A 138,781-nucleotide genomic window follows, 5' to 3' on the forward strand; every position below is an offset into this window, starting at 1 on the left:
AAATAACCAAAATAAGGAATAAATAGAAGATCATGACAGATCCTACCCATATTAAAAAGGTCAAAACAGTATAATATGAACAATTTTGTGCCAATATATTTTAAAGTTCAGAAGTAATGAATAAATTCTTAGTAGCATGCAACTACTAAAACTGACTCAGGAAGAAATAGGAAACCTGAGTAGTCCTACGACTATTGGAATAACTAAATCTATCATTTAAAACCTTCACATAAAGGAAATATCAGGTTCAAGTGGCTTTACCAGCAAATTTAACTAAAACATTGGAAAAATATTATATAAATGTATTAGTTTTCTATTGCTGTGTAACAAATTACCACAAACATAGCAACTTAAAACAACACCCACACAGGGTGGCCAGTTAGCTCAGTTGGTTAGAGCGTGGTGCTCTTAACAACAAGGTTGCCGGTTCGATCCCCACATGGGCCACTGTGAGCTGTGCCCTCCACAACTAGATTGAAACAACTACTTGACTTGGAGCTGATGGGTCCTGGAAAAACACACTTAAAAAAATAAAAGTTTTTTAAAAAAAAAAAACACCCCCATTTATTATCTCACAATTTCCATGAGTCAGGAGTCCAGGCACACACAGCTTAGGAGCCATCGCTCAGGGTCTCACAAGGCTGCAATCCAGGTGACAGCCGGGCTGCAGTCCCATCAGATGCTTGACGGGGGAAAATCTGCTTCTGGGCTCCTTCAGATTATCAACAAAATTCATCTTCTTATACCTGTAGGACAAGGTCCCCATTTTCCTGCTGCCTCTCAGCATTTAGAGGTTTTCCACAGTTCCCTGCCATGTGGCCCTCTCCACAGACAGTTCACACGTGAGTTTTTGCTTCTTCAGCACCAGCAGGGAAGTCTCTTCTGTCTGCTAGGAGAGAGTCCTACATAAAGAACCATAATTGTGGAAGTGACTGGATCCACAACTGTCTAGCTGTGTGGTCTTAGGCAAGTCACGTCACCTCTCTTGGCCTCAGTTTCCTGATCTGTGAGTTGGGTGTAAACAGTGTCTGCCTCTCAGGGTGGAAGCTGGGTGAAGAAGTTGATTCAAGGGAAGCCCTCCGAGGTACACAAATCTTAGCCTTTATTCTCAAGTCTGGCCAAGGTTCCTCAGCCCTTCCATCCCCATTTAAACCAGAAACTCCTTCCTCTCCACCCAAGGCTACTCTTGGTACACCCTCCACCCAGACCAGACCCAGACTCACTTGGTGTCTGACTGGATACTCATAGGAGCTCCCACAGGGGCTCAGGGGACCGAGCGCAGAGTGGGTGAAGAGGAGGGGATCCAACCAGCTAGTCCATCCCTTCCAGCCTTGGACCAGTACTATTCTAACTCCCTTGGGAGAGAAGGCAGCTGCACCAGATTCCAGAATGTCCTTCTAAACCCTTTCTTAGGACTTGTCCAGACTGGAAGTTGGCCCAAGGTTCTTCCTATTGCCCAAAGGATGCTATGCACCCCAGCACCACCAGGTGGCCCCCAGGAATCAGCCATCTCTTGTATCTCCACTGCTGGGGCTCGCTCCTGAGACAATATATTATTTCAAAAGTGCAGAGCCCGGAAGCGGAGGCATCTCAATAGAGATAATCCAGAGCGACCTCCTGAACCTTTTGGAGGCCACAGACCTCTATAAGAATCTGACAAAAACTGCTGACCCTCTCCCCAGAAAAATGCCTCAGCCCATATACTCAATATTGCCATACAGCTTCAAAGCATACTTGGACCTCCCCCAGCGGCTCCAAACACATCTATGGATCCTGTGGAAGTTTTGTAACTCAGCATCGGATTCCCTGCCCTAATCTCGGCCACCTCCCTCCTTGTCTCGATGATAAACAGGTCCCACTGCCTCCTCTCCTTGTGATTAGACCCACGCCCATGTTTGTCCTGGAGAAATGTGGGTAAACTGCTGCACCAATGGAGCCAAAAAAGAAAGTCACCAAAGATTAGCTTGTTTGAAGGGAGAGGCATATAAAAGTGGGAAGGACTTGATGGATTGGGGGATTGTGGACTGATTGATGGTCTATGAGCCCCAGACCTGGGCTTTTTTTTTTTTTAATCAATAAGTGATGCTCCTTTACCCAAAAGAAATCATGGCCCCACTAACACCTGCATATAAGGCATAGAGAGGGTGGTATATTAGAGAGGAATGGAGAAGAAAAGGAGACAGAGCTTAGGATCTAAGAGAGACTCCCCTCTTCTGGGTACCCTGGGGCCTACTCTGTCTTCTTAAAGAGCAGGCACTGAGCGGAGTTAAGACTTGAGTTCCTAACATGGCAGGATCGTTTATTCTGCAGTCGTCTCCGGGGTGACAACTATGCACCAGGCACTGGGGATGCAACAGTGGCCATCGAGATGGACACGGTCCCTGTCTTACAACCTAGTGAGGAAAATACGCTAGAAAATAATTACACCCCAAGTTAATCACAGTTGGGACACAGAAGCCAAGGAATATCATGCTTGGGGAATTTTTAAGGAGATGGGGGTCCAAAGGAAAGGAGAGGAAGGAAGAACAACTCCTTTGAGGAAGTGATATTTAAGCTGAGCTCAGCGGGGAGAATAGGAGGAAGCTTGGTGGACAAAAAGGGAAGGACAGAGAATTCAGGCAGAAGGAACAACAAGCGTGAAGGTGAGAGCAGGTAGGAAGGAGTGTGGCTGATGGAAGCCAATGTGGCTGGAGCAGTCGCCCCATGAACGGTGTCATCCATTGGCACTGTTTCAGAGGTCCCCTCAAGGCTACTTCAGATGTCAGGGACCAGGCAGAAACACAGCCACCTACTCTTGGAAAGGATAGGCAGATCTGCCCTGTCAAACCCCAGAGAGACGCCAGCTACTTGTGGAGCAGAATTCATCCAGGTTAAGAGAACCATATGCTGTCAGGTTGCTACTATTCAGAACTGCCACAGAACCCTAGAATAATAATAGCTCTGGGAAGCCCCAAAGAGGCCATCTAGAGAGGGGGTTCTAATCCGAGCTGCACAATAGAATCCCCTGAGACACTTGATAAAACACCTGTGCTCAGAACCTATCGCAGACCAACTACATCAGAATACAGGACTCTGAATAAATCAGAATACAGGACTCTTTCATGGGTACTTTGCAAAGCTTCTGGGTGATTCTAATGAGAAGCCAGGGTCGAGAATCACTATCTTAGTGTAGGTCTTTCTTTTTTCTTTTTCCTTTTTACAGATGAAATGACTGAGGCCCTTCTACACAATTATTCATCATATTTACATTCTACATGAAGAGAGAGTGAAGAAGGAGCAGTGGTCACAGAAATCCCGTGTTTAAAATATGGTTAAACTTAGGGGAAAGTGGATCCCACTTTCTCTTGTTTAGTCTGGAAAATCAGTATTTAAAAGGTAGACTTATGTGTTATTATTTAGAGGAAAATAGGGTTTTCTATTTCTATGAAGTTGGACCCTTCCTTACCCATATACAAAAATTAACTCAAATGGATCAAAGACCTTAAATGTAAGAGTTAGAACAATAAAAATCTTAAAAGAAAACCTTAGAGTACATCTTCATGGACTTAGGTTAAGCAAAATTTTCAAAGATATGACACCAAAGGCACAAGTAACAAAAGAAAAAAATAGGTTAAATAGACTTCATCAAAATTATAAACTTTTGTGATGCAAACAATACCATCAAGGAAATGGGGGGAAAAATTTTTAAAAAAACCTACAGGATGGGATAATGTATTTACAATATATATCTGGTAAGGGACTTGTACCCAAAATACATAAAGAACTCTTAAAACTTACTGATAAAAGGACAAATAACCCAATCAGAAAATGGACAAAGTATCTGAACAGAAATTTTTTGCAAGAGTATACATGGCCAATAAGCAGATGAAAAGGTTCTCAGTATTATCAGCCATCAAGGAAATGCAAATCAAAACCACTGCACACCCACTAGGACGGCTAGAATCAAAAAGATAAAGGATGTGGTGAAGATGTGGAGAAATTGGAAGTTTCATACATGTTGCTTGGAGTGTAAAATGGCTCAGTCACTTTGGAACAACTTATCAGCTCCTCAAAATGTTAAACAATTGTGTGACCCAGCAATTTTACTCGTAAGTATATATCCGAGAGAAATGAAAATCATGCCCACACAAAAACTCGTATGTGAATATTTAAATCAGCATTAGTCATGATAGCCAAAAAAACATGGAAACGACCCAATGTCCATCAATTGATGAATGGATTACTAAAATGAATACAATGAACTATTATTCAGCCATAAAAAGGAGTGAAGTACTGATAGATGCTACACATGAATGAATCTTGAAATCATTACGTTAAATGAAAGAAGCTAGTCACACATGTTGCATGATTTCATTTATATGAAATGTTTAGAACAGGAAAATCTATAGAAACAGAAAGTAGATCAGTGGTTGCCAGGATCTGGGAGCGGGAGGGGAAGGGGAGTGACTGATAATGGAAACAGCTGTCTTTCTTTCGGGGAAGATGACAATGATTAAAATCGATTGCGGTGATAGTTGCACAACTCTGTGGACATACTAAAAACTATTAAATTGCACAATTTAAATGAGTGAATTATGTGGTATGTGAATTATAGCTCAATAAAGCTGTTTTTTAAATATAGCATTACATCCCACTTGCTCATTCTAGGTGGATTTAGTCATTGCTTTCCTACCTTTTATGTTTTCCACTCTTTTCCTCTTTCCATGTTTTGATCCCACTCATCTATCTGGATTTGTTTCTTATCTCTGATCTAGTGTTCTCTCTCTCTCTCTCTCTCTCTCTCTCTCTCTCTCTCTCTCTCTCTCTCATTCTTCTTATCTCCTCTTATTCCTCCCCTACGTCATTTCTCTCTCTCCAAGAAAAGAATTACAAAAAATTCCCAGAGTGCTGCTTTTGCAGATTTGCTCACGCAGACTGCTGATAAGTCACCAAGCAAGTGGTTTTCCAGTGAGTTCACGAGCTTCTGGGCTTTCCCCTTGTCACAATTATGAGTTGTCGAAGTATATTTTGCATACCACATAGATGTATCTTCAAAGAAAACACAAGGGGGTGGAGAGGCCTCCTAAGGCAGATAGAGCCTATGGCAAAGTTGATTCCCTGGAAAATGGAACAGTTTAAGAAAAAGACTTCCGCCATCTGCTCGCACCCAGGTGTCCCACTCTCTAAAGGAGGTCAACTAGAGGTAAGGTGATTAATGGGACTGGACACCTGACAAAAGCAGGAAGACTGAGTTCCCCCAGTGTGGCAGATTATAGTTTCCAAAAATGGCTACAGCGATGTTTCTGATCCCACATGCTCTTCCAAATTCTTGGACAATCCTCTTACCAAAGGTAAAGTCAAATTCCCCTCCCTTTGAATATTGAGGTCTTTCTTCTAATGAACAGAATCCAGCAGATAGATACTATGTGATTCCTAACGCTAGGTTAGAAAAACTGATACACTTTCCATCCAGCTCCTCCCTCTCTCTCTCTCTCTATCTCTCCTTTCTCCCTCTCCCCTTGGGACCCAGCATCCTTATGAGGAAGCCCAGACCTCACGGAGAGGTCACACATGCATGTTCTAGTCAACAGAGCACTAAGGTCTCAGCCCACAGCCAGCTATAACCACCAGACAAGTGAGAGAAGAAGGGAGGAAGGGAAGGAGGGAAGTGATAGGAAGGAAAGAGCCCTCACATAATTTCAGTTCCCAGCTTGCACACCCATCCAGCTGACAACAAGTCCAAGAGAGAAGAGCTATCCCCACTAAGTCCTCCCCAAATTGCACATTTCTTAGATATTAGTTGTCTATTACTACATAACAAATTACCCCATCACTCTGTGGCTTGAAACATTTATTTTCCCACAGCCTCTACAGATCAGGAATTTGGGCATGGCTTAGCTAGGTCTTTACACATCGGGGTCTTCCAAGCACTGTAATCAAGGTGTTGGCTGGGGCTTTAACTGTCACCAGGGGCCACTGGGGAAGGCTGCATGTCCAAGCTCACTCACGTGGTTGCTGGCAGGATTCAGTTCCTTGAAGCCTGTTATCACCTATAGTTCCTCGTCACATGGGCTTCACGACACATGGTGGCTTACTTGATGCAAGCCAAGAAGGCAATAGAGTGAAAATGGTAGCAAGATGGAAGTCACCGTCTAACCCCCTCATCACAGAAGTGACATCCCATCCCTTTGCCACATTCTATTCATTAGAACCAAGTCACTAAGCCCAGCCATATATAAGGAGAGAGGATTATACAAGGGAAAGAATACCAGGAGCCATAACAGAAGCTGCTTCCACATTCCGCGAAAGTAAATAATTAAAATGAGTTATTTTAATCCATTAAGTTTGGAGATGTATTAGTGTTGGAGATATCACTAGAAACTCATTTATTATCACGATGAAAGAGAGAGAGAGACAAGAGAGAAAAGTAGATGGGTTCACATGAATTAGTATAAATTACATATGCACATTCCTATCTCCATTCCCTGAAAGGATTTAGAAACAGTGATACCCCCAAGAGAGCCCAGGTCTTGGTTTCTAAATACCATCCTCCAACAAAAAGAACTAGAGCGCCTTGGAAAAATGGTTGATTGCAGGCTGGGGCAGGGAAAACAAAAGATGAACTTCAAGCACCCAGAAAGGAAGTGCTCAAAAAATTATGGGGCCCCATGTCAAAGGGCCCAAGCCACTCTGAAATGTCTCCTAATATATTATTATTGAATTATACCCCAAATAATAAAATAAATATCTATCAGTCTATACTGATGTCAATAAATGATTGTATAAATACATAAATGGAGGAGATGAGACAACCTCTCCTTCATAAGAATTCCAAATAATAAATGTAGAACAAATGAGAGAAATAGAAAACCACCATTACAAAAATCACAGCAACAATGGCTACAGGCGACATCCACCAATGAATGCTAAAATTAGTAGATAAAAGTTTAAATTAAAACAGAATATAGGTTCAAAATATCTTCCTGAAAATATTTATTAATTACTATGGTGGAATATATTCACAAATTCTTCAAGACTCCTCCCTGCAGAAGGTAGACCTTAATTTCTCTCCCTGTGAGTGTGGGCCAGATTTAGACTCTGATAAGAGAGAATAAAAAAAGAAAAATACTCACTGTACAGTGAAGAAAACTAGCAGGCACCCCCTGGACCAAGTGCTCAAGGTAAACATCACCAGTCATAAAACATGTTGCCATCATGCACCCTCTGATACAACGCAATGAAAAGGACATGTCTCTGCGGTCGCCCTCCCAAAACTCTCACTTTAAATGTGAGAAAGCATCAGACGAATCCGAATTGCGGGAAATTCTACAAACTATCAGACCAGTACTCCTCACAGGTGTCAAGGTCATGAAAGACAAAGAAAGGATGGGGAACGGTCACAGGTGGGAGGTAGCAAAGGTAAATGTGAAGATTAAAGCAACGTGGTGCCCTGAATTGGATCCTGGAACAGAAAAAGAACATTAGTTAAAAACAAACAAACAACCAAACAACTAGAAAAAATGTGAAACTTCTTGAGCATTGAGACAGTTATTCCACTTCCAAGGGCCAAGTCTCAAGTTTTCAACACTGACTTCTTAATGTGCTCAAGTCAGACATAAGAGTATCAGCTGCCATGTGTTGCATACTTAATGGATGCCAGGCACATTCACCTACATTGTGTTCTTTAATCATCCCAACATCATCAACTTCGTTTTACAGGTGAGACGTTGAGCAAAGAGAAGTGCAGTCATCTGACCAAGTTCCCACAGCTAGCAACAGCCGGAGCCAAGACTCGAACCCACGGAGTCTGGCTTCAGCCAAACTTTTTTTAACTACCATGCTTGGTCTGTGGGAATATTTGTTGAATTATTGCCTTGAGGAATTAGGAAGCTCCATTATAAGAATACTTTGAATCATCAAACACCAGAACCATAAAATTTTAGAGGAAGAAATATTTAGATCATTCTTTCCGAAGCAGCACAGTCTATGCCCTCATTTCCCAAGCTTGTTATCCCTCCAGCCACCTCCTTGATTTCTGTCATGGCTGACATACCTGTACTCTTAGTCACTTAATGTCTCTGCAATCGACTCAATTGTTTTTGCTTAAGTAAATTATTCAAAAAGGAAAGTGACCTCATGTCACTATTGTAAATGGAAAAGCAGTATCATTTACCTTAAGTAAATGGTAACCTAAAAATAAATACCATAGAAACAAACCAATGTCAATAAATTACAGTTACAGGTTGGTGCCTGCCAAAGGCTCCGAGCCTCGAGTGGGCTCCGTTCTCTCTTTGATAAAACAGGGGAGATTTAGTAAATGTTTAAGAGGAGTTCATGACAGGCCAGCACCAAAAGTTAATCAGAAGAATTATACACACACACACACACACACACACAAAACTGAACAAAGGAATAAAGTCTTCTCTGTAACTTGGGATTAGGTAACAGAAACCCCATAGGGACAGTGGCTTAAACAAAAGAAAAACTTCTTTCTATCTCACACAAACGTCCAGAGGTAGGCGGACTAGGGCTGGTGCTTGAAGAGGCACTTTCTATCTTGTGGTCCCGCGGGCTGTGGTTTACAAGGTTATGTCAAGGCCCAAGGTGGCTGCTCCAAGACCAGCTGTCTCATCTGCTTTCCAGAAAGCAGCAAACAGGAAAGAGGAAAACAAAGGAACACCCCTTCTCTTTAAGAACATTCCCCCACTTTTGCTTGCATCCCCTTGGCTAGAACATAGTCACATAGCCAGGGAGACAGGGAAATGTAGTTTTTGTGTTGGGCAGCCAAGTGCCTAACATAAAACAAAACAAAAAACAAACAAACAAAAAAAGGAACTATATTATTAGAGAAAAAGAGGAAACTGGGTAGACAATAGCAATCTCTGTGATTTTATTTTTCTCCGTACCAGCCTGCCTCCAAGATTCACCTTTGGCAGAGGGACCCGCTAGGTCAGCCTCAAGCCCACACCTTGAGCCGACCTCTACCTGCCCCTGAGATTGGCTTGACCCGTGGGCTCCTTTGAACGTCTTCCAAGCTGAGGAAAGCACTTCTCTTCCCCCACGAAGGTTGCGTTTTGTTTTTAAGCCCCCTAAAGCCTGCTCTGCCCCCTGAACCCATCTCTTATAGGCGCCCTGAGCTAAGTGGGCTGTAGTGGGGTGCAGCACTCTTACAGAGGAGGGAACACTGGGCAGTCCGTCAGACCTGGGTTTGCTTTCTGGCTCGGCCATCATTCATTAACTCTCTGAGGCTCTTTCTCATTGAACCCGACACCCAGTACCCGAGGCAGAGGTCTTGGCCACGGGCTGGAAGAATCTCCAGGCTGTAGGAATTGTCCTGATGCTCAAGGAGTTTCACATCCTAAAGGGAAGGGACACCACATTTGACCCAAAGACATATACAAAAGTCATTCTCAACATGAAGATAGAGAAAAAAATTGCCAAGGATGATCTTGGTAACGACCAGCAAGCTGGAGATGGAAACCTTCTTGTATCAGATGACCTTCAATTACACTCTGAACAAAGGCGATGTTACATGACCAGGGGAGAGAGGGATGTTAGGGGGCACAGCCATGGATAAGCGCAGAGATGGGTCACAGATGCTGGGAGACCACCCACCTAGATCACTGAGACCGGGGCCACCACCCCAGGGACAAGCTGGTATCATAGGCTTTTAGAGCAGGAGGCAAATTGGGGACCACTGGCCCAGTGGTTCTCTACGTTTTCATAATCAAAGACATCTTTCAATAAGTACACCCACAATGGGAATTCTGTTTTAAGAGTTACTTGCCAATTAAATCGTACAAATTAAAAATTAATTCATATTTCCTGTATTTTTCACCTATCATGCATATCTGCTGATCAGAGGCTCTGGTGAGCACGGGCAAAATAACAGGACCGAGCTGAGCTGCCAGAATGGCACTCGTCTCCTGCTCAGGCTCCTGCTTGAGAAAAACCCACCACTTTAGATGGGAGCTTAAAAACACCAGAAAAAACTGGGGAGCCAGCCCCACTCTTGGCATCTGTTACCATCTTTGCCAGTCTCCAGTCTCCTCCCACGTTGGAAAGAACTAATCTTCCTGTCTAATCTCCTCAATGTCAGGGTGGGAAAACTGGGGCCCAGGAGGGGAAATGGTTTGGCCAAGGCCACACAGCTAAGGATGGAGAGAGAGAGAGAGAGCTAGAACTGTGTTTCAGACCTCCTGACTGATAGCCACTGTCCTTCCCACTTCTACACACTCCCCATTGCTCAGCTTCAAAACTCCAACCAGCAGCCGGACAGCACAGTGTGAGAACCAGCTTGGCAGAGTCTCAGGGAAGAGAAGGAATGCTCCCCACCCCCACCCCCAAAAAAAAGGTTTAGAGTCATCCCCACCCAAGGATATAAAGCAGAAAGGACGCCTGGATCAGAAGACCAAGACTATGCCAAAATGCCATAGGTGCCATAAATTAAGCAGCCAAACATGCCAGACTCGTTATAATTACCCAGCTCGCTGACAGTGTGTCTGAAGGCTGCAGTCTTTATGACGGGTCCCATGACATTAATCTGGCTTGTTATACGATCTTGTACGGGTGATAAGGGAAAGATTGTTTTTCCCAAACACCATCTAGAGCAGGCTCAGGAACAGACCACCCAGAAAGCAGTTGCAACCTGTCACGCTTAACAGAAGAATACATTGCAATATGTTTTTATTCCTAACCCCTATGAAATTACTGACTTCCTTATATAAAGTGTCAAACCAGCCAGTGATGCTGTCAGAGAAACCAAGTGTTAGCTCAGTTTTCTCACTAGCTGGGTGACCCGAAGCAAGCCATGGATCTCAGGGGTCCTCAGTTCGTCATAACGGGGTAATATTTGTCCCTGGAATTGTGTGCTAGGGCTGCCATACCAAAGTACCACAGACTGGGGGACTGAAACAACAGAACTGTATTGTCTCTCAGTTCTGGAGGCTGGAAGCAAGTCCAAGATCAAGGGGCAACAGAGTTGATTCTTTTTAAGGGCTGTTATGTCTTTGTGTATCCAGGTTGATAACAGGTGGCTGTCATTCATTCCTTTTAACTGCTATATTGATAGGTCATGCCTTTTAAAATTTATCTTGTTTGTTTCCCTTTTACTTTTTGTTTTTTCAATGTTACAAATAATCTTGAAAGCAGATTCTTGTACTGACGAGGTTCCATGTTCCTCTGCAGTGTAGTCCTAGATGTGGGTTCTTGGATTAGGGGGGCCGAGCATCTTCAACTCTTCTGGCTCTTGCCAAACTTTTCTCCAAAATGGTTCTCCCAATTTATACTCCCATCTGTACACATTTGGACTCTCCACATCCTTCCCTACATTTGGTATGATTAGACTTTTAAATTCTTGCCAAGCTAATGGGTATGAAACGGTGTCTCACTGGGATTTTAATTTGCATTTTCCCTCATTAGCAGCGAGATTGAGTATTTTTTCATGACATTATTTTAAGGGTCTGAATTTTTAGGAATCTCCCCCGGGGAGATTCAGGGGGAAGTGCAGAATAGCCAGAATTTAAATCTTCATCTAGGCTCTCAGTAATTCTATAGACTCTCCTAAGCCCTGGGTAAGAAGTTCACAGCTGCCTAAATAGTCTGGAGTTGCTGATCTTGCGCAGGCAGGAGGGAGAAAGTAACAGGGGAGGAGTCCTGTTCCATCCCATCCATTCACCGGAAGGTTTGCAGTTCAGCACAGCGCCTCCAGTGGTGACCTATGACATGACCCCTGCAAACCTAGTCATAGATGGCACCAGAGCCCACGGTTCTGGAGAGAATGTGAACAAGAGCAAAAAACAGTAAGATCAGGTGGCTCCTGCCCTCTTGAGCAGAAGCCACAGGGAAATTCGATGCGACATAGTTTAGGTAAATTCTATTGAAATATAACAGACAGATAGAACAGTACACAAATTCTAAGTGCCTGGCCTAATGACTTTTTCACAAAGTTAATGCATTTATGTAACCACCACCCAGATACAGAATAGATTACCAATTCCCCAAAAGTTCCTCCCATCTTCCCTTCCAATCACTACTCTCCCTTCCTTTTGACATAGGCTCACATATTTTAATATATATATATATATGTATATAAATATTATTTTGGCTGTTGGAAATTATGAGAGGCAAGTTCTCTGGATTTTTCCTTGAACTCCACTAGGGAAGTCACCTGAAGTCTTAGGTCATCAGAATACCATATTTATTTTTAAATACTTGAGCACAAAAACCCAAATTATAGCAAGGTCTCTGAGGTCCTGTCTACTTGGGAGGTCGTTGGTTGGGGTGGAGCCCTAGGGTGGGGAGTGGCTCCAAGACAGTGATTATTTACTAACTGGAAGGAACGTGTTCTGATATTTTAATATCCTGCATGCGCTGGCTGTGTGTAAAGCCAAGTGTCAGCAGAGGGTGCAAGTGAGAGAAGCAAACCCATTGAGAGGCTTTCACAGCTTGGCATGGTTGTGGAACTAGAAAGCAATAAGTGGATTGCCAGTATATTTTAAGTATATTATGGTAGAAGAATTCACAGGACCTGGTGATGGATTGGGTGAGGGGTGGGGGTGAAGGAAGTGTGAAGGATACTGCCCAGGGTTCTGGGGTGGGCATCTGGGCAGAGGCCCAAGATGGGGCCGCCCGAGGAGGAGCAGGCTTAGAGTGAAAACCATTGCACTCTGTCTTGGACATGTTACATCTGAGAGGACTCTGAGCCCAGCATGTGGAAATGTCAAGTAAAGAATTAAAAATAGGATTTGGGAGCTGAAAGAAAGGTCTGGACTGAAGATGTAAACCTGGGAGTCGGTGGCCTATGGAAGCTATTTAAGACCATGGATGTAAATGAGATTCCTAAGGAGAGGGAACAAAAAAGGACCCCACCAGTTCTTGTTCAACAATTCTCCGTTAAGTGTGTGAATGATATTGAGGCTACATTTTAAAGTGCCCTTGTCTTTTAGACAAATACACTGAAATGTTTACCTATAAAATAATAGGAAGTGTGGGATTTGCCTAAAAGTAAACCAGGGCAAGAATGCCTATTCAGAATATTTAGGCCCTAAGTTAGTCATTGTTGAAGATGAGTGACGAGTATGTAGGGGTTCATTATACCATTCTTTCTATTTTTATACATGTGACATTTTCTATACTACAAGGATTTAAAGGAAAACAAGGATGCAACACAGAGCCTTGAAGACCTCCAGCACTTAGCAGTCACATAGAGGAGGTGGAAAAACCTGCAAAGGAAACAGAAGTGGCGAGAGGGGCAGGGAAGGTCAACCAGCGCAGTGGGGGCGCCTGAAGCCAGCGGGAGAGAGGGACGGAAAGAGGAGCAAGATGGCAGCTGGATCGGTAGGACTCAGAGGGCACGTGAGGAGGCCGCTTAATTGTGCCCCATGGATTTCACAACATACGGGCCATTGGTGACCTCCATCAAGGCAGTGCCAAGAAAGCAGATTCAGCGTCAGAAATCTTCCTGGAGTGAACCAAGGAAGAAGGGTGAGGAGAGAGAGCAGAAGGGTGTGTAGGCACCTCTTTTGACAAGCATGACTGTGAATAAGAGCAGATGGGCAAGGAGGTGAGGAAAGGTTTTCTTTTGCAATAGGCGAGACAGAGCATATTGTCCCGAGAGAGAGAAAGAAATCAAGATGCAGGGGGAGGGGGCACACAGTGAACCAATGCATTGCCCAGAGAAGCACAGGGCTACAATGTTAGAAAATAAAAACAGCCACAAGTGTGCGTCTGCCTAGTACCCTGCACATTCTAAGCCGTGTATTCAGTCTCGCTATTGGCGCTTCAAACAGGCTCATGCTCCCAGAGGCTGGCAAGACAGAGTGATGGTTTTTAAAATTTTTCTCTTTAATCCCCATTTAACAAACTCAGACGCTGGGGGCCCCAGGAGGCGATGAGATTTGCAAAGACTACTCAGCTTGTTAAAAACAGAGTTTCTATGGGAACCCACCGTCTCTGGCTCCTAGGTCAGGGCTCTGGAATTAAGAGTTAGGGGCCCAGAGATGAGAAGCTAGGGCATGGGGACTCAGGCAGTGGCAGGCAGGAGAGCCGGATGAGCGCTCTCCCAGGACACACCCGTGACTGACCCCTTGGACACCCTTTCCTGGTGTCGGCATTGTTAATCTTCCACGTTGGGGCAGAAACAGGAAGTCTTCTGCTCCTCCAAAGACAGTGGCTCTCTGAGGGCAGAAAGCTGTGAAAAGCACCTCCACTGCCAGGGAAAACCAGAGGCCTGCCAAGCTCGGGCCATCACGGAGATGTGCTCCAGGCCAGAACACAACTCGGTTTTTATTGAGCCCTGAGCAAAGGGCCAAAGAAAACAATAGTGGGACCCCCACCCCTAGGAGACAGCCCCCTGCCCCCAGCCCCTCACTGCAGCCCACCCCTCTGCAGAGGGACTGTGACTTTTCTAGTGACTCACTCCTCCCTAGGGGGCAGCCTGTGGAGGAAACGGCCAAGGAGTGCCTGGGAGGAGCTCTGTATGGACAGACTTGGGGAAGGTCCTGGTCTCCAGGAAGGAAAAACAGAAGGACTGAAATCACCACCGCTGGCAGCAGTCCTGATCTCCAGGGTGCCTGGTGAGTGGCGTGTGGGAAGGACAGTGAGAGGAAGGGGCGTGTGCTTGCTGCCCTCAGGAGCCAGTGTGCCGCCACAGCAGAGACACCTCCCCCAGCCTGGTGGCAGGGACAAAGATGGAGCTGGACCCACACGGGCCTGTGTGCTTCTACGAGCACCGGATCAGGTGACCACCTAGCCAGGAGTGGTTGGCCCCGTCACATCCACAGGGATGAGTACCTGTGGAGAGCATCATCTCGCTGTTGCTTGCCCAGGCTAACATTTTTAAAGACTTTTGTTTGGGATTTCTTACTAAAAGAAAAGTCTGAGGCCTGATTCTGCCCTGGATCAAACCCTATCTTTGTATAAAATAACACAGAAGGGAACGATGTGAACGAGGAAGCCATGCACACGTGCAAACCCCTGCTCTGTGTAGCCAGAGCCCATGGAAACTCACTCCAGACCATCCAAGGTTTGCTCTCAGCACACATTTTGCCTCCTCGTATTGGCACGGTCAGGAGAGAAGAGTGACGCTACTGGCCCTGTGGGCTCCCTAGAAACTGCTGGGAGGTTAGCTCCTGGCTTGAGAGATGAGAGCCCCAGGACGGAGATGCTGGGCAGCAGAGCACTGTGGCCGGGACGTAAGGCTCTGTCCACCTCTACTGGGGCACAAGAGCATTCATTAGTGGACATCTGGGGACAGATACTCTACAGTACCTGGCATGAGTCCAGAAGTCCATTCATTTCTTCCTTGGTTCATGCATTCATTCATTCTGCCATTCTACAAGCATGTGCCAATTGCCTTCTTGCGCCAGATGTCAGGCGGGGCTCCTGGGCAGATTCAGAGAGTAGGAGACAGTCCTTGCCCACAGTGGCTCCCAGGGCCTGAGGACACAGAAGCGTGAATAACGACAGTTGTGGCAAAACATGTGAAAAGCCGTCCAGAGCCGTCCAGTCCCTAGGCTGTGCTGTGGCACACTGAGGATTTCTGGGCGCTGGCCCGGGGCTGCTCTCTGGCTTCCCCTCAGGTCTCTGCCCAATTTCCTTCATCCTGGAGGCCTGCCCGGACCCCCTCAGTCCCAGTCCCCTGAACCGGCTTTATGTTTCTTCATGGGAATTATTACCACTGGATCTTACACTTCTTGATTGTCTTGCCCCAAATGTCAATTCCATGAAGACAGAGACCTGGCCCTGCTCACTTCTCCTCCTATACAGGGCTTGGCACAGGCACTGCTCACTATGTATCTGCTGAGAAAAGGAAGGGAGGAAAGGTGACGTGACTCAACTCTGGCAGATCTGAGAAGAGCTTCCAGGGGGAGGTGGCCTAGAGCTGGAAGGAATTCGCTGGGTGGAGAAGAGAGGACGAGGCAGTCAGACAGAGGGAAATGTCCCTCCAGAGTTAAGGGGGCTGGAAGGAGCCCCAGGTGCTCCGTGGGCTAAGCGCTGCAGGAGGGGAGGCCAGAGGCTCGGTGGGACGGCTCCTGAAGGGCACTGATGCTGAGTGGTGGTCAGGGCCTTACCTGTCCCTGGGCTGTAGGGAACCCTCTAGAACAGTTCAACAGAAGACAGGGAGGGGCAGGTGTGCGGGAGGGAAGCTTGTTGGCAAGGAACTACCATACTTGGTTTAACAGTTTTCAGACAGTGCCAGCAGAGCAGGGAGGCAGGTTCCAGGGGGCCAGAGCATCCCCAAGCAGAGGTGCAGCCCAGGTCAGGCCTGGGAGGCTTCATGGAGGAGGCGAGCCCCCAGGCCACACCAGAAGGAAGCTGAGTTCTGACTCAGGTGGGCCCTGGTGCCTCTTCATGAGCAGGGTGAGAGGAAAGCGGAGGAGGCAAGGTGCCAGGGACAGGCTCTCAGCTGCTGACAGCCACCTGCTGCTCCACCTCTGCCTCCCAGATGAACACCACCCCCCCACCACCACCCCCAGTGCCTGGATGGACTTAGGCTAATTATCTCGCCAGGAAATGCCTGAGCCAGTGTCTCTGCCACCCGACCCTACCCCCCACCGCCACCTGGGGCAGCCTTGAGTCTTCTCCACCCAACTCCCTTTGCCTGGTGCCATCTCAAGGCCGGGAGCTCGCCCCAGACACAACTCAGCCCCCTCCCCTCCCTGAGGCCTCCTGGGCTCTGTCCCCAGGCTTGGCTCTGCCCCCAGGTTAGGCGCCGCTCCCCACCCCTGGCGTGGAGGGGCCGTGAGGTTTGGGTCTCTTGGGCTAAGCATGACCTGGGGAGAAAGGAGGCACAGAGGCTGGGCCTCCTCCTGGCTTTCGTAGGTCCCCTTTGCTCTCCTGCCCTCTCCTTCTCCTCCTTGCCACACGCACACAGGAGAGGAGGGCAAGATGCACCCGACACAGAGCCCCCACCCCACCCCCGGGACCCACCACCAAGCCAACATCAGGCCCCAGGCTTTGAGAAGGGACACAAGCTTTCCGAAAATTAGCAAGTCCACAATTGCCACCCAGTCCTACTTTGGGGAGGAGAGGTGACACGTTTTACTTACATAACACTGCTCCTCAGAGCTCTAAAGTCACTTTTGGGTACAAAAAACATAAAAAAAAAAAAAGTATTATGTATGACTTGGTATCACATTTGATATATTTAGATAATTTTTCAGAAGAGAAAACCAACAAAAACCTCTGTGGGAAGAGAAATTCCCTTTCCTCTCAATTTTCAAGTTATTTTTGGTGCCTCCCTGGCCTCTGGAGAGGGACAGAGTGGAGCCCCACCCCCCCAGGAGCCCGCTCTGAGGAGAGGCGCGTGTGCAGTTCTCCGGGTACACACGTCCCACGGAGGGATGTCAAATTGATTAACTTCCTCACGGTACTGAGCTCCCTAATGTTTTCTTTGCAGTGTCTCGGCTCTAAACGATCGTGACCCAAGGCAATTTACAGTTACTTCAATTTTTTTTAATGAAGTCTGATTTAATAGTCGATGGTTAATGGCCTCGTCTGTCACACATAATAAAACAGAGCCTAATTGTATTTTAAAAAGGCCCTTTCGGTATGAACAGAAGCAACAACTGATTGCATTGTGAGACAGGGCTTTGGTGAATGCTAAGATGGCTTCCCAAGGGCACCAGACCACTTTCTCCCTGGGTTGCCATTTTCACCTGCCCCACACCTCCCTCCCCCATAGTCCTATCTTCTAAAGGAATTTCCTAATTCCCTCAAACAATTAAACCCATGGCGTCTGCTAGCTTTCTCAGGACGTCTCAGCCTATTTCTCTGTCTCCCAGGGCTTTTCACACCTCCCATAATTATAGCCCTCAGGTCCTCCCCGGAAGCAAATGGTCCCATACCCATTTTACACCTGGGAAACTGAGGCTGACTTGCCTGACTTGCCTGGAGCCCCAGGCAGTGAGTCAGGGCTTCTGGTAGGCACTATTGCCAGTTGTAACTACTAACACTCCCCACCGAGCCAGACGCCCAACATGTGCTCCTCCCCTATGGCAGAATGGGGCCCCTGTGAACCAGGCCAGGTAACCTGTCCTCTCAGAATCGTGTGGTTGACCACTGAATCCAAAACCTATGTGGAAACTGAAGGAAAGAGGAGCATTCACCCAAGAGCCCAGAGCTTTGTTCAAAGCGAGATTAAATTTTGGCAAAATAACTGACTTGCCTTGTAAAACACAGAAGCAGGGCCTGTCCTTTAGGAGAGCTTGGGAAACCCAAGAAGTCTGGCAGGGACTGCCCCTTACCCTCACGCACATGCCCTCCCTGCCTGCTCTCCCTGGCAGCCGCTGTCCGGGGCCCTGCCGCCCCTGGTGTCCCAGCATTCCACGAGAGCACAGCTTGTAGTCTGAGGAGACGTTTACCAGTTAGCAAGGCAGGTGTCACGGAAGGCCTGAAGGTGTGGTGCCCCGTGGTGGAGTGGCCTAGCGAACGGAACCCTGATGCAGTGGCGCTGACAACCTAGTGTCTGTCACTGGGGCGTGAGGACAGTGAAAAGAGCCGAGGACTTGGTGTCATGAAGCCACGGGTTGCTTTGCCACAAACCAGCCATGTGACCTTGGGCACGAGTTTCCCCGAGTACCAGTTTTCCCTCTGGAAACTTACCCCTGCTCTTCATGCTTCATGGAGCATAATGAGGGTCACCCTGACATAAAGGCTGCTGACATCTCATCATCGGATCACGCCATCTCTGGAGAGTGACCTGCCCTAGCCGACCCGCTGGGTGCATGTGGGGTTCAGCTCATCCTTACCCCCACCGTCAGTGGGAGTTTCTGTGGCAGATGAGGGTGCAGGCAGGGCCCACAGGCTGGCCTGCAGACCAGATTCCTGCAGAAGAAGGGGGAGGCTGCCTCGCTGAGACATGCACCCTGAGATCTTAGGAACTGGGGCCTGTCTGGACATTCTCCCTTGTCATGCAGCCTTTTTTAAAAGTGCTGGTCCCCAAGTGGAGGCCGAGGAAAAGTAAGTAGCAGGGGGGTCTTGTCCACTGTCTTTGTCCAGAGGAGTGGGCGGCTGGTAGAGGCATCCGGGCAGGGCTGCTGCTGTCTCCCTGAGCTTGGCTGGGCAAACGGCCCTGAGGGCTGGTGCCAGAACATACAGATCATCTCTGGGGGCAGTGCCCATGGCTGTGTAGGCCCATCTGGCTTCTCTAATAAGGGGAAGGTGCTCATGAAGATTGGGAGCCGTCCAGCCGCTTGTGATAAGGTCCAGGGAAAGATGGGCCTAGAGCCGGACAGACCAGGCTCCAGCCTGCCCAGCTTCCAACATACATGATGTGGCCCCTGCCCCTGCCTATAACGGACACCCAGTGATCAACGCAGGCTGTGGGCAGACCTCACGGGACCATCCTCACCCAAGCACATGGAGAGTCTGATAAGAGGCAGAAAATCCCTACTGGCCCAGTGGGAAGACGGAGAACACAGTGGGCAAAAAGGGATGGCTGTGGCAGAGGCTCTGCTGGAAAGAAAAATTAAAATGAGCTCTTGCAGAAAGAAAGTTTGATGACTCTCCATGTGGTCACAAGTTCTAACTAGACATAGGGACACATTCTCCTCGGACGTGCGAAGGAAACATTTCATCCTGATTGTAACTGCAAGTACACAAAGGAACTTCAGGATGAATCTAGCATACCCCACTTCCCTTCTCACCCAGCTCAGGCCTCCTTAAATACAACCTTCAGTTTCCTTGTCCCTTGCTCCCTCTGTCATACCTCTCTAGCAAACCCCTGGTTAAATCAAGAGTCCATTCTCTCTGCTTTGCATTTAGGCAAGGAAAAAGAGCTGGAGAAAAGAACACAGTTTTTGTATCAGTATTGTATCAGTCAGCATAAGTTATGCTATGGTAACAAACAACCCTCAGATCTCAGGGGCTTATACTTGCTAAGGCTCATTTCTCACTCCCATGTGTCACTCTGCTTCACAGTGTCTTCATTCTAGCAACTAAGTTGGAGGAACAGCCTCTGTGTGGGACATGGGCAGTCTTGGGGCAGAGAACAGAGGATATGGTAAACATGCCTTGCCGCATAAAGCTGCCACTTCGAAGCGACACACATCACTTCCCTTCATATTTTGCTGATCAACACAGTCTTACGGCGAAGCCCTGATGTCATTAGGGCAGGAAAATAGAGTTCTCCTCTAGGGAAGGCTGGTGAACATCCTCACAAAATAATACGATCTACCAAACAAGCTCACAGCTCACTTAAAAAGCATGCCACTCACCGCGAGTGGTTCTGGAGGCCCCCAGCAAGTCTCATGTGCCTAGTCCATTCAATTCCCACACTGCTAGGTCACTGCTATGCCTTTCCCAGTCTCCTCAAATGTCCAACACCTTCATTCCACTCTAGCTAATTAATGACAGTTCTTATTCACAAACAGGCAACCTGGAGAGAACTTTCCAATACTTTCACCACCAAAGTGACCACTTTAGCTGCACCTGAGCGCTATTCTCTGCCTTCTCCCTCTCGCCATGCCTGGACTCTCCATGCCCCAATACAGAGACCCTTCTGTTTGTGCACTAGATTCCATCCCCTCCTCTACTCCTGGACCTCACCTCCATCTCCCTGCTATCCTCCGTTTTCCCCTCTCTGTTGGATCATTCTCCTTAGAGTCAAACATACCATCTCATCTCCCAACACTCGCTCGATCCTGTCTCCCTCTCCAACTCCCACTTCATTTCTCTGCTCTTGTTTATGGCAAAACTCTTCCAGAAATGTTCTCTCCATACTCTGTCTCTAATTCCTCAACTTCCCGTCCTTCTTGGTCCACTCCACTCCGCATTTTTGTCCACCACTTACAGAAACTGGCCTTGCATAGGCACCACTGCTCTCTCTACATTGTTAATCCAGTGGTCAATCCACGCTCTCCTTTCTTACCCACCAGCAGCATTTAACACATATCGTCACTCTGTCCTCCCTGAGGCGTGGTCTCAACCGAGAACACTATCCCTTTGTTCTCATCCTATTTCACCAGCCATTCTCATCACTCAGTCTTCTTTACTAGTTTTAACTCATCTTTCTGACCGTTTAAACTTTGGAGAATCTGGGGCTTAATCCTTACACCTCCTTTCTATCCATACTCACGTCCTCAGTGGGCTCATTAGATGCACAGCACTGGGGACCACTTGCTCCCCATATTTCCCCTCTCACATGTCTAGTCCCATCATCATCCACAAACTTCAGATTTGTATATCCAGCTGCCTACTCAACAGCTCTACTTGGACAAATTAAACATGTCCAAAACCAAACTCTTGACGTTATCCCCAAACCTACTACCCCCCCCCCGCCCCCACCTTCTCAGGGATTGGCAATTCCATTCTTCAAATCATGCAGGTCAAAAACCATGAGTTTTCCTTGACTCCACATCCTGAAATGGGCTCCCTGCTTCTGCCCTTGCCCTCCTCCAGGATGGAGTGATTCTTTAAGACTACGTTAAATCAAGGCATTCCTCATCTCCAAATCCTCCAAGGCTTCTGCTGCAGAGTCAAACCCAGTGTCCGTACCATGGCCTCCAAAAGCCTGTGTGGCCTGGCCCCTTGCTACTCCCTCTCTGTCCTCATCTCCCACCACGCCTGCACCTCAGCCATTCTGACACCCCACTCACTTAAGCAGCTCCCACATCAGGCCTTTGGACTTGCTCTTCCCTCAGCCTACAATGTCCTTTTCCCACTTAGCAACATGGTTTGCTTCCACAAGTCTGTTCAAAGGTCCCTTTATTAGAAGGGTCTTCCCTGACCATTTTATATACAATAGACTCCTCACAATTTCTGCTACTTTATACTCCCGTGGCCAGGCTGATTTATTTCCGTCTCATTTATCACCAGGTGCCCGTTTTTGTCTCTCTCCCCCAAACAGAATGTAAATGCTAAGAGCTGATATGATTTGTTTTGTTCATTGAGGTAGCTCCAGCCCCTAGAGCAGTGCCTGCCGGGAAGTAGACACCCAACAAATATTTGTTGAATGAATATGTGAATGAACTAATGGGGGAGATAGTAGAGCCCAGAGACAGGAAGTAACTCACTCTCTTGCGACACAGGGCCTCAGCTATTACGGTTCTTTTATTTTGTGAGACATTAGTCCCTTTACTATTTAGGCTATTTTAAATTGGGTTTCTGTGCTTTTCAGCCAAGTGTATCCTAACTGAATCACTGCCATTTGGGCCAGTGGGCAGGGAGGAAACAAGAGTGCACAGGCTCCAGGCAGGAGAGTCCTGCCCGCAGCCAAGCTGACTACAAGTCTATCCATGGCAGCCTAGGGTTGGGGAGCTGCTACTGCTGGGGTACTCCCCAGGTTCACATTTAATATGCAGGAAAGAGCCTTAGAATGCACGACCATGCTAGCAGTGCACCACAAAACTCCACGATCACCCAGGGCTCTGGGACCCTTGGAAAGGAGCTTGGAAATGGGGAAAAGTTCATAGTAGAACTCTGGTACTTCCCCCCTGAACTCCTAAGGGCAGCCCCCTTTGCCCTGGACCACTGGGTTGCAGGTCAGTGCTAGCTTCCCTCTGGAGAGAGATGGAGAAAGAACAAGGGAACAGCAGGCAATTGCTATGATTCAAGCATGTTACATGCATTTTATCTAGAAGGGGATCTGGTATAGTAGCACACGGATGATCTCCTAACATATCCCTCTTTTTATCCATTGTCAACTGAAGAGTCAGCTATGATCAGACTTTTACCCCCATCATGCTACCACTCCACCAATGAGCTTCAGGGCACTAAACTCAGCGATGACTTCAGTCTTTATCTAACTTGACCTGTCCACATCAGCAGTCTTTGACAGGTTGACCATTCCCCAAATGCCACACTCACCTGGCTTCCTCCTTCCTATCTGGCAGCTTCCCCTCAGTCTCTTTTGTTGGTTCCGTCTCACTTTCCCAACCCCTTGATACAGGAGCGCCCAGAAACTGAATCCTTATACTTCTTCTCTCTGTATCCGCACCACTTCCTTGGAGATCTCATTCCATGACTTTATATTTACCCACTGCTATGGACTAAATGCATGAGCCCCCCACCTTCACAAACTTACATATTAAAGCCTAACTCCTAGATTGATCTACCACAATTAGGAGAGCCGGGCGCATCTCCTATTTTGATTTCTCTGAATTGGGGCCTTTGGGCGGGTGATTCGATCAGGAGGGTGGAGCCCTCATAAGGGACTAGTGCCCTTCTAAGGAAAGGAAGAGACCAGAACCCTCTCTCCCTCTGCCAAGGAAACAAGGTGGTCAACTGCAAGCCAGGAAGAGAGCCCTCACCAGAACAAGCACTGCTGACACCTTCATCGTGGACTTACCAGCCTCTAGAACTGTGAGACATAAATTTCTGTTGTATAAGCCACCCAGACTATGGTATTTTGTCATGGCAGCCCAAGCACACCAATACACACTCCTACCTACCAATTGCAGTGTTCTTCATCCTCTTCTACCTGGTACCATTTCCTTTCAACTTGAAGAACTTCTGTGACCATCTTTTCTTGTGTGGCTCTACTGGCAACAAATTCTCTGCTTTTGTTCATCTGAAAATGTCTTTCACATTATTTTTGAGATATATTTTTGCAGGATATGGAATTCTATATTGATAGATTTTTTTTTCATCACTACAAAGATTTAGTCATTGTTTATTTTTATTTTTCTGATGAGGAGTTACTCATTCTTACTGTTGTAATGTGCCTTTTTTTTTTCTTGCTATTCTAAATATATATGTCTTTGGTGTGCTGGTTTTAGCAATTTAACTATGTGTACTTCATACTGGTTTTCTTTACATTTATCTTGCTTAGGATTCACTGATATTCCTAGATTTGTGGGTTGCTGTTTTTGAAGAAACGTGGAAAATTTTGGCAAATATTTCTTCAACTATTCTTCTGTCCTACTCCCTCTCTTTTCCTTCTGGAATTCCAATTACATTCTGGTCACACCTTTTTTTTTTTTTTTTAGATTTTATTGGGGAAGGGGAATAGGATTTTATTGGGGAACAGTGTGTACTTCCAGGACTTTTTTCCACGTCAAGCTGTTGTCCTTTCAATCTTAGTTGTGGAGGGTGCCATTCAGCTTCAAGTTGTTGTCCTTTCAGTCTTAGTTGTGGAGGGCACAGCTCAGCTCCAGGTCCAGTTGCCATTACTAGTTGCAGGGGGCACAGCCCACCATCCCTTGCGGGAATCGAACCGGCAACCTTATGGTTGAGAGGACGCGCTTCAACCAACTGAGCCATACGGGAGCTTAGTGGCAGCTCAGCTCAAGGTGCCGTGTTCAATTTTAGTTGCTGGGGCGCTGCCCACCATCCCTTGTGGGACTTGAGGAATTGAACTGACAACCTTGTGGTTGAGAGCCCACTGGCCCATGTGGGAATCGAACCGGCAGCCTTCGGAGTTAGGAGCATGGAGCTCTAACCGCCTGAGCCACCGGGCTGGCCCTGGTCACACTTTTTGATACAGGTCATTGAGGCTCTGTTAATGTTTTTTTTTCGTTTTCTTTTCTTCCGTGCATTTCATTTGGATGATGACTTGTCTTCAAGTTCACTGATCCATTCTTTGGTTGTATCCAATCCTCTGAACTTTTTATTATATTGTGTATTCCAGTTCTAGGGTTTCCTTTTGATTTTTTTTTCTTAGTTTCCATTTTTCTCCTGAAACTTCCTCTTTACCAGTTAATCCTTTATTCCTATTGATTCTTTAAAAGACTTACCAAATTTATTTTAGAGTCCTTGTCTGCTGATTCAAACATCTGTGTTATCTATGTGCCTGCTTCTGTTGCCTGATTTTTCCTTTAACTGTGGGTCACATCTTCTTCTTCTTTGAATTTCTTGTAATTTTTGACTATATGTTGATAATTATGATTTCTCATAGAAACTCTCGATTCTGTTATCTTCCTCTGCAGAATATTGTGTGTTGTTCTAACAAGCTGCTAATTTACTGGCAGATCATCTTAATACTGATATGGCTTACTTTTAGGTTCTATGATGGTGGGTCTATTTCAGTTTTGACCTTAGTTGTAGGGTGAGTCCCTTAGCCCTGTGATGTATCTTTACTCCTAAAGTGGGGTTTTCTGGAGTTTCAATAGAAAGTCTGTGACCAAGCACATCCATCTTGGAAGGACTTGAGTGCAGTGGGAAGCTGAAATCTCTGCTCAGTTCTTTCAGCTTTCTAGCTGTTGCATTCCTCTAGGCACTATGGAGTTTTGACTCCCACATGCAAAATTAAGGAGTCAGGCAAAGATTCAAGAAGAGTTTATACACAGACTATGGGGCCTCCCTGCTCTGTGACTCTTTTTTTCCTTCTCAATTCCCAGCTTCTCTAGAAGTGTCAGCCCAGTAAGACAGCTACTTTCTGCTTGAGTTCTTACTGTGTGTTGCATGGGCCAGTGAGTATCCTCAGGAGAAACAAAACAAACAAACAAACAAAAAAATACCTGTATAAACATGGATCTCATCCCTTCTCTCAAGAGTTGAAACTCCTCCAGCATCCAGCATCTGTCTGTTTCAGGTCACTGCCCCATGCCGCAGAGTTTATAATTATTATCAGCACAAGAATCAGTCAGATACAAGCTACTGTGGAAATTCAGTCTTTTGGCTATAGATACCCTCTATAATCTGACAACTCCCAAATTTATATCTATAGCTCCAATCTCTCCCTGATATCCAGACTTGTATATCCAACAGCTTCTGGGATGTCAAATAGGCATTTCAAATTATACATGAGGGCCTGCCCAGAGGCTCAGGTGGTTGGAGCGCCATGCTCCTAACGCCAAGGTCACCGGTTCGATTCCCACAAAGGCAGTGAGCTACGCCCTCTACAGCTAAGATTGTGAACAATAGCTCTTCCTGGAGCTGGGCTCTCCCTGTGAGCAACTGGAGGTTGGCATGAGCAGCAGACTGACGAGGTTAGGTTCAGGTTACGTATTTTGGCAGAAAACCCACTCAAGTGATTGATCACTTCACTAAGGAGGGCTTTCTATTATGTCTTTCCACTGTAGAAATGCCGTTCCCCCCACTTGTAATTGATAAACAATCTGTGCAAATATCCTCATCCCCAATGAACTTTTTACCCAATGGTTTTTAGTGTCCATTGGTGATCCTTCCATGACTGAATCATTACTCGGGTAGTTACATCCTGGTGATTTTCCACATTTATTTGTCAGTAATGCTGTAAGGAAGAGCTCTCCCCTCTGCAGGTGGGGACTATGCTCGGGGCTGAGGTGCGTGTGGGCTTCTCTGAGCTCTGAGGTGATGAGTTCTGGCCAGAGGCTGAAACAATGTGAGGAATGGACGAGCAACCCCAAGAACCAAGAAGAACACAGAAGGCAAAGGAACGGGCATCTTTGTGGGAGACGGTGGGATGAAGCTCTGCACGACTAGGAGAACAGGCAGGCTCTATACTTAAGACCTTAACCAAGCACTCCCGTTTCTCTAGTTTGTCCCTCCTCACCCTTCCTCTTTACTCAGTTCCCTGAAACATATGGAAGATGGCACCTGGTGGTAAGGTCTGTCACAGCTTTCCAGACCAAAAGTAGGTAGGGTCAGTGTGTCGGGTGGGGAATGGCACTGTCTATCCCTCCAATCTGTAAACTGAACGAGGAAGAGGTTAAGGAAACCTGCAGGGCATTGTAAAGTTGACTAGCTGGTCTAGATACGTGCACTCATGAAGAACACCCCACCCCAGCCTCCCTTCCCAGAGGGTTAAAGACGACCCAGAACCAGAAAAACACTAAGTACTCTTGAGCCTGTGCCAGGTCTCCCAGACTCCTTTCCTCCAGGTCAGAGTCAAGAACGAGGCAATGACTCCAATCCTTTAAGAGCTTTGTTGGATGGCATCCAACATTCAGCCTTGTCTGTCTGTAGTTCTCTTTAAATCTTTTGAGGTTTCCCTCTTACTGAGAACTCCCCTGCCTCTCCCCTTGTCTGATGATTAAGCATTTAGGGAGACTATTTTTTTTCCCCCACTACATACCTGTTATTTGGGGAGAGATTTCTTCTTAATTCTCCAACCCAGAAGAGCTACCTACTTCCTTTTGACTCATGGTCTGAGACAGATTGGGATATGGAGTGGAGTGGACTTGCTGCAGAAAATCTTTTTAAGAGAAGTCTGAGTATAATTTAAATGCATAATAGAGTTCTACCCCCTTTGCCCAAAGCCATCTTAAAGAGGGCTGATATAGTCTGCTAAATGCTGGTAATTATACAGTGGAAACACGTATCCTTACAGACATGAAGTCAGAGGGCTCCTGCCATCCTGGCTGCCTAGACCACTTCATCTGAGCAGTCACAGAAGAGCCACGGGAAAATACCCCACCAGGTAAACAGGGCCTGTGGACTGGTTTCTCACCCTAGAAAGAAGTTACCTGACCCAGGAATACTAAGGACCAAATGAATTCCAAATTGTACACCTATGAAAATACATCACGTGGCCATTCATCAAGTCATTCCCCGGTTCCAGAATCTCCTGGGTTTTCTCCTTACCCACTTCTCCCTCTTCTCTACCACTCAGCCTCCCCTCCGTATCCCCACTGTGCCTCTGCTCAGGCTATGTTCTCAAAGACAAATGCTGCCACCCGCCCTGCCCATCTTGGCCCTCTCTAATTTGCTCCTGCTGGGACGCTGCAGCATGTTGTGCCACAGGCTGGGCTTTCAATCTTCTGATTCCACACTGCTTTATAATCTGAATTGCTTACCTCCATGACTACCTATCAAGGTCCTCTCAGTAGGGAGTGTCTTTCTCCTACAGTACTCATGGTGTTAGACACAAAACTCATCTTTAAAAAGACTGGTTCATCAACCAATATACTTGATTTGGAAATGGAAATAAAATAGCCCCACGCATCAGTAAGAGCAGCCATGGCTGAACCTTCACACTCTTGCACCATCGTCTAGACTCAGCATCATCTTCCTTGCACATGATTTGCGGGATGCAAATGATGGTGTTTCTCAGGCCCAAACAACTGTGCCTGTCTGGTTCTCTAAAGACAGTAATTACTGCCTTTGAGCTTTCTCTACTGGGATGAGTGCTACCACCCCAAGGACTGGAGTGCCATGGGGTATTCATCAGGACCACAACGCAGTGTTGACAGCTTCAACTGAAACCAGGCTGACCCGCAGCCCCCAACCCCAAATGGGCAATCATGAAGGTAAGAATTAGCTGCTGTCCACTTGGCTTCCAGGGACAGGGTGAGAAAGAACCACAGAGCTTCTGGTGTCCCCCATCAGGTCGCCTATGATGCTTGGAAAGACACTACCTCTGAAATCCACAGAATTGCTTCAGGACCCTAAAGGGACTTTACTTCTACAAGCTGGATTGGGTTGATCCCCAATCCCAACTCTCCCCCTGCTCCCACCCCAAACACACACATTGTAAGGCTTGCTAAACATCTGTAATCACGAGAGAAAAGGAGAGCAGCTGATCAAGCGGGGACCCTGTGGAAGGCGAAAAAAAAAAAGGGGGGGCAGGGTGGAGGGAGGAAAGAAGCATACCAAGCATTTCGAGGAAAACAACTTAAAAATTAATGAGCTCTCAGGAAAAGCAGGCATTCATAAGAGAATCGATCAGGCTAGGTTTTCTGACCACCTGTCCGTTGATCCAGAAACATTTATCGCATGCTTGCCATGCATAAGGAAATGCTGAAGTGGACACGAAGATACAGCATATGTGAGAAAGGAATGTTTGGGAAACACTGATTTTAGATACTGACCTCGGGAGCTTATAACCTAAGTGGTGCTAATCAAATCTAACTACTCTTCCTGAAGACCCCCTATACTTACAAATTCACTGTCAAGGTTTCTCTCATGACAGCCCATGTCACACTGCCCCCCAGGGACCCACACAAGTTTTTGTGCATGTATTTCATGAGCATCCAATCGCTGCTGCCACTTAGTGTTATGGGGGGTCGGGGGAGGGTAATTTTCAGTAACGATAGTTAAGGAAGACTTCACAGAGCAGCTCACATTTAAACTAGGTGTTGAAGAATGGATAAATTTGGAAGTGCAGAGCAAAGGCTGGAGAGCTTTCCAAGGCAGAAAGGAGCTCACGATTTAGCAAAGAACTTAGGTATACAGACCGTGTTTCCCTGAAAAGAAGACCTAACCGGAAAATAAGCCCTACCGTGATTTTTCAGGATGACATCCCCTGAACATAAGCTCTAAGGCGGCTTTTGGAGTAAAACTTAATATAAGACCCGGTCTTATTTTCGGGGAAACACAGTAGGACTAATTATAATATGATGAATACTCTTTCACACGTATAAACAAATTAGGAAGAGAGTGCTTAAAGGGGACAATGAAGTTTAGAAGGAATAAAGAAAGGTCCAAGGTGGAGGTGATACCTGAACTGGGCTTGGAGGAATGATCAGGCTACCACACAAGGACATTCAAGGTCCTAGAACCCGAAGAGGCAAACACTGAAGCCAGAAAAAGTCTGGGGCAAGAAAGTCTATATTGGGCCAACACTTGGCTGTTATTAAAGATTCCATTTTCCTTGCACGTGGCCCCTCCCTGCAGCCTTTCCAATAGAGCTTAATCACGACAGGAAAGGAAGTGTACTAGAGTGGTAACAGTTCCTACTTGGCTGTGACCTTCAGAGCCGTTAGTATTCTGTTATTCATCGGCATCTCTAGGAAGAGGAGAAGGAGTCTTGAAAGTGAGGTTTTCCTGAGAATGCAAAAGGGGTTCTAAATTCTGAGAGCTCCATTTACACCAAAGTTTGGACAATGGAACATGGGTTTTACTCTAAGCCACAGATAGAGGGACCTTGGGATGCGATGCAAGGAGAGTCCGTCCCTTCATTCGGGAGCATGTAGAATGACTCCTAGGGCAGGGAGAGAGGAAGATTTAGAAAGAAAGAGTAGGTTGTAAAGAACAGCTGTTACTGTACCTTTCTATCTCTCAGGGTCAATCCTCCTGTGTGAGGGGACAGGGGTGGGATGGAGAGTGAAACAGAAATTGCATGATGGGTTAATGGCCTGCTTTCCCAGGCAAAGCTTGGGGAAGGCTAAAGCCACTCAGAGAAATCCTAGGTACTGGTGACTCAGGGACATACCTAAAGCGGCATAGAGGCATGAGCTCGGCTCTTGGAGGAGCTGTCTAGCTAGTCTGAGAAAACACTCTGGGCTTCCCAAAGCTTGTTCAGGACATCGCAAGTTTCCAACCTCCCCCCGGCCCACCCTCACCAAGAGCCAAGCAGATGAACAGTCCTGAAGTTGGAAAATGGAGGCTGTTGCAAGTAGAGACCTTGAGACCAAAGGTAATGACAGAGTTGTGGTCTCCAGCAGGACATGCTAACAAATGAACAAAACCAAGGAGCCACTTACATAACCAGCATATTCGGCAGAGGCAGAAGGATGGAGTGTTGCGCAGCAGAACTGTCCAAGGACCTGAGCACCAGCACTGGAGAACCTGCTTCCTCTGTCACCCAGAGGTGACCTCTACTTCCCCATCCTCTAGATGGCATCTTAGAGAGGAAAACAGGAAGAGGCTTTCAAAAGCTGAACATTTATTCCAAAGAGGCCGTCTGAAGCCCAAGGCAGACTGAATAAGAGAATGAGTTATCTTTGGCAAGTTTAAGGCCATCCACCTCTTCCCACACCCTCCCAGAGCCAGATGGGGCTCATGAGGGATTTTAAATGAATGATACGAAATGAAGAAACTGCAACTTTGTTTGCATGGTCTGAGTTTGAATGTGTGGGAGGTGGGAAAGGAGAACACTGATGGGGTAAGTTCTGAAAGCCCACAGGGAACATGGTGGGAAGCAGCGGTTTGCTGGCTGACAATAACTCTGGTTTTCCTAAATGCAGATCCCAGCGCTCCAACTCCAGACCTGCTAAATCAGAATCCCTCAGGAGAGGCCAGGGAAGCTGCAATTCAACACCTCTCCTTGTGACTCCTACTTGGAAACCTCACTGAAACATTGGTATAAGCATTCGCCTTGGTCAGAACATCACCTCCTCCAAGTCTGAGGGAAAAGACAGGTGCAGTGCCCAAGGGCAACTGCAGAAATCGCAGAGGTGATGGCAGTGAGTAAGGAGGTGGGACAGAACCTGGAGATGGCTGGTATAAACTAGTCTCAACACACTTGGTGGTCAACAGGGGAGATAAGTAGTGGTCAGGAAGATTGCAAGGAACTTGGTTTTCACTTTTCTGTTCTTTTAAAGCTGGAGTTACTGCGCCTGGGTGAATGGGCTGCAGGAATGGGCAAGTGGAATCTGAGAAGGAATAACTGACTAGCAGTGTGGGAGAGAAGGCTTGCAGAGCTAGCTAGGGCTCAGAGTACATAGCTTAGCCCTGACCTACGAAACTTGCCCTCTGCCACTGAGCTAAGGAGGTGAGGAGGAACTGGCTGGAAGTGAGGAGAATGAAAGTTCTGGAGAGCCACTGTGGGAATAGCAGAGGGGTCACCTACGGGATGGTAAAGACACATCTCACAGTGTGGCCTTTCAGAACCTAGAGATAGATAAGCTTCCCTCCCAAGATATGGAAGCAATCTAAGTGCCCATCAATAGACGACTGGATGAAGAAATTGTGGTACATTCATACAATGGCGTATTACTCTGCTATAAAAAAGAATGAAATCTTACCATTTGCAACAACATGGATGGATCTAGAGAATATTATACTAAGTGAAAAGAGTCAGACTGAGAAAAACAAATACCATATGATCTCACTTATATATGGAATCCAAAGAACAGAATAAACGAGCAAACAAAACAGAAATACTCCTAGATACAGAGAAAACACTGATGGTTGCTAGACGGGAGGGGGTTTGAGGGACAGGGAGAAGGTGAGGTGAAGGGATTAGAAAACACAAATTGGTAGTCACAAAATAGTCACGAGGATGTGAAATACAGTATTGGGGAATATGATCAATAATGTTGTGAAGATTATGTAGGGTGCCAGATGGGTACTGGATTTACCATTTTAGCTCCCATTCTACACACATAGTAATGACAAAAATAGCAAAGGCTTTCTACAGGGAGGGCAGTGGAAATGGGTTGGAATGGAATTCCATATTTTTTTACTGTATAAACTGGTCTCCCTACATTGTATTGTTCAGACATTTTGGATCTGATAAAAAAAAAAAAATTCTTATATAACCACGTAGCTTTAAAAAAATACCCAAAGCTTATTATGACATTTTCAGATTACATGTAAAATGTGTAAAAATAGTTTTGGATAATACGATTATAAGTTGGAAAATAAGAAAAGATAGATCTTGACCTAATAACTACCTAAATAATTTATCAAAACATTATCAAGGAAGTCATCACAAATATTGTAACATAATATTAATTTATCAACTTGGCATGCTTAATACTATGTATGTCCAATATACTTTCTATGCTCATTATCTCTGAACACTTACTGCTAGCTGATCAATAAAATTCTTTTGATTCCACTACACACTTTTATTTTAGGACACTTGCAACAGACAAGACAAAGAAACGTTTGGTTCCAAATACACTAATCAAAGTATATACTCAACTTAGAGCACATAAAAAACCATGCATGAAAAGGATGTCTAAAATTTTTGTATTTAATTTCAAACACCAAATTTTAAGTAGACCAACACAGATCTTTTGTGTTGTTCAGAGTAAGTGAAAATAAATTATATTACATCTCCATATGGCTTGCTGAATGGCTTAATGTATTTTGGAGATTTCTCTTAAGATTTGTAATAGCTTTCTCTAACTGAAAGTACTGTTAGAGAAGCTTCAAACATTTCCTGATGAATATGCATATGCATCAAAAGTAAAAGTAGAAAAAATTACATAGAGAACAGTGGTCTTCTCTAGTTTTTGTAATGTGGGTAGTTTTTTTTTGTTTTTGTTTTTTTTTTAATATTTTACAAATGTAATAGGTGTATTAGAAAGCAAAATAAAATAAAAAATTAAAAATAGTCCCATTCACTGGTCTCCCAGTAAAAGACCACAAAATATTTTCATGTATTTACATATGATAATAAGTTATTTGACCATTAAAGATGAGAGTGGGAAAGGGGAGCCCATTTAAACATATATTCAGGGAGAAATATATTCAGTTCCCTGAAAAATGTGGTAAAGAAACATTGCACACACAGAAGTTGAAGACTGAGATTAAGTCCACTTTAAGGGCTACCAAGTACAGCTGTGTCTCCAAAGTGAAGCTCACTTCCTAACTTCCTCCACAGCAGAGATTCAGAATCTTCCATTTTTGATACTTGTAATATAGAAACAGGACACAGGTAATTGTGGTGTTTCCTTTTTTACAATTTGTGTCCGAGTTACAACATACCGCGATCAACCAGATCATTGCTAAAGCATCATTATTGGTAAAGCTTCCTTAAAGCACTCCAGGCTTCTACAAATGGCCAGAATGAAGTACAGCAGGTTTACAGCATTTCGGCATTTAAGAAGTCCCAGAAAGGTTTTGGAAGTGGCATTAATGGATGTCAATTTTCACTAAAGGATTTCTCTGAACCGAATGCTTCCTTTTACCTCATTTATGAGGTAGACGCTTCTAGTTCTGTGCGAGCCAGCTCAGAGTTTAGAGGGCGTTTGTTCATTCCAGTCACGTGGTCATGGCCAGGAGCAACAGCAAGGACAGACCTAGGGTAGACAAGAAAATACATTCCTTTGGTCTTAACTCCCCTCTGTAGTATATGTTAGAATAGGCTTCTACTTAATGCTGTATGAATTAAAAACACTTGATCCAAATAGATCCCAATTTGGGATCCCTTCAGCTTCTCCCTTTTCCTCTTCACTGGCAAACAAGTACAACTTCTAGACAGCACAAAACATGGGCTGGCAGATTGATTGCATTTAGAGCCCCAATTCTTCACTCCTCCTTGTAAGCTCCCCCTTTGCCATTTAACTCTGAAGTGCCTTTCCACTCTGTGCTTGGCCACGTGGCTTGCTTCTGGGGAATGCTAGTGAGCAGAAGCACGCAGACTTGAAAGGGGCTTGTGGGATTGGGCTCGGCTGCTGCTGCCCTTTGCCACCTCCATGGAAACATGTCTGGGCTAGCTGACAGGGGATGAGAAATGTGGGAAAAGGGCTGAGTGGCTCCATTTAGGCCAACTCCCCTTGCAATGCTCTCCAGGCATGGCTAGAACTGCCCAGAACAAACCAGGCGAAATCACTGCTCTGACTCATGAACTAAATGAATGTTCACTGTTGCATGCTACTGGGTTTTTGTGGTTCACGTACATTACTTTTGTTGCTACAATAATTGCTACAATAGGTTTTCACTTATTTGACATCTCTGAGTGTGACATCTCTCTCGAAACTTTTCTGAGAGGAAGATTCGTCAGTAAAGACCTTCACTGTTAGCAAGCATCTCCTGACATTTTGTCAACTGTAGATTCAGTCGTCTAATACTGAGCACCTTCTTTGTGCAAAGTGCTCTCAAGAACTCATTTAATTCTCATAACCACCCTGAAAAGTAACTTCCTCATTCTGGGGAATCTGAGGAAATGAGGAACTTGAGCCAGACTGATTGAATGATTTATCTAAAGTCACAACAAATTGGCAGAATTGGGGCCAAACCTCTGATTCTGATAACAGTTGTATTTTTCATCACATCAGAAATGATAACTAAAACTTAAAACTAGCAGAATGTTATTCTGTCTAAAGTCATTAAAGACAGAAAACATCTGTTTAAAGAAGGCAATTGAGTTTTTATTCCATCATCCAAGATAGCTTTCATATTTGACCATTACAGGACTGTTTTCTTCAAGCATTCCACCCTTAGCGTTCTTGTTGCTTAAATGACCTTCCAGGTGAGAAGCACCCAAACAGACTAAATCATATAGACCCTCCACCATTTCCCCATTTTATCTAACAGAATTTTATGTTCCATAGCCCTCTTCAGCCAATCACCAATTCTGTAACCTGTAAATTTTAAGATTAGTTGTTCCTCGGTGGTAATACTGACTAGAATAAAGCACAACCTCACAAATATAAATTAGGAATAGTGGATACACAAAATATGAACTCATTTTCAAAGGGGATCTTTTAGAGAATGTAATAAGCCAGATTCTTAGACATCTCTCTCCCTTTTGTTCTTACGGTTCTAAAAAAAATTAATAGAAACAAATCAATTAAATATCCTAAGATACAGCATTATTCTAGGAATTAATTGCAGGGGATTTTAGGGGTAAACAGGAAAAGGAAGAAGCAGGACATCATGGAGAGAATGAAACTTGACCATTTGGCAAATGAAAAATCACACCACGAGATGTTACACAGACATTGATAGAAACTTTGAATTCCAAATTCAATTTATCAAATCTAGCTTGATAAAATATTGATTTGATACTTAGGTTAAATTTAAGCACCTGGATACTGGAATGATAGAAGACAGGAAAATAATGCTTTAGTTAGAAATTAGTTAAAACTTTTAAAGTGTAACCTTTTGTCAGTGGTTGTCATTTTAGAATTTAAAAATTGAATTTTCCTTTAACTCTTACTTCCTTTATGCATGCAACTTGTAGCAGAAAATTTCCCTTTAACAACTTCAGACCATAGCAAAAAAACCAGTGGTTTGTAGGACACTAATTCTGTTACAGACGAAAGCATTCAATTATCTCTATAAAATTCAATTCCTTAGAAAATATGTTCGGGATTGACTAAGTATGTTCTTAAAACGTGGTGATACCACATGCTATTATTCAAGATCTTAATTTAAAAGTTGGAACAAGTAGCTTGTGGTTCTTGGGTGAAACAAAGACACTCATCTGTTTTCTTTTCAATATATTTTGAATATAAAAAGGCAACCTATTTTTCTTCCAGATGTTCAACTAGGCTTATTTAAATCTTCATGGTTCCACTGCAGCCCAAACATACTTAAAAACTGCAAACAGCCACTTAAAAGGTCATCATTTGTATTAAAATCTTATTTGCAAGGCGTTTGTATTTAAAGTAGTGTGATCAGATATAGTTTAGAGATAAGATCTCCCAGGGGGAAAACCTAACAAGATGAGTGAATTCTAGTTTTTCAGGATAAGTGGTCTCAATGGAGAATTTCTGTTGGGCAGTAGTTAAGGCCTCTTGATAACGACTTCTCACCAGAACAACTGCATGGACACAAAATTCTGCACGAAATTTCAGAGGATTCTCTAATCTCCAGCTGTGAGCAAAAGTTAAGTTTCAATTCAGACACACACGTATACGTTTCAAGTCCTCCCTCCCTCCACCCCCGAACCATCAGCCCCATCCTTGGCTGGAATTATGGCTGGTGGTGCCCCTTGCCCCAGCTTGCCTGTTCACCAGCACAATCTTGTTACAGATTATGAAACCCAAGGTGTACAGCTATCTACAGCTTTTACCTCACCGGGTTCTAAGCTCTATTATTAGATGTGGGCTTCACAGTACTATCTACCAAGCTTGTGGTTTGTCAGTTTTCTACTCACCGTACACACATCAGTAATCTCCAGTTTTCATGCAGTCAGACCCATAAACAAGAGTTTCCAAGACCTCATTTTGACTTGCTTCCAAAGTCCTCTCCATCTATCCCAAGTTAATGCATCCTCCTCCAAACACCGTGCTTATACATTTTGTCCATCGTCGTCCTGCACCGTATTGCTCAGAAGCACCTTCTACTTCCTGTGCTCTCTTTCCTCAGGAACTTGAAAAACTTTGTGGGCAACCTTATCATCATATAGCATTAAGGTAGGTGCAGAGGCCTATTGAGGACAGGTTGCAAAAACTCTGGCAAATCCCTATCACAAACTCCATGTACTCTATAACCATAAGGTCGAGTAGCTTGGAATGGAGCACAGTAACCCATTCTATTCTCTTATAGCTTCCAAAAGAGCATGACTAGTCTGTTGTTGCCAATCACTTAACTTGTCACCCACAAGTCTAACTGAACGTTCGTGCTTTCTATTAACACAATTTTAAGAATTATGCCATCGTATGTGCAAACTAGCATGACTTCGTTTTACAGAATCACCATCAGTTTAATTACTTGACAAATATTTCCATACCACTTCATTGTAGCAAATAGCTTTGATGTATGCCTTTGCCATTTTCTTTTACATGCCTACATTTGTGAACTTAATTTTCAGGTTAGGTTCATCATCTTGTGTATTTTGATGAAAAGGACAAGTCTGTTAAAAAGGAAGCTGGACAATCTCATGGTGCAAATGTTCTTGAGTAGCAAATGAGGACGGTCTCCACCCTAGCTTTTGCGACACACTTGGTGCTTAAAATGACTGCATTGGTGTATCAGTTTGACACTAATATCCTGCTTTCTGCACTAAGGAGCTTTCCACCTAATTTGAAGCAAAGGACAAAAAGGATTTGCCAAGTAGGGAGAAAGCCCAAACACAACGTACTTCTCCCCTACTCTTCAGCCTCTTCAAGAGTATGTGCCATTATGGACACCAGGGTTGTTGCAGAAACCTCCCAGTGTAGACAACCAGTGTCACTAACAGGCTGATTGCCAGGAATGTTCCCAGGGTGAGGTGACAATGGAAAAGAATCTCTGCTAGTCCTTCTGTCAACCGAAGTGATGTTGTTTTAAGTTCAATGTTGGAGATTCCTTTTAGATTGTTTACAGGATGGTGTAGCAATTTAAGTAGAATTTGTTTCAATAGGTTTTCTATCAATACGAAATTGTTGATGAAACATGCCAGCCCCTGGGCTGTAGCTTCCATGCCAAGTTTGGTATTTCAGCTTTTGAGGTCCCTTTTGTTACATCCTAAAGCATGAATGTTTTAAATGGTTGGAAGAGAGCAGGTCTGCTACGCAGAGAAGTACTGATTCACCCTAGGAACTGAGCTCCAACAAGGAACAAAAAGGAAGTCTGGTTGATCTAAATAACAAGTTTACGTTTTTCAATTATTTCATGATGATGATAAAACTGATGAGTACACTATGTCTTACCGAACGTTTTTCAATGGACTCTTTTTTGAAAAATAGCATTTGCTTTTACCCTAAGAGTACATTTCAAGAGTAAATGTGAATTTCACCTTCTAGTTTGTTTTTGTTTACACCACAGATCATGTGTACCAGATCTTTCATTTGGTATAGGCACTCTGAAATAAACTAAAATGCATCACTTACTAGCATGTGGGTATGTGCTGTGTGTGGGGGGGGGGCGTATTATGCAGTGCCTATCTGCCAGGGGAGGGGTATCAATTTTTGTAACACGAAACTTAAAAAAGATGTACTCCTCATTTCTTAACTCTATTATGTGAAATACACAGACCAATTTTTGTTCGTTTGTTTGTTTCCATATAATTTAGGTCATGGACAACAAAATATAATTCCCTCTATAAAAAGATCCATTTAAATTAAAAACCAATTAAAACAATTAAAATTAGTCCCATCATAAATGGTAAACAACTCAAATGGCTTTTTTTTTTAATGCTAGGAAAAATGTTCACCTTTCAATGGTGAAAGTACTGTTAACACAGGTAGAGAGCAAACAAGGTAAAAAGTGAAAGCACATAGACACACACAAATATATATAAAAATTGACCAGAAATCACAGGACAGTTAAGCAATGTTTTCTTAAGAAGAACTATTTTTTTGTACTTTAAATAGACTAAAATATTTGGTGTGGGTGGGCGGGCAGGAAATCAGTATTTCACAATTTTAAATTGAAAACCAGCTGTAATAAAGCTTCAGCTCATTGTTTAATTAAAACAAAAATGGAACCACATCATACTTTTGACAATCATAGGATTCAAGCTTACAAAGAACACATCTACCGTCTACATCACAGTGCACAGAGGATGCAGTCTCTGAGGACCACCACAGGGAGACAAGAACAGACTCTGCATCCATCATATTGCATTACAGAATTAATGCTGTATTAGAAAAATCTGACCTCCTATGGTCGGGGTTCTAGCTACTAAGCACCTGAGGGGATGGGCCATCAGAACTGAGGGCACTGCTCAGTCTGGATCAGGATGCCCAATTTGTTCACCTGCCACTGGCTAATGCATTTAGTAATCTCAATACATTTACGGAGAATAGAACACCACATTCTGGCTTCTTGAGCAGGACAGTGTGGGGAATGTAGTAGAGGATAGGACATCAAAGGGCCGTATTTTCCCTCAAGAAGAAAGCCACACCACCACTCAGTTTTCATTGACTGTAAAAAATTTCAATGTCAGATTACATTTAACCTCCTAAAGACAAGATTAGTACTAACATATACACAGTTTCTGAAGGATTTAGCTATCTAGTTGCCTCTTCTCTACTCCATTACACGTTACTGTCCTTGGATCATTAGTGTTAGTCTTGCCACCATATTGGTGTCACTAGCTACTGTATAAACCTCACAGTCCATCCACAGTAGTAAGTGATTGGAGGACACATATCCAAGTATCAGAAATGTTGACAGCCACAGGGCAGCTGAATTTAATCCCAACTATTACAACATTTAAGGGAGTGATGTTAAATCACAAGACCTAGGGTGACCAGCTCCTCCTCCTGGGGTCGCCCTGGGTCTCTCCTGGGTTTACCTATGGAAGTCCCGCATCCAGGGAACCTCAGTCCCATTCACACCAGAGTAGTTACTCAGCCTGAAAACACCACTCACTCCTCCCTTGGTATCACTAGAGAAAAGAATTCTTAAGAGCACAAAGCTCTCTATGTGGGCATCAGCTCAAAATATCTTTAGGACACTTGCTAATGGCTAGTTTCTATGAAGTCCATAAATACCTTAGTTAACAGTGTCAATTTTAAGAATAGTTGGTAGTACTTTAGCAAATTTGTGAGCAGTGTATAAAAATTCATCCTTGAAACCTGTTTTCAGACAAATCTTCTGAAGGTTCTTGTGGTTTTGTCCAGTTATATTCTACGCTGAGATTTTCAGAGCTGAATGAATAATCCAGTTTTATATGCTTTTTCATATTCTTTTTTTTTTAGGTGAAAACACTCAATACCAACTACTTTCCATATTCTTGCTTCATATATTGAAAAGACGACTACCGACTGGAGATATTTCGCTCAGATAACAAAGGCCCTGAATTATGTTACTTTTAACTGTGCTCCACCAGAAGGTCTGGCCTTGGGAAAAGATGGCAAAAGAATATTCTCAGATATGAACATTTTTATTTTGCCTACAATGCTGTGATCTAGTTCAACAAGTGCAGAACTGCTTTCATCGTAATCTCAAGTTTTTCTTGTTTTGCCCTCTTGTATAAAAATGGTTAGTGTCACAGCTTCACTATCACTAATAAAAAAGAAACAAATATTTATGCCTTAAAGGTCAGGGTCAAAAAGAAAAAATAAAGCCTGAGGTAAAGTTGGTTTAAGAAATAACCAATTTGGTTTCTACACTTCGCCAAGAAATAAGTTTTTTTTTTAAAAAAATTTAAATTCATGTATGTTACTAATTGCTATGTTTGTGATAATTATTTTTCCCAATTTAATACGTGTGTACATCAGTTACATAAACCAACAAATGATTACATTCTTAAAGCAGGTTCATACATTCACCAGAGAAGACCCTATTCTTTATCATCAATATTTTTTGTTTGAACAATCCAAGAATGTGAATAATCAAAGTGACAAATAGGTTATTTTCTTAGGGACTTACTCAGAAAAGGAAAATCTCTTTGGAAGAAAAGAGACTTTAGGAGGACTTCTATTCCCACAAATAAATGCTGAGAACCTCCTCTATGCTACAGCATTGTAAAGGGTAGAACTTAATATAGAACCAGAAATATGGCAAGTTATCTAGTGACTAACATTGTAAAATAGCCAGAAGCTTTAAAGCTACAAGAAAAAAAGTGTGAAAAGGAAAATGTTATTTTTATAATTCTAAAACTTTACTTTTGTCCTTAAATCAATACATTATAGATTTCATGGTTCAATAAATTATCATCTTTAATTAGAAATAAGCAAATCCCTACCCCAAACCCAAAAGAGCAAACTGAAAATTTTTGAGAAGAGCTTTTTTTTTTGGAGGTAGAACATCATTTTGGGGGAAATTTTTTGGAGTAAAAAAATCTAACAGTCCTTTGTGTAGAGTTAATGAATCCTTCCTACTCCCACCCTCAGTGGCATTATTCTTCCAAGGGGTCCTTACATCTCAACTATTGGTGAAATTCTGGGTCTATCATGGATCTGATGGAAGCAAACCAACTGACACTGAAATTAACTTAGGCTAAGATACTCTAGTCCAGGGGTGTCCAAACTTTTTTCAACGTTTTTTACCAAGGTCCATATGCGGTAAAATACACAAACAGCCGGGCCACTCACTCGAAGTGAAACACTCACCTGGTTTATTTAAGTAAACTAAATATATTTTTGGAATTTGCTGCGGGCCAATTAAAAATGGATTGTGGGCTGCAGTTGGCCCGTGGGCTGCAGTTTGGACACCCCTGCTCTAGTCAGAACCTCTGTGAATCAGAGATGACCCTAAGGACTTTGGAAAGTCCATTTCTGTTGAGCACAGCTAAGAAAGTCAGGTCTGAACCATCTTCAGGTTACCCTTAAACACAGAACTTGACTTGGTAGTGGTACTTCCCAGGGTATATTAAGCAGCAATCTTATTGGGGTGGGGAATTAAAAGCAGGAGGTGGGTTCACAAATATTAAATAAGAAAAAGAAAGTTAACCCTAAGTTAGTACCTTCCAGAGACCACTGGATATATAATAATTTAATGAAGGGTATATGGCAGAGCTTCATTTGATGTTAATGAATTTGTTATGATTCTTAATTGTCAAGCTGCCTAAAAATGGCATACTAACTGAACCGCCAAGACTCTGGCAGTAAAAAAAAAATTACTCTGATGGTCTGTCCATGAAAGGAAAATGTCGGCAAGCAAATTAAGAACTTTTTACCAAGATCTGGAATTTAAACAACAGAGCATTCGACATTGTTAAAATGTATGCAGATATATGACCCCTATTGTTAAGGTGTTTCTGTAAGTGTGTATATATATATACACACACACACATATATATATGTGTGTGTGTGTATATATATATATATATCTCCATACACACACATTATATAATTGATTTCCTACTAGAAAGATTTAAGGCAGTTATGCTAGATATAAAGTTAGCTATACTATCCAAGATAAAACAGTTCCTACTCAAGAAATCATGGGAACAAATTAGACAAGACGTTCTTTTCATAAAGACTATCGTGAGGCTGTCTACATCTAGTATAGTTCACATTTCCTGTTTCAGGCAACACAGGAATTCCACACCGAGAGATAATTTGTCCCTCAAACCCCATCCATAAAAAGGTAGTCTGAACAGACAAAATATTAATGAAAACTTGAAAAGGAAGTCCAGAGTAGGATTCTGACGACCTCCAGAGACCACACACTACCGCCATTACTCGATTGTACTAAATACAATAATCAAATATGCTCCATGATGGAAACAGGGCTACTAGTATTGCAGGCTGCAACTGCCAGACAAGTCCACATCCTAACCACGAGTTAAAATAGCATCTGATGATTTATGCTATTTGCTCGTCACAAAGACATTTCACTGGAGAAAACGTCTCCTGTTAAAGGAACTGACCAATGTGAACGTTAACCTTCAGAGCAAAGAAGCTAGGACTCTGGGTCTGAACAGCACCATCCTGTTTGGTCCTTAGTAAAATTCAAAGGAGAGAAACATTAGGATGTATGCAGATAAAATATGGTTGGCAAGGAAGAGGGCAACCAGCAAAACCACTAGGGACACATGTTGTCAAGAGAAGGGGAGGAAGAATAAAATTCAGCTGATGAATAGGAAGGATTTAGCAAAGTAAAGTCCATGGAGGAAACAAAATGGGCAATAATTTGTTATGTCTAAACATTCATGTGTTAGATCTGAGTAAAAGAACAGATCATGTGTTGCTTATTTCCACAGACTACTTAATTATCTAGAGATGCTGAGTGGGTGGTGCGGAGGGGGGCAAACGGAGGAAACTGGAATGTTTGGCTATGAAAGCCAAGACTGCACATAAGACAAATTTTTAAGTACAGTGACGATTGTCTTGTTTTACTTTAGATCCCCCAATCAACCAGACCAGGAGGGTACCTATTACTGAATAAATGCTCAAAGTATTTAGTTATTTTAAAAAGACAGAAAAATCTTAAAGGTATATTTGGACAGCTTTTGGAAGAGGTAGAGAAACTAACTGGGTATATAAACTCTTTTATTAGATTTCAACTAGCAAGAGCCTAGACTGATTGTTTTTCACTTTCAAAGTTTTAGTCTTGATGAAACTGACAATAAAGGTACAAAAAAAGTGAAATTAAAATAATTTTAACAAAGGAGAAAATCTGACAATGTTTAAAAGACAGATGAAAAACCAAACCGGATATGATTTAAGGTAAAAAAACAAACAAACTAGATATTCAACAATTTGCAAATATATACTCGGAATACAGAATGAAGATTAAGAGTACAGAATAAGACTATTTAGCTTCCAAGAGAAATTAGGCAGATTTCCTTCTGGTAAAGTGACGGGTCCCGAGAGAGAAAGTAACCTCCACACGACTAAGCACACCGCGAGGGTCAAGACCAAATCCCACTCATCTTTTTGTTACTCAGCGTCTATCACAGTGGCTGGGTACAGAACAGGCATTGATAAATGTTTACTGAATGAATGGACATCGTAATGTAGAATTAGTGTAGTTCAAACCTAATCAGGAACGTTTCTTCAAGTAGGATGAGAAAAGAACACAAGGAGGGTTATTCCAAAAGGTGGGCTGAAACCCAGTTGTTTTCTAATCTTAACCAGTGGTTATAATGACTTCTCAAACTTTGTTTTAAAGCAATAAAAAAAAAAAAAAGAAAAAACCTATGTAGAACTCCAACATAGAATAAAAATGAAGCCACCACTGGTAGATCAAAGTTGGGGGGGGGAGTATCACCAACCTCCTATTCCCTACGGGTCTCTATGGAATCCACTGTGAAAACTGCCATTCACCTAAATGTAACAGCGTGGTCAGTCAGTTTCATGTTGTTAAGTTGAAATTATCAGCACTGTGGAGGAGAAATTCCAAATAGTGCTTCTCATTTAAATAGAGACAAAATTCAACAGAGAGGAAATCTTAGCACTTAGAAGAATGAAAACAACCCTATAAAGGGAAAAAAACCCAAACGATCAACATTAGGCCACAGTAGACAATACAGAATGCAAAAATAGCATGTCATTAGAAAGCAAACATGGAAAAAAGCCACTGGTTGGGATTACTACTTGGGCACTGCAGATGCTCTTTTGTTGAAATATTCCAAGAAATCTGAATTGTGAACAGTGCAGGAAACTGCCATATATTTGGGGGACTAACTGAACGTGAGGAAAAAAAGCAGACAAAAAAATGCTTTTTAGCTCATCATCTTCATCAAGAGGAAATTCAAGGGAAGGTACTGCTTAAAAACATCTCTATCACTAATGTAAAATGGGCCAATTTTGCCTCTCTATTAACAACAGTAGCCTCCTACTTCCACCCCCCATCTGTTTTGCTTTCTATGGTTTGTTAACCCTGGTCAACTGTGGTCCAGAAATTTCAGAAATAAGAATTTGTAAATTAAAAAAAAAGCAAATGTGGCCATGATCATTAAACATATTCACACAAATATAGTCACCACCGTGAAGTCAACTGCTAAATACGATCGGTGTTTCCTAAGAGTTGAGTCCCAGCTTCACAGTGTACACAAGAACCCCACCGTAATCGCAGAGCATAATCCACTACTGAAATGCTGCAGTCGGCACTGCTTTACTTATCAATGCGAGAGTAACTGCCAGCACCTTCCACCACTTTCAAAGCTGTTGTCCCCAGAACTGTTCCCTGACATCATCTCTACTAGTTCTCAAGGGAGTCAACACCCCCAAAGGGCAGAGGCTCCACTGGTTATCTCAGCAGACCTGCCAGTGGTTAGTACCTGGGACCTTTACGTCAATCACAACAGGGACTGTAGGAGCAGTAATTGGGGGGGGGGGGGGCAGCGGGGAGTCTGGAAGCAAGCAGCCAGACACTATGGTGAAAACTGGCCCAAGGCAGATTTTAAAAAGGGTCGTTAAATTAAATGTTTTTGACCTGGTGCAAACGACAAACTTCTTACAGCAAAGGCTTGAGGAAAAAAATTATTACTGAGAATGACACGTGAAGCAGTCTATCACAAAATAAGGCCACCTTCAACTATTATAAATTATAGAACCATTCTGATCCTCAGGTTTGGATCTGGAGAGAGGTGTCTGTATAAAGCACTCATACCTAATAATGAGTTTCCTGTAAAATGGGCCTTTGCTTTTGATGCAGTTCTCTTTGCCAGGAATGCCTATGTCCCTGGCTCTCCACATGGCTTGCTTTCTCGTGCCAAGTGTTAGCTCAAGCATCACTTCCTTAGAGAAGCCTTCCTTCCCTCTGTGATGTTCAATCACAGGACCCTGTTTATCTCCTTCATAGACAAAGAAGCTGATTAAGGGTTACAGTAACTGCTGTCTCAGCAAATGCAGGACCCTATCTGTCTTGTTCACCTTCACCCAAAGGCTAAGAAAGTTCCTGGCACATGTAACAGGTGAACAATAAATATTTGTTAAATGAATAAAAAATTACTATACCAATTTTACAAGAACACACGTACAAATATTGGAAAATGAGGAATATCTAATAGAAAACAACCAAATGCTGCAAAATATTAAAAAATGACACCTGTAGAGACAGGTGAATATGGTTTCAGAAAACAAGTACCTAAGATAGTTATCTTTAAAAACATGAAAATTTACTAGAAAGAGATGAGGAGTGCTTACTTTTAATTTCTATTGAGATGCAAACAAGAAATGTTTAAACAGCAATGAGTTAACATTAGAGATAGGATTATCTGCTGCAGAATGGACTACCAACAGAGCTTCTGGAATCTCCTCTCACTGCAGAACATAAAATATGGTTGGTTCTAATAGTCAGCCATATACTCAGGATGAGTTAAGAACAGTTCAGACCGTAGGTAATTAATTATAAGCTAAAAAAGTTGCTAAACTGCTTCTCCCCCAATTTTTAAAATTCTGAATTCATAATTATGTAAAATAACATAGATTTTATAAATTGAATACAACATACTTTAAAAACAGATGGCCCTTATCTGCTGATCATATCTCAGCAATACTTTTCTAGGTAATTTGCAGAAGCGATTACATTTACAAAAGGTCCATTCATAATACAATCTGGTACCTAAATAAAATGAAACTCAAATCAAAGAGCACTAGGTCTGCTATTGAAATATTTAAAAATACCTTTTTAAAAAGAGTGTTTATATCTATAGATTGGCTTTTAAAAAAGGATAAATATAATTGTAGCATATCCCTGAAAATAATTATACTGCCACCTGTGCATTTTTAGGAGGTATAAGGATAAATCAATAGACTGCTAGGTTACACAAGTCAATTATCATCTGTTGAAATTTGGTGTAAGACTAAGAGACTTACTCCATATGAATTCTTACTGTATCCAGAATTAATTGGTGCGGGCAGTATCAGTGCAACCATTATTGGTGATGGATGTCACACTACGCTGTTTTGGTATCAGGACAAAAGTAGGAATGGAGAAGAGGTTTGGAAAGATTTTCTGCAAAGCTCCCTTATAATGACATTTAGCAGTAAACAAATAAGAATGAATGTTTTAAGACCCACTGAACACATTAAGGTCACGGATTTCCAAAGTTAATCCACTTTTCTTCCCCCAAGAGTTTATTTTTGGTAAAAGGCAGAAAAATTAGTTGTTTTTTTTTTTACAAGGGAAATCTGCTTCTAAATGATAATTTGAAAATCTTGATATATATTATATATTAAAAAAAGACACACAAAAATAACGGAGAAGTGGGAATAAGAGATTAGGTACTGTAACTTTATAAAGGCTTGCCTAAATCAAGAAGCAGCACACACACATCTAATTTATGCAAACTAAAAATGTATATAAACAGCACAATACTGTGATACTGGATCATGATACATTACCTGTACACATAACTACTACTGATATTAATAAACCTTTGGGACACTCAGTTTTATGCCCAACAAGACATCAGCAAGTCTTTAAAATCTTCTCTTCCTCCTTTATGGGAAGGTATTTCTAGACACTAATTTTCCCATCTACTATTTGAAAACAGGAAACCAATTCCACAAGGTGCTTTAATTGATGAGACCTCAAGTGCTGTTTTCTAGCTTGAATTTTTGGATAGTAAACAGTCCATGGGGACCACACACAAACACTATAACAGAAGAGTTGTTACATTAAGTCTTTTGATGGGACTTGATTGTGGTGAAGCTTTATGACATGCTTGAGCAACGCACTGAAGGGGATCCCATCTGAGTTAATACTTTGTCCAACCACTGTAGGGGTCCATTCAGATGAAGTTCAATCCAACAAGGAGTGCTCGTTACCGTCTGCCTTCTGTTTAAAAGAATACAAGAAAATGATTATGAAATGAAAAGAAAATGACTACGTTTAGCTACATGCATTCAGAATTTAGACAATAGTAAAGGTTAATATACTGAAAACTGACTCCTTCTGAACAACTATTAAGCCTAGATATCTGATTATTATTTTGAAAACTGCTTAATCCTCAAAGTCTAGCAAAGTATTTCCAATGACTTTTTGTTTTCTTCTAAAGAGATTTATAAAAACATTCGTTGCCCCTCAAATTAAAATTAATAGGAGGACCTTATTTACCATCCAAAATGGGCCACCTTTTCGAGAGAATGTAATCTCTATTAATAATCATGGCAGAGCAAGAGATGTAAGCCAGGACTGTCCCAAGCTAACCAAAATACATCGTCGCCCTACTTATTAATCAACCACATAATAGAAGATACTTAAAATACCTAATGAAGTCTAAGTGGAACAGGGTTCAAACTTAAAGTAAACTAAAACCAAACAGAATTCTGACCCAAGCTCATCACAGAGTGTTAAGTGCAGTTCAACGGTCCCTGACAAGGCCAATGAGCAAACACCCCTTTGAGCAACGTCATGCAGGCTTTTAATAAGCAACACCTTTAGAACTTCAACAAAACATTCTCTGGACAACTTCCAATCGCAGGTATCTGCATTTATCTGTCTGAGAACTGCTCTGTTCTGTCCACATGTATAGCAGGCTAGAAGTGCCAGGAAATTCTATCTCCAGGAACAACTAATGACACAGGAATTGGCATTTAAATACCCAGTTTCCTTTCCCTCTGGGTGGGATAATTCTGTATGTTCTGCACTGTTTTCCAAAGTTTTCCTCAGAGAATAAGCTAGTGACCCACCCACTATAGCAGAATGCTTAATACTGGTACTGGCTGCCTTCCCTCCTCTATCTCACTTCCCTGCTGCCTCCTTCCTTACCAGTGTTTCCTCCATTTCCTGAACAAACTTTTTGCACTTGAAACCTTGTCTCAGGGTCCGAGACACACTAAGACATTTTGATCCATGATCATGCCTAAAACATGACACATGAACTTAATACAACAGTCACAAATCTGGTCTGTACAGACTTCTTGCCTTATTTTGATGTGATACTATATGTTGGTTTATGCAGCTTAAAATTGCACTAGCACACTTCACAAGCTGCCTCTTACTAACCAGGGGGTATAGGCAAGACTGGTCCTGTCTTATCTTCCCCTCCGTTCTTTTTTCGTTCTTCATATAAAGTTTCTCTTGCCTTCCATCTCTCCCTCAGATCAGGCCTTTCGTAGTAATTTTGCCAAGATCCCTTTAATTTTCATTTTGCCATCTGCTAAGTTCTGAATATTTCCCACTGTTTTTAGTCAGAATATTTTATTACTACATTAGTTTAACCTTCAGGAATAATTCTTAATCCAGGTCAACAAAGGGTACAAATAGGTTTAAGAAGGCTGTCACTATACTTATCTGGGCACAAAAATGCACCTGAGGCATTATCCACTCCTCTACCTGTTTAGTCACTCCAGTACTGATTCACTTATTTCTCAGTAAAATACGAATTCTTTACACATCTACATTTCCTGTTTACTATATTCCTGATTTTATGCTGGGAATCGAGCTAGCATTAAAGAAAAGGAAAAAGTTTTAGAAATCTAGCCATTAGATCTACCCCTGCAGCTCTAGTGTCATTAAGGATTAAAGGTTTTCTGGTAACTACCAGGAATTCACAGATACACAGTTATCTGATGTTATTTTGATCTTTAATATTCAAGGAAAACTACTTTATTATCCAAAGTAGGTGTACCTGACTTCAAACCCATAAACACATACTATATATTACTGCTTCTCATAATTACAGATTCTAAATTGTCTCTGGGTTAAAGAATGGCAGAGTCCACAATGAAGGAAGGTCAGTTAACTCTCTCTACCAATTAAAACTGGTCTTAGCAGATAACCTATAGATATACATGGAATTCTCCCTGACCCATGCAGTTCATATTTAACACCACTGAATTTCTAACATGTTCTGCAACATTCCAATCTTTTGAAGAAAAAAAAAGACTGACCTCTGACCTAAAAACTTAATATCATATGTACCATTTGAATCTAATTTTAATATCAATTCCAGTCAATTCAAGTGCAAAAAAAAAGAGGAACTCAGCATTCTTTAAAGGTATCACATCTCAAAGGGAAATGATTAAACAAAAGAGCACTATAGCAAAGTCACAAAATGAATTATTCTACTATTGTAATTTGGACAAAATAGTGGTAACTCTCCATTCTAGGATATAAATACATAACACAGAATATATTTTTATAAAAATATTCAACCAGAAGACCTTAAATCTTATTATCTGAAAAATCATGCACTTCACAAAAGTTGTTTAAGATAGGGAATCAAGTCCAAAGGAAATGATATAAATTCTGAAGAAGGGCTCAAATTACTGAATGAAACAGGACTACTACTACTATATGAATATCTTTCTATGCAGGCATTCAGAGAGTAAGCGATGAGTTGGAGAAAGACTAAATATTTTACTTATATTAATAGTTCTATTCTTTAATATGTTGAGGAAGTCTTCCTTTTCTTTGACATGGAATCCAATGTACTGTAATCTATCTCATCCCCTGGAAACAAATTCGCTTTTGGAAAACTCAATTACATAACCATTACCACTATCTTTAGAAAAGAGGTTAAGTCAAGGAGAGTTTTCCTCAAGTTCCTTATCCACCACTTATAATGTGTCCTTGGGCAAATTATCAAATCTCTTCTAAGCCTATTTCCAAATAAGCAGTATTAGTTTGAACCATTTTTTATTTACAAAGATTGCAACCTTGTAAAGAAAAGACAGTTAACAGAAATAGAAATTCTTAGTCATGTTGAAAGGCATAAGACACTGCACTTAAAACACAGCACAGAGACTGGCACCTGACAAGTAGCCCTTCTATTACTGAATAAAGTTCAACCTCTTAACCTAATACTCAGATGGTCTCAACTTATTTATCCAGCCTTATTCTTCTGTATTTTTCTATACTCCAGGCAAAATGAAGTGCCATTTGATTGCCAGGATCAGCATTTCCCACCCCCTCAGACCTGTTACTAAAATACTGTGCATCTTTTAGAACCTAGAACACATGCCATCTTGACCAGCTTTTCGTAAGACCCAGTGAAAACATTCTTCCATGAACTGACAGAACCCTTCCAATATATCCCTTTTATGCTATTTACCACTCTGCATTATGTTACAGTGCACGTCCATACATGTTTCCATTCTATCTTCTATAATGCCTGCATAGGAGTTTGTAAATATTTTGAATCTAGAGGCCTCCAATTTTCTTTTGCTATTTTACATAAAGATTTGCTGACTCTGTAACCTCAATGAAAACAGATACATGTGAACTCCAGAAGACGTAAAAGATGGAAGAAAAAAGAATTATATTGTGTAAATTTAAGAACTGAATATGTATTTCATACCGGTATTCTGCTCCCCACCCTTTCACAAAACTCATTCTTATGGTGCACATTCTAGTTAGCTGATACACGGCTTCAAAACCCTGATTAACAGACTGAGCCAGAAGAGCAGCAAATTCCTGGTTGTTGAAGATCTTCAGATTACAGCCTACGATTGAAAAAAGTAAAACAAAAAACAAAAAAACAAAAAAAAAAAGTGTAAAAAGAGTATCGCTGTAAGAAAATAATTTTAAAAAGGGCTATAGATATTAGAATACGAGCATGCAAATCATCTCCTGATTCCTAAAATTAATAGCAACTAGAAAAACTCAGGAAGTTGATATGATAGGTTTATTTACATTGTTGTATCCATACCTGGTGGAATTTTACACACTGTTGCAGGGTGCCAGCCGTATCTCTGATTACAATTGGGGCTCTGCACAAAGATTGCACTATCACTTAGGCACTCAGCAAAAACTTCCCCACCTATGTAATATAAGCGCACTCCTCTTCCTAAAACAAAATACATATGGGATTAGTTTTATAACATTTACTATTCCAGCATGACTTTGGAAGAGTCTTCTTGGGGGAATATTAAAATGATATAAGGTATTTACATGATATTTTCCATAGCCATGTTTTTTCGAAGTCTAATTTTGAAACATAACACTGTATATTTTTCCAAGCATTTTTTAACAATAATTTTATTGATTTGTAAAAATAAAACATGCTTATGAAAAGTATTTCAACAGGGTGGTGGCTGGGGGAAGGGCAGGATAAGAAAAAAAGTATTTAAACAATATACAGAAGTGCATGGACAGTAAAATTAAAAATTTCATACAAATTGTGCATTATTTTAAAATAAGTAAAATAAATTGAGTTAATTTTGAAGGAATTAACTAACGTTTAGAGAAATATACCTTAATTATAATAAGTAGTATTTTTTTAAAGATCCCATTAAGCTTAAGAAAAAAAGGAAATAAAAATCAAGAGGTTAAAGTCATTTGCCCCTTTCAAAAATATATATATTATGGGGGCAACCAAATCCCTAGATATTTAAGCTGAATCAGGTAGGGAAAATTATACTGGAAGATTTCAATATACCTCTTTCAGAATTTGACAGATCACAAACAAAATATTAGAGATACAAGGATTTTAAAAACAACAAGTGTGAAAGGAAGGTAATGTTCTAAGACAGCATCTAAGAGTCTCACCCCTGGTGAGCATGCATCTTATCTATCATCTCAACACTCATCTAGGTGCTGCTGTTAAGGGACTTTTCAGATGTAACTAAGGTTTTAATTCAGCTGACCTCAAGAAAGGGAGATTGTCTTTGGTGGGCCTGACTTGAGCAGGTGATATCTCGTCACAGTGTGAGTGAGACAGATGAAGACAACATAAGAAAGTCTCCACCGCTGACTATGAAGACGGAGGGGGCTATCTGCCAAGGAATGCAGATGGCAGCTAGCTGCTGAGAGCAGCTTCCACAGGAAATGAGAACCTCAGTGCTACAACTTCAAGGAGTGAATTCTGTAACACTCAATGTGAGCGTGGAAGAGGATCTCAAGCTCCAGATGAGAAGACAGCTCAAATGACAGCTTGATTTCCCTTTGTGAGATGCTGAGGAGACTCCTAATCCATACCTGCCCTCCTGACCCACAGAAACTGGGACATAATACATTTGTGTAGTTTCAGGCTAGTTAAGTGTGTTATGCAGTAAAAGAAAACTAATTAAACAACCTACAAGCCAGATTTAGTACATAAATATAGAACCTGATATCCTGTTCTCTTACAACTACAAAATATCTATTTAAAAAGCAACAACATGTACCTGACCATCAGGAAAACATTAAGTCCAAAAAGTAGACATTTTTCAGGCTATATTCTTTGATCAAAACCACCCAATAAATTAGAAATCAAAAATAAAAAGATGATCTAATAATTTCAGCAATGTAAAATTTTGCAGAAGTGAATGGGGAACCCTAATTAAAACAGAAAAACAGAACTTTTTTTAAGTAGGGTGGATATTCAGAAGACTTCCTCACCTATAATACACCTTGGTACCTTAACAAGGTTATACAAAATTTATTCATTAAGCATGATTTGAGAAATTTCACATGCAGCCAAGTACTAGACCTCTTAATTCCCTAAAACACTTTGTAGTATCACACTCGCTCTTTAGTTATCAGCATTATTTTTCATAGGAGATAATGGGTAAGAGGTAATGGTTCATTAAACAAAAACAGAAGCAAACTATTGCTAAAAGAAGTTACTTTAAGGTGATGAGAATAGTTGTATTAGTGGCGCTCAAAACTATTTTTACATCACAGTAAAAAACATACTGAAGACCCCGAAGAATTTTTGTTTATGTGGATTACATCTATGGAAACTTACCATATTAGACAATAAAACAGATTCAAAAAAAGTTTTAAAAATCAAAGTAATAAATCTATGTTTATGAAAATAACTATTTTCCCAAGCAAAAAAAAAAATAGTGAGAAGAGTAGCAATGTTTTACATTTTTGCCAATCTCTTCAATGTCTGACTTAACAGAAGAGGGCTAGATTCTCATGAGTCTACTTTTAATCTCTTGCAAGATCATATGCTATCTAGCCTCTGGATACTTCACTGTATACTCATGAGAGAATCAAAGTGAAAAAAGTTAAAAGCATCCTAGTTGTATTATGAAAACAGTTTTGAGCTCACAAACTTTGTGAAAGGGTGCTGGAACCACCACATTTTGAGATCCTCTAAAATATTTTTTGTACTATATTAAATGGTAGTTCTTGTTTTACTTATCTTGCTTCAGATTAATAGTAAGATCTGATTTAATATATGAATTCACTGAAGGGGAAACAAAGTAGAACATATAAACAATCTGAAAAAAATTGATCATTTGTTAAAATAATCCTAAAATCTGAACATGACAATTTTATGACTTGCAGAGTAAAGTTTTTTTTAACATTTATTTATCGAAGGACTTCCCAGTATCACGGGTGACCAATAACGAGTTTGCAGATGGAAGGACCACCAGGATCTATTAAAGCAGTGAAGCTGTGCACTGATTGCACTGACAGAGAGAAAGCAGGCTTCTTTGCACATAATTTCTTGATGTGGTTAACCACACCATGCTCACGTTATGAGCACTGGTATTTCACACAAGGTAAAAAAACATACCTATATGTCTCCTTGTCATTTCTACGGTAGCATTTCGGTTGACGTTGGAGAGTAAACCTAAGCAGAACCTCTCAGAATTTGATGGGTCTGTGAAGCCGTCTACAGTGAGTGAGGGCTGTGATGCATGGAAGGTCTCTCCAACCCTCTGGTTTAATTCATAATATGCTATTGAACACCAAAATGCAGGTTCTGAGTACGTAACTGGCTGCAAATCTGGGGGAAACAAACAAACCAACCGTTAGAGCAAGAAACGTTGTGTGAACAATTCAAGCCAAGAGCAGACTGAGTATCAGCATCTGTACAAGCTCCATGCCAGCCTACGCTGGCAACAGCTCAGGAAGTGGACTTAACATCCGCATCAGGAACTCGTTTCCATCGATCATCCCGGATTTTCTATTTCCCCCATCTCATGAAGTCATCCAATCTTCAAACATCTTTGTTAGACTTCATGGTGGATCACTTTTTCTCCTAGTAGTTTTACCCTGGTTCCTATTCAAATATAAAACCACTACAGGTCAAGTAAATGACCTTGCATAATAAAGCCAATTTTGGGTAGGATGAAATGGAAAAAAGCTGGAGCAAGGGCTGAGTCAAAAGCCGTAAGAAAAACTGTCATAATAGGATATAAAATATGACATCTTTTTGACATTTGTATATTTTAACGTAAGATTTCAGTGGCTACCCTAGTCACAAAACCCCCCCATTACACAAGAAACTAAAAGTAGTAAAACTAAAAGAATATGCAAGTGGAAAAAGAATATGTAATCAAAGGAATCTACATATTTCATGAGAAAACTAGGGTCACAGGCATTTCATTTCTGTAATTTTGATTAGAATATGTCATAAGGAATATCATGAGAAAAACTGGTATTTTTTAGAATAAATTCCAAATGTGTCAACTGAAGAGAAATTGTTAAATAGCAAGGCAAAATAAAGGCCAAAAATAATACCCATACACACACACCCCATACCACACGTACATATTTGCAATATATATGGGTGTGTGTGTGTATATATATATATATTTATACACATTTCCTCTTATATTAATAATTGCTATTCCAAAATACATCATAAAAACCATACCCATAAAAATCTAGCCATATAGATCATAAAATTTTCCATGAATAAAGAATTTGATTTTTCATGCATAAAAGGACTGCTAGTTTCTTCCACTATGTGCCAGTAGAAAAGAGTTTTAGTAATACTGAGTGAGGCACATTACCAGTTTCATTTTTAAAAAGCATTAATTTTAATAATCATTTGATTATTCATTGGGATCTCTTTTTATATATGAAACATAATGACCAGAGAGGACATGTAAGTAAGTGATAAGGTATAAAACCAGTGGGGGGAAAGTATATGCAACTTACCCAAACTATGATTAACAGGGGAAAGAGTAGTAGGAGATAGTTCTGCTGGAGATCCTGAAACAAAAGGATTTGGTTTAAAAACAGATGTGGAAGTATTTCCAGAACTTCTGACCCAATAACAATAAAATTGGTTGTAATTAATTATCACAAATAACACGCAGATAATTTACATCCCAAGAATTCAAAGTATTCAACGGCTTTAAATGACTGTAATTTTGGAGACTTCGATATATAAAAGGTAAAAATGAGTATCAATAGTCCTGACTTCCAGCCACCCAGCTCCCCTTCCCAAAGGCATCCAGTTTATAGTCTAAGAACCATACAAGCAAATAAATTCTGCTGTGTGACGCCCAGCCCTGCTATTTTTACACAACTGGTCCCACAGTTCTGAACTTTGCTTTTATGTTATGTACCCTAGCACAGACATCGACGCTTCCTCGTCACTTACCTATCAATATATTACCTGCGTAACTCACGTTAGGGATTATAATGATTTCTTATTGATGGATATTCAGGCTATTTTCAATCTTTAGCTTTAAGAACCAAGATTGCAATGACTAATGTTCACATTTTGCATACTTTCAATCATAGCTGAAGGATAGACTCTTAAAAGAGAAACTGCCATGTCAAAGGGCTGTGGTTCTTTCATTTTGAGAGTTTGCCAAAATTGTCATCTACAGAGGTTGTACTGGTTTGCATGACTAGAAGCCACATAAATGTTGAGGGGATGCTCATGTGTTATTGTTGACAGATGAGAAAATGGTGTTAACAAGTATCGTTTTGTGTTTCTCTTATAAATGACACTGAGTAACTTTATACTTGCTTATATTTTATTTCATTGCTGTGAATAGTCTGTTCTTTTCTTTTGTTCATTTTTCTACTGTGGTGTTGATCACTTTTCTCACTGAATTATAGAAGGCTCTTTATATATTAGGGATATTAGTCTTTTCATGGTATGGGTTGCAAATATTTGATTATCCGTCTTATGACTCTTCAAACTAATTTTGATTAAGCAGTTTTAAAAAAACTTTTATGTGATGTAATTTATCAATCATTATGGGGGTTGTCCCACTTTGATAACAGTGGTGACAGCAGATATTCTTTTCTTACTCTTAATGGAATATTTCTAGTATTTTCCCATAAAGTATAATACTGGCTTTGAGAATGAGGGAGATAATATTCATTATTTAGGATTTTTGCATCAATAATCTTAAGAAAAACTGATCTGTAGATTCACGTTGTGGGTGCCATGTTATACTCTTCATAAAGACAATCTAGAAGCTGTATGTCTTTTCTATGCTCTGTGACAGTTTATAATAGCATTTTAATAACACATTCTTTAATAGTTTGGTATAATTCCTGTGTGAAACTGTTTGCAGTTAATAATTTTCTAGGGTTTACTCTAAGACATTTCTCTGTTTCTTCCATGAAAGTTGACTCAGGATAGTTCTATTTTCTCAAGTCAGTTTGGTAAATTATGTTTTCTTAGAGAATTATTCAAGTCTTCCAGTTTTAGGTAAACAGGCTAATCTAATCAAGAAAATAAGGCGGAGGGGCACAAATATATAAGAAAAAGAAGGTACAACCACAGAGAGAATAAAATGAGAGACTACGCAATTCCACACAACTAAATTTTAAAAACACATTCGTTGTAAATAGTGTTAAATAATACTGTAATTATAGGATAAATTTTTCTTTCTATCATTCTCTACACATTTTGGGAAAGTTATCTAAAAGAACGTGACCTACAGCTCCCAAGCTTCAAATATAGAGAGAGCAATGGCATAGATACAGAATACGGCGAGTCAGACAGACCCCACCTTGTGCACCTCTCCCCTCCCCACGACTGTAATGTAACCATCACAACAAAACACCAGGCAACACAGGTGAAATGGCGATTCCCCTGAAAAACCAGATGAATCAAAAATAGAGAATAGGTGACAACTATGTTTTAGAAGAGAGAACAGTCTTCCACAACAAAATTCTTACGTTCTTTTTTTCTGTTCCTCATTTTGAAAAATCTGTTGGCAAGTCAAAACAGGTACAACTAAGAAAGGTCAAAATATATTTAGAACAATGAACTAAAACTCACTGCTGTTTCCTGAAGCTGATATAAAATAAACAAAGCCACTATTAGAAATGGAGGAAACTGCCTAATTTTTCATTTTTTAACTGTTTACTCCTCTATTAAAAACTTCTCAGAAGTGACCAGTAGTCACAGTTCACTAATTTAGATTAATAGTTCAGCTGGATGTGACAAAAGAATTACAGAATACAAAAAGCAAGGTTCATTATAATCATATGTAAAATTTTAAAAAGTTAAGCTAATAATTTATTAGCTAACAGTTTTTTAGAAACATTTTAAAACTGGTTAATTGGTAATTAATCTATTAGTTATTCATATATACATGCTGCTACCGAAGTCTGAAACTTCCTGTTATGAGAAGTAAAAAAATATCCTATTTAGCTTCGGTAGTTTGAGGCAGCGGTTTCTGTTACTTGCAGCTAAAACATCTAAGAGAAATCCTTATGCACGTATCTTTGCTTACAAGTTCTATATTACACTCTAGTATTCTTTTATACACAATACCCAGCATCCAATTAAGAAAACATGAAACATGCAAAGAAGTAGGAAAAACTGACCCATAATCAAGAGATAAGAATCAACAGAAGCAGAACTACATGTGAACCAGATACTGGAATTATCAGATAGAGTTTCAACGGAAATTGTAAATACTGAAAAATAGATTATCTGAAATGAACTCATGGAATATGCTTAACAGCAGACCAAAAGTTAGACCCACAAACACCTTATCACGTGATTTTCAACAAAGAAACCAAGGTGAATTAATGGAGAAAGAAAAGTCTCTTCAATAGATGGTTCTAAAACAACTGGACAAATGGCCGGCCATGGAATAGAAGAGCAGAAATGGTAAATATGGAGGTACAGTACTCCCCTTCTTTGTGGTTTCACTTTTCACAGTCTCAGTTACCTACAGTCAACTGCTGTCTGAAAATATTAAATGGAAAAATCCCAGAAATAAACTAAGTTTTAAATGGTGTCCCATTCTGAGTAGCGTGATGAAATCTCATGTCATCCAGTTACATCACACCTTTGTCCAGTGTATCCATGCTACATACACTACCTGCCCGTTAGTCACTTAGTAGCTGTGTTGGTTATCAGACTATAGCAGTATTGTAGTGCTTGTGTTCAAGTAATGTTTATTTTACTTAACAGTGGCCCAAAGGTGCAACAGTGAAACTGGCAATTCAGATACGCCAACGAGAAGCCGTAAAGTGCTTCCTTTAAGTGAAAAGGTGAATCCAGTATTTTGAGAGACTACATTCACATAACTTTTATTACAGTATAGTGGTATAATTGTTCCGTTTTTGTTAGTTATTGTTGTTAATCTCTTACTGTGCCTAACTTATAAACTTTATCATAGGTATATATGTAGAGGAAAAAAACAAGAGTATATACAGGGTTTGGTACTATCTGTGGTTCCAGGCATTCACTGAGGGTCTTGTAACGTATTCCACATGGATATGGGAGGACTACTGTATATTCATCTTGTTACTCCTGCCACGTTTCAGCTATATTATCAAACAGGCATTTGTGCACTAATTGGAATCCTTGGGGCCTTTTGTGTCTGTCTTCTTTCACTTAATATGCTGCTTTCAGAGTTCATCCATGTTGTACCACGGATCAGTACTTCATTCCTTTATATGGTTGAATAATAGTCCAACGTATGAGTATATCTCATTTAATTTGTCCATTCATCATGATGGACAACTGGGTGGTTTTTGGGACTGTCATGCTTACATAAATATTTGTGCACCAGTTTAACATGGAAGTATATAAATTTAGCTTTCAATTTTCTTGGGTATATATCTAGGAGTAAAATTGCTGGGTTATACTATTATTCTATACTTTAATTTTTGAGAAATAGCTAATGTTTCCAAAGCAACTGAACCATTTTACATTTCCATTAGCAACATGAAGACTCGACTTCTTCACATCCTCATCACTTGTTATTGTCCTTCTTTTGTTATTACAACCATTTCAGTAGGTGTGAAGTAGTATGTCATTGTGGTTTTCATTTGCATTTCCCTGATGACTAATGATGTTGAGCATCTTTTCATGGCATTCAGATTTAAATGTATAGCAGCAGTTGTCCATCGTGGGTCAAAGAGGAACACGGTTGATTCAGGGATACAGTTCTTCGAGATATAGGTGTGTTAGAAAGATATATTTGGAAAGCTAAATATCATTTGCAGTAAGACACGTGCATTAAGATATAAAACATGTTATTTCCAATGACCATTAGATTATCTTTCTTGGTGATCTACTACTCTGAACAGCTGTAAATGTGGTTAGCTATAGCAGAAGTTCCTTTACCTGGGAATCTGAATAATTTTAAACAAGATTTTAAACAACAGCATTACGCTAAACGCCAGCCCACTCCCAACCTTCCCCGCAATCACCAATGTTAATTCATTTAAAAATAACTTAGATTGTCATAACTGAAGAATGCTTTACTATAAACCGTGTAGAAAAGTTGATGATATGGTTTGTCAGGTTGTGATATTAACGTGCCCAATCCTAAAGATACTGACAGGTTAGAATATATAAAAACAGACAATTACAATGATATCACAGCATTTCATTGGCAACGTATGAGTCCCAGTGGGTTATACATTTCATTACATAACAACTGTTTTAAAGCCTTGATGTAATTTTTATTATATATTAAAACTTTTCCTCCATTATGTTTGGAGTTGATAGCTAAATATCAGACATTAATTGAATTAGGTAAAGTACAAGGTATTTTGTGTAAACACTCTACTGTAATTCAGAACTATTATGTTAAAGGGGCACTGAAAAACTGGTTCCCATCCCTTACCTCCAAATTCCTCTGAAAATCTGTTATTAGGCTAATTATAGTCTTTCATCACAAAGGCATTTATTCACAAGATAAGTAAAACTTTAAACAGAAGCGCAGAATATTTAAAAAGTGTTCAAAATTTTTCATTTACTCTAATAAGGAAAAATACTAACAATCATTCAGCTGAGCAACATGGCAATTTTTCATGAAAACAGGGTCCTTCCCTTTGATGATTCAAATATAATTAAATCAACATAGAAGATGCTTTTTAAATTGTTCATAATATTTTCTTATAATCCTTTGTGTTTCTGTTTTCCTTTTCATTTCTTTTCATTTTCATTTCTGGTTTTACTTATTTGGGTCCTGTCTCTTTTTTTCTTCATTAGTCTGGTTAAAGAGTTATTAATTTTATCTTTTCAAAGAATTAGCTCTTGGTTTCATTAATCTTTCGTATTTTTTTTTGGACTATTTCATTTATTTATGCTATGATTTTTTATTATTTGCTTCTTTCTACTCACTTTGGACTTTGCTGTTCTTTTTCTAGTTCTTTTCAGTGCAAGGTTAGATTGTTTATTTGAGATTTTGTTTTTTGAGGTAAGTTTGTATTGCTATGAATTTCCCTCTAAGGACTGCTTTCACTGTGTCCCACAAATTTTGGGTCATTGTGTTTTCATTTTCACTTGTCTCAAGGTACTTTTTATTCTTCCTTGATCTCGTTGATCGATTCATTATTGAGTAGCATGTTATTCAGCCTCCATGTGTTTGTATGTCTTCAGTTTTTTTCTTGTAATTGATTTCTAGTTTCATATCATTGTGGTCAGAGAAGACGCTGATACGATTTCAATCTTTTTAAACTTATTGAGACTTGTTTTGTGGCCTAACACGTAGTCCATCTTGGAAAATGTCCCATGTGCACTTGAAAAGAATATATATTCTGCTGCTTTGGTGTGAACTGCTCTAAAAATATCAATTAAATCCATTTGGTCTAGTGTGTCATTTAAGGTTGCTGTTCCCTTGTTGATTTTGTGTCTGGAACATCCGTCCATTGGTGTCAAGGGGGTGTTAAAGTCTCCCATTATAACTGTATTACTATCTACCTTTCCCTTTATGTTGGTCAATATTTGTTTCATATTTTTAGGTGCTCCTATGTTGGGTGCTTAAATGTTTACAAGGGTTATATTCGCTTCTTGGATGGATCCCTTTAGCATTAAGTAATGTCCCTCTTTGTCTTTGTTTTAAAAGTCTGATACAAGCATTGCTACCCTAATTTTTTTATTTCCATCCACATAAAATAGCCTTTTCCACCCCTTTACTTTCGGTTTGTGTGTGTCTTTCGATCTGCAGTGGGTCTCTTGTAGACAGAAGATTCATTTTTTGATATGTGTCCCAACTTTTCTAAATTTACGATTATGAATAACTCATATGAGTTTTAAACACAGAAAAATGTTGTCTAATTATCGAGGTCTTTTCAAAGCTATTTTTACCTGTGTCCATACTTTGGTTCAACTGTTGATCACTTGTTTCTCCATCTTCACTGATATATCCAGGAGGTGGCGTTTCTACAAAAGTTTAAAACAAGTCATGTACAGTTACAATTTAATCTCACCACTTTTTCTCCCAGCTACCAAAGATAACCAACAAATTGCTCCAAATAACAAATATAAATGTCATATAACATTATTATAAAAAGCAGTACTGGATACTAAAGGCTTAGGATTCATTCAGATTCTGCTCCAAATCTTGTAGGTAAGTCCTTAAAGTATACTTGAAATGCAATCGAGCTCACTGGGCATATTTTCTTAGCTATTATTTATATATTTGGCTCATTCCCATATGTATATTTTCTAGGGCAAGAGCCAAAAATATAACTTCAAAAATGCCTCAGTTCTGAATCAGTATGCTTCAAAGACATTAGTACCTACAATGGCTTATTATTTTTGTAACTAATGGCCATTGTGGATGGGCACCTAGATGATTAAAGGACACCCCTTCCCTCCATCCATACCCACACAAGATTTCAGATGACAAAGTAATACAGGCTTATATCTTGCACTAGGTTCTATAGGACAAATGTTGGTAATATACAGTTCAGGACTGATCTACCTTGAATTCTACCTAAAAAGTGTATTTCTCCAGGAATTTCTAACCAGTAAATCTCTAGTATTAAAGCAGAAAATTAAATTCAAATAGAGAATACTGCACAAAACTAAGGCAAAATACTCCCTGAAAATAAGTAAGATTCTATAAACAAATATTTACATTCAGGAGGCATCTGATACCTAAATAAACCTCATGTAAAACAAAAACATTCATATAACTTTATCGATTATACTTTCAAGGATGAAAAATAAGTTTAAATGATTATCAACAGTCTAACATTTACATTGCTGCACAGTTTTAAGCAATTCAAACAATGCAAACACATACCTAAAAAGTAATTTGTAATTACCAAAAGGGGAAGAGAGAAGATGTGGGTTAAAGGTCTTCTTCATTAATTCTTTACATCTTCCTTCAATAAGCTAACTACAAATTTACCAAACTTTTTATGTAAGTAACGGTACTCCAAAATTTTTAATACTGAAATTCCAAGAATAAAATACCTTCATATATTGAAATGAACACAAAAATAAGAGTAATACATATCATTATGCACTATTTTAAAGGTTAAAGCTAAGAAAATTAAACAGAGCTCAGCTTTACCAGTTTGACAGCCCAGATCTCAAAGGTCTAAGTAGGAAGAAACGCTGATCTTTTAAATACTTTATCCTATCCTACTTTTCTCCATTATTATTTATCTATAAAATAATAATAAAGTTATTAGCATTTTGGAGAAAATGTCAAAATTTCTTTTGAAATGTAATAAAAGTGAACCCTTAAGTTTTGCTAACAGTTGGAGCTGGGTAAACCCCATGGTCCAGGCAAGTAAACAGGTGCAATTCACTTTTGATTTTCTGTTTTGTAAAGTATCTAAACAGATAAAGAAGAAAGAAAAACAAGTCCAAACATCTCCAAAAGTGAAAACCACTAAACATTTTGATGAATGTCCTTCCAAATAATTACTGGGTAGATGGTCTTATTAGACTGTATGATTACACCTGTTTCCTAGATTGTTGAATAATATTAATTCCCTCTTCAAAGACTTAAAATGCCTCCCCCCCTCACACCACACACGCAAAACGCTACTCCCAGCCAAATTCTGCTCCCTAAGAAACGTCCTGTTTTACCCGTTTTCTCCCATCATCCTAGGCCTCATACTCTATGTATTTTCCTCCTAGCTTCTCAAAAAGTTTGTTTCCTAGCAACCAAAAAGCAATCTTAAATTCTCTTCTGGAATAAAATAGTAATCAAAGAAATGCACATTAAAACAATCAGAAGACACCTGCTAACTTTAGAATTAGCTATTTAAAAAGTCCTTATGTTTAAAAATTGTTTTCAATGAACAAGCATTATTTCCATGATGAGCCACATTAAAGAAATATTTTTTATGCATTTGAAACTCTTAAGTTCCTTACATATTTTCATTGTATAAAATAAAAATAAGAGAATACAGGAATATTACAAAAGGAGAAAAAATTGACACTAACAAAATCCAATGCATAGCTTAATCCTCATCCTATTATTCCTTTAGTTTCTGCTAAGAAAAGAAAAAGGGAAACACAGTAAGAAAACATTGGTTGTTCTCCTAAAAAATAGTGAAAATTAAAAGGGTAAGTAGCTACTGTATAATGAACTATTACGGGATCACAGAATACAATTATTAGAGTGGAATTTGAGAACCATGTAGTTGAATTCATTTGTTTTTCAATAGGAGTTACTGAGGCCCAGATGAAAAGGAACTAAAATAGGTTTTCTGATTTTCAGTACAACTTACGTGTTGCTTAGTTGTAGAACTAAAATATTGTTATCTGCCATAGAAATGTTACGTTTCTCTTAAACATTATCTATGAAAGTGATTATATGGTCAATTTTAAACTATGTTTGTTTCAGGAATACTTTTTTCCTGTATCATTTATTTAGCTTATATTCTGCATCTCTCTTAGCTTCAACAACTAAGACAAACTTACTAAGATCTTTTCTTTTCTGCTTCTCACAGTACTTTGATTAAAGCCACTGGAAAAGAAAATAAATATAAAGTAAAACTTTTCTCCAGACAAAAGTATTTAAAGTACTAGGTTTATACATGTCACAAAATAATCACCCCCAAAATCAGATTTTTCTATTCCAAATCCAGAAGCATGTTTTAAAAAGTCAAACCACAATTTACTAATATTTGAATGTTTATGAACATAATTTATTTCTCTCCCCATTTTTAAGTGCTTCAGAAGGAAAAATACCTGGGATGTAATTACTCTGGGGCTCAATTCCTGCTGGAAAATTAGTGTTTTCTGGAATGGAGTGGGTATAATCATCCAGAGGCGGCAGTTCCGTCAGGATCTCAGTGTGCCGTGGCACCAATACTGGAGGCAAAACTAACAAAGTAAAGGAAGTCCAAGTTAATGGCAAGGAGCAAAGGGCGGGGGGCAGGGCCTTTATTAAAAGTTTTCACAGAAAAAATGTAGCCTACTTAATTTTTTAAATTTAGGACCCACCTACTGGGTTTTATACAAGTTATTAAGAAATTGACAAATCTGATTATGATTTTTTAACTTACTATATAGTCTACGATGCAAATTTCCAAATCCCAATTTATCTAGTACTTTTGGGCACAACGTGATCCTGGTAACACTGTATTACCACAGAAGTTCATAAATCACCATTGGAAAGGTTGTGGAAAGATTTGTAAAATCAGATTTAGGGTATTTTCTAAAAATACAGCTGTAGTGTTAAAAAGTTTTAAGTACACAGCTAAGTAAATGAAAAGTCTTACTGTGAGTTTTACTGAACTTCTTAGATCAGAATGATGTCATTAAACTACTTAAAAAAAAACAGACTGAAAATATTTAATGCAGCAGACAGTTAAAGAGATCTATCAGTTTAGCGCTAAGCAGACTGCATTTGTAGAACTGTAATTTCCTGTATATGTGCTTCGATGTGAAATACCGTGTCTCCCCGAAAATAAGACCGGGTCTTATATTAATTTTTCCTCCAAAAGACACATTAGGGCGTATTTTCAGGGGATGTATTATTTTTTCATGTACAACAATCTACATTTATTCAAATACAGTCATGTCATCTTCTTCTGGAACATCGTCATAACGTACTAAATGCATCAGTCTGGCTGACGATCTTAACTGGGGCTTATTTTTGGGGAAACACGGTAGCACGCTATATCCCAAGAAACTGACAGTCTTTCCCTCTTAGATATATTTTTCCATAAAATATACAAAAAGTTAAAAAAGCATTTTTAATGACCATCAAGCAACATACTGAATTTAGAGTCATTGATTAGAATTTTACATCAAAATTTCCCTGGGTCAATTAGGTATAAGAGTACATACCACCCTTAAGCACTTAATTTAAAACAAGAAAAAAAAAATCTGATTTTCCTACCTGGTGTCTCAACTCTCTGATAGTGGTAAGGGTTTACACATACTTCATCCTTTTTAAGATTAAAAGCATATTCGCAGTTTTCAATTGCTTTGAGTTCATGATGACTATGTAGATCTGGCCAGCGCCATAGTCGGCAATATATAACATGTGGCAGTCCTTTCCGATGAGAGACCTGAAGACGACCATCAAGAGACCTGTTGGGAAGCAAGGGGAAAAGAAAAGTGGGAGCTTTACAAAAAAACAGAAATAGTCAACTGGACTAAATTACTACAATACAAGCATAAAGAAAGAAATGACAGACATTTAGTTAGTTTTAGTGAGTACAAGGAAGAAAAACGTACTATTTAATGGATCTGACAAAAAAGTAAACAGCAGCTCTAGCAGATGTCTCTTAAAAACATGCCATATAAATGAGTTATATGTCAGTGGTTGGCTAACCATTTGGGAAAAAATTGATTTTTAAAAAGAGTATCATATAGTTACACTTGAAAAACTTTTTGTCAACTTTTATCTTTAGTAAATCAAACTCTTACTTAGGGATGCTTTTAAGGGCATTAATTCTGTAGGTGACTGAATTATCAAAAAAAGGAACTAGTGTGAAGAATGGTAAATACCAACAATGATGTAAAAGTAACTTACTCAAACTAATGTAACTCATTACCCAGTGTGATTGTGTTGAGTACTGAGGTATATTTCTATAGCTCACACATAAATGCAGATGGTGATGAGTATGATGAGATGAAATGGACAAATACCAATATGCTCAAAAAGAGAATGTGATTAAAAAAAGAAAACAAAAAACGAGTTAGCCTAGTATTGTGTTCCGTAATTAACTATGTATTTATTAGTATATAAAGAAGATGAGATTCAGATGATAGCAAGAAATTTAGCAAAACTGGTTATGTATCTACTTAAAAATTAGGCCAACAACAGATTATAACCTAATCTCAAACTAAAATGAGAATATAGTTATCAAACTTCCTATTCTTTAGGGGATGCAATAATTTAAAGAAGATTCAAAATTAGAATTTCACTGATCAAAACTTCAGCTGAAACATTTAATATACTTTTAATACTGGCAAGCAGGTATTTTAAATGCCATGCCTTATTTTACATTAAGGAAACATCCTAGGCAAAATTATACTAAGCAACCCACTATAGGTCTTCCAAAACAACCCCCCCCCACAAGATTGCTGGGATTTGACAGAGGGCAGAATATTCACCTGGTTTGTTCAGAGAAGCTGTAAAGGCCTGTTGTATCCCACTGATCTATCGTATTTGGTGTACTCAGTCCCCAAATTTCAGAGCAAGTGCTGTGCATAAATTGAAAAACAAAAAATTGATGTGAACATGGAAGCATGGTTATTCAAAATACCATGATGTAAAACATGGAAAATGTACAGAATACTTCCTTCACCCAGAAAATATACACTGCTTCGCTGTTCACGGGCATTTAGCGCTGGTTTCTATATTTTCTATATGAAGGAAGCCAATAAAATGGAACATGTGACTCCAGGTAAGTCATGATTATGTTTTTAAAATGTGAACACCAATGCTCTCTAGCTTAATGAAATCATACCTATAATGCCCTTTCTAATTTCCTCTACTTACAGCAAAAGATCTAATACCTCTGCCATTAGCCTTACTAACAGTGCTTCATTTAATAATCCAGCTTTCAAAAAAACATATCTAAACACGAATGTCAACTGGTATTTTTAATACAGGAAAAATTCCAATTAAAATACAGACACATATCCAGAGTTAAGATTTTCAAGTTATTTGTATGATACCTAATACATTCAGTTTTATAGAAAATTATTCTTGCTCTCTTTACTACTATTATACAAAGGACAAGTAAGTAGATTTTAATGTAGCATACCACCTTAAATAAGAAATTTCTATGAAGACTAAAGATATGTGAAAGTACCAAATTCTTAAAAGATAGTATGAATATGAAAAATTAGCTGTATCTAGTTTGTTGTTGTTTTTAATCAGTATACCTGAAAGACACAGATCAGAAAGACCTCAAAATTTTTCTCCCACCTTTCTTTCCAGAACATGGGCAGTCCAGAGACAATGCTCTCTGTCTCCCCTGCCACTACTTCATTTCATAGTAACTTCTCATCTGTGGGAGAAGGAAAGAGAGACGCTTACCGCCTAAAAGGCAGTCTGGGACAGAAGTCTGACGGCCAAGACGTCTTAGGACAGAAAGATGGTACTTGTACAGTACAGTAAAAAACAGCTAATTACTGAAACAATTCCATTTCCTACACATTACCAAATCATCAAAATTTCGAGGAGGAAGAAATATTTCCAAACAACTTGTGAAAGTAAAATCAAACAACTGATTATCAAGTGCCAGATGTACATACTGCTAACGAACTAGCGAGCTCAACCAACATTTCGAAGAGCAATGGTGAAAAGTGCTGTCTTCCTGCGGCTGGGTAGCACACCTCCTGGGCTTCAGGGCTACGGGGCTTCTTGCACAGCCACTGGGCAGCAGAAACATCTCATGCCATGCTTTGGGCGCTACAGTAACTGTATACCGGACAGTTTAAAAACTGCATTTTCAGACACTTTCCAGGACCTTGAGATATATCACAGATTGTCTTTCTTTTTAGGCTACACATGTCTCTCTCATTTCCCAAACTATTAAGTCAAAAAAAGCCAAGACACTGGAGGGTAATTCAGACCTTTTCTTTCTTTCCTCAAAGGTGGACTAACTAAAAAACCATGACATAAATGGTTCTTTTATTTAAGATATTTATCAAATAGTTACTGGAAACATACAGCACCACATAGCTTAAATCACAACAAAACCAACTAAATTCTAGTCTTATGAATCTAACATTAAATCTCAGAAGGAATAGTATACAACTAACTCTTCTTTCTTTGAAAGTAATTCATGGAAAATGATTAACGAAAGAGTAGACCAAGAAGCTATCCTGCTCTTATGAGACTAAGATGAACATGTCACTCCAGTAACTCTAAAACTGACACAAGAACCTGAATCTAAAAAGAGAGCATGAGCTTACGTTGTGCTTTATTCAAGCCTTAAAATAAATCAGAGAATAATAAACAGTAGTTGTTAAAAAACAAGCAGTCGTTCTACAGGCAGACAGACCTAGATCCCAACTGTAACTCAGTCACTTTCCAATTGCCACCATAGGGTATATTTAAGATTCGCTTCTACTAATTATTATAATCTCTCTCTCACAAATTGGAAGGTTTATTTAAAATAATAAATTTGCTTCCAGTTAGCAAAATTTTTGCTTGTTTATATAAGAAAAAAATATTTTTAAAAGAATCAATTTATAACAAAACATACAAAGTACCTAAAATAAATGTAACTATAAATGCATCAAAACTACAAAGAAATATTTTAATTATTACTAAAGAATACAAAAGTAAACTGAGAAAAGCGAAATACTTACATCTTCCTAGACTGAAAGACAACATAATGATATCAGTTCTGCCAAATTTATATTTTTGATGCATCTCAATAAAAATTTTAAAAAAATGTTAAGACCCAGATAAAATTATTCCATACAAAAATAAACAAAAATAACTAGGAAAGCTCTGACAAAGTAGATGGGAACTGGCCCTAGCAAATTCTGAAACACATTATAAATCCTCAACACTAATGGAAACACATGCAATTAACAAAGGAATACACAAACAAAACAGAATATTTGAAAATAGAATAAAATCAACTACTTGAAAACAGAGGAGGAAAACTTAAAACACAAAAATTACTGTCAACCTTTGTAAGAGGGGAACTACATTGGATGCGAGTTGTGTTGATGTGGCTTTATACCCAGGGGCACCCCCCCAGTCTTAGCCAGGAAAGGTAACTAGACCTTAAGCAGAAAACCACACTTTTACTGAGCTGCAGAATCAGAGGATGGACTTGGGGCTACCAGAGAGGCTGGATAAAGAAGGGGGAAATCCTGTAAAAAAGGGAACAACAGGGAAAAAACAAACATCAAAATGTAAGTGTGAACAATGCCCAAATCCTTGACGAACCCCTAAACTACACATATGGGAAGACGTATGAAGGCCCACTGCAAACCAGCCCTCGACAGTCTGAAAACACAAAGCTGAGATTTCAGGGGTTGCTTAGATCAGAGGCAGTTTTGACTTTGAGGCACCTCAAAACTATCTGCTAGTACAAAAATCAATACTTTTCAGAGGATTTTAGAGACTCTAACAGAATTTAGAGTCTCTACAATGTTTTGTCTCAAATATCCAATATAAAACCATAAATTACTAACTATGTGAAGAGATAGGAAAATGTTACCCTTTAGTCAAAAAAGAAAACAGCCCGTAGAAACAGACCCCCCCAAGATGAACTTAACGGACAAGGATTTTAAAGTAACTATTATGAATATGTTCATGGACTTAATGAACAGATGGGAATCTTAGGTAACAGGAACTATAAAAATGAATCAAATGGAAATTCCAGGACTTAAAATTATTTAAAAACCAGATATCAAGAATTAACCCGATTGTTGGAGAAGACAGAAGAGTCAGTGAATTTGAAGATGGATCAATAGAAATCACCTAAACAGAAGAATCGAAATAAAAAAGACTGCTTAACAAAATGAACAGTCTCAGTAATATGTGCAGTCCCAAAAAGAGTGAAAGCAAGAACAGACCAGAAAAAAATACCTGAAATAATAATGGCAAAATATTTTCAACTTCAGTGAAAAACTAAACTCATACTTACATGAAACTCAATAAATACCAAACAGTTAAAATACAAAGAAAATCACACTTGGACACATCATTACCAAACTGCCAAAAACAAAGCATTTAAAGAAAATCTTTAAAGTGGTGAGAACTACAAAAACTCGTGGGACAAAGGGCTCTGACTAAACCCCTGCATTCAGAGACTTGGCCAAGCTCTAGCCCTGCTTCTAGCAGCCTAAGGCAGTGTTCCCGGTATGACCCAGACCCTTCTGAGTTCCAGTCTGAAAAAGCTCTAGGCTGCCAAAAGAATTTACCATTTGTTCAAGCTAACACATGTCCATAAGCCCCTGACCTCCTTTTTTAGAGCATTTATTTAAAAAGTTTAATTGTAAATCCTTCCTCTGTCTCTTTGAGATGTATATGTGTCTCCTACAACTCAGAAGTGTTTTTTTCAAGGCCCTGAAAACCATTCCTTTGAAATGTAATCACTCAGGAAGAACAGAGCCTCAGCCTCCCAGGCACTTTTACCCTCTGAGTGAGGGCAGAAGCCTAACTTCGATAAACGCCGTTTAGCAGACACAGCTGGCCTAATCACATGGACACTGAGCAACCTTCTTACCCACTTTTTTGGGTAATTTTTCACCTCTCTGACTCTGCTCAAGCCCCCACTCATCCTGACAACCTACTCCCTCAGACTACCAGTCGCCTCTGTACCAATCAAAAGTGAGCTCAGCTCTTTCGCCTGCTGTAATGGTTACCAAATAAGATCTGTTTTAACTGCCTTTAACCAATGGCTAGCTTTGTTTAACTTTGCCAGCAGCCAGAGATCCATACATGTAAAGGCATAAACACATGAATAACAACTTCTCATCAGAAACAATGAAGTCACAAGGCAATGAAACAACATCTTTAAAGAGCTTGGGGGGCGGGAAACTCAACCTAAAATCTATACCCAACAAAAACGTCCTTCATAAAAGTCAAAACAAAAACACGTTCAGATAAGCAAAAACAGAGAATTCATTTCTAGCACATTTTGCACAAAGAAATGCTAACAGAAATTTCTTCACAATAAAGACAAATAACAGATGGGAACCAAATCACAGTGAAAAATTAAGAGAAGTAGAAAGAAGCAGCATGTAGATTTGTAAATATAAAAGACTATATGCTTTTTTTCTCTTAATTTCCACAAAATTACAGCAAAAATTGTAACTCTAGATGTATATGGATATAATCTATATGACATCAGCAGCAAAAGGAACAGGAGGTATTAAAGACAACTACGCTGTTGCAAAGCTAAGGATGCATATTGTCATTGGGAAAGCAACCTCCCCACCCCCACCAAAGGCAAAGAATATAGATAAAATGCATTTGGAAAATTAAAATGAAACACTACAAAAACATTTGACCCCCAAGGAAGAAAAGGAGAAAAGAACAAAATACAGATGACAATAGAAAATGAAGTGTCAACAGTAAATCCAACAGTATCAATGATAACATTATACATAAATACACTACATACTCCATAAGAGGCAGAGACTTGTCAGAATGAATACAAGATGTAAAATATCTACAAAAAAGAGATGTATTTTAAATACATAGAAAAGCTGAAAATACATAGTTCATGCAAGTAATTAACCTAATAACACATTAAGACTAATACCACCAGAGATTTATCAGAAGACATTAACAATCCTGTATGCATCTAAAAACAGTTTCAGAATACATGAAGCAAAAATTGACAGATCTAAAGGAAGAAAGGAACACATCAGCAATCTCAGTAACTCCTTGGACAGACCAAAAAACTCCAACTTATTTATGTCACAGAAGAGCTGCATAATACTATCAAACACCTTGATCTCGCAGACAGGTATAGAATCCTCTTCAGGCATACACAGAAAGGAGAGAGGGGAGAGAGGGGAGGGAGGGAGGGAGGGCGAGGGAGAGGGCGAGGGAGAGTGAGAGGGAGAGGGGGGGAAGAGGGGGGAGAGAGAGAGAGGGGGAGAGAGAGAGAGAGAGAGAGAGAGAGAGAGAGAGAGAGAGAGGGAGGGAGGGAGAGGGGGGAGAGAGAGGAGGGAGAGAGGAGGGAGAGGAAGAGACAGAGACAGAGAGAGACAAAGACACCACATGCCGGGCCCATAAAAAGTCAATTGATTTTAAAACTCTGAAAACTGATAGGTTATGTTCTTTGGTCACAAGAGAAGTAAATTAGAAAACTGAAATATACTTAGAAAAGTCCCAGAAATTTGAAAATTAACAGCACACTTCTAAATAACCCATGGATCAAAGAAGACATCACAAATAAACCAGAAAACACATGATAATGAAACTGAGATATAAAAAATCGGGGAGGGAGGGGGCCCGGTGGTTCAGGCAGTTAGAGCTCCATGCTCCTAACTCCGAAGGCTGCCGGTTCGATTCCCACATGGGCCAGTGGGCTCTCAACCACAAGGTTGCCGGTTCAACTCCTGGAGTCGCGTGAGGGATGGTGGGCTGCGTCCCCTGCAACTAAGCTTGAACACGGCACCTTGAGCTGAGCTGCCGCTGAGCTCCCGGATGGCTCAGTTGGTTGGAGCGCATCCTCTCAACCGTAAGGTTGCCTGTTCGACTCCCACAAGGGACGGTGGGCTGCGCCCCCTGCAACTAACAACGGCAACTTAAGGACAACAACTTGAAGCTGAACGGCTCTCTCCACAACTAAGATTCAAAGGACAACAACTTGACTTGGAAAAAAGTCCTGGAAGTACACACTGTTCCCCAATCAAGTCCTGTTCCCCTTCCCCAATAAAAAAAAAAAAAAATGGGGGCAGGGAGGAGGCTAAGGCAAAAGCAGTGCTTAAAGGAGGGGCTTAGCTGGTTTAACTGTCTGGCAACATAGTCTTAAAGGGAAATTTATTGCTTAAATGTTTACATTAGAAGGAAGAAATATTTTAGATTAATGATCTAATTTTAATTACAAGGATATCATTCTAATTAACTCTGTACTGGAGGTCCCAGACAGAACAATATGGCAAGAAAAAGTAAAGACAAAAATAATGGAAAGGGAAGAAATAGAATTTCCATATACAAGATGACTAAGTTCTGGGGATTAATGTACAGAAGGGTGACTATAATTAATACTATAATATATATCTGAAAGCTGTTAAGACAGATCTTAAAAATTACACACACACACACGTATGTTATGGAATGGAGGTATTAACTTTATTGTGGTAATCATTTTGCAATATGTATGTGTACCAAATGATCACATTGTTTACCTTAAACTTACATATATTATATGTCAATCTCAATAAAACTGGAACAAAAAGCCTGCTTTTTTTGGACAATGACATAATTGTTTACACAGAAAACCTCTGAAGCAACTTCTAGAACTCAATAGTGAATTTAACAGTGTCGTAGGTAGGATATAAGGGCAACTTATAAAAATCTTATATTTCTATTATAATAGCAATAAATAATTTGAAAATTAAATATTTAAATTCCATTTATAAGTGTCAAAAAAACATAAAATACTTAAATAAAAGGTTTAATGCAAGGTTTGTTAAGACCTGTACGTTAAAAACTTAAAAGCTTGCTGAGATATTAAACAAACCTAAATATATGAAAAGATACACTATATTCAAAGATTAAATGACTCAATATTATGTCTACTTTCCCTAATTCCCTAATAAAATTTGGTGTTTTTTTCCAAATCTATTGCAATCATGCTTTCAGCAAGGTATTTTGATAGTAACTGACAAGCTGATCTAAAACATAAACGGAAATGCAAAGATCTTGAATAGCAAAAAAATCTTGAAAAAGAACTACTGATACAACAGAGATGAATCTGAGAAATATTTCATTGGCTGAGAGAAGCTGAACAAAATAGAGTAGATACCGAATGATTCCAGTCACATAAAAGTTCTAGAAGGGATTTTCATTTTCTTTTTTTTTTAATGGGGATTGGGGAATACTGGGGAACAGTGTGTTTTTTCCAGGACCCATTAGCTCCATGTCAAGTCATCGTTTTTCCATCTAGTTGTAGATGGCGCAGCTCGGCTCCAGGTGAAGTCGTCGTTTTCAGTCTAGTTGTGGAGGGCACAGCTCACTGACTGGTCCATGTGGGAATTGAACCGGCAACCTTGGTGTTACGAGCACTGCGCTCCAACCACTGAGTGAACGGGCGGCCTGGGATTTTCATTTTCAAACAGACTGAAAATGAAAAAAGCTCAGTGGTTGCCTCTAAAGGAACCCTTGGGAAAGAATACGAAAGCACTTTCTGTGTGATTGAAACGTTCTATATCTTGATACAATGTATACCCATTTGTTAAATCTAATCCTATTGCACACTTATAATTTATATATTTCACCATTTGAAAATTTTATGAAATAAACAAATAAGTAGAAAATAACACATAAGAATCTAGACAATGAAATAAAAATCAGAATGCAAAGTAGCAACAAAAAATTCATATGATAATTTAGTATATGATAAAGCTTCCTATGAATTGACATAGAAAGATTTCTAAAGTATCACATCAAGTGAAGAAAGCTAATATAGTATGTATAGTAAGTTGCTCTGTATAAAAAATAAAACTAAGTATTTGTGTATGCCTATGGAAAAGACACACACACACACTGAACAGTAGTAGTTACTTGAGGTGGGGAGAGAGAAGGGAGACCTTTCAATATGTTTCCCGTTTGTATGTACACATGCATGCGTGTATGTATGTGCATACAAAAATACAGGTAACAGATTTTTAAACCATATGGTGTATTGTTTTATCAAAATTAAACAAATGAAACAAAAAAATATTGCCACAGAATTAAATGCAAGTCATCCTAACATTTCCGTAAGAAGATACCCATGCTTCTAACCTTAGATAACTAAGCACAGGAAGTACAGATTGTTATTTCCTATTGTGTCGTATCAGCTCACTTTGGGCGTTACTATAGGAGACAATAAATGCCAGCTCGAGCCCTGTTTGTTATCTTCTGGCACAACATCCTCTCTATCTAACATGGGCCTTTGGTAACCATTTTCTTCCACATTCATTTATATCAAAAGCCCCTTGATAGCCATCTTCCGACTTAATTATTAATTCTTTAGGTATACGCAAAAACAAAGTCAATTTTTAAGACTAGTAGTCTCAGGGATTTAAATCAGGCAGTTTTAATCACCCCATCTTCCTTAAAGATTGATTCTTTCTAACTTTTTATTCCCCCCTAAGGTCCCAAACTACCAAAGGTCTCTGTATACCTACCATCTAGCAAACAAGGTATCTGATGACCAAATTAGTATTTTTATATCATAAAAACTGGATCACAATATTCCTAGTCACACTCAATCATATTTTAAATAACAATGGGGAAACGGATCTCTCAGGTTTTCAGTTTGCTAGTAAGGAGCGGCAAATTGTAACTGCAAGTCTGGACAGTTCCTAGAAAATATTAGAAGAAATGAATGCAGGAAAAATGTCAGAGATATAGCACTCATTGTACCAATAAAACGCATAATGTATAAAAGGTCTTTTACACATTCCCTATTCAATAAATCTAAAATGTCATCTATTTTAAAATGCAACATTATTTTGTGTTACACTTAAAAGGAAAAACTTCTTCCAATTTTATTTATAAGGTGCATCCCAAAGTGATAAAATGTACATCTTAGAATCAATGAAATATGTAATAACAATTACCTTCATAAGTCACCTACTGCAGTAGGTCAGGTACTGTGTGTAAGACTTTAAATACATTATGGACCTTATAATAATGTGCAAGCAATGGGTTATTATATCATTTTACATTTGAGGAAATTGAGCCTCAGAGGGATAATAAAATAACCTCACCAAGGTCACATACCAAAGTACAAGTGGCAGGGCCAGGATTCTAGCCCACAGCTTGTCAAACAACGCTCCCCACTCTACCAAGAGCTTTCTGAGCTTTCACTTTAATACAACCAACATCAGCATTTCTATGGTGGGGACCCCTGGGCGCCTCCAACACAGTACTGTCCAAGGTCCAGTTGGTCCCTACAATCATTTTTTAAGTTACATGTTTATTCTCAGTGAATAGTAACTTGCATAAATCTTCTAAACACATATCCTGAGTCACCTGGATAAATAAGCACCCGTTCTCGAGCGCTTCACCACCTCCGTGTCCGGGTCTGGATCTGTTACAATCTCCTCAGGACCAAGGCGACATAGCAAGATTGACTTGACATGTAAATGATGACATCACACAAAAAAAGCCCAACTATATTAGGGTGCACAATATATGTTTCATAATAGTTTTGGAGAAAATAAGGTAGGAGAATTCGACAACACGGCACAGACCTCAAAAGAACCTGTCATGGGCAGCATTCAGCACCACAATCACAATGGAACAGAAAATCATTGACAAAAACAGCATAATTCATTAAATTCATTCCTGGTTATAGAACTCAGTATAAATTAATCTTCTGATAAGCATAAGTTTTCACTAAATTATGTTTTTACACATTTAAACAATATTAAGGGACGTCCACAAGAAATGTCTGTACATTACTCGAATGTGAAAAGCCATCAACCTGCACAACAAGCTGTTAACAAAAAGTACAGAAAAAGACAGGACTGAAAACAAACTAATAAAAATACCTGCTGGTGAAATCAACAATATAGTCCCCCAAAAGCATTAGATATGATTATCATTATTACGACAGCACTATCCTAAACATATTACTTCAACATTTCTTAAACTTATTTGGCCATCTGATTTCAGGATATTCTAAAAGCTCTTAAATATTGAAAAATATCATGCTAATTGGTTAAAAACAAAAATCGGTCTCATATAAATTCTGCCTGATCAAAATTCGACATTGTTCACTAACGCAATTAACACAGAATATTAGAAATGTACCTTGAACTAAGATGTAAGTCACCTACAGTGCTGTCCCTGTATCAATACACAGATGAGCAAGCACTGCTCCATGTGAGAATCTCGTGCAATGCCCTGCACTTCTTTGTATGGAACACAAGTTCTTAAAGGCAGATTATCCCCTATCAACCCTGTAACCTTTCTTGCTTACATTGAATTTTAAAAAACCTGGAGAGGTTGGAACAGCTATTAAAATCATCGGGACACTGAAGTGCCCAAAAAGACTGTATGGCATTAATTGATCACTGGACTAATCAGACAACTTGGTCGTAAACCTGGCAGAAATCCTTATAGAATTCCCCTTGTATCACTTTTCGAGCAAGCATCAGTAAAATTAACACATTAAAGCTTTTCTTCATCTAAGAATAAACTGACTTTTAAAAACCGAAGTTAGAATTTAAAAGCCAGTGCACAATTTACCAATTATATACATGCACAGGTATTTTGTACACACATCTACATTAACATTTTGCACTTTGGTTCAAACAGACATTATGTGTATTAATTAATCTATGTTTTATATTAAGGACGTGTATTTATTCATATACTTATTACGAGGATATAAAAGAAAAGCAATGAGAACTAAGTTCAAGAATATAACACTGCCTCTGAAGGCTCATCCCACAGAATCATATAAACCATTAAATAAGTTTCACTATTCCTGCCATATTTGCACAATTTACTGCAGCAGTTAAATCATCATCAAAAATAATAAGCCTACGTTTTACTAATTTATTATTTTTCATGACCTTATAGCCCAAAGACCATATTTATTCTACAAACCAAAAGGAGTAAGAAGACCCTTGGTTGTCAATGTTTCAAGATTATAAAGCATGCTGAACACCAGGTAAAATTAAAGGGGTTAACAAATTAGCAGAATGGTATCAACAAAAGAAACTTCACTTGAGGCTACACCTCGTGATTACTGATACACTCATGAAATATGGACATCTACAGAATAATTTATAACTATCCATCCATAATTATTTCTACTTACAACAGAACAGTCCTTTCATTTCATATATGATTAGCAAGACTAAAAGTTTATATTTTAAACAGCTCAGGACTTAAGAGCTGATCACTGTAATAAAAAAAGGTCTCTAATTACACATACTACAGCTGTCCGCGTATGCATCACCACTACGGCTGAAGAATGGGGATAGGAAGACAAGAAAATGCCCACCCTCTGATAGTTTTTTTACCTCCCCTCCGTCACCAAGAGAGGAGCTTTAGGAACAAATTACACAAGTGATTTAGGAACAACGGACACAAGTGAACGATTAAGAAATGTTTATTGGCTAGAGAAAACTTACCCCAAGTTGCCAACACTTACTTGAAGCATTTGCTACGTACCTGGCACCACTGAAAGTGCTTTACACATATTATCTGATTTATACTATCAATCCTATAAAATGAATATTATTTTATTTTCAAATAAAGACATAAATGTACGGCATTAAATAACTCAAAAGAGCTACTGAGATAAAAGCCAGAATTTACATCCACTTCTGGCTGGCTTAAGAGCCTAAATTTTTCAAGGTACACTTATGCAGAATGGTTTAAAATCAGTAGCTTCAAACTTGTATAGGACTGACTCTATTTCTTATTTTTTGTATCCTTGATCCTTCGGCATTTGGGGCCTTGATCCTGGAATGATGGCCCCTCCCAGGGCCAGCTCATTCCTAGAGATAGCAAGACCCCTTGAAAGGGCACCTTTTACAAACAAACTACCCAATCCAGAGCCCACACCCCTAACTATTACATCAAACTCTCATACATCAAGCCAATATTCTTCCCCAGCCCTCAATTACCCTAGAGCTAGGTCCTAGACAACTAGGAACTACCCCTAAGGCCCAGAGCCTGTTGCAATTATTCAAACTATCTATCTAATCCTAAACGTAACTCAGGGTATCTACCTGGCATTACCCATTCCTTCCCTGAAAAACTCCAATAAAGGCTCTGGGCCATGCTTTATCCTTGCTCTTCTATTTATCAATCCATTTTATTTTTTGATATATTAAAAATTAAGTTGCAGATACTTCAAATGTTGACACTGAAGCATGCATATATTAGCTAGGGTTCATGGTTCACTTTCTTTCTGAAATCAAATTTACATGGTGTTATCTTAATGGTACCATTTTCTGAGTTTTATCATGTACAGAAACTGTGTGTAACCCCCAACCCTGTCAAGAATACCCATCCAGAAAGTCCCTCATGCCCTTTTCCTAGTCAATCCCTGCTGTCCTCCCCGCCTCCCACCCCCATTCCTCAAGGCAATCACTGATCTGTATTTTTCACCATAGGTTTGTTTTGACCCAGCGTTAACGATTCTGAGATTCATCCATGTTAATGTATGTGCCAGTAGTCCCTCCTTTTCAGAGCTGAGTTTCCCATTACATAAACAGACCACAATTTGTTTAGTCAGTCTTTTCCTGATGGACACCTGACCTGTTGCCATATTTTAGGGTATTATGAATAAGGCTGCTATGAACATTCAAGTAAGTACGTCTTTTTGTGAACATATGCTGTAATTTCTCTTGGATAAATACCTAGAAGTGAAATTCTTGGGTCATTGGGTAGATGCTTTTATAAGAAAATGCCAGACCTATTTTCCAGGGTGGGAAGTACCATTTTATATTCCCTCTCTCAATATATGAAAGTTATTCCATAGCCTCACCATTTGATGTGGTCAGTTCATTTAATGATAGCCATTCTGGTGGTTGTGCATTGGTATTTCACTGTGGTTTCAATTTGCTTTTTTCTGATGACTAACAATATTGCACTTTTCCACTTGCTTACTGGCCCTTCTTTTGTGAAGTATCCAAATCATTGACCCATCTTTTCACTGGGCTATATTTCTCTTTTCACTATTGAGTTATAGAAATTCTTTATAAATTCTGGATACAATCCCCTTGTCAGAAATGTGTTTTGCAAATATTTTTTCTACTGTGACTTGCTTATTCATTTCTTAACAGTGTTTTCTGATGTGATGCTTTCAATGTTGATGAAGTCTAACTTTCAACTTCCTCATAGCTTTCTATATCCTTACACACACACACACCTTTGCCTACCCTCAAATTACAAATATAATCTTCTCTACAAGCTTTAAAGTTTTAGTTTTTAGATGAGAACTATGATCCATTTGGCATTGTTTTGAATGGTATAAGGTGGGGGCCAGGTTCATTCTTCCATATGAATATCCAGTGCTTCCAGCATTATTTGTTGAAAAGACTCCCCTATCCCTACTGGACTGCTCTGACATCTCCATCAAAAATCAAATAACCACAGAAGTATCTATTTTGGAGTTCTCCATTTTGTCCCATTTATCTGTTTGTTTTTATGCCAGAATCACACTGTACTGATTACTGTGGCTTCTGATAAGTCTTGAAGCCAGATAATTTAAGTCCTCTGTGTTATTCTTCTTCCAAGATTGCTTTGAATAGTCTAGATCCTACACATTTCCATGTAAATTTTTGGAACAGTTTGTACATTTCTGTAAAAAAGAAAAATTTTAGGGTTTGATTTGAATCAAATTAAACCAGGAGAGAATTGACTTCTTAATACTATTGAGTGTTCCAATTCACAATCACAAGTCATTATTGCACAGTAGTTCCAACATGCTGGTCATCTCAGGGTTGGTCCCCATTGTTGCCCCTTGAGAAAGGGTTAGATTTGCTTTGTTCTTCATATGTTGAACAATTTAGGACTGTATGCTGGACATTGTGAATGGCATGTGATCGAGATGCCAGATTCTGTTACATTCCTCCATTAAGTGGTTAACTGTTTTTGTTTTCGCAGGCAATTAACTTATCCGTACTCAAACTGCAAACTCTGTCTTTGAACAATTCAAATCAGTTTTTTTACCTCTAGCTAGGCTGCACGAAGTCTACCCCACATACGTGAGGGTTTACGGGGTCAGCATAGTGCTTTCTAAGCAGAACCTGGGGATCCCCTTCTGCAGCTTTCTCCTTGTTAGGATTCTCCCCTCACTCTTCGGCAGCTGTAGCTGTCCAAATTCCAACCTCTGGTTCTTCAAGACAGCTAAGCAGTGGCAGAAAACTCAACCCCGTGCCATTCCCTTATTCCAAGTGTCAATTCCCCTCCAAAATATGTCTATTTTTGTTTGCTCTCTAGTACCTTATTTTTTGTGTGCAGTTTATAATTATCTGAGGGAGTATGAGTCTGGTCAAAGCACATCTTACTATATGAGAAGCAGAACTCTCTCCATTTGTTTAGTCTTCTTTAATTTCTCTCATTAAGGTTTTGAAATTTCAGTGTAGAGATTGTGTGTCTTTAAAAAAAACTGTAGACCTAGGTATTATCATTTTATTGATACTAGTATCATAAAATTATTCTTAATATCAATTCCATTTGTTTACTGTTAATATTTATGAAAATATAACTGATTTTTACACACTGAACCTGTAAAGCACAGCCTTGCTAAATGTACTCATTTGCTTTAGTGGCTGTTTTGTAGATTCCTTAGGGTTTCTAGCATAATCATGTTGTCTACAATAAGCAAGTTTTGACCCATTCTTTCGGATCTTTACACCTTTTATATTTTATGTTCCTGACTCACTACCCTGGCTAAGTCTTCCACTAAAATAAAATAGTGAATTGAAAACATAAGAATGGACATCTTTGTCCTATTTCTGATCTTAGGGAAAACATAATATTGTATGATTAAGTATATTCTTAGGTGTGTTTCTTAAATGTCCTTTAACAGACAGAGGAAATACCACCTGGACCTGGAGTTTTCTTTGTGAGAAAGATTTTGATTATAAATTCAATTTCTTTATAGGATATAGGGCTATCTGAATTTTCCCTTCTTGTTGAATCAGCTAGGGTAACATTTTAAAAGAAATTTTGACCATTACAAATTCAATGGCATAAAGTTGTTTAAAATACATATGTTACGTTAATATCTATAAAATCTAGCATGATAATCCTTTTCATTTCTGTGGGTAATTATCATCGTGAGCTCTCTCACTGTTTTTTTCTCCATCAGTCTAATAGGGATTTATCAATTTTATTTATCTTTCTAAAGAACCAGCTTTTGGCTTTGTTAATTATCTCTATTATCTCTTTTCTAGTCATTAAGTTCTGCTCTAGTTTTTATTATTTCTTCCTTCTACTTTCCATTTTCTCTGATATATTTTTTCTCATTTCTTAGGTGAAGTCTTAGGTAACTTTTTAATATAACTGAAGTTATAAATTTCCCTTTAAGCACTGTTTTAGCTGCACCCCACAAACCTGCTATGTTGTAATTTAATTATAATTTAGTGTGAAATGTATTCTAATTTTCTCATGGTTTTCTTCTAAATAACCCATGGGTCAAAGTATTGTTTTTAAATTTCCATTTATGTCTTATTGGTGTTGACTTCTAATTTCATTCCATTGTTGGCAGAGAATGTGTTCTGTTGATTCCAATCTTTTAAAATGTATTGAGACTTGTGTCCTCCAAATCGAGTCTTCCCTGGTGATGTTACCATGAGCACTTGAAAAGACTGTATTGTACCAACGTTGAATTCAGTATTCCATAAATATGAAGTAGGCAGTTAATAGTGGAATTTAGATCTTTTATGTCTTTACCGACTTTTTTTGGTCTAATTGAACTCCAACTATAATAGCTGATTTGTGATTCTGACCCATTAATTCTATCAAGCTTTACTACATGCATTTTGAAACTTTTTAATTAAGCAGATACACACGTTTATGGTTATGGCTTCTTGATGTCAGAGATGTCATTTTATAATCTTCTGACCACCTTGCTTCCAATGAAAACTCACCTGTCATTCCTATCATTGTTCCCCTGCATGTAACATGGCGTTCCTTTCAAGAGTTTCTCTTTCATGGGGACGATTTCGATGCACCTGGGTGTGGCTTCCATTTATCCTGCTTGAGTTTAACGAGGAAGCTGACTGACTCTATTTTTGATATATGACTGCTGATATTTCAAGTCCCACCATGCCCTCATGTCTCAGATCTGAGCGAGCTATAAGCCAGGCCAGGTGCTCCCTCCTTTGGTGCTGGCGGGAATTTCAAACCAGGCCAGCCTGCCACACACACGAATGTCACCGCAGACCCATGGCTCCTACTACGGCTCTCTCGATTCATTTTGAGACCAGCCTGGGAGCCTGTCCTGCTTTCATCCCTTTTCATGCCCTCGGGGTACATGTTTGGCTTCATCAGTCTTACATCAAAAATCCGATCTGGGGAGGGACCTGTCCCACATACAGTTCACACTGAGGAAGCACGCACTATTGTATCAGGCACAGCACTAAGCCCTTGCACATATGAAATCACTGAATCCTCCAAAACCCCATGAATTAGGTATTATAATCCCCATTTGACAAAGGAGGGAAAGGAAGCACAGAGCTAAAGCAACATGCCTACCTAAGGTCAGAGAGCTAGCAAGGGCAAGGAGAAACGCTGCACCGCTCATTATCAACACTGCTCTGCCTCCTACATGGTTACTAAAAAGAAGTAAGTAAAAACATCAGCAAGACAAAACTAAAACAGTAACTTAGGTATAGTATCCCAGATAAGTAAAACATTTCTAGAATGTGCTTAGTTATAAAAACTAAGTTATTTTAGTGAAACTAAGTTTCACTAAGTTATTTTCTTAGGAAAAAAAATTATTTAAGACAAGTAAATTGGTTTAGCCACTCCCAAACTAAAATAGAATTTCCAGAGTCCTATAAGAATAAAATGGATACTCTTTATTCTTTTTCGGGGTTGGTACAGCTCTTCTCAGAAGCAGAAGGACCAGATAATGATTGAAAAAAATTTCACCTTTACATCTAAATGTTATGTTGAAAACACTACTTTGAGATCTTGCTAGATGTTTCTACTGCCTTTGAAAAATAACAAAACATCTTGCACACAAATAAAATAGTCCCTACCATTGAAAAGATTAACGTATCAATTCTAAAAATAGTTGCTCAAAATAATTCAAGTCCTTCCAAACACAGAAACTTTTTACTATTAAAAAAAACAAACAAACAAAAAGCTAACATTAGGCTCAGGAATATTTATTTGAATTAGGTAGCTGATGGATTTTCTAAATTTATCTTAATGTATATTGTTTTTAACAAAAAAAAAGTAGTATCCTAAACAACAAAAGAAATCCTAACAAAATATAAGCACATGTCGTTCTAATCTTTTAAATTAAATGTATAAAACATAAAACAAGGATTGCAATACAGAACAGAGTTCTGTAAAAACTCAGCTTTTCAAATCATATATTTTTGTGATGCTTATATTTGGTTTTAGGGAAAGACATTTTTAACCTGACAATTTTAAAAATTAGCACCCTACAAAATAAAACTCAGCTCACATTTGTGTAGCACTTTGAGGTTGACAATATGCTTTACGCGGAGAGATTAAATGTTTAGGTCGTGTATACAGACTAATGTATTAGTTATACCTGTTAATGCAAATTATATAAGCCATCACATAAAAACTCTAGGGAAAAGTTCTTCTAAGTTACTTAAATTATTTTTCATTATAAATTTTTGTTCAATATCTAACTCTGAACTTTCACACCATCCTTAAAACAAATATAGCCTCCTTCACCCTTTTGCCCCCACTAGCTTTACCAAGTTTCCTTGGAGGAAACCAAGCTAGGGAGAAATTATATCCTCCTACATACATATAAAGCCATAAAGATAAGCAAAGTTCATAAAAGAAAGAAGTCTGGGATGAGTGAATTAATTTAAAATCTTATATATTTCAGTTCTAATTTAAGCAGTATTCATGATCATAGTTCCATAAAAGCCTCAAAACTAGTATGTCACAGTGCTTCTCATAATAAACCAAAAGCAGAGCTGAAGTCATATTGAGTTTTCAGGACTAATTTAACTGTTCAAGGAAAAAAAAAACCATGATGGCAACAGGAGAAAACTCTAGCTACAATAAAATAGGCTCTTTGGACATAAAGCATCATTGGATAATTTAACAAGTATCATGTCAAATATTTTATGTTTAGGAAAAAAAGTCTTATGTTTTGTTAAAATGGTACGTGATTCATGCCATATATGATATGCAACATCCCTCCATGCTCTGAACATATTCAAGCCCGTCGCCAGCACCACTGAATGTGGATTCCCAAGTTTTCAAAAGAATACAGACAACTCATTCACCAAGTTGGTTTTGGGGAGCTCCCCCCGTCTATATGGTTACCCTCAAACATGCTCGTCAAACTTCTTTCCTGCTTCCTGTACAAAAATCTCAAAAAAATCCCATGGATGTTCTAAGTCATACCCAGATATACATATTAACAATAAATTACTTTTCAGAAATTAAAAATTTGCCCCGATATAAATGAAACTTTTATTCCCTCATTCAATTTTGCTAACTCTACCTCTTCCAGGGCTCTCCCACAGTTATTTAAGGGCCTGGTCTATTCTGGAACAGCAGGAAGAGGAGTGTTAGAGGAAAGGGGAACAGCCGTCCCGGGCTGATGTGACTGAAATCTGAAGTGACAGGAATGTGACGGGGGGTCCTACGAAGGGCAGAAGCCCAAACGCTGCTTCTTACGGGCAGTGAGCTTCTGTCGCAGGAACTTCTCTGGCTGGTCTGTGTGCGTCACTCTGACTCTCCAAGTTGGGCCTCTTGATCTTTTCCAGACAAGTCAACTTCAACTATTCTAAAGTCTACCTGGCCCATGGAAAAATTCTTGCATCTTTGACCCATCAAACTCTGAAGGTGCAGGCCATTTCCACCATGCCCTTTCTTCATTCTACTGATACAGTGAGCAGCTCCAGCTTGCGGGAGTCAGGTACTAGTTTATTTATCTCCCAAACTTGGCATACGCATGTCAAACTCAGAAGTTCCCCAGAAGCCCCTCAATTTCTGTGAAGGAATGGGGATATGCCACAGCATATACTACTCAGTTCTCATATGGGATCCCCTTCACGAACTTTGTATTTTATTTATATGGCCTAGAGGCCGATGATGGATGGGTTAAGTGTAGCAATATTTGTCTCAGGAAATCCTTTCTGCAAGTCCTGCATGAATGGTACTGCACCTCAATTTTGAATGCAGATTCATATTGTTCTCCTATTTGGGGTCTCTGAATAAACACCAGTAGAGGTCCCATTTTAACATCATGTTACGTTCTACTTCCAAGTTAAGATATATGCAGGTCACAGCAGGCCACGTTCCTGCTGCAACAACGGGGGAGGGGGAGGGCTAAGATAACAAAAACAAAAAAATGTGTTCAAAGACAATAGAGAGCTACTAAAGTAATGAGATCCACAAAAACTAAAACCCGAGAAGAACACTTTCTAGGTGAACTGACAACTGCCTGCCATCTCCTTCCCTGAGGTCATCTGCACATTCTACATTCAGTCTGAGGATCAGGCGTCGTCTGGGAAGAGAAACACTATTGAAAAAAAATAACAGAGTAGAACTTTTGACAATCACAAGAGTCTCCCCTCTCCAAGATGTTTGTCAGATTTTAAAGCTGCAAGCTATAGGAGGCTCAAGAGCCAAACTCAAATTACGGAAAGGGTAGAAGTGGATCTCTCAGTATTTGAGAGAGCAGATGATGAAGACCTGGCAGGCTTTCAATCGAAATCCTGGGAGAGCCCTATTCGCAGAAAACGGATGTACACTAAATCAAATTAAAATGGCACCCGAGTCCCAATCCAGCTCAATCCCTCACCAGATTAAGGTGATATCAGCCTCTCTATCTATCTGACATAGGAAAAGGTCAAATATACTTTGGAGAAAGCATTATTTGCAGCATCTATAATTGTCATATACACAATATATGGCATACATGTGAGTGATAACCAAAAGAATATACAGACAATAATAGAAGCAGACAGGAACTTTTAAATAACTATTACAAATATATCAAAGAAAATTCAAGAACATAGAAAAAACGGATGGGGAATTTCAAGAGATTTGAAATCTATAATATCAAAGGAACGTACTAAAACTGAAACATACAGTATTTGAAATTAAGAACTTATCGATGTGTTTAATAGCAGACTGGACACAGCACAAAACAGGATCACTAAACTCAAAGTTACGCCAACAGAAAATATCCAAACTGAAAGAGGTGGAATAAATGAAAAGAACAGAGTATAAGAAACATGTGGTATCCAGTCATTTTGGCCCAAACATGAAGATTTAAAGCAAGACTGCAGAATATGCTACACTAGTGTTTTACTATGATTTTCCATCTCCACAGCCCATGTGTGGTACTCTCTATTTCAGGTCCCTTAAGTGGTGGGACACTCACGGGTATCACCAGTGGGGAACATCTAGGCCTGTTTTCCTTCCCTACCACAAGACATGAAGGAGAAGGAGGAAACAGTATAGTTAAATGTTGTCCCCAATTAATTATGATCTTCCCAGAATGTGGTTACACACGTAGGAATGGTCTGAGCAAGCTGAAATGCTTTCCCGTTAAGACTGGAAACAGACCAAGGATGCTGGGAAAACACTAGATGGTTGTAATTTTTTAAATGCCTATTATTTTAGCTAGGTTGATAAATGTATTCTTTAAAGCCAATATATTATATTAATGGGATAAGAAAAGTGGGAACATTGCTTATAGCATCAGGTGTTAAATGTTAAATTTATAGAAATTAATTTGGGTATAATTCAGTAATTTTATAAAGGGACAAATGTCCTGGGGTAGGTGGCTGTTTTCGCTAAATAATAAAAATATCCTATGTAAGAACATATCATACACAAAAGGGCTTTGAATACCGGGGTCCGAGAGCAAGAGCTCCCTCAAAAAATCTAACTTAACTGTAAACGCAGGCACCAGATAAAGGTTTAAGGCTCTAGCAAAGTGTCTTTCAAACTGTGTATCACAGGATCCTAGACCACATCAGAAATGCTTTTACAACTTATACACAGAACGTAACAGAAAATGACAAACTGGATGCTGAGACTGATAAAAAGTAGCTATTACCCATAACCTCAGTTCTAATTTACATTTATAAAAAGTTTGTGCTCTGGGGGCCGGCCCGGTGGCTCAGGTGGTTAGAGCTCCATGCTCCTAACTCGGAAAGCTGCCGATTCGATTCCCACATTGGCCAGCGGGCTGTCAACAACAAGGTTGCCGGTTCAATTCCTTGACTCCCACAAAGGATGGTGGGCAGCGCCCCCTGCAACTAAGATTGAAGACGGCACCTTGAGCTGAGCTGCCGCTGAGCTCCCAGATGGCTGTTGGTTGGAGCACCTCCTCTCAACCACAAGGTAGCAGGTTCGACTCCAGCAAGGGATGGTGGGCTGCGCCCCCTACAACTAGCAATGGCAACTGGACCTGGAGCTGAGCTGCGCCCTCCACACCTAAGACTGAAACTTGACTTGGAAAAAAGTCCTGGAAGTACACACTGTTCCCCAACAAAAAGTCCTGTTTCCCTTCCCCAATAAAATCTTTAAAAAGAAAAAAAAGTTTGTGCTCTGACCAATTGATTCTATGAGTAAATGTTATACATTTGAATAAACTAAATTAAAAACACTGCGTAACACAATGTTGCCTGGCAGAAACTTTGCCTAAGCAAAGACAGAAAATACAATTTAATGCCTACAATTTAACGTGAGTTCTCTTAGAAACACTGGAGGAAAATGAAGACATGGAATATCTATGACTATTTCAAATAAATCCTACTCATAGATAAAGTGCTTTATAGCTTACAAACCTCACATTATTTCAAAGGACCCAAAAGTATACTGGGAAAGTACTTAGATAATACCATCCCCTTTCACGGGTGAGGAAATAGTAAAAAGAACAGTCACATGCTCCAGGATCTACATTCATCAGTTTGAAAAAGCTGACTCAAAAACAGGTTTTCAATCTTCAAGTTCCGAGTTCCCTCCATCATGTTACTCCATCCAGACGTATGTACTGTGATACACACAGACGCGCCGTCTCTATCTATGTATGAACAAGAGAATTATTTTTACTCTCTTCTGAATAATGAAAAAGTACTAGTTTAAGAATTGAAGGATATCATAGTTTGGGTTTAAGAAGACTTCTCTTTTTCCTGAGTAATCCAGAGAAGGAAAAGGGTAGAAATATGAAGTTAGAAATAAAAATTGACAATCTACGTGATGTTTACTTTAATTACTCTGACGTTTAAAAATTTAGAAGATGGAAAAAAAATCCAAATGTCAGTGACAGTGTTAAAAAGAAACATATGATCCTGGAATGATACATAAGACTCCAGTAATACAATCACCTTTGAAGAGAACATTTTTGTGATGAGACAGGTGACAACAGCAGGGGCAGGGGGACACTTTTCCACTGTATGGACCTGTGGTTCATTTTTGAATAATGTTCATATATTACTTTATGTTTTTGAGGAACATACTTTTTGAAGGCAAAAACCAATACAAATATATACATATTTTAAAAGAATGTTAAGAAAATAAATGTATAATTGTCCTTTAACAGAAAAGATGACTTCAAAGGGGGAAAAAAGTAAAGACAAGAATAGTCTAAGTATTGTCCAAAAGTCCTAAACATTTCATTGTGCTACTTATAAAAACATACTTTTATATTAAATATTAGGAAAAAAATACAGGATTTTGTTTTTAGGTCCATCCATAAATAATCACTATTTAACAATTTGCTGTTTCTGTCTAAAGTTTCATGCTTAAGTGTTAACATTTTTAGAAGTATGCTTTATCAAGAAAAATTGTTTCTAATTTAACATGAATACAGAATGTTATAGAAAGCTCTTTCCAGATCTATCAGATGATCAGAGTTCTTCTTAAATATGGATTATCTCATATTACTGGATTTCCTGTAGTTGAATCTACTTGCAGTCCTGCAATAAACCTTACCTAGGCATGATTTTGTGGTTTTGTTTTGAATACCTCTAATTTCTGATATTTTTATTATACTTTTTTGCATCTATTCTTATAAGATTTGTCTAAACTTTTGTTACTGTTCATGTTCAATTCTGGTATAAAATGAGTTGGGTAAATGTCCTTCATAATTAGAGTTAAGGAAACTATGGGTTAGGATTGGGTTTTTCTAATTGTTTGCTATTTTAAACAATACTGAAATGAACATCAGAAATCTTGACAGTATTCCTGATTGTTTCTTTAGGATGAAAGATAAAAAATGTGATTACATGGTCAAAATGCCACCTTAGGAAAGCCCTTATAATTTATGTTTGTAAAAATAAATTCTACATTCCTATACATGTATGTATAATGGACATAACATTGCCATTTTAGACCCCACAGGTTCATGCTTTTAACGTTACAGTCTCCACCCCTACTGCAACTGCAATTTTTGCCTTATTGTACACGGTATGTACTGAAAGCCATTTTTCTTCTGAGTATGACTGAGTAGTCTTCCATTCCTCAGTCTCAAAGATGGAAAAGCTTCATGAAACTTTATACTATTCAGCTCATTGCAGCTTAAGAGGTTAAGTTCTACCAATGAATCATTTTGTGTCCCCACATACAACAGTGGGAAGGAAGGAGGGACATATATGTGTAACTACAGCTCTCTCCCTTCAGAGACAAAGCTAGGAAGGCAGAGTAGTTATGTAAGGACAGCTAGAGGGAGCCAGGACTGTTTCTGCTCTAAGTTTAGTCCCCCTCTCACATTAGGAGGAGTAGAAGGTTGAGGGGAGGAAACGGTGTTAGATGTTAGAGTCAATGAAACAGATACTTCAATAGAAAACATTTGCCATATTGTTAAATTAAGAAATGTATGTTTCATTTTCTTCATCAATTGAACTTATGTGTATTTTTAGGTTTGTAAAACCTTAAGGTATTTTATTAGCAACTCACTGGCAATGTTAAGTAAATAAGCTTGTATTAAATCCATTTTCTATCACATTTTAAGTAATTTTATTCAAACTATCATTTGGTTTATCCATAATGGACCTTTTCCACCCCACTCCCCACCCTTTACAGTCCACATAATTAGGAGCTGACTGACTCTTTAAGGACATTCAGTAGTTAAGAAGTGACTAACAACCTGACATAATATAACTGTCCTACTACTAAAAGCAAAGTAACCTTAGTAAAATATATGGCACCAGACTATATGTAAGAAGCTTACATTTTCTTAATAGACAACATTAACGAATCGATTTCTTGCAATATAAAACAAAATTAGAAAGCAAGTTTCTGAGCTTCAAGAACTTTCGATAGCAAAAAAAACAAGATAACAGACAACTACCACTTCACTTTCATTAACCAGGTAAAAGGGTAGAAAACAATTTTTTTAATGATGAAAAAGCCCTAGAATATGAAAAAGTCTCCAACAGGCTTAAAAAGAAGACTGGAAAATAAGGAAAAGAAATCCGACTAGTGTAAATACCCACGTCTGTGAATTTTGATCAGTAGGTTGCTACCTACCGTGTCTCCTTAAAGGACAGGATTGCGTAGCTCTGCTCTCAGGCTGTTCTGTCAATAACCTCGCTGCAACAGCAATTTGAGCCTTAGATGAAGCCAGGCAAAAACATGGCTCCGTGTCTTCCTGGATCACATAGCTCCATTGATGAAGGAGATAACATCCCCACTGCCTCCACTCTTGACAGTCTCACAACCATTTTCCTCACGGCAGCCAGAAGCTATACTTAAAATTGATTTGCTTTATGAGTCCTCCTCACCTAGGATCCTTCCTTGACTCCGTCCCCACCCAGTGGCACTCAGGGACAGCGTGAACTCCCAGCAGCGCAAGCTGTGGTCCCTCACGACCTGCACAGACTCACTCCTGCCCTGTCCCACCCCCAGTTCATGCTCCCAGGACAAACTAACTTCAAACCCTTCCCCAGTCCTCTCCCACCTCCACTCGCAATACCACAGCGCCACTCCGGAGGAATTCGGCTGCGCCTCACGAAATTCCTCCTTTACATCCACTGAGATTCAATCCAGGCACCACTCTTCCCCTAAAAGGGAACTTTCCACAAGCCACAGAGGAGGCAAAGTGTCCCTCCCTGAGCAAACATCTTTCATTAACACCTCCTGCACCTTATGAAATTATCTTTTTCATTTTTTAAACTTTATCTCCCTTACTAGAAGCAAGCCACTCAAGCAACTCAAGCACAGAGCCTGTATTTTAACTCCAGTGAGGAAGAGCTTATCAGGCATGTAGTGGACATTTGACAAATGTTTTCTAAACTGAAATGCTGGGCACTACACAGTGAAACATTCACAAATGTAGCTTGACGTATTCTTGGCCAATTCATTACCACGTCCTATCAGTTCTCCTCCTAAAACCCCCGCCAAGTCCATCCCCTTCACAGGTTCGCCCAGCCCAGCCCAGCCCAGCCCAGCCCAGCCCAGCGTCTCTCCGGTAGATTACTGTACCAGCCGCCCGATTTCCCGCTTCCAGACCCACCACCCACTCTAATCACGCACAGACCCCACTAACCTCCCCCTACCCCCCCCCCCCCGCTTTGGCTCCAGCAGCCAGAGCAATCTTTACAAAAAGTAAAACAACCTTTAAAAATGGATTTAAATTTGAGAAATCCCTCGTAAAAGGTCCGTATTTGCTTTCCATTTAGGCTAAAATCCAAATTCCCATAGTGCCCACTGACCATCTCTACTGAGCGTTTCAGTCGTCCTCCATGACAATAAGCTATTTCCCACCTCAGCGTCTTTGCCCCGGCCCTTCCCTCTGGCCCTTCCCTCTGCCGAGAAGACTCCAACCTCAGCCAGCTCCACACTGCTCAAAGCTCAGCTGAAGCACCACAGTCTAATCCAAAGCAGCCTGTCTATGCCTCCGCCATTGTCTGCTTCACACGCAGGGCCATCTCAAATTATACTAATCCTTCCACTTATTTATGGGGCACATCTGTCCCTCAGGAGGGCAGGGACTTCGTGTCTGCTCAGCACTCTCCCCATGTGCCTAGAAACAGTGCCTTGCACACAGCAGACATTTATAAGCATTTGTAAAACAAAAGAACAAACCAAGAAAAGTGACTCTTATTTAAGATATACATGAAACAAGGTAAAAGAAAGCAATAATGGATCCACCAAACAAGGCAGGAAACATTCTATTACTAGTTCCGTGTTTCCCTGAAAATAAGACCGGGTTTTACATTAATTTTTGTTCCAAAAGACGCATTGGGGCGTATTTTCAGGGGATGTCTTATTTTTTCATGTACAATGATCTACATTTATTCAAATAGTCATGTCACCTTCTTCTAGAACATCGTCATAACGTACTAAGATTGTCTGGTTGACAATCTTAACTGGGGCTTATTTTTGGGGTAGGTTTATTTTGGGGGGAAACACGGTATTTGCAAGTAGATAGGCTGGTGTTACTGGATCTATTATCAACAAGTATCCAGAGTGTATTTCCCAAAAGCTCATAGGAAACATGTCAAGCAGAACGGTTTCATGTGCTATATGCTAGTCCATGTCACTGCAAATGATCCTTTTAGAAAATGCTGTAATGCTGACACTCTCAAAAGCCCTATAATGCACACAAAAAGTAAAATACTTAAAAACCACTTGCTACATTAAAAGAAAACAAACAACTTTCTGACAGTAGTACTTATTTATAAATGATTAAATTACACCAATAAAATTTCAACCTCTGAAGTAACGAGTTCTTCAGTACAGAGGTAGGTCTTCAAAACAGGTTTGACTACCTATAACATCTAAGAAGCTGCCTCATATACTGTTCTTTCTTGGAAGTAATGCTGCAACTCAAACAAACAAACAAAAAATATATACATATATATACAATTCATCACGAAGTTAGCAGCCTCTTTTAACTCCTTACTGACTGAAGTTTTGACCAAGGGGGGAGAAAACTATCAGTCACTGCTGCACTAGTGATAGAAAAAGCATCGAATCTTTATTCACATGTCAATCCCAGAAATTAGGGTGACATATAAGGAAGCACTTAGGCAACAAAGGCAAATGAAGACAATGAAGATTAACTTAATACAATCTAAGCATTTCATTTTGCTTGATTAAACCTTCTCAACATTCGAGACAATTACTTGTAAAATAAACAAGTCTAACTAACAAAACAAAATTAGTACGACAGGCTAAAAATAGCTGTCATTTTAATAATCACTATTTACAGGTGAATTGAAAGTAACAAAATTTCAGTAACTTTCCTTCAGATTCCTTTAAGCAATTTTCAGCAGCATGACCATCAATTTTTCTGATCTAACACACTTACCTTGGTATGGTGACACATTTAGTATTACAATTTTGAGTGGTGATGGCTTTCTCAAGCTCATCTAATCGTCCTGTTTTCTTTAGCTTCTTCACCAAACTTTTAACCGCCTTTTCACACCACTTTTCTTCCTGTCCATTCTGCTCTCCTCCACCTGCTCCCCCTGATCCTCCTGCAGATTTCTTCCATCCCAGCAGCCTCTTCACAACTGGTGGAGTGAATGGCAAGATGGACGACATGTTCTTACCAAAGGCAGCAATCCACACTAAGAAAATATCCTCCTTTATCTAACCTAGGAAAGATAGGGAAAAGGTAATTTAGAGGCTAACTTTAGAATCAAATAATAATTTCAACATGGTATCAAAAGTAAATTACAAAATAAGTTAGAAATTCACATTATTACTTTCAGAAGTTCAATTCTTCACTCATGAAAATATCTTTATTATTTAAACCAATTGTGAAAACAAACCCTTTTACAAAAAAGACACTGTTGTAAATGGGCAAATATAATAATTTTGCAAGTAAAATCTTTATCAACACTAGACCAGTTTATCACTATCAATACTACTTTAACTTTTAAGAGTGTCAATAATTAAAATATTTTCACCAAAAGAAAAGCTTTTCTCATGTTTTAGAACTTCAACCTATTCTCAAAACACTTAGAAAAAAATATTTGTTAAAAATTTACAAGCCCACTCTCCCCAAAGTTTTAAACTTTCATAACTGGCTTGGTATCATAAAGTAAAATCTAAAGTTAAAAGAAGGGAAAAGGCATCAAGGGTGAAGTAAACAACAAGAATAAAGAAATAAAGGTAATTTGGTTCACTTTTACCATCCCTTGAGACATTCAATTAAGCCTCTTTTTAAAAATATATTTTCATTTTTATCTAAGTAATAATGTGCATCGTGAGTATAGTCAAATATAAATATAATTGCTCTTCTCACATTGAGGTACAACCGTGTTTCCCCGAAAATAAGACCTAGCCGGACAATCAGCTCTAATGCGTCTTTTGGAGCAAAAATTAATATAAGACCTGGTCTTATTTTACTAATTTTATTTATAGTAAAATAAGACCAGGTCTTACATGATATGATATGATATGATAATGTAATATAAGACCAGGTCTTATATTAATTTTTGCTCCAAAAGACGCATTAGAGCTGACTGCCCGTCTAGGTCATATTTTCAGGGAGACAAGGAATTCTTTAAAATCTTTTTAACTTTTATTTAATGTTGCTATTTATAACTCAATAGTTCCCCCCCTTATCCGTGGTTTCACTTTCTGTGGTTTCAGTTACCCACGGTCAACCGTGGTCCAAATTAGATGGAAGATTCCAGAAATAAATGATCAGTTTTCAACTGCACGCCATTCTGAGTAGTGTAATGAAATCTCGCGCTGTCCGGCTCCATCCCGCCCAGGTATGAATCATCCCTCTGTGTAGCAGAACCACCTGTACACTCCCCGCCCATTAATCACTTAGCAGTTGTCTCAGTTATTAGATCAACTATCAGAAAGAGAGATACCACATTTACATAACTTTTGTTACAGTACATTGTTATAGTTGTTCTATTTTATTGTTATTAATCTCTTACTATGTCTAATTTATAAATTAAACTTTATCATATATATATAGATATATGTATCTACATATATCTATATATATATGAAAAACAAAGTATATATAGAATTCAGTACTACCTATGGTTTCAAGCACCCACTGGAGGTCTTAGAATGTACTCCCCACGGATGAGGAGGAACTACAGTAACAGGCTTATAATGGTATCCTTTAAAATATCAAGTTTAGGTATTACCTATTGATTTTCCTATGGAAAATGAGGATTTACACCATGACCACTCACATTCCTCCAACCTTAAAGATAATTACCTCCCAACTGCAGTTTTGTACCTGATGAAATTCGTAGTAAACTTACTATATAATGTTTTCCTTTTTGTACAACTCTTTCTACGCCCCAGAGTTAATTATCTTAGCTTTTCATCTGCTTAGTTTTCTATGCACTCATTCCATTCAGCACCTGCCAAGGGCTGAGGTGAGTACAGGACTGCTGAAAGCAAAACTTCTACCCAAATAGTCTGGGCATTAAACTACCATGGCTGGGAGGAGGGAAGGTTTGCTAAGAGAAAATCCTGGAAGGTATTACTGGTAGAGATAGCACACTAGGCACAAAAGAACTCCAGAATGACCAAGGAACCGACAACTTGGCTGTAAGCAGAGAAGTCGCCCACAGTTCATAAAGCTCATGGCTCAGATATAAAGCACAAAGAGGTAACTGAAATTACAACCAGACAACAAATCGTAGAGAAAGTAATGTCCTAATCCTGCTCTCAAAACACTTGAAATGAATCAAACTAAAGTCGCAACAAAGCTTAGAACTAGCTTGACTATTCATCTTATTGACTTAGCCCCACTATCAGACTAACAAGAAACGATGGCCCATTTTCTGGAGGTAAATAATATTTACTTCTCTCTGTACTATTTTTATACAAATGTTCAGGATTCAACAAAAATTACAAGACATAGGGAGTAGCAAATCATATTCAAAAGATGAAATTATTAATATGATCAGATCAGAGAGGGCCCAGATGTTGGAATTACCAAACACAGACTTAAAAATAACTATGATAAAAACACTAAAGGATCTGACGGAACTTGGCAGCAGACATAATGAAATGGAGAATTTCATTACAGACATTGAAGCTATAAGAAAGGATCACAGGGAAATGTTAAAATTAAAAATACAGCATCAGAAATTAAAGATTTTTTTAGATGGGTTTAATAACAAACAGGAAAGAGCAGTGAATTTCAAGAAAGGCCAAATTTAAAGTAACCAAATTGAAACACAATAGAAAGCAATATGGGGAAAAAAGAAAAAACTCCAAAACATCCAAGACCAAATGTCAACTGGATTTAACTGGAGTTTAACTTGAGTCCCAGAAGGAGATGAAAAAGAATGGGGCAGAAAAAAATCTAAGAGATAATGGCCAACAGCTTTCCAAAAATCATGGCCAGTAACAACCCTCAGATGCAAAGTAAACATAATCACAGTCAACCTACGGAATATGAAAGGTAAAAGTAAAGGTAAAAGTTTCAGCTAGGATGAGTTAAGAATCCCTGGAAGACGCAGACAGAAGGGAATCTGCACTCATTCACAAGTGTGTTTCCAGGTTCTCAACTGACTTCTCTTGAAAAAATACTGGCCTGGGGCAAGAGATGGAAGCTAGCTCCTCACCGTCAGTGGCATCTCATATGAAGCAAAAGCCTTCAACCAGTAGGGGAAACACAGGAAAGCCTCCTACACCCAGGGCCCAACGGAAGATCCTGGCCTCAAGGGGAAGAATGGAGCAACAGCTATGTCCTGCTGAGGGAGAGGAGGGCAGGAGCTACTTGCCTACCTCCCACCCAAAAACAAGCCTTTCTCCATGTAACAATAACCAGTCTACACTGATGCTGAGGAATACGTAGAAGGAAAAGCTATCTGACATTTAAACAGGAGCAAGAAACTGGCTTGGACTCAAGATCCTAATACAGAGCAAAAGTCTACTACTACTAGATGCAAAGATCCTTAACAAAATATTAGCAAATCACATCCAGTAACATATAAAAAAAAAAAATCATACATCATCACCAAGTGGGGTTTATCCCAAAGGGCAAAAATGGTTTAACATTAAAATTATCAAGCACCTCATCTGCAGTAGAAAGGAGAAAACCCCTATGACTCTAACTTATGTCACATTTGACAATGTTAATGTAATATCCTTGATTAAAAATGTTCAGCAAACTAGAAATAGAAAAGAGGAAGAAGTTCTTCAATCTCAAAACGGACATCTGTGAAAAATCTAGAGCTAGTAACATAATGGTGAAACACTAAATCCCGTTCCCTTATTATCTGGGAATAAAACGAGGACGTCCACCGCCATCACTTCTATTCAGTACTGCACGGATGACCTAGCCAGCACACTAAGGCAAGAAAGAGAAATAAAAGATATAAAAATCAGAAAGAAAGAAGTATATTCTCTGACGATTTGATTGTTTCCATGAAAACTGCACGGAATCTCCAAAATATTAGTATAACTATTAAGTGAATTTAGTGCAAGGTTTCAAGATATAAGGTCAACATACAAAAACTAAGTGTATTTCTACATACAAGCAAAGAATTGGAAAACGAAATTTAAAGAAATACCAGTTAAAAGTACAACAACAAAAAACCTACAGATCTAAAGATATTCAAGACCTCTACACTAAGAATTGCAAAATATTATTAAGACAAATGACAGGGTGAAATGAAGAGAGACCATATTCATAGACTGGAAGACTCAATATTGTTCAATGTCCATTCTTTCCAGTTTGATATATAAATTCAACGTAATCTCTATCAAAATTCCAGCAGAATTTTTGTAAAAACAAAAAAAAATTGATATGTTGATGTTAAAATTTCTATGGAAACACAAAAAAATCTACAATAAACCAATCTTAAAAAATCAAAATATTGGAGGGCTCACACCACCTTATTTCAAGACTTACTAAAATGCCTTAGTAATCAAGAGTATAGAGTGGGCATAGATAGATCAATAGATAGATAGATAGCTAGATAAAAACAGAAGAGAGTGAGTCCAGAAATAGACCCATGCATATACAGTCAGCTCATTTTCCACCAAGGCACCAAGCCAATTTATTTGTCAACAACTTTCCAACAATACGGAAAATAATAAGCCTCAACCACTCTTACACCATCTGAAATTGGAAAGCAGAATCTTAAGCTCTTAGAGGAAAACACAAAATACTTTTATGTCCATAGACATAAAAAAGCACTAACCACAAAAGAAATATAAAGCCAACCTCATCAAAGTTCAAAGTGTCTGCTTATCAAGACACCATTAGAAAATGAGTAGGCAAGTACAGACCGGAGAAAAGTATTTACTCTGTGTGTGTGTGTGTGTGTGTGTGTGTAATCTGACAAAGGACTCCTACTAGTATCTAGAATGCATGAAGAACTGCAAATGAAAGAAAAAGATGCACTCAATTTTTTAAAAAATGCGCAAAGGACAAATTACAGATATTTCCCAAAAGGGGATAGAGGAACGGCCATTAAGTGTTTTAATGTCAATGGTCTTCAGGAAAACGAAAATTAAAACCACAAGGCAATACCATTTCACACTATCTAGAATGGTTTAAAAATATCCTCACACCATAAAACGCTGGTGCGGATGTGGAGTATTTTTTATTACTGCCTTCGCAAATTATCACAAATTCAGTGCCTTTAAACAACAGAGATTTACGTAAATTAAAGTAAGTCAAGGTATCCTCAGGACCAATTCCTTCTGAAGGGTCTGAGAGGAGAATTCATTTCCTCAATTTTTTCAGCTTCTAGTGGCCTGTATTCCTTGGCTTCTGCCCATTTCTCTCCATCTTCAAAGCACATCACTCCAATCTCTGCTTCCACTGCCATATTGCCTTCTCTTTCTATAGTCAAATCTCCTCTCTCTGCCCCCCTCTCATACGGACACTTGTGATTACATTCAGCACTCACCCTGATATTCCGTAATTTCCCCTCTTCAAGACACTTAATTTATATTCAGCGTACCACAAGCTAATGGTACAGCACCTCTGGAAAACTGTCAAGTTCCTAAAGAGTTAAACATACATTTACCCTATATTACAACATCCTTGTACAAGAATGTTCATAGCAGCTATACTCATAATAGCAAAAAACTGGAAACAGCCCCAATATCAGGAAAACTAGAAAACCAACCAACCAACCATGGTATATTCATACAAAGCAATACTGCTCAGGAAAAAAAATTGAGTGAACTACTTACACACTTACCACATGGTTGAATCTCAAAAACATCATGCTAGGCAAAAGATACACAAAAACATATAGTGATTCCACTTAGGCTTTTACAAGGAATCAAAGTCAGTATGTTCCAACAACACTGGAAACTAATCTAGTGATAGAAGTCAAAATGACTGTCTCAGAAAAGGGTAGAAGATACACAGAATTGCTTGGTCACAGGCACGAAGTACTTTTTGAGGTGATAAAATTGTTTTCTATGTGAGCACACATTACAAACCTCACAGAACTGAACACTTAATTAAGGTTTGGGCATTTTATCGAATGTAAATTACAACCTAAAAAATAAAACAGTATTAGGACAAATACTCGTACATCAAGGAGTTCCACGATAAGCCAATTTAAATGGATCTCTTTAAGAATTTCTCAAACCTTCGAAATGCTGACGCATGCTATAAATTTCAGAAGGGAGGAGGCTGCAGTTGACCCCAGATGTAAGCCTAGAGACATCTGCCCACAAAATGCAGGTAGCCTCTGCAGGCACATCGAGGCAAATATTAGGAACAGGGCCCGGGGGGCTGTGGGCAATTGTACTACCTGAGAGTCCAAATGACATCCAATCACAAACTTATGTGGGACACCAGTGGTAAGGTTGTACTAGATCTATGTTTACTAAAAAAGAAACGTAAGTATAATTCTCAAAAAAGGACTTTGAATTCTTAGAAGACCGTTCTCAAAAAAGGTCTTCCAACTGAAGATACTTAGGCCTGGTCTAGTTTGCTAGAAAATAATGGTTACATTCGAACTAATAATTATATTTGCTCCCCTCAAAAGGGAAATGCAATTGAGTCCCCAACCTCAATTCAGGAGAATGCCCCAAGAGTCTCCCAGAAAATGCAACGTGGGACGCCAAGTTTCCTAAATTTGGCCATGGAAACCCTTTTTAAGGGAGTTCTCAAGGAACTGCACATAGCCATGCTGCCCTGGCACCCGTGATAGAGCCCAGCTGTGGTTCGGACACTAAAAATGTGAAAGGAGCCAATAAGCAGGATCCTGTGACTTTCGTTCGCAATAGAGCAGACACGATGGGAAGGTGCGGCTGGCTCAGAGTCAGGGAACTGTAAGCTCAGTCAGTAACGAGAACGTGACAGTAGCACTGCTGTCCACAGCGGTAGACTCTAATACTACACAGAAATAAGCACTGCCGTATATAAAACGATAACTTGACAAAATAAAGTAACCCACAAAACTCCATCAAACACACGCCATAATCCACCAGAGTAGACATTTGGGACGACCAGCTAGCAAAAGGTGTGCCTGGCTGCTTTTCGCCTCTGCTGAATTCCTACTGACAAAAAGCATGTTGTGGGGGAGCCAGCGACACAAACCTCAATACCATGTGCCAGTCTCATCCAAACACAGAGAACATGCTTATTAATTCAACCTTCGGAAGTCGGAGAGGTTATCACAAAAGCGACACCGGAGCCGAAGTCTGAAGCGAGAAAGGGAGTACACCAGACAGAAAATTCATTTTCTAGAGACAGGAAACATTTTAAGAGTTACAAACAAAAAATGGAGGTATTGCTAGAAATATGCAGTACAAAGAAGTGATGTGGTAGGCGATGGGGAGAGATTGAAAAGCTGCAGACAGAAGTTGGTGCTAATGATACGACTATTCAGTTAGAGACAATTCATAGTATTGTTACTGACCAACTAGATGTGGGCAGTTCAGGGGAAAGGAGGATTCAGAGATAACTGCCGCTAACTAATGGACCTGAGCAGCAGGTAATGAATGGTACACTAATCAGTATTTGGAACACAGACAAACCAAATCTGAAGGCCAAGGTTACAGGGTATTATCCATGCCCACAGACAAGTAGCCATGTTCATTATATGACAAGGAGGCAGAGGTTGAAAAGAGGGTAATCGGCGCACAAGTAAGACTGTGTGTGCCCAAGCGAGGCGAGACTAGTCCTACAAAGAAAGAGCAGAGCAGCCAGTCACTAGGCTTGGTTTCTGAAGACTCTGGGTCCTGTTCCAGCCCTACACCAAATTCATCCTTAGAACTCTGTGAATTACATGAAGGATTCCTGTTCCTTGTAAAAAATTAATAGGACAAGTACAATATAACAAGAATTTATCTAAAAGTGTCTATACCGTTGGTTCAATTAATCCATTCATGAGAATTCAGTCGAAGAAAATGAATAAAAATTAAACTTCTATATGATCAGCAAAAATGAAAGGGATTCCCAGTGTTAGGAAGAATGGGAGCAGGTTCTCTGTTGCACTTTTGTTAGAAGAAATGTTTCTTAGAGAGGTATTCTTGGGGATCTAAAAGTTTCTTATAAAACCTTTTTAATTTTTTTCTTTATGGAAATGAAGACATCAAAAGTTTAAGCCTGTTCTGGGTCATCTGAATGACCTCATGACCTAGTACTGCCACATGATTTGTATCCCGTGTCTTAGAACAGCAGTCATGACCACTTTGGAACTACTTGATCACTTAAAGTTATCAGCCTTAAGTTGTCATATCTTAGTAACGATCGCTGACTGACATCTGGCTAATTATCTCTGAAAAATTTTTAAATTATGCAATAATATTTTTCAGTACTGCTGATAATACATTTCAACCAGTTGAGCATTTCAAATAGCTAAGGTATCATATTTAGCCAATAGTTTTTAAATGTAAACAGACTGAATTCAGGCTTTTACAAGGAATCAACGTATATTCCAAGTAGGAAACAAAATGGAGTAAGAAAACTAAATTTCTGATCAAGTTGTTTTTGAAATGTGAATGAGTCATTCACAGAATATACATTTCTCCTTCAATAGTGTGTAGCAATCGTGTGTACTGAAGTTAGAATTTTTTTCAACATCTGCCAGAATTGAAAGTAAGTTCAGATACTAATTCTGTTCCTAATTCCAGCAATAAGTGATACACAATACAGATTTCAAAGAGAATAGGAAGACTTTATCTTTACAGCTAACTAATAAAGTTTATCAAACCTTAGTAAAATTGGGATTCTAAGATTACTCACTGGAAAGTTTCAGTTAAGAGGTCTGACTATCCTGAACCAGCAAAAAAACCTTCAAGTTATTAATAACTGTACAACATAGTTTTACAAATAACATTCTCTACGTTTTATTAAACTATAGTTCATATTGTTTGTGGAGTCATCAATTGTGGTGTCCTTCGCTTACTGTTTTTATTCTTATGCAAACTCTATCACTCAATATGTATTTCAAAAAATCTCCAAATGCTCAGAATGTTTTTTCATTTTCTTATGTTGTCTTTTAGAATACACAATTTATATTTCAATCTAAAATGTTTTATGACACAATTTTGCTTTTTAAAAAGTTCCTTTCTGCCCCCAAATACAGTAGGAAACATTTGAGTGCTTATTCTATGACACATTAGTCTTAGAGACAGGAAAGCATTAACTCATTGAACTCTCATACGAATCCAGTGGGATAGGTACTATTAATCACAAATGAGGAATCTGAGGCACGAAGAAATATCCTGATGTTGTAAGGAAGTCCCCCTATGTATTCTTGTAGACGTTTTAGTTTTGCTTTTCACATTCAGGTTTCCAACATATTAGGAATTTGTTTTTATTTAAGTGATGAGATAGCAATCTAAACATCTCCTGTAAGGGTAGCCTATTTTATCAGCAGCATTTATTAGTTTATCTTTTCTTTAATAATTCATAATGCTACTCCTGTCACATATCAAATCCCTATAAATAAATGTCTGATGGAGGCTTTATATTCTGTTCACTGGTGACGTGTTCATTTTTATTCAATATCATAGAATTTTGTCATTCTTGCTTCTCCTAAATGCTGGTATCTGCAGGATGAGACTTTTTCAAATTTATGTGGGTTATTTTCTTTAGCTTGTCAAGTTCCACCGAATATAGGGTTCTGATTGAAATGTAGTGAATTTAATTTGTGGAAAACCAACATGATACTATTTCTATTTACAAAAATGAGATGTTTCCACTTATTTTGGACTTAATATCTATCAATAAAAGTTATATAATTTTCTCCATAAAAATCTATGTCTTGTTAAATTGGCTTATTCCTCCAGGTAGTTGGGTTTTATTGTGAATGGGATGTTTATTTTTAAAAATTAAATACTTGTCATACAAAAAAATATACTTAAACACCCTTGGACCTCCCATCCAGTTCTGTCAACTCTTCCCATTTTGCAGTATTTGATTGAATATAAAAAATTAGACCTGATATAGATGGATATAGCTAAAGCCCCCTAAGTTTATTTTTCTGATCCCATTCCCCTTGCTCTTGCTTCGCAGAGATAACCACCACCGTGATTTCCCCCACGGTCATTTAATGGTTTGCTACATATTGTATCCATCCAATAAAGTTTTGCACATTTTATAAATTTATATGAAATTTTAATATTGTTCATGTCACTTCCCTTTTTTCACTCAGTATTATAACTATCCATGCTGATACATACGCAATCCTCAACTCTAGTTCATTCATTTTAGTTGTCATGTCGCATTCCATTGTGTGACTATCACATTTCACTGTCCAGTCTCCTTTTGGTGACTACTTAGGTCGTTCCTAACTTTCCACTCTTACAAGCTGCCATGAGTAGTTTGGCATACATCTTCTTATACCTATAAAAATTTGTCAGGGTCAAAATTTTCAAACTTCTTGATCAAAAAAGAAGCCCTGCAACCTCATACTCTCTATTAAAAGACATTTTATCGTATGTTACACTCTTCTATTTCTCTACACTAATGGTTGTGAACCATTAGTGCATATGAAGTCAATTTAGTTGATCCCGAGAGACATCTTTTAAAAAGAATAGAAACAAAAGCAAAATTAAGATTAATACAGAAAAGACAGAAAACAGAGTACACTTAAATTATTTCATATATTTTAATTCAGTCTGTCACATGTAAAATGTATTTCGCACCATAGGTCTGTCAAAAATATGTGAAAGGAACTGCCTTAAGACATGTACCAAGGAAATGGAAACGCGGCACAGAACGTGCACACAGACAACTTAGCAAGTACTGTCAACACGGTTATACCAGTTGTCATTTCCACTGGGGAACTATGAATTGCTATTTTTCCCAGTATCACCAACACTTGACATGATTTGGTCCCTTGAACTCTTGCCAAAAGGATGGGTGAGGAGAGCTGCTGCTGTTTTGCACTTCCCTACTTGTAAATTTGAGAATACTTTCATGTTTATAGACTTTTCAGGATTCTATTCCTTTGAATGATTTTTCATTCACCATCTTTTTCTTAATTTACAGGAATGACTTATTTATATATTCTGGGCAATAATCTTTTGTCAATTATACATGCCACATATATCTTCACCCAGCAAATGACTTTAATGTGCTGAAATTTATAAATTATTTTAAATCTTGTATAATATATACATTTGTACCATCTTAAAAATTCTTCCATATGTTGTCATCTTTTAAAGTCATAAAGTCGAGTTTTGCCTTTCATACTTGCAATTTATTTTTGTGTATTGTGTGATATTCCCCAGCAAAGATAACAAAGTATACCAGCACCATAAATTGAATCTTTTCCCTACTGATCACAATGCTATTTGTGTTTCTGGGCTTTTTTTTTTTTTTTTTTGGTTCCATTAGTCCATATCTGAGGCAAATGCCATCATATCTTAACCATTAAAGTTACAGAATATGTCTTGGCACCTGATAAACTAAATTCTCTTTCACCTCCTGGGATTTAAATGGAAGGACAGTGAATTTACAAACAAGTAGAGGAAAACTGACGTATTTATGATACTGTATCTTCCATTTAGAAACACAAGTATATCTTCTTATAATTTGAATTATATGGGCCTTACAATTTTCTCCACTAAGATGCCACACGTTTTCATTTTACTTTTGCTTAGGGATTTGTAGTTTGTGTTGCCATTGTAATCGGTGGGTTTTTTAAATTTAAATTATGTTTGTTGTTGCTAATATATAGACATACATTGGTTTTTTATATATTAATTTTGAAAATCAACTTTGAGGCATTAACTTACATATAATAAAGTGCACAGATGTTAAGTATATAATTCAATGAGTTCTGATAAATGTTTACGTCCATATAACCATCATCCCAATCTAGACATAGAACAATTCCGTCCTCTCAGAAAGTTTCCTTGTGTCCCTTTCTGTCAATCTACCTTCCTCACCCCAGGCAATTACTGATCTGATTCCTATCAAAGCAATTTTACCTGTTCTAGAAATTCATATAATTGGAATCATACCATATGTTTGTTCTCTTCTGTGTGTGTTGTTTTGTTTTTAAACCAACACCCTCTAATATTCCTAGTTTCTAAGAATTGTTGTCAAGAATGAGTACTGAATTTATCATGTTTTTCCCCTTCACCCATCTGGGGGTTTTATTTGGGTTTTGTTTTTTGTTTTTGGTTTTTCCTTTACTTTACTTTGGTGTAGGTAGAATTCTAACTATGAATTTAAGTTTTTAAATTATAATCTAGTCAAGATTATCATATGGCTTTTCTCCTTTCATGTGTTAAAGTGATGAACTTCAATTTCGGTTTCTAACATTTAATCATCTTTACATTCCTGAGATAAACCCTAATTAGTCATGGTATTTTTTGTTTTGAGCAAATACTAACATTTTACCTAAAATTTTTATTGCCATCTGAGATGCGGCCTATATGTTTCCCTTCTCCCTTCTCATAATACCCTTGTCCCCTTGGAGGTATCAAGATTACAGTAGACTTGCAAAATGTTTTTTTCCTTTTTCTATAACATTCTGTATTAAGATCGGAATTACCGATTCCTCATGTTTTGTAGAACTTGCCCGACTGTGGTTTTCACTTGGGTTTTGCTTTGTTTCTGATTGTTTACTTAATTTTATTTTCGTGTAGGTAGATTTCTAACTATGAATTTAAGTTTTCAAATTATAATCTAGTCAAGTTTCTTATTCTTAAACCAATTTTGGTAAGGAATTTATTTTGCTAGAAGGTGTTTATTATTTTTAAATTTAAAAGCTGTTCAATGTTATTAGTTTTAAAATCTCAATCCCTTCCTCATTTCTAATACATCTGTACCTTCTTTTGCTCTATGAATCTTGGCAAACTTAGTCTTTTCAACTTAGGATCTTTCATTTAGTTGATTGAATTATATCCTGTTTTTTCATTAATGTTCTCAACTTCTTTTCTTTTTCTAACTCATTACACTTATAGTTAACTTATTAATTTTTAGTTCTTTACTAATAAACATTTAAGGTTCTAAATTTCTCAGATAGGCAAATGGACTTTTTGCTGTTATCCCAGGTTTGACAAGTAGCATATTTTCATCATTCTGTTCTAAACATTTTCTAATTTTTATGAGTTGTTCTTCATCTCATAAAATCAGAAATATGCTTTTCAGTATACAACTCTGGATTAGGGAGTAGTGGTTGCTATCTCCCTTTATGCTTCTCACTTAACTGCACTAGGGTCCAAGGATGTGATCTGTAAGGTATCAATTCTTAGGAACTTGTTAACACTTGCTTTGAGGTCTAGTACATAAACCATGTTTGTAAAATTCCATGGGTACTTGAAAATACATCTTCTGTAATTGTTGCACACTTGATAATTGCACTTTTCCAATCCTTTACAACCTTGTAATATTTTTATCTACCTTTTCTTAAATTACTGAGAAGTGTGTTAAAGTCTCCTACTATGATTATACATTTGTCAACTTATCATTGTAATTCTGCCAGTTTATCATATAGATTACTATAGACTGAAAATTTGTGTCACCACTTACCTGAAATTAGGAATTCGTATGTTGAAACCTAACCCCCAATATGACCAAGTGATTAGATCATGAGTGGAGCCCTCATAAATGGGATTAGTGCCTTTATAAGAGACCCCAAGGAATTCCCTTGCCCCCTTCAGCCATAAGAGGCTATAACAAAAAGAAAACTGCCTATGAACTAGAAAGCAGACCCCCCCACCAGACACCAAACTTGCTGGCATCGTGAACTTGGACTTCCCAGCCTCTACAACTGTGAGAAATACATTTCTACTGTTAATAAGCCTCCCAGTCTATGGAATTGTTATAGCAGCCCAAATAGACTAAGACACAGCTTATGCCTAGTATATATCTTTTTGCATTCCTTTAATTTGAAATTATGTCATCATCCTTTTAGGTACCTACTAATAAAAAGCATTTGGTTGGATATTTAAAGAGGTTTTCTTTCTCCTTTAACCAGAAAGCTTAATCTGAAGTTATGCATTGGGTTTATGGAGATATTTATTTTCTATCAACTCATTTTGTGTATTCTAATTCCTATGCATTTTCCTTGCTTCTTTTTTCTCTTTTCCTGCCTCTATTGAAATGATTGGATATTCTTCATTTCCAGACCCTTATCCCTACTAATTTGGAGTTATACATTCCACATCAATCCTTAAAAAACTTTTTAATAGAAAACTTTAATCAGTGGGTTACAGGTTTAGACAGCAGCCTATTAAAAACCATAATAAAGGAATTTAAAAAGAAAAAAGACAATCTCACAAGGATATAGAGAAGAGTAAGGAAGAAACAAGCAAAATTTTGATAACAGGAAAATGGATGAATGAGCAGTAACTATGATTTACTAAGAGAGACTACTGATTCTAGGCTGGCTGTAGGGAAACATTCCGATTTACACAGCAGAATCCTCAGAAGGTTAAGTAACCAGAACTGGTCAGAGCAGGAACTGAAGGCCAGGTGGGGAAAGGAGATAAAATAGGCAGGACTGGGTGAGAGATATTTGAGAAGCATTTATATCCTTACATGGGTAACTGCCCCTCTCCCTCTCCAGAAAACTATGTCTCCCTGGACTAGGACATGGCCTGGGTACCATTAGGAGAAGAGGGGGAGTAAGTGAACATGAGCACGCTGCATGCTAAATACAGAGCCTCCCCAACCCTTCCTCCACTGTGTTCTGGCTCCCAAAATACTAGCAGCCAGACCTTTACTCATTTAGTCAGACTGAGATGCCTCTAAATCTCCTGGGCTGGGGTACCTGACAAACCCAGGAGGAAAGAGGTACAGACACTAATATTGAGAGTTTACCAACAAACAGCCCACTCAGATCACTCTACAGTGAAAATGAAAGGAGACAAGCCTCACCCACATGCTTAGTTTCCAATGAGCTTTTCAGACCTCTACCTTCTTAACCAAGGATTACTTTATCTGAGGAAAAATGGCAAACAAAAACAGAAAAATGCAACCTCAAGAAACAGAGAAAGAAAACATTGTAAAAATCAATATACCTAGAGAAGTAAAAGAAAGTATAGCAAATCTGAAGCTAGAGAAGCATGCTGTACAAAGAGAACACTGATTAAGAATAAAAGAGCTCTTCAACAGCGTGACAGCTCATGAGAGTAGCAATGGGGGTGGGTATCAAGAGAAGGATTGAAAGATAGAGGCAATCTCCCAGAAAGTAGAAGATGAAAAACAGGAGAGAAAGTGAAAAGTGGAGGACCACATCAGGAGATCCAATGTTCAAACAGGACTTCCAAAAAGATATCAGAGATAATGGAGGGTGGGGGGTAATCAAAGAAATCAAGAAATATCCCCTGAACAGGAAGATGGGCATTTCCAGATTGGAAGGGCTCATTAAGACCCCAGGACAAAGGATGAAAACCACCCACATCAATGCCAGTGGCTGTGAAACTTCAGAACGCTGAGTACAATGAAACAGCCTCAAGTCTCCAGGAAGAAAAAAACAGGTAATATAGAAAAGGATCAGAATGACTTTGGTTTTCTCAACAGTAACACTGTAAGTGAAGTCAACATAGCAGTGCCTTCATAATTTTGAGGGGAAAAAAATATTTCTAACCTATTATCCTATTGCCCAATCAGAATAGAATAAAGGTATTATTTTCAGACATGTAGCATATCCAAACATTTACCCCACACACCCTCTCTCTCAAGTGAAGTCCTGAAGAATATGTTTCATCAAGAGGAGCGAGAGCAAAACAAACGTGGAAGATCTAACAAAGGAGAGAGGTAAGGAAATCCCACAAGATGGTAGTGAAGGGGGATTCCTAGGTTGAATGCAGTGTCCTAGGTGTAGAAGCAACTAGTGTAAATTGGAGCAAGTTCAAACCCATGTAGCCAAGAGTATGCCAGGATTCTCTCCAGTGAACAAACATCGTAAAAGTCAATGGAAGCATGATTTTCGCTGATGAGACCCACAATGGTCATGGTAAATGGCTGAGAATAAATGACACAATAGAGAACAGCCTGGTAACTCTTTTAACTAACATCTTAGCAAGCGATTTCTGATCCCATACATTACAATGCAAAAGGAAGAAAAACCTGCCTGATTAGAGGAATTCTCATATATTCATACATGTTTATGTATGTATGGAACCTCTTTAGACCAGTGCTGTCCAACAGAAATAGGATGCAAACCACATATATAATTGTAAATTTTTATTAGCCACATTAAAAAAGTAAAAATAGGTGAAATTAATCATTTAACAATTTTATTAATCTACCCCAATATATCCAAATTATTTCACTATTGTTATTGAGATATTTTACATTCCATTTTTTTGTACTGTTATATATTTAGTGTTTACTTTACACTTGCAGCCCATCTAAATTCAGACTAGCTACATTTCAAGTGTTAAATAGCCACATGCCGCTACTTATTGGACAGCGATACTCGAGAAGCTAGTAACAGTGGTCACATTTCTGGAAAGTGGAACTTGGTAGCTGAAGGTAGAAGATCTAAGGAAGACTTACTTTTCATTATTTACTAATTTGTTCCTTTTGAATTTTGCACCATGTACATTTATTACCTAGTCAAAAAAGTGAATAAAGTACATTCCCTAAAATATACAAATGTAAATATACTTTGACATACTTCTAACAATCTATCTTATGTATGTGTACAATGATATATGAACAGTTATTTGTTGCAGCACTGTTTTTAATACCACAAGACTGGAAATAACAAGTGTCAATCAACAGAGGACTGATGAAATGTATTAGGTTGGTGCAAAAGTAACTGCGGTTTATAAGGTTAAAAATAACTGCAAAAACCGCAATTACTTTTGCACCAACCTAATATTATAGACACCCATACAAAAGGAATACCATGCAACCAAAAGAAACGTAAAAAGGCATTATGTACTAACATGGAATAATCTACAAGATGCATTAAGTAAAATATATGACCATTTGTACTGAAAGCTAGTATATGCACAAAGTTGCTCATACATACGTAAAATCTCTGGAACGTTACACAAAAATGCTACTTGCCTTTGAAGAGACAACTGGGTGGCAAGTGACAGGCTGACTGTGTATCTTGTACCTTCTGAATTTTGAGTTACAATAATGTATACCTATTAAAAAAATCCCACCAGTCTACATTTAGCTGGTGTCTTGCTTTTTATTGACCCTGCTTGGCCTTCATGTGATATTTAAGTCCATCTTATCAACACTAGTGTTTTTTTAGTTCCTCCATAGAGAGGTTTGAGGCTGTTTTTCCCAGAGGCCACAGATGTTTTAATGACATCGGAACAGTTTTTGTATGTATTTTTTTAGCATACAGTTCCCAGAGTTATATTTCCCTTCCCCAAATGGTATTACAACCCCTTCCCCAGCAACTGGATTCTTTATCTAGTAAATTCCCTAAGGCCAGCTTTTCCTTAACACCGACTGATTTTTCTAAGTTTCTGGTTCCTGGGGACTTTTCTTTCCCCTTGCTCTCCTCTTCCATCTCTAGATTAACTATATATGAGAAAACCAATTTGACATTCTACCCAACATTCATAACAGGAGAAAAGAGACTAATCTGTGTCTGTTCTAGCATGTCTGTGTGATTTTAAGAAACCTAAATAGAGTCAATAATGGCAAATACTAAAGATAGCAGTAAGATAATTGAGCACAGACAGCTAAACTTGGCCATTCAGAACTCACTGATGACTTCTGAAAGGGCAGTGGGAAGGGGACTATGAAAGTGGCAAAAAACACTTCACAAAGTTCAAGTCTAGAACAAAGGAAGTAATTAAATATAGAAGGCAAATGTAATCTCAAATCTCTTCAAACTGCAAACATAACATACTCCCCAAATACCTCTATGAATTTTTATTTCAAGAGAAAATCAAGCTGGATGCTACAACATAAAATACTTAAAATATGATGGTGCTGCCTCATAAAGAACACCTAAGGTCCCTCTGGAAATAGTATATTAGATTTTTGGCAATCCATGTTCAAGTATGTATCACACAAGGTAGAGAAAAAAGCAGATCACTTATGACCTGGATTTTTACAACTGTTTTAGTCAAAGAAATCAGGACAACAGAAAGCATTTTAAAAAACAACAACAAAATTAAAAACCATTTTAAAAATACCGATTTCTCCATTCTCACTGTAACTATGTTTTTTTCCAAAGTTGAAAGCTAGTAAGGAAACACTGACAACTGGAAATGTAAGTTGACCCCATAGAGAATGATGGATAGTGTGCCTTTTAAACAAAAGCAAATAGGAAACATTTTTGTGTCCAATTTTATGAACTGCTACACCTAATGTCAGCGCTTGAATTGAACCCTAAAAGTAGGTCATTAGTTCAGTAAAAGCCACATGACATAGGGACTGCGGTGGAAAGAGATTACCTGTTCTTTACTTCAGTTATATTCCTTTCATCTTTAATGAGTTGTGTGAAACCTATAGTTCTATAATCAGCTTGTAAATATAAACTTCCATACTGGTTTATCAGTCCTGGATTATAAAAAAGCATCCATCTGTCAGGGGACTCCACAGGCCCAGACCAAATCAGCATGAACATTTAGCCCTCCAACCTCCCAGAATCCGGCTTCACCTCTGCTGAAGCAGCAACTTACACCTACTACGTCCAGTGTGTACAATTCAGGGTGTAAAAGTGCAATCAAAACAAAGTCTAGGATAGCAACGTCCAAAAGAACTTTCTATAAAGATTGAAGTTAAATTTAACATTCATTTCCTCTGTCACAGTACCCGTATTTCAAGCGCTAAACAGTCACCATGTGGCCAGTGTGCTACCATATTGGACAGTGTTTTCTTACAACAAACATTTTTCTCTAAGATCTATTATTCTTCAGTGGAGCTTTCAAGGTTTCCTAGGGGTAAGAAGGAGAGGAAAACTGAGTAGGCAGAGCTTCAGCACCCGCCCATTCCCCCTTACATTTTGAAATTCTGCATTTTTTTTTTTTTAAAGAACCTTATGGATGTTGTTGTGTGCATAGGTGTGTGTGTGCATGCTTTAAATTTGAAAACTAGTGGTTTAGAGCAGAAATGGTCAATGTACAAACCTCAGGCCAAAGCGGGACCCTCCTGATACTTAAAACAATTTATAAAGAAAAGCTTAATTGGCCAGCTTACATGAACTATAGCCTAACCACCTGTCTATGAAGTAAAAGCTTGGTCTAAACTTGGAAAATTTGCATTCACTGCCACAGAGCAGCTTTAGTCAACAAAAAAGTTTCCATAGTTCATTCAAATCAAGGGAGAAAGCAAGCTCATGGGCCCAGCTTCCACTGCACCATTTATCAAGTTTATTCTGTGAACTTTGCAAATCAGATTCACTGCTCCACATTTTGTAACGAATGGTGCGTTTAAGATGGAGCAGTTCCTTAATATTTATAACACCTTAAACTTACCTCTTTACAGAAGTTTGGAAGAAGCTGAAGCAGCATATGAGAATGTTATTTTAAACACAGGCAAATTACAAGATCACAGATTTACTATGCTACTTCTTCAGATCAAGAGTCTTTTTTGAATTAAAAATTTGAGGAGCTTCCAGTGGTTCCCCCAAGATTATTCTTCCTTACTAACTGAATACATTCAACTCGAAACTATGCCCTGCCCTCTAAAAGGCAGGGGAGCTAGGGCACTGTAGATTATTCACAGAAATGCAGTTTTTCAGGTGCAAACTGGACATGTGTACTGCACGGACTACAACTAATCTATACATTTTCCTGTTCTAGCCCGAGGCGAAAGTAATTCCAGTTTTTTAAAAATTACAGAACTACTTCTGGAAGAATTAGTGACAATTTCATAGTAAACTCACAAATTTAGTATGAATCACTTTAGAATTTGTTTTCTGAAGAGTACAAGCGTAAGGACAGATCTAATTTACCAGACACCAGTCCTATCAGTGTGGCTCAGTGACATCTAAAAAGAACCCATGGAGCTAAAGAGCTACTCACACTCTACAATGCGAGGCAAGTATGTAAGTCAGAGAAATGCCCCAATATTTCTGGCTATCTGGCCAAACCAGAGGCAGTGTCTAAATACACCTGGCTTGGCAAAATTATATTTCCCCTACATGAAATTACTGAAATTGAAGCTGAGAGCTATCCTTGAGATATACAGAGGGTGCCAAAGAAATGTATACACATTTTAAGAAGGAAAAAAACTATTAAAATTGTAATACCCAATATATATCGATAACAAAAGATGAATACAAGTCATGTGTGTACATTTTTTTGGCACCCCCAGTATATCTAGAATCAACTTTGAAATATCTCCTAACTGAACACATCACAATTACACCAATCTAGAGAAATGACCAAAATTGATGAAAGACAAGCTGTAAGCCTCTGACTGCATAGTTAAGCAAAAAAGGCTGGATTACTTTTCTAGTAGTGGTTAAAAAAAAAAAATCCTAGCTTTTAAACCTTTGTTTAAATAGCCAAGGCTATATAGTACATCACCAATTAACACTTGATAGAGTAGATGGTTTAGAAAGTAATGCTGAGATAGGAAGGAGGAGGATCCAAAAAATTTATCAAGGCTAATAGAGGGTAGGAGTCAGATATGAGGCAAGAAGCCATCAACGGACAGACTAACCAACTGTCCATCCAAGTTTGATCCTGGAAATCTCTAGCACTGTGTACTCCTTTCACCTTTAACGAGTTGTGTGAAATCTATATTCTATAGTTCACTCTCTCCAAGCCCGAGTGAAGAATTTCACGTGACATCCTTGCAGACTGACAAAAAGAATGACTTACTCAGAAGGAAAGGTGTGGTATGGAAAGGCCTTCCAATCTGGAATTGGGAACACTGAATGGCAAAGCAAATGAAAAACACCTCGGTCACAGCAGATACTGCGGTTCTTCCATGAAATAAGTCATTCGATAAAGCACAATGTTCTACTCCTTTAAGAACATTTGTTAATCATCCTGAATGACAGTCTAAAGTATATTATGTAGATTACTGCATTCGTAAGAAGATTTCCCCAAACATGACTTAAGCTAATTGATGAACATTCATTACTACACTTTCAGGTCTGGTCCTGCACTGGATGGTCCCAGACATGCTGGATAGGCTTTGAATATTTGTTTTTGTGTCTTGTAGATTACCTCTCTCATCCTTTCCAGGTTGTTCTGTTTTTTCTTATGACAGACAGCAAGCTAACAATTTCCCATCCTCCCACGGCCACTACACTCCCCTTAAGCCCCCACATTACCTACAAATACATGTTTCTAATCCCCTTTCGGCTTAGAAGCCAGGTCACTTTTCCTTGTTAGAAGTATTTGAAATAAATGCCAACAGGTTCTGATGAAGGGTCTCAATGGCGCTCCTATGACTAAAGCTCTAAAGTACATGGACGTGGGCAGTACATTGACTGCCCCAGGCCTTCTCTGCTTAGTGCCTGCTTCTCAAATGCATTTTATAATAGGTCAAGGATAAGAGTACAGGCAAATCATTTGGATTAGAAAGAAAACAACTGAAAACCACTAGTAGAGAACAAGTGAAGAGATCATCTGGGAGGACTCTTAATGTCTGAGGCAATGTTCTAGGTACTTTAATGAGGATCATTTAATTCTTGTAATAACCTTAAGAGGTAGGTGTTACCTCCATTTTCAGCCAGAAAACCAAGGCTCAGGAGTTAAGTAATTTGCCCAATATAGTAACTGAGAAACCAATTATTAGCTTAGCTCTCTCTATCCAAAACCCATGGCCTTTCCACTACATGATAGTGCAGCCCATTCCTTATTACTGGTTTAGCTAATTGTCTTAACACTTTATTTCTGAGACTTTCATTGGAACCTGACTGATTCAAGTTTGCTTTCTTTCCCCTAACCAGTTTCTCTAACTAAAGAGCAATGGATAAGCAAACCAAAGTAAGCTTAGCTCTACAAGTGTTCACCTGTTCAGCAACAAATGTTTCCGAAAAACTGGCCACATCTTCAGTTTGTATAGATTGTGCAAAAAATGTGAAAAATTCCCCCCAAAAAATACAGACTGTTTCCAGTGACACTATGAGTTAACACACTTGGTATCTAGATTATAGAAAGCAAGGCAAGCACACTTTAGAAATTGGCTCAGTAATGTATTACAAGCTCCCTCAATTTGCACTAACATGACTTTCTTACTCTAAACTGCAGGACAGGGCAGGAGATGTGAGGAGTTTCTACTTTTCTAATTCCATTAAGGATAAGAGATATACTTGTTCCCTGTTAGATACTTTATTGCCTAGTCAGGACCTGACACACAGAAAAGGTTATTTTATTTGTTGAATAAATGAATAATTGCTACTTGTTCAATAAATACAAGTTGTTGAATAAATGCATAGCCTCTCCGGAATTTGGTTTTGAATTCTTACTTCACATTTTCTGACATACCCTTAGTGAAAAACACCTTTCCGCTTACAGAAACTAAGAGCTTAAAAAAAGGCTCTTCTACTCCCATCAAAAGACAAGAAATCTAAAAGACATGCCCCTCTCCATCCTCTAAAAATGACTCTTGTCCCAAGAATATGAATAAACCTCCATCTGCCAGACTGCACTAAATACAGCTTTTATATGCATTACAAAAGACACCTGTATAAAAAAAAAAAACTGCTACAAAACGAAGCCTGCCTTTGGAATCCTAAAATACAAAACTTAACAAAATAAAAACCAAACAAGGAAAGCATTCAGACCCTTGTAAAACCCACAACTGAAAATATCCGCAAAATACAGAAATCGGGTCTATAATCTGCAGGTTATGCAGCTAAACTGAATGTTTTACACTCACATATTTCCCCCCAATGTGAAGTTTACAGCAGCAGCAAGATTCTAATCTTCAATATGAAAATGAAAAGAGGACCTTTGCCATCTTTCAGTAGAAACCTTTGTTTCTATTAGAGAATTTCTGCTGAAATATATGACACCATCCCCAAATCCCTACTTAAAGAGTTAAAACACATACCAAGTCTGACAGGACACAAACAGAAAATTACCCTGCAGTTTCTTACACAGCTATTTTTTTAATGAACCTTACAGATCGTAGATTTGACCACTTATGACTAGGAACAACCAAACTTTTGTTGAACACCTACAATGTGAAATCACTTTAAAAGGTATAGCTACAAAGTATAAAAACAAAGCTCTTTCTAAGAACAATTTCTTACTAAAACAAGCCCAGAAATGGATGTTTCCAATCACATTACATTAATACTAGCCAATGAACTACTTTAAAGTCAATTAATTGTGACATTAGAAGAGTATAAGTGGGCACTCACCTTAAAAATGCCCAGAAGACTTGAATTATTCTTATTTACTACCACAACTAATTTTATGGCAAAAACTAAGGAACTTTAAAATCAGTGTTACTTTCTGAATTTACCATAAACGTTTGCTAAATGACCTTTTGGTCAAACAATTCTATTGATTTCCTGTGTGGTTTTCCCAAGGCAAATAAAAAAATCCTCAAACTGTGATACATTTATGAAATCCACTTCACATTATTTCTCCCATCTCTGTGCTACATTTGCTTATTTACTCACATTAAAACTCCTCAATCTTCATTTAACTGGATTTATGAGTATACTTTTTTTTTAAAGCAAGTCAAAACTAGAACAGAAAAGGTATTTTCAGAGTAATAGCAAATTTGTTATCTTATTAGACTCAAGAAAAACATCCTTACAATCAGTGGTACTGGTTCAATTCATATAAAATCAGAGAAAAAGTGAAAAGGAACTAAGATTATAGAATCATTCAGGATCCTGGAAGTTAATTCAAATTTCAGGGACCAGTTTTGAAAAGATAAAATTACTCCAAGTAAGTTCGCATGATCTTTTATTTATCAACAATTACTTTACATGTGTCATTTAAAAAGTTTAAAATTTAGGATATTCCAAACTGTAACAAGACATGACTGATGGAAAATGCTACCTCCAACTTCATTTTACCTGGAGACGTTTTCTTAAATAAAGGTTTAGTTGACAACAAACTGGTAGTATTTAGCTATTTAAAGGGTCGAGAGGAAGGAATAACAAAATCAACCTAGGCATTGTTTTTCGTTTGTTTAGGACCAAAAGGAAACCATTAACCATATAAGGGTTAAGTAAGTAAAGGACAAAAGTATCCAACCCAAGGACAGTATCCCCCCAGGAGAAAACAAAACAATTAAAGTTGCAAATTTGAAAACCAAGTTTGAAATACATGAGATCAATTAGCGTGCCTTCTAAAGGTGTGTGATAAAAACTAACAGGCTCCACTCACAGAGCAACTTTTACAAGTGAGTAGAGAAGGAGCTCGACAGAGTATCAGCCGTGTGCATGTTTGTGTGAGAGTACACACAAGCAATTCAGAACCCTGAGACTATAATGGTTAACAAAGGTTACACGACCAAAAAAAAGTGGAAGCAAAGTATTGCACGCTACTAACACAGCTTCCCAACAACTCCCGAAACGAGAGCTCGGTCCCTCCGGCTTTGAAAATCAGAATCACAAACTACCCAGTGTTTTCGCGGCGGAGGGGAAGGGCCCCAGCAGGCCCCCGCCCCGGACCCGGCAGCAGGCAGCTCCGGGCGCGGACCCCTTCCCTTCGGCCTGCCCAGCCCCGCGTTCCCGCACCCCGAGGGCCCGGGCGCACTGCTGCCCCGACCTCGCCACACCCCAGCCACCAGCTCCAGTGGCCGTGCGATGGGGCGAGCCTCACCGACCCCAGCCCAACGCAAACACACCCCTAACCCCAAGGGCCCACCGGGCGCCGCGGTTTTACCTGGACCGAGGCTCCGGGTCCCGCCCGGTAAAAGCCGGGGGTCTGGGACCTTTTGTTCCTTCCTCTTCCGAACGGGATGAGGGGCTGGGAGGGGAGAGGGGAATGGGCGATTGGAGGCGGAACTGAAAACACTCTCGCGGCCGCCCGGCCTCCCGCCCCGCCCCCTAACCAGTGCCCGGCCCGCGGCCCCGGCGCGCGGGGAGGGGGCGCGAGCCCGGCCGCCGCCCGCGGAAAGGAGGGGGTGGGGACGCGCGTCCCGCCGCCGCCGCCCCTCCTCCCCTCAGGCGCGCGCCCGCATCCCCCACACCCCGGGCAGCCCGGACGACCGAGCCCTACCCAGCCGCGCACGCCAGCCCACCTCTGCTTCCGCCCTGCGCCCTCCGCCGCCGGCCGCAGCGGCGCGGCGCACCCACCTCCGGGCGGCTCGCTCGGCGCTCGCTGGCTGCTGGCTGGGAGCTGCTTCTCCGCCGCCGCGGCCGCGCGGTAGACCCGCCTCCCACCCCGGGCCGCGAGCCCCGCCGATTCGCCAGCGTAGCCCCGGGCTGGCACCCTGCCGCCCGCTGATTGGCGCCCCCGGCCGCCCGTTAGGGCGCGAGGCACGCCGGCCGAGCGCAGCGCTCGCCGTGCACGGAAGACGGGGCGAGCAGAGGAGGGAAGGAAGAAGGCTGAGTGCCCGGGAAGGGCCAGAGCGCGAGCAGGGCTCCGAGAGTCGCGGCTACTACCTCCCCACCTCCTTTCCCTTCGGCCCGCCCCGCCCTCCCGGGCCCGACCGGCGGCGCGCGCAGCCAATCAGCGTGCGAGGTGCTCGGGGTGTGAGCCGCGCGTCGAGGGCCTCGAATCGGAAGGGAGACGTCGCTCGCTGATTGGTCCCGCCTTCCCCGTAGAGCGTGAGGCGAGGCGCGGCCGGGCGGGCGGTCGGCGGCGGAGGACTAGGTGGGGTGGGACGCTCGCGGTTTCGGCCGACTTCGTCTTCCGCGCGCTCCCAGGAGAGGCTCTAGGAAGGGAGGAAGGAGAAAGCACGCATCCTACCGCGCTGGGAAAACAGCCCCGGGCGATCACCCATTCCTCATTGCCTCGGCCCTGGACCCCTGCTCGGCCTCTCCAACGCCATTGGGTGGAGCCTGTTGGGGGCCGCCGCCTGTCCCACCTTCCAGCCAAGCCGGGAGTGGACACGTGCTCATCCCCTGGGAAGGCCCGGGTTTGGACCAGAGGACTGGACGAACCATAGACATAAAAAGGGTTCCGCGGGAGCCGCGGTACCCGACCCACACTGGGCACGCCCATATGCAAATGAACGGGCGAGTGGGCGGGGTCCGAAATGTAAATAAGCGCAGGGCGGGGATCTTCTATGGGCATTAGCGCCAGGATAGGGAATGCCAGGTAGTTTTGTTAATAATCTGAATCTTGTTTCTCTCTTTGTTAAAAATGGTGCTAATAATGCATGATCTCAACGATCCTTGTAAAGTTTAAAAGATAAGCACGATGTCCCTCAAATGCTGGATTATCTTCCTCTTCATTTCTCCGCTGTTCCGGTAAATTGCATAGGCCCAACTTCACACATTGCGCTGCAGAGCTCTAAGCTTCTACTGGCTGCTCAAAGCTGGTGGGGGCCCCGCGTAACTTGCTTTTACCTTAGGACACCCTAATCTCTGCTGAAATATTGACCCCAACTATCAATCACCTGAAGTATTTATTAAGCACTTACTACGTTAGGCAGGGAACACCATAGAAGTGGAAGAGAAAGTAAGGTTTCACACAGGTAGTTGGTAGCAGAGACAAGACACGGGTTTTCTTGGCTCCCTGTCCAGCGCTCAGTCGCATGTGCTCCTTACTTAATGGATTTCATTAGGGACTCAAGCGGGAAAGAGGCATTAAGAATACATCTCAGTAAGCAGGAAGTACCAAATGACCATTTCAAAAAGTTCTTGAAGTATACCCTCTTTTCAGAAATTAAGGCTTCCCTGAGGAAGGTGCCTTCTGGAGAGATTTGGCCATTCCCTGAGTCTTACAAAATCTTCATTTCCACCGTCTCTCTCCTCAAACATCGAAGTACTTTTCTCATGGAAAGGTTGTGATAAAGAGCATGAACCCTGGAGGTAGGCAAACTGTAGTTTTGAATTCAGCTCTGTTCCAAATCTGTGATCTCTGGCAAATGGAACTCACCTGCAATGATAGCTACTCAAATGTAGTTGTGTGGTGATAAAATAAGTATCAAAGTGAACAGCACAAGTCTTTAAGTTAAAATAAATAATCGTTAACATTTCTTCCCTTCTGTTGCCTGCTTGCACTTATGCTAAAATGAACCTACTTAGTAGAAATTCGTCCTTCAAAAGTTGACCTCCAGGGTGGTTTTCTTCCATTGTCAGTTTAGAGACAGCTCTACTCACCCCTTTTTAAAAATAGCTTGTGAGGGACACCCAGGAAGCCAATTGGTGGAGCTCTTCCACCTCCTAAGCCTCTGCTTCCACTTCCCAGAGCCACCAGGGAGGGTGTCTAGGGCAAAGGCTTCTTCAGTTTAGAAATAGAAAGGCTGTTTCTGGTTTTTGGTCCTTCTTCCTACTAGTACAAGACAACCATTTTAAAAAGCTACCCTGGGTCATACAAATATCTTCTCCTATGTGATCACAGTGTACATTTGAGTGTCCATTTGGGTGAGTAGGAGTAGAAACAAAAGCAGGGCTGGCTGGGATTCCAGACGAATCTGCTACTAGGATGGGAGTTAGGTACTCTGAAGGGTATGTGACTTAAGTGGATGATATGCTTGAGGTCTAAGTTAGACCATCTCTCCAAAGTGTCAGTCTTTGGGTCCTTAACTCTTCTATTTAGGACGCCTTCTTAGACCTGTAGGATTGAGGAAAGGGGAGAAGGGACAATCGGCTACCAAGGCAGTCCCCAAAGGGTTTAGAAACGGGAGCAGGCGTACTGTCCCCTCTGCTAGAAATGCAGCTAAACCAGTGACAGAAACTGGGTCAAGACAGAAACTGAAGAACTGAAGGCGGATGGAGCAGGAATTGCCGTGGCAACAATCAACTTGAAAATCCACTAGGGTACCTCAAATAGGGTACCATCAGTAGGTCCCTACTGTATAAATTATATTGAGTGAATTTTATTTTTATGTGGATAGACACCAAGTTTAACCCTTCATTACTAATGACACTGCAAAATCAATGGAAGCAGAATCAATTCAGAATCAATTTAAAAGTAGTTAAATGTACTGGAAAGACACATAAGAAAAATAGTGATGGTAGTTGCTTCTGGAAAAGGAACCTGGAAGTCACGAGTGGAAAACTCAAATTTCATCATTATTTCTTCTGTAGTTTGAATTTTTCAAAAAAGTATATCCATGTGTTGATTTTTCAAAAGACCTAACTCATAGTCCATCTCATCTTTAAATCTGGAAAGCCCTTCCTGGTTACTCCAACCCAAAGGATATCACTCAGCTATGAATTTTCTTTCATGGTCAGAAGAATATACATACCATGAATTTACTTTAATTAATGTCTTGATCTGTTAGTTTAGTCTTGAGCAGTTTTTTTTAGCTTCTCATGTATGTACGTTTTGTCTCCCCATTTAGATCGTACATTTCTGAAGTACAAGGACAGCATCTCATTCTCAGTTGTCTTCCTACACCCTTACCAAAATACTAAGTAATTGAAGAAAGGTGAAATACAACATTTGTATAGCAGGAGAAGGCTATGTGTGTCATAGGTCTGCGAGCATTCTGCACAGCTTTGCCCCATCCTTCCAATTTGTAACTGCTCTCAATACAGCTATTGATTATCTTGTCAACATCTAATCTCTGTATTTGCTCTCCTGGTAGAACTAAGTTGCAATGGGCATTACTACATCTTAAGGGAAGATCCAGTTATTTGCAACTGAAAGGACACTGATTAAATGAGATAACCTAAGTAAAAATTGTAAAGAACAAAAGCATGGGGTTACTGTTGTTGTAAATGATAATGGAAAAAAATCCAACACCAGTTGGATTTTTATCTCAGTACAATGAAATTTTATGTTTTAAATGAACTTATATTGATGTGTACATCTGCCTCTACACACCTACACCCACACCTACACACACACACACACACACACACACACACACACACATTCGTTATTCACATGCTAGTTTTTATTAAAAATGAAAACTATTGGGGCAGCCAGATGGCTCAGTTGGTTAGAGCGTGAGCTTTCAACAACAAGGTTGCCAGGTCAATTCCCGCAAGGGATGTTGGGCTGCGCCCCCTGCAACTAAAGATTGAAAATGGCGACTGGACTTGGAGCTGAGCTGTGCCCTCCAAAACTAGATTGAAGGACAATGACTTGGAGCTGATGGGCCCTGGAGAAACACACTGTCCCCCAATATTCCCCAATAAAATTTATTTTAAAAAAGAGCATCTCAGAAATGCCTTTAAAAAAAAAAGAAAACTATTTAACACATTATGGGAAATGCTGGAAACAGAATGAAGCATACATAAGAAAACACAAGAAAAAAGAATTGAATCTAGCAAGTGTTTACCAGGTATCTGTTATGTGCCTGTCATAAAAGTATTGGTTGATCACGATGGAAAATTATTATTCTATGGCCAAAATCACTCAAGAATACAAACCATACAGGTAGTGTCTTTTAGATTTAAAGAGAGAGAAATTGAGAGAGAAGTTGGCTCTGGTTGAGAGAAAAATACTTGGCAAAACAAGTTATATTTCTCATCATTCTCCAGACATCTGATAATTAATATTTCTTGGCTGCACATATAAAGGCATAAATGATCATTGGATCGATTGAACATTGATAGCTAATCCAGTGATTGCTCAAATATGATTTGGAAAATTACAAATCCAATGCAATGAGGGCATTTAAATATTATCTAAGATCTACATATTTTAGTAAAAAACTAAATGGGCCAATGTCTAAACCTTGAAAAAAACAAATGTACAAATTATTTAAAGTTCTGTTGCGAGGCGGGATAATTTGGTAGTGATATGTCAACAGTAGGGTCTTATGCCTTATTTATAATTATCTCTGTGTGACAATATTGACTGAACCAGGCTGCTGCTAGGCAGGATAAGTGTGTGGAGGTATAATACTCTTGGGGAAATTTCATGCATATTAGCATAATTGTTCTGATGAAGACTGAAAAGCTTATTTAACATAACTGACTAGAGTAGACAATAGATGCATAATCAGTGTCTTAATGATTGAATTAATGAGCCCCAGTTGTTTGTCCTTACTGTAAACAGTCCTCAGTTTTGAAAAAGACATTTTGCTGAAGGAATCTGACAATTATGTTAGCTGATGAGTGGCCAGAATTAATTAATGGTGGGAGAGAGCCAATTATTAATGGGTCCTAAAGACTTCTTCAATGGTATATTTCAATGAGTAAAATATATAGCTACATAGCAGTTTCGTATCAACTCCTCCTTGCTTTCATATAATCACGGAGCTTGACCAATGCTCTTATTTTGTAGCTGAGGAAACCAAGGACCAGTCTTCTCCAAAGTTCTATGGCCACTTAGTGCCAGGGATTATACACATAGTGGCTACCTTTCCTGCTCTGACCCTGCTCACTAACTCTTCTACCTGTCCCTGGTCTCCACCCTCACACATGCCTTTGCTACTGTCTTCAATCTCCCTGTTACCATTACTTTCTATGGATATATCCTGACTGACTATGTCGCAGTGAAAATAGGGGCGAATTTCCTATCCATACCTAAATGCCCAATAGTAGACAAACATGTCTGTCTCCAGATCCATCCTTCCACCACTTTTTGGGAAAGACCTGCTCCTCCTGGAGAAGGCTTTTTCTTCTACCTATTCTCTGTCCCGTGACTCCCCAATCTAGATTAACACCCCCACACATATACGAGTCACACTATCATATTACCTTTTAAATTTTTCTTCAAAATTCATCACTATCTGGAATTATCATGTTTATTAATGTCTGTTCTGATTTATAATTTGTTACCACTCTCCACTGAATGTAAGCTCAACAAGAGCAGGAAACATACCTGTTTTGTTCACCATAGTATCCCTGATGCAAGCGTATGTGGAGGCATTCAATAAATATTTTTGAATGGATGGATAATTTTCACTCAAATTTACTCAAACTCATCATCTCCTTCTGTTTTCCTATGTGGGTGGGTATATCTTAGCACATTTCTCTAGAAAACAGAGCCTGATGCAAGGATTAAGTACTAATGCTTTACTTAAGAGGTATTATTCCAAAGCAGCAACCGTGAGGGGAAAAGGAAAGGAAGAATGGGATCTATGCATGGTGATACAGTACTGTGCTAACAAACCACTGCTTCAGGACAAGCTTTGAAGAGAAACAGCCAATCTCTTGACAGGTGCGACCACTTGGCCATACAGAACATCTCCAAACAGACAATATGAAGAAATTAGGCCTTGGTACAATCTAAGGAAGGGAGGAACTTTATCTTCATGTCTCCTGTCTCCTATTGGTCCAAGATTGCCTCAGATGGTCAAACCACAAGGAACTTAACTAAATCACTCATGGTGGCAGCTGAAACAGAACAAGAGGCCAACAGTCCCAGAGATGGTGAGAAATAGGAGAAGACACATAAACTGAGCCTGATACAGAATAATTGTTACCACAGCAAAACTAGGAACAGGTGTTTTAGTCACTGCACTGTACCCAGCACAATAAGTGCTACTTAAATTTTTGTTGAATGAATGAATGCATGCATAAATGGCATTCACCACCTACTGACATTTAAGCTGCAAACGTGGAGTCGTTCATGATCTTTCTTCTTCCTTAATTCCTAAATATTGAAAAATTCTTCTTGGCTCTATCTTTATATCTCGGATCCAATGCCTTCTCTGCAAGCTCACTGCCTTGATTCAGACCTTTGTCATCTTTCATCTAAATTATTGCTATAGCTACTTAACTGGTCTTCCTGTATCCAGTCTTGCTCCCCTCCAATTCTTCTCCCTGCTGCCAGTATTTTTCTTTTTTCATAGCATATTTTCTAAATGCAAATCTGATAATATCCACCATATTGATCAAGTTGATAGTTTTCCCTCTTTTTTTGGGGGGAGGGGATAGAATCAAGACTCTTGATCTGTCCTTGACTAGTCTCTTCAGCTTTACACCTCACCACTCCCCACCTTACTCCTTATACCCCAGCCAGACTGAACTCCTGCAGTTTTCAGTATCCCATGCTCTCTCATCCCGCCGTGGCTATGCTGTGCTCTTTGTTCTGCCTGCAATGCATTTGTACCTGATGAACCTCTACTCATGTAGCCCAATTCATCCATTCAGCTACCCACCCACCCATCCAGTATTAATTGTAACAGCCAGCATTCTTAGTTGCAGGCAACAGAAAAAAAAACTGATATTACTGGCTGAAGGCAAAGGGAATGTGTTGAAAAGATACTGGGTGGCTGACACAAGTGCTGGGAAGGCTGCAAAAACAGACTCAGCCAAATAAGCAAGAACAGAGAAGTCTGAGCAGCAGCTGGGATCACAGCCAAGATCACAGCACAGCATGTTGAGGGAGGTGACGATCACTGCCACCACCGTTCAACACAGGATACCTCAGTTCACACTTCCAATGCAAGGTGACACTGGACACTGGTACCACCCACCACTGGCACTAAAAGCACTGTTGCTCCTGGCAACCAGATGTCACTGCAGGCCCTATTATTGCCACCAGAATGGATTCTCCACCAAACCAACTTTGCATTGCCAGAGCTCCACTTGGAAGCCAGAGCTGATCCATTAGATTCACCAACCTTAGCATATGTTCCGTGCTGTAGTTGCAGGCAGGACTGGGAATGTAAGGGGTTGCCATTTTAGTCTTCTGTATTGTAATTGTAATGCTCACCAGTAAGCATTAGATTCCTCCAAACAAGGAAAAGGGGGTCAGATGCTGGTGAGCCTCCAAATGACAAATGTCCACTAGGTTCTCAAAGTGACTCAACAAACAAATTGTGTATTTTCTTGTGCCAGGTCCTGTTTGAGGCCCTACGAATACAAAAATGAATAAGGTGACCACTTCCCATGGGGATAGCTATTGTCAAACAGCCAGAAAATAACAAGTATTGGCAAGGATGTAGAGAAACTGATGGGAAAATGCATGTTTTACATTCACTTTGTAAAACAGTCTGGCAGATCCTCAAAAGGTTACACAGAGTAACCATATGACTCAGCAATTCCACTCCTAGGTACACACCCAAGAGAAATGGCAACACATGTCCATTCAAAATCTTGTACACAAATATTCAGAGCAGCATTATTCATAACAGCCAAAAATGGAAACAACTCACTCAAATGCCCATCAACTGATGAATGGACAAATTGCGGCATATCCATACAATGGGATATTATTTGGTCCTGAAAAGGGATGAAGTTCTGAAACATGTTACCACATGGACAAACCTTGAAAACATTATGCTAAGTGAAAGAAGCCAGTCACAAAAGGCCACCTACTGTATGGTTCCATTTATGTGAAACATCCGTAATAGGCAAATCTATAAGAATAGAAAGTAGTTTAGTGACTGGCTAGGTCTGGGAGTGAAGGAGGGCGGGATGTGGAGTGACTGCATATGGGTATAGGGTTTCTTTCTGCAGTAATAAAGAGGTTCTAAAATTGTGGTGATGATCGTATAATTCTGTGAATACACTAAAAATTATCGAATTGTGTGCTTTAAATGGGTACATTGTGTGCTGTGTGGATTCTGTCTCAACAAATCTGTTTTGAAGAAATGAGTAAGAAAAGGCTCCCTTTCCTCAAGGGGCTGAGGTGCTTGTGGGACAGCAAACAATTAACAAGGAAACAATAGACTTCAATTAATGGTAAGCCTCCTCCTCACTCCTATCTCTTCTTCCTTCACTCCTCAGGAGCGAATAGGTTCCCTTCTTTGTCATAGCACTTATAATTATTTTTTTACTGTCCTCCTCTGAGAAGTGAGATCCTAGAGGTGGTCTGCGTGCACTTTACATCATTGGAGCTAGATGCAGTGCCTGGCATACAGCAGGCTTACAATAGTTGTTTGTTGAGTGGTGAATAAATGACAGGGCCAGGACTAGAACGTGGTGTCCTAAACCTCAGATCAGCATTCTTATCAACCACACCGACCACCCTGGAGCCTGAAATGAAGACTCCCCAAATCTCATAGCTCTCCAGAGAGAAGTTTGCACACAAAAAAATCGCGTTTTCCACAAGCCTTCGGTTTCCAGGTATGTGTTTATGTTTTATACTATAAATGTGATTTTGCTGTTTCCTTCCTAATTAGGCTGTGTACTTCGAATAATCTTTCCACTCACCTCTTTTACAGCTCCCTCCCTTGAGTTCATCAGGCAGCATCAGCTTTGCTGGCATCTTTAGCAATCTTGTCATTGTGATTTCTCACCTATCAGCTGGTCAACCGTGAATGGGGCTTCCTGGCCTATGCACGCAGGATTCCAAAGGCCCAGATTTTAGAGATTTGGTTTTTCACTTACCAAGAAGCACAAGTAGAACTATTACAAGTAAAGATTATTTAGAAAACTGTTTGTTTTTTTTTCCCACAGCCTACTGAGGTATAACTTGCAACAAATTGTTCTCTACAACTTTTTAAAAACAGCTTTATTGAGATATAATTCACATAACACACAATTCACTCTTTTAAACCACAATTAAATGGTTTTTAGTATATCCATGGAGCTGTGCAACCATCACTACAATCTAATTTTAGAACATTTTCATGACCCCAAAAATAAACCCCATCCCACTAGCATCCATTTTCCATTCCTCCCTTCCCTTACCCCAGCCCTAGCCAATCACTCATCTACTTTTTTTGCTCTTATAGATTTGCCTATTCTAGATGTTTCATAAAAATGGAATCACACAGTATGTAGCCTTTTGTGGCTGGCTTCTTTCATTTAGCATCAAGTTTTGAAGGCCCATCCATGCGGTAGCATGTCTCAGCACTTCATTCCTTTTTATGACCAAATAATATTCTATTGTATGGATATGCCACATTTTGTTTATCCGTTCATCAATTGATGGGCACTTGAGTTGTTTCCACTTTTTAGCTATTTTGAATAATTGATTATGCTATTTAGCTATTATGAACATTGATGTATAAGTTTCTCTACTATTAATACTTTCTAGAGCATAACTTTATTCTAAAATTTCTCCCCTTTTGATCCTCTGTCACGAAGTATGCTGCCAATGAGTTTACAAGATTCTGCCAGGTTTCTTAAAGGATTATTAATGGATATTGAAGGCCTGGCAAACATACAGCCTTGCTGCTGCTGGAATTGGTTGCCAATGTATAAAATATTTCACTGAACTAATGAAACAATTATCTCTCCAATGACATTTTGTGACTTCTGTTCAAAGATGCCGAGCACCCAAGTGTTCCATTCATTCAGAGTGCTCCTGAAGAATCTCCTTGTATTAGGGAATGTGTGCTGTACTGAGAAGAGAAGGACCAAGACACACTCCTTGCCCTTCTATTATGTTAGAGAAGACAGCCATTGGGGAGGCAGCTTACCTGGTCTTGGCAGTCAGGGTAGGTTCTCAGAAGAAGAGGCAACAATTGCTAAGATGATACTGCTAGGAGTTAACCAGGCAAAAAGTCAACAAAGCCAAGGAAAACACATGTACAGAGGCCTGGGTATTGGGGGAGCATGTTAGGATGGGAAGGAGGAGGGAAAAGAGAGACGGGAGGGGCATTGGGAGATATGGAAAGAGATGAAACCAAAAATAAACCCTATACCCCGATTCAAGGGTTTGAATATCAAGCTAAGGAAAAGATCCACAGCTTGAAGGGGAAGGGTTCAAAATTCAGCAAAAGCAAACATTCACTGACTGTTTGACCTTCAAAAACACAAATACAAGAGTTTATCAAAAATGTACAATACGAAAAAGAATTCATGAATTTCTACTTTTCAATCTTCTTATTAGAAACAAACATGTTTCTCTTTTAATCAAAATTTTCAAATTTAGTATCAACTTGTAATAATAGTAATGTTTCAAATTATTTTATTATGTAATAAATATGTGTTTAGCCCCTCCTATGAATAAGCGATTATTCTGATCTCTGAGGCTATAAAATATTTCATAATGCTTGGTTCTTTTCTTTTAGGCATTCAGTAGTAAATCAAGTAAGATGTGAAGAAAGAAAAAAATATATATATATGTTTTATATATTATATATATTTAATGAATTGCTTATTATAAGAGGCACCACAAAATAATTCAAAGAGACTCAGGACTAGTCTCTCTCATTAGCACAATTATAATTAATACAATCTTTTTGTGTTTTTTTTTTTAAAGAGCCCTACACCAGGCCTTCACCTAAGAGCCTCTTAAATATTTTTGCTTTGGAAATCTTTGTATCCTCTGGTCCAATTCTAAATGGAACACTGGGCGTATAATGAGCATTTATAAACATTACAGGCAAAGTTCTATCCTGTGAGCTTTGAAGAGTATGAAGGAGAGGTAAGTATGGTTCCTTGCCTCAGTGAACTTCAGTTCAACAGGGAACATGAGAGGTGGCATGGAGGAGGTTGCGGAGAGGAAGAGAGTGAAACTTTATGGCTAGTCCTATCATTGTACAGGGCTCTTAACCCTTACTTTACCTCATTTAATCTTCAAATGACCCCAGAAGGAAGGAATTTTTCTTATAAACAACAGAAGTCCCTGTAGAGGTAAAATAACATCCTTAAGAACAACTAGCCACAGTGGACGTTTCCAGTGGAGGTAAAAACCAGGAAATCCACACCAAGTGCAGACCTGGGGGCAACCTCCTGGTTCAGCTGAGCAGGAATGGGGCTGGGTTCTTTCATAAGTGACCAGCAGGGCTTCATTTGCATATCTGCTATTTAGCTCTGGAAAAGACGATGAAAAGATCTTCCAAGACCTAGAGTTTGGACACTGGCAACTGCCGGGGAAATGAAGATGTGTCTCTTTAGGGCCTTGGTTCTACTTCTGGGCTTGGTTCCCCAAGACCTGGCTGCATCCTCGGGTGCAAGGGACTCAGGGAGTATGGGTGCATGGGCCCCGGGAAGCACAAGAATTGTAGCTGGGAGCTTTTTGAAACAATCACCACTTTCACCAAAATGTGTTTTTGCCTGGATACACGTAGGAGCAATGTAGCCCAGAGATTTCAGAAAGAACAATGAAGCTAAGTGGCCAAAGATGCTGCAGGTAGAACTGTCCCCAGTAAGGAGTTACTGAAGACTGAGGCACAGCCAGGCTTACTGGTACAGGAGAATTTCTATCACAGTGTTTTAGCAGGACCTTTCCGGGAGAAGCACATTCCTAGCGTGGAAAGTCACGCATTCCAAAATATCTATTAAGCACGTACTATGTGTCAGGTATTATTCTAGATACTGGAAAACAGCAAATGGCAGTAAATGAAACAAATGAAAATCTCTATCCTGTCAGGGACTGCATTCTAGCTGAGGGGAGGGAGTGGTAATAGAAAATAAGGAAATTTGGTAGTAAATATCATGGGGTGTTAAGTTCGGTGATGAGAAATAAAACAGGGAAGCAGAACAGGACATACTAGAGTAGGGGTGGAGGGCTGTTTGCCATTTTCAGAAGGTTGGTTGGAAAAGTCCATATGAGAAGGTAGATGGGAGCTCAGAGTACGGATGGTGAAGCTCTGGGGACGGAGGCTCGTAGGTAGTGGGAAGAGTTGTATGCAAGGCCCTGAGGCAGAAGCGTGTCAGGCAGGCCAGTTAAGACAGAACAAGGAGGAGCAGAGTAGGCAAACGAGAGGGGGCGGGTGTGGTTGGAAGGGGCCATTTTAGGGACTTACATCTTAGTCTGAGTAACAGGAGCATTTCCGGCAAGTTCAGCTATGAAGTTGCAGGCATGGAATAAGGAGAGAGTTGGGTTAGCCAGGTTTGGGCTTTTGCCATGTGAAAAGAAAGAATTGAGAGAGGGACAAATGCATTGAGGAGTGATTACAATAATGTTTTTTTTCAGTTGTCATTGTTGTATAACCTGCCACCTCAAAACACAGTGGCATAAACCTGTCATGGGGTCTGCATGTCAGGCATTGGGGCAGGACCCAGTGGAGATGACTTATCTCTCTATTCCACCATGTCTGGGGTTTCCGCTGGGAAACCCAAGGGTTGGAGAGCAGGCTGACTCAGCTTCTGTTGGCATTACCTGGGCATCTTCACTCAATTGTCTGTTGGCCAGCACACCTACACATGATCTCCTCATGCAGCCAGGCTTCCTCAAAGCCCAGAGGCCTCAGACAGCCCACATGGCAGCTCTAGGCTCCCAAGCGTCCTAAGAGAAAGTGGAAGCTGCCCCTGTGTGTTAAGGCATGGGTATGGAAATTGTCAGTGTCACTTCCACCATGTTCTACTGGTCAAACGGTTGCATAGTCCAGATTCAAAGAGAGGTGACATAGGCCCCACCTCTTTTTGGGAGAAATGATATTTAAAGTACAGAACTAGCTGAACTCATCTAAGCACAGAGAGTGGTTATAGGCATGAAAAGGCCATAGGTCACATGTGGCAGACCATTCTGTCATTTAGAAGTAGGAAATATGAAGAAAATTCAGCCAAGGAGAGTAAGACGGTAGGAAGAAAACCAGGAGAAAGTGGTGATTGTTTCAAGAAAGAGGAAAGATTCACGATGCCTAACATTGCTAATGGAAAGATAAGGCTAAGAAATGACCTTTGCATAGGGCAAGGGGGAGAACATAGATACGGTGACAGTGGCGGGTTTAGGAAAACCGTGGGGCTGAAAGTCTGATTAGGATGGGTTGAAAGAATTGGGGCGAGAAAGCAAAGACAGCAAAGATAGACATGTCTCTTGAGGGCCTTTGTTTGTTTGCTTTTTTGGATGAAGGGTAATAGAGAAATGGGACAGACTGGTGAATGGAGGTGTGGGTTTAAGGGAAGATTTAATAAGATGGAACATGTAACATTTTTATAGACTAAAAGGAATGGTCTAGGGAAATGATCACACAGGAGTGTAGGAGAGAGTGGATAACAGTGGGAATGATGTCCTTGAGCTGGTTAGAGGGCATGGGACCTGCTGCACAGTGGCGGCTTTGGGCTAAGGTGGCAGCCGGATACTTCACCTGTTGCATACGTTCTCAATGGGGAAGAAAATTGATTCTTACTCTTTTTATGTGTAAAGCTCAGATATACATACAGTACATGAACAGATATACAGTATATTTGTGGTATTAAAATTTCATGGGGTGGGGAGAAGTAATTAGGAAAAACATATCTTAAAAGACTCCTTAAAAGGGATGATAATGAAAAAAAGGATAGGTGTATTATAACTGAAAAGAAGGCCGAGTATATGAGTAGATACCAATAGGTGTTTAGATGTGGTGCTAGGAAACATGTGGAAACTCTCTTCTGATAGTATCTGTTTTCTCAATGAAATAAGGTGCAAAAAGAATCAAATGTGAGGAGGAGAAAGAATTTTGCAAGTTTCGCGAATCAACAGGTTTGTTTGCTTTCCTCTAGTTACATTCAGCTGCTAGGATTAGACAGAAACTGGGTTTCACCAGGAATGGGATTTTCCTAGAAGAGTACAATGGATGGAGATACAGGCAGGGGTGTATCCAGTAGAGTGACTACAATGTCCCTCCCACTCTCAGTGCTCCCCATAACAATATGTGTTGTCGGCTCTTCCATCTGTTGGCCTGTGTTGTGGGCAGGCCAGGAATACTGTCAGCACCCCAGGAGCAGCCTTCAGCCGATAATGCGGTTACCCTTGCTGCCTTGCCCATGAAGGGGGAATAACAGAGGAGTGCTTTACACTCCTGCTCCATAAATGCCCTGTATTCACTTCCTTCCCTTTCCCTTTCTGACTTCCCTGTACCCCTACCAATACTTTCTGGGATCACCTCCCAAATAAACTATTTGCACTCAAATCCTGGTCTAAGGGAGAGCTCCTGAGCAGACCAAAGGAGGACAATGATGAACCGCAGTTTTAAAGATAAGGAGAGATTAGGACATGAGGGAGGGGGTGGGGGAAAGAAAGTGTAGTTAAGACGGTGAAAGGTAATAGAATTGGTGACTTGGAGTCAGGGTACTAGAGGAGTGATTGGAGAGTGGGACCCTTAAAACTGGCATTATGCAGTTATTGAAGAGAAAGTTTAGGGTATGACCCTGGGAGTGTGTGACATGGTTGGCTCGAAGGTAAAGTCATTGCAGGTGAGGGATCAAAGAACTGAGAGGCCAAGGCCAAGGGCCTTAGAAGAGTGATTATTTTTTATTTGCTTTACCTCTCCTATATTCTGAAGATTAAACGATGTAATCCACACAAAGTCTCTAGTACAGAGCTTGGTACATCGTAAACACTTAATAAATGTTACCAGAGGTCCACAGTGGGCACGTGAACCAAACCACACCAATCAATGCTCCCTAAAGTTTGCTTTAACTGAATCCATTGATGAAGCACAATTTTCCTCCTTGGGGGCAAGGCTGGAAGGCTGCAGCTGCCTGTGGCCACCTACACTGCCCCACAGAGAGAAAGAAGGAGTTAGGGTAACAGAAGACGGGAGCAGGGATAAGATGGAGAGAGGATCCTGGCAGTGTTTGATTCCCAAGACTCAGCTGTCTCCAGAGCCAGAGCGACCCTGCTTTCTCTGTCATTATTCAGTTTGGTTTCAAGAGTCAATAAAAATCTGGTAAAAATGTTACCTTTGTTTTGCTGAAGCTAGTTTGAGTTGAGTGCCTGTCTTTTGCAACAACAACAAAAACAATAAAATAAACAATAAAGGTCATGCTGGTCAAAGCGATCTAAGACGAGGTTCGTAGGTGGAGAACTTTTAGAGCCCCAGACAGGAGAAAGTATTGCAAGGTTTAAAGAACATCTAAGACTCATACCTGAGTCTGTCTCAGATGTATCCTACGCTAACTGAGTGGGCGTTATGCATTACGATTTCACTGGGAAACTAATGTTGTCACAAAGTTATTAAAGTCGTCAATTACCTCATTTCTCAGTGCCTCCTGTGATGCACCCAGGAGGAATTTACCTTAGAATTTGTTGCCAGAAAAAAAACCCTGACTCTTCTCAAAGAACTTGGATGGGTTTTCTTTGACGAAAGAGAGAACGAAGCAACCTATTGTGTTTGTTCACTTTGGCTGTCCTGGAAGCTCAGAGCCAAAGATACAGCCCAAAATGTGGGACCTTATAATCTGCACCCGGGAACTTTATATTTTCCTCCTATTTTTAGTATTCTATTCTGATTTACATTTTTCTTAAAACGTATTTATATTTTATTATTTCAAGTGTTATATAAAAGTTCCCCAAATCATCTATGGCATAAAATATAAATAAATAAGCAATGAAACACTAGTATTCAATCTGAGGAATATCCCTTCATCACTTTACTGTGAATAATGGAGTTAAAATATCCAGTGCAGATGACAAATTCTGAAGCATCAGATAGCAGTAATGGATGACTATAAAAATATAAAACTAAAATAACACAACCAGGCTCACAAATAAAATAAAACTCTCCATGACCCAGAAACAACAAAGAAACATCAAGAAGTAAATAGGGCTGAAGCCATGGCTTCCTGGGCTTCAGGTGGAGAGGCAGCAGCCGTGGCTAGGAGTTCGGCTCCTCCAGAATAATGTGCTCCCCACGAGAGGTTATTGAAGCCACGTTCACCTTCCTGATCACGAAAGGAAGTTTAAAAAGAAAACTATTGTTGACTAATGAGTGAGCTTACAGCTTTTATAAAGGCAGGGGGGAAGTTTAGGATGATAGGATACAGAAACACAGTCTCACAACCAGAAACGGAAACAAGCTGCCCCCCGGCCTGGGCCTGGATCGGAAACAACCTCAGTATTATTATACGGCCAGAACCCCTAGCTGCATATGTAAGACCTGGTTATATATAAGACCCACGTATATAAGACCTAGTCTGAGATACTGGGGTGAGGGTCCAGGAAACTAAGAAGAAGCAATCACAAATCTACTAAAGAGGGAAGAGATAGAAACGAATCTCCTTCTCAAAGTGAGTCTACAAACTAAAATTATGCAAGGCATATGAAGAAATCTGCAAATATATGGTGATGGAAGGAGAACTGACTCTGGGTGGTGAACACACAATGTGATATATAGATGATCTATTACAGATTTGTACACCTGAAACCTATGTAACTTTACTAATCATTGTCACCCCAATAAACTTTAATTAAAAAAAAAAAAAATCTAAGGCTAAGAAAGACCACAATCAAAATCAGTAGTTAAAACACAAATTTGCTCCATTGGAAATAAAATTTAGAGGATATTCTGGAAAAGACTTAAATATAAGTATGCTACATGCTAAATCACATCCATAAAATGAAAGGGAAATGAAAAAAAAGCTGACAGAAATAAGAATAACTATATCTGACAAAATTGATTAGAAATTTTGAAATAAACATATAGATTTTAAAATTAAAAACTCAGTAGGCCACTAGGAACTCTTAAAGAACAAAAGAGTGAATTAAATGGTAGTATCACAATTCACTCAGAATGCAGCACAAAACATATAAAGAGTTTTAAAAGATAGTTAAAAAACATGGAGAATAAATTGAGAAACTACACAATACCTCTAATAAGAGTTCCAGAAGAAAAGAATAGAGAGAATGAAGGAGAAACAACAATTAAAGAGGTGGTAGCTGAAAATTTACCAGAATTATGGGACAGTACAACTCCCTGGTTAAAAGTACCAAGTTCCAAGTAAGAAAACTAAAACTAAATCCACATGTAGATACTTTTTAGTAAAACTGCAGGATATAAAAATAAATTTAAAATCTTTAAGAATCATTAGAGAAAAAGATAAAACACCTAAAAATAAATGGTAATTAGGCTAATAGCTGGCTTCTTATTGGCAAAAGACAGGCCAAAAGACGATTGATATCCTCAAGAAAATACATTTGCAAGCTAGAATTTCATACGCAGTTAAATTGTCATTCAAGAAATGGCAAAATATGGACACATACACATAACCTGAGAGGTTATCACCCACAAATCTTCACTATAAGAGAATGCTTTAACTTTCTAATTTAGGAATTAAGAGATGAAGAAGAGAAAGAAAAAAGGAAGAAATACAAAGAAGGAGAAGAGAAGGCAAGGAATACAAGAAAAAAAGTGGTAAATACAGAAAACAGGTTTCCATAAGTTTAATTAATACTGACTGTAACAAAAGTGAAAATAACCGATGATATCTGTTCACAAAAGGAAGGATAAATTAATATTTAAACAATAATAAAAAGATTAGGGGCACTCTAATTAGGGACACAATAAGATTAGTCGAAAATGATACAGAGTTAAGATAGATGAGGATGAAGACCAAAGGATTTGGTAGGAAAATATATCTCAATGTATGTAAGTCCAGAATGACAGCAGAAACAATATGATTTGGTACTAGAAAAGTATTTCTCTCCCCTTAAACTAACCTCTTTGATGTGATATAGGATTATCAAATTCAACCACTAATGGTTTTTAATTCCCCCCAGAAAAATGGCCACATCACAGTTCTCTGACAAGAGCCAATGGATAGAAGCACAAAAGTCTACAATTAGGGATGTGACTGGGGTTGCAAAAGCAATAGGAAGAACCTGTCATTTTCTGCTGAGGGGAGTCATGGTTCCAAATAATGCCAGAAGATTAATCTTAATTTTCTAAAACAGATTGTTGCATTTCTGATGTTACCAACACTTTCACATTCATTAATTTTGCACTTTGGGTTTCAGAGATAGGTTCTGGGCACATATGATTTTCCCCATTTTTTCCAAAAAGTAGGCAGAGATATAGGGAGTTGAAGTACCCATCCTAAGGTGGAGCTAGGACTAGAATCCAGCTGCCAGCCCAAGTCCATTAAACTAGGTTTCTTCCCAAGAGAAACAACATGGGTCAAAGAATCTTGTATGGGTAGCACAGAAGCCAAAGAAAATAGGTCAGTCAATTCAACGAAGGTGTTCCATACTCAGACGAACCATCTAATAAATGAATTGGTGTATTCTTTCAACAAATAGTATTTGTCCTGGCTCTGGGAACATATGGAGCTTCAGGCCTTGTCATATTAGAGTTTAATTTTAGCAAAGAATGAGAGTAGAGGCAAGAAACTCTTTCAAAGAAGAAAGAAAATGTGCAATAGGTTCACGAAACTGCTATCGTGGTATAGTGGACAGTTAATACGTTGCCTGCCCAGCCTGCAAATATCCCTTTCCCTTCTCGAAAAACTGCTCCTCTTCCACTGGTAAGAATCACATAGGGGCTGCCATGTTCTTAGATGACCTCAATCCTATGGCCATAGTTGACTGGCCCAGGGGTGGGCATCTAACCCAACCTGTGCCTATCAGAACCCTACCCAGGGCCATTACAGACCCGTGAGGCATCTTTGTGGAAACTGGAAAAGGTGCCCACCCCTTCCTTGACACCTATGCCCATCTGTGCAGAATTGTTAAAATCTACAATATTTCCGGTTCGAATCGTACCCCTGAGTTCATGCAGTGACTTCCTACAGCAGGAGTTTTGAACTTCAAACTAAAAACAATATGACAGGCAGTGTCTCGCCAGTAACAGAGATCCTAACATTTAGGAGCCCCGGCTCCTATCAGTGGACAGACATCCACTCTGACACATAGAGAGTGCTGCTCTG

General features: G+C 39.5%; 1 protein-coding gene across 7 annotated transcripts; it reads right to left on the minus strand.

The window, feature by feature from the left end:
* Window positions 1-41,885: 41,885 nt before the first annotated feature.
* SMAD2 (SMAD family member 2) lies at window positions 41,886-120,298 on the minus strand. 7 transcript variants are annotated; one of them, XM_033087386.1, is made up of 12 exons: window positions 119,594-120,008; window positions 119,181-119,264; window positions 94,381-94,669; window positions 66,881-66,970; window positions 65,658-65,851; window positions 64,502-64,636; window positions 61,652-61,726; window positions 55,282-55,335; window positions 53,909-54,121; window positions 51,107-51,244; window positions 50,756-50,900; window positions 46,569-47,289 (listed from the first exon to the last, which is right to left on the minus strand). In XM_033087386.1, exons 3-12 carry the CDS (start codon window positions 94,614-94,616, stop codon window positions 47,166-47,168), a joined length of 1,404 nt encoding a protein of 467 aa, XP_032943277.1. In that variant the 5' UTR covers window positions 94,617-94,669; window positions 119,181-119,264; window positions 119,594-120,008; the 3' UTR covers window positions 46,569-47,165. The 7 variants fall into 7 exon arrangements, with proteins under 7 accessions (XP_032943281.1, XP_032943278.1, XP_032943274.1 ...); XM_033087385.1 differs by having other exon boundaries at window positions 119,539-120,008; XM_033087390.1 differs by lacking the exons at window positions 119,181-119,264; window positions 119,594-120,008 and adding an exon at window positions 120,210-120,298 and having other exon boundaries at window positions 41,886-47,289.
* Window positions 120,299-138,781: the final 18,483 nt, after the last annotated feature.

The sequence above is a fragment of the Rhinolophus ferrumequinum genome, chromosome 19 (assembly GCF_004115265.2).
Source record: "Rhinolophus ferrumequinum isolate MPI-CBG mRhiFer1 chromosome 19, mRhiFer1_v1.p, whole genome shotgun sequence".
Classification (NCBI taxonomy): Eukaryota; Metazoa; Chordata; class Mammalia; order Chiroptera; family Rhinolophidae; genus Rhinolophus; species Rhinolophus ferrumequinum.

What these genes read in the sequence shown, in the direction of transcription:
- SMAD2 (XM_033087390.1), bottom strand. Translation starts at nt 94,616, where the DNA reads ATGTCGTCCATCTTGCCATTCACTCCACCAGTTGTGAAGAGGCTGCTG. An exon ending in TCAGAGAGTTGAGACACCAG is followed by an intron (nt 64,637 to 65,657) that starts GTAGGAAAATCA and finishes TTACTTTGTTAG; the next exon opens with TTTTGCCTCCAGTATTGGTG. An exon ending in CCCTGTTAATCATAGTTTGG is followed by an intron (nt 54,122 to 55,281) that starts GTAAGTTGCATA and finishes TGTTTCCCCCAG; the next exon opens with ATTTGCAGCCAGTTACGTAC.